At 40.4% G+C, this 144,179-nt stretch overlaps 4 protein-coding genes and 1 long non-coding RNA gene across 8 annotated transcripts; 2 read left to right on the top strand and 3 right to left on the bottom strand.

Annotated features, from left to right (window-relative positions):
* Positions 1-26,244: 26,244 nt before the first annotated feature.
* Positions 26,245-29,511, bottom strand: thap1 (THAP domain containing, apoptosis associated protein 1). Of its 2 annotated transcripts, none has more exons than XM_086097061.1 (3): positions 29,349-29,511; positions 28,360-28,561; positions 26,245-27,507 (listed from the first exon to the last, which is right to left on the bottom strand). In XM_086097061.1, the coding sequence occupies exons 1-3, from the start codon at positions 29,417-29,419 to the stop codon at positions 27,109-27,111; spliced, it is 672 nt and encodes a 223-aa protein (XP_085953187.1). In that variant the 5' UTR covers positions 29,420-29,511; the 3' UTR covers positions 26,245-27,108. The 2 variants fall into 2 exon arrangements, with proteins under 2 accessions (XP_085953187.1, XP_085953188.1); XM_086097062.1 differs by having other exon boundaries at positions 28,369-28,561.
* Positions 29,512-30,007: 496 nt separating this feature from the next.
* ccdc82 (coiled-coil domain containing 82) lies at positions 30,008-36,428 on the bottom strand. Its single transcript, XM_086095919.1, has 2 exons — positions 33,212-36,428; positions 30,008-32,408 (listed from the first exon to the last, which is right to left on the bottom strand). The coding sequence occupies exons 1-2, from the start codon at positions 33,758-33,760 to the stop codon at positions 32,247-32,249; spliced, it is 711 nt and encodes a 236-aa protein (XP_085952045.1). The 5' UTR covers positions 33,761-36,428; the 3' UTR covers positions 30,008-32,246.
* A 143-nt stretch (positions 36,429-36,571) lies between these two features.
* wdr91 (WD repeat domain 91) lies at positions 36,572-65,335 on the bottom strand. Of its 2 annotated transcripts, XM_086095915.1 has the most exons (18): positions 65,100-65,335; positions 63,898-64,034; positions 63,624-63,803; positions 63,347-63,553; positions 62,920-63,003; positions 59,589-59,698; positions 58,164-58,338; positions 57,828-58,022; positions 57,527-57,723; positions 54,892-54,946; positions 54,699-54,794; positions 54,449-54,543; positions 54,023-54,176; positions 50,657-50,765; positions 49,594-49,706; positions 49,376-49,483; positions 37,098-37,187; positions 36,572-36,943 (listed from the first exon to the last, which is right to left on the bottom strand). In XM_086095915.1, exons 2-18 carry the CDS (start codon positions 64,018-64,020, stop codon positions 36,779-36,781), a joined length of 2,256 nt encoding a protein of 751 aa, XP_085952041.1. In that variant the 5' UTR covers positions 64,021-64,034; positions 65,100-65,335; the 3' UTR covers positions 36,572-36,778. The 2 variants fall into 2 exon arrangements, with proteins under 2 accessions (XP_085952041.1, XP_085952042.1); XM_086095916.1 differs by lacking the exons at positions 36,572-36,943; positions 37,098-37,187 and adding an exon at positions 45,221-47,166.
* Positions 40,014-58,772, top strand: LOC147162293 (uncharacterized). Its single transcript, XR_015097194.1, has 3 exons — positions 40,014-40,138; positions 49,403-49,497; positions 54,710-58,772. It is a non-coding gene; the product is annotated as an uncharacterized LOC147162293 (long non-coding RNA).
* spag16 (sperm associated antigen 16) lies at positions 63,627-87,374 on the top strand. Of its 2 annotated transcripts, none has more exons than XM_086095918.1 (4): positions 63,627-64,056; positions 66,029-67,047; positions 73,978-74,082; positions 75,415-79,440. In XM_086095918.1, the coding sequence occupies exons 2-4, from the start codon at positions 66,130-66,132 to the stop codon at positions 76,060-76,062; spliced, it is 1,671 nt and encodes a 556-aa protein (XP_085952044.1). In that variant the 5' UTR covers positions 63,627-64,056; positions 66,029-66,129; the 3' UTR covers positions 76,063-79,440. The 2 variants fall into 2 exon arrangements, 1 of the variants encoding a protein (XP_085952044.1); XR_015097193.1 differs by lacking the exon at positions 63,627-64,056 and adding an exon at positions 82,329-87,374 and having other exon boundaries at positions 65,899-67,047; positions 75,415-76,131.
* Positions 87,375-144,179: the final 56,805 nt, after the last annotated feature.

The raw sequence follows: 144,179 nt of genomic DNA, 5'->3' as shown, positions 1-144,179 counted from the left end.
AAAGCTGGGACAGGGTCATGTTTACCACTGTGCTACATCAACTTTTCTTTTAACAACATTCAATAAACATTTGGGAAGTGAGGACACTAATTGTTGAAGCTTTGTAGGTGGAATTCTTTCCCATTCTTGCTTGATGTACATTGTCAGCTATTTAATGGTCCGGGGTCTCCGCTGACATATTTTACGCTTCATAATGTGTCACACATTTTCAATGGGAGACAGGTCTGGACTGCAGGCAGGCCAATCTAGTACATGTACTCTTTTACTACGAAGCTGCAAAAATTGAAATCTTAAGTAAGATATAATTTCTTAAATTTAACCTAAATTTGCTTATTTTGCTCTGACAAGTTATTTTTACTTAAAATAAGATTGTCAGACAAGATCATTGTGCTTATTTAAAGATTTTTATTTAGTGTTAACAGCCAGTATTAATTATTGTGAGGCTTAAAACAAACGTTTTCCACATTTGATATGAGCCTAGTATTATTTTCTTATTTTTCAAAATCTTGCAGGTACATTTAAGTAAAATTGTCTTTTTCTGTTGGCAGATAATTTTGCTTATTTGGAGTAATAATTTTCTTAATTTACTATATTTTTTTCTTAAATTTTCAACTGTTGTAACACGTGCTGAATGCGGTTTGGCATTGTCTTTCTGAAACAAGCAGAGGCGTACATGAAAAACATGTTGCTTGAGTGGCAGCATATATTTCTCCAAAACCTTGTGTGTACCTTTCAGCATTAATGGTGGCTTCACAGATGTGTAAATTACCCATGCCCCATACCATCACAGATGCTGCCTTTTGAACTTTCTGGGTGGTTCTTTTCCCCTTTGGCCTGGTAGACGAGATGTCCACAATTTCCTTTTTTTTCTTTCTTTTTTGGGGGGGAGAGCTCAGTATTGTTCATTCGGTAATCTTACCGATTCGACATGTCATCATCATTGCTCTCTCTTATTTTATTTTTTATTTTTTTTTGCATGTGCGTATGCGTGCATATGTGCGTACGTGTGAGTGTGTGCTCATTATTTCACCTAAAACCTATTAAAAATCCCATACCGTTTACCTAAACCGAATACTTCAGAATCCCGCTAGAGTCGTGAAGTTGTCAGGAGACTTGAGGAAGGATCAAAGAAAAGAAAGAAAAGTGAAATCCAGTACCGACCAGACATCACCTACTACCAGAATCTTTCACCAACCCCAGAAACATCTAAATTCCAACAAATTAGGGAGACCTCAAGAGACCAAAGGAGAGACTGAGGAAAGGAAGGAAGGATAGATGAAGCAGAGTGAGATCCACAGACATCAGCCTCCACCGATTCAACGACCAGAGGAAGAAGCAGATTGTGTTTGAATTTCGGTAGATGCTGGTGTGGTGGATCTGGCATGCATGAAAACCTCCACCAAAGAGGGGAGTCGTCGACCCCGGGCCAGGACAGAGCAAGCACAACCCCCCAGCGCCCCCCCAGGCCGCGGCAGCGCCAAGGCACAACCCCCGGGCCCCGCAGAGGCCACCGGCCGGAGAGAAAAACACAGGAATCCGGAGTGCACCCCCCCCCCCCCCCCACCCCAACACGGACCGCGCCCCAAGCCCAACGCAGCAGAACGGGGCACGACAGGCCCACGAGGCACCCCACCGGCCCACAGCCCCCGCTCCCCCCATGACCCCTCCGCCCCCCAACCACACCCGCCACAATTTCCAAAAACAATTTGAAATGTGGACTCATCAGACCACAGAACATTTTTGCATCAGTCCATCTTAGATGAGCTCTGGCCCAGAGAAACTGGTGGCATTTCTTGGTGTTGTTGATAAATGGCTTTTGCGTTGCATAGTAGAGTTTTAATTTGCAGTTAGGGATGTAGTGCAGAATTGTACTTACTGACTGGTTTTCTGAATTGTTCCTGAGCCCATGTGGTTATATCCATTACACATTGATAATCAGTTTTTAATGCAGTGCCACCTGAAGGATCGAAGGTCACGGCAATCAATGTTGGTTTTCGGTGATTTCTCCAGCTTCTCTGAACCTTTTGACTGTACTATGGACTGTAGATAATGAAATCCATAAATTACTTGCAATTGTCTGTTGAGGAAAACTGTCCTTAAACTGTTCGACCATGTTCTTTCGCACTTGTTCACAAAGAGGTGAACCTCACCCCATCTTTGCTTGTGAATGACTGACCAATCATGGCACTCACCTGTTCCCAATTAGCCTGTTCACCTGTGGGATGTTCCAAACAGGTGTTTGATCAGCATTTCTCAACTTTCACCGTTTCTTTTGCCACCTGTCCCACATGTTGCAGCCATACAATTCTAAGTTAATGATTATTTGCTAAAAACAAAGTTTATCAGTTTGAATCTGAAATATCCTGTCTTTGTAGTGTATTCAATTAAATATAGGTGGAAAATGATTTGCAAATCCTGGTATTCTGTTTACCCAAATTAATTGGAATTGGGTTTATACTACTACTACTACTACTACTGATGATGATATTATAATAATAATAATAATAATAATAATAATAATGATAGCTCTGACCCGAATTTCAAACTTTTCACTGAGGTAGAAGAGTTTTTTATTTGAATAACAGTGGAGAACACAATTTTTTTGTTGAGTTAAGTTTTACAGCTGCTTTTAACTAATCTTTGGGTGCGGGATCCAAAACTGATCTGTTTTTCTCTGCCACATTAAGTAGGTTTTTTTTTTTTTTAGCTATAGGACCCTCGTTTCCTAAGATAATATGAAATAAATGTGTATGTATGCAGGGCTGGACTGGCACAAAAAAATTGGCCCAGGCATTTGACTTAAGCCTGCCAGCCCGGCCCAGCCCTTGGCCCTGACTCCTGACCACCCCTGCCAAGCTCATAGTTCTGACACTGATATGAACAGATATTGGTTCAATTTTCTGTCTATATTCGAAATGGATTAATGGACTAGCCCATCTAAATTGTGCATGGGCCAGTCTCTTGGGGTAAAAATGGAGGAAAATAATCATTAAAAAGCACTGTATTTGCCCCAAAAGATGCTGGCCCACCAAGTATCTGCCCGGAATGCCAGATGGCCAGTCCAGCCCTGTATGTATGTAAATAAATCACTAAGATTGGAATAGCACTAATCCTCTTAATTCCAACTAATGTACTATTCTGTTTGCAGATATTGATAGTACGAATTATTGGGAGCTGCACTCCTCTCACCATCTCAATTGTGACGGCAGAAACAAATTGCCATGTAGCAGTAGATGAGTCCAATCGTAATCAGCTCTTTTTATTAGTCCTACTACAGATAATCAGTGGAATTTAGTTTTTCTGGAGGGTAAGTTGTGGGGAAAAAAAACTTGCAATTTTTGAATCAGCATGCCAATTTTAATTTTAAATCAACATAAAAATCTACCGGTAACTCAAATTGATCAAATTGATCACCAATGTAATTAGCTTGACCAATTATTCTCAATTTAATTATGTACTTCAGCATTTCACTTCACACATATACACAAAAATACTTTAGGTATGACTCAATATAATTGTAGAACTGTTGTAATTTTTGTGAAGTATTAAATTGAATAAAATAAAAAAATATATGTGTGAGTATGATGATATAATGATTTATAAATATGTTTGCCGTTCGTGTGTGTGTTTGCACATGTCAAATTGCAGTTGTATATATGAGTAGGTTTATATGTTTTTTTTTCTTTGAGATATATGAATAACATTCTTGTATTAATATGAAACAACTTCAAACATACAAAGAACAAGGGGTAGGACTAGATACGTTTTTTACTTCCTCCTACTCATTTTGAATATGTGAACTGAGCCAAATGATGATAATTAACAGTATACGGCTTTTCTTCTTTTAAATTTTTCTTACTTCCTTTTACGGTACAATGTTCTGTGACTTGTTTATATGTTCAGTAAACAATCAAACAACAGATTACCTGGTGCTATCAGTATGAGGACAACCAAAAACTTTACAACGGAAGGTCATTTTTTGTAAATACAATATTAAATGGATACTCACGTAATCCACAAACTGTATTTTTGGGCATTCAACTGGTCGAGCTGTACTTTGGTCAAGTTACTGAAGACACTTTTTGCCAGGCCTTCTGTGGTGTCAGGTAGGACTTGAAGAGATATGAAAGCTACGGTTCACCTCGATGCCGTGGCCTCTTGCTTCCCCTCTACCCGACCCACCTGTCTCCCATTGTTTTAACCACACCACATTAATACTTTTGGAGGGCAGACTGGTTCTACTATTTTATGCTGTGAATTTCTGCAAGTGTTAAAAACATATATGACTTTTGGCTTGTTGTGGACCCTTTTCTTAACCAGCTTGCAATCACTACAATCACAACAGACAACTGTACCAGTAGTTTTCAGTCTATTGCGCTTGCATTTTAGTCTCTCATTTCAATGTGACAAATCCAAAACGACAGACTGACTGACATCCATGAGTGTGTGTGATGGTGACATACTCTCAATGTTGATTTGTTCCACTGTCTGTACCTTCAGATTATTATTAGCCAGAAGGCTTACACACACACGCGCGCGCACGCGCGCGCACGCGCGCACGCGCGCTAACACACATACACGCCCCCCCCCCCCCCCACACACACACACACATACATGAATAATTCATGAATTTGGTAGGTACAAATTTACATTAATCCTGATATTAGGAGACAAAAAGAGGGGGGAAATACATATGTTAAACTTCACTTTTGGGGGTTCTTGGTGTTTTAACCATTTTAACAATTTCTTGTTTAATAATTGCAAAATGAATGTACGTTGGGTTCCCCTTGATTTCAATTAATTTTTGCTGTTTTGAAATTAGGGTACGGATTAAAATTAAAAAGATTTCAATTTAGCCTTTATGCAAATGACCACTTACGTTAATTGGAGCATGACCAAACTAACAGTCTGATGGTCCACAGAGAAAACAGTTTCAGTCAGTTATTGCTTCTTCTTTTTTTTTTTAAGCAGCTGCAGATACAAAAAAAATGAATTTTGTTTTTATTGTGGTTTTAGAAATGTCTTAATAAAAGTGTACTCCATTATGTTACCAATTTATTCAATGGTGGTTTAAAAAAAAAAGTGTGTGTGATGCTTGAAAAGACTAAACAATTTATCCCATAAGACACATTAAAAATAATTACATCCAGAGTAAAATTGTCTAAACTGTGTAGGCAAAAGAAAACTTCAAGCATAAACTGAAATATGTATAACAAAACCGGTCTCATCTTATGTTCAATAGAATACAGGGGCGTGCAGAGGGTAGGGCCAATGGGTGGTGGCATGTTTGATCCCAGATTAATGCTTATTTACAATAGGCATCTTGCTGGGAGAGATAAACTTTCATGTGCACCTCCATAGAAGAGAGCGAAGATCAGTGATTGTCATCCACCAGCACCTTATTTTCATACTCATGGATCCGCATGCAGATTTATGAAGACTGTTTTGCCAGTTGTTGATCAGAAATGTTGCGCTTGCCTTAGCATTTTAATCTGGTGACACGAGCAGACAAGTTCATTGAAAGCAGAGATGGCAAATCCAGATACAGAAAGTAAAAACCCTGCCACAGTTTGGCTTTAGCCCCTCGTGCTAACTAGCTAGCTCCCTAGCTGGTAAACAAGCATCAGGGGAGCTAGCTAGCTAGCACTTGAAAGTTGCAAGTCCTCTGTATATTGTCCGATTGAAAGACGAGATGCCAAAAACACGTTATTAGACGTCAATACTGATGAGTTATTAACATTGTTTTTCAGTTTCAATTTATATTTTAGCCGTTTTGGATGTAGTTATAGCAGTATGGCTCAATGAATAGAATTGTATTCTTATCTGTGTTACTTTCATGAGAAAGGGCAACGGGTTTGTACATTTGCTATCTCAAATGGGAGGGCCGGTCTCTGCCTGTCGGAAAGGGAGGCACAGGCTGGTTATTGTTTTTCTCTAATCTGATTTATAGCTATGGGAACTTGCAGAAGGGAGGAGAGAGGAATTCTCTTGTTTTTACTGAGTTGTAAACAAATGTACTGTGGGCTGACTTTTCTATGGACCCACTTTTCAATAAATAAGGATGTGCCGGAGAGCCTGACACAATCTGACCAGAACACGGCTTCAGTGTCGTCAGCCTTTTGTCATCAGAAGCTTCTGATAATTATTTACCTTTGCAAAGGGACTTCTTCACCAGAATCTCACCATTCAGTTAATTGAACACGTAAAGAGTACAATACTTAATATTGTCTACTCTAACAATACCAAGAAGTAAAGTCAAGTCATTGACTAATCGATTCAGGCCCTAGCTGATACCCAATTCATGAGTTTGAATGTGTGGTTAATTCAGAACACAGTCACATTCCAAATATAAGAAAGTGTCCACACATTATTTTAGTTGTTTATCTTTACTTCCTTCTCGGAAAAAAATAAATAAATGCAATAGAGGTGTACAGGTTATATAGGTCACATTAATTGATGAAAACTGTTTTGTTTTTTTACATCACAAAAACCAGTAGTTGTACACGGGTGTGTAGACTTTTACAGACATAAAACACAATGTTTTTTGAAAAACTTTTGGGGCAGAATTTCCTGAAAATGATGCTTGTTTAACAAATTATATGACTGGATGGCTGGATATTCTTCCTTCAGATTAATCACACAGAGACAACAGAGTAGTACACAAAAGGGTATGCTTAGAGCTGATAGGATAATTGACAAACAGGAAGTAAGTACAAACAAGGGAAACTATTCAAATATTGAATAACAAAACATAAGCCCAAACAGCACTGCCACATCGTGTTTAATTAACAGTACCCAGGTAAACAAACTTGCCTCTAAATGAAGTGAATATTTTAATCAACGTATGTCCAAAAGGAAGCTAATATTTTAACTAATCTACAAATTGACATTTGAGATGCACGCTGTTTGTTTGGTGGCTTGTTCAACAAATAAAGTTGTTTAACAGGAAGCATTTTATTGTTTATGTTAGACGTGATAGACACTTAGGCTGCTACGATTGGTCTTTTCACATAATGCAGTTTGAAAAATTTAATTATCCAAGTTAGGGGTCAAAACTATGACGGCGTATTAGGGTCACGTATAAAAACCTTTTTTTAGAGCGTGGGGGCAATATTCCAAGAAAAAAACTCGTAAATTTGCGACTTTATAAAGTGGCAAATTTGCGAGAAAAACCCCCTCAAAAACTTATGAGAAATACACGTAGCGTACTACTCGGATGTTTGTGCCAATACTTTCCGGTCAGGTTTTCAAATAAAGAGATAGTAATTACTTTAGCAGCTATTAACCATATAATGTTAAGTATTCGCTCTTTGAAGCGTTGACTACTGCCAGCACACCACCACCACACTCTGAGGATCAAGCATTTAGGTTAACTTATTCACTCCCAGCAATTTTCACTGAAGCAATCCCCTTCACTACTGTTTTACTGGATTTTGACTGATTTTGCAAGGCCCACAGAATATTGTGTTCTATTGCTATAAAAAAATGGAACCTACCAAAAGAAAGATCTGAGTATTTTCAATCAGAGGGGAAAAAAAGTATATTTCTTTTTTCGTTTTGCAGCAATTAGCATTAGAATATAGCTAAATTTCATTATTATTCACAAATCTATTTAGGACTGTGAGTAAGCTTTTTTTTAACAAGGCCCTGGTTGATCTTTTTTGCTCTGCTGCCAGCTGCTAGCCTTTTGTGTGATAACTACAATTTCTTCAACCGTTCTTTGCAGTTGAGAGACTGCATCAAAGCCTTCTGTATGCTCTAGTGTATTAAAAAAACATTTAAAAAAAACTTATGAATACGTCTTTGGGACACTTAAAACATTTAAAATATATAATATTGTTGTGAATATATGCATAAGTTTTCTGAGCAAATGAGTTCATTTGTTAAAATGTACAGGTGCTCGTCAAAAAATCCTCAAAAAGTTGAATAATTTCCGTAATTCCATTCAACAAGTCAAACTTTCATAGCTTATAGATTCAAGGCCCACCACTTTCAAGCATGTAATTGTTTAATTTTACATTATTTGGGCTTCCAGCTCACAAAACCCACTAAAACAGTATGTCAAGAAATTAGAATAAATCACCATGTATGCTTCCCAGTGTTCCCAAAAAAAAAGATGGATGGATGGTATTTTCAAAACGATGTCAATCTTCATTAGTTGGTTAGATTCCCTTTGGTTTAACAACTTCCTTGATGCGCCATGGCATTTGCCTAGACGTCCTGGAAGCTCAAGCTTTTTTTATGCTTGCCGTCAGCCCTTTGTTTTTGGGTCTGGTGGCCCTCATTTTCCTCTTGATAGTACCGTATTACAAGAGGAAAACGAGGGCCACACTACAGTACTATCAAGAGGAAAATGAGGACCATCAGCTGGAAGCCCAAATAATGCAAAAATAAACTAATAAATACTTGAAATTACTAAGGTTTAGTTTAATTTATGAAAGCTTTACTTTCGTGAATAGAATTACGGAAATTATTCACCTTTCGAGGATATTCAAAATTTTCAACGAGCACCTGTATATTTACTTGTACATTTATGTTTCCAGAATTATTATTTACACATTCATACAATTTGGTATTTTTTTTGTTCAAGTAGCTAAGATAATGTGTCGAATCTGCTGCTCTCTGTCATTCACTTGCATTTACCTAAAGTACGCTAGCTTCTGATTGTTTAGTGAGTCAGCTGATAGGGGATCAGTGTCGCTCTAGCTGGCGTGTATGACGAGTAAAGTTTAAATCAAGAATGAATCCGTTTCCATCCTGCTTTTTTATTTTATAACCACCAACGAATCCTCACAGACTATAATTATGCTACGTGTATTTCTCGTAAGTTCCTGAGTTTTTTTTCTCGCAAATCTGCCTCTTTATAGTCACAAATTTGCCACTTTATAAAGTGGCAAATTTATTAGCCCCCCACTCCGCAAACTTGCCACTTAAAGTGGCAAATTTGTGAGTTTTTCTCAGAATATTGCCCCCACCCTCTAAAAAATATATGTACTTATACGTTACCTTAATACACCGTCGTACAAAACATTTTCGAGACTTAAAAAAAAAAAGTCTCTTTCAAGATAACTTTAATCTCTTGTTCATGTAAAACCTGAAAGTGATCATCTCAAGATGGAGGGAATGTGAATTTGTTACTATGCACACAATGCAAACATGCAAGTCCATTCAAATACATACCAGTACATATCCACCATATCGTACCTATTTAGTAATGAACCCACGAATGCATCCTCAGTAAACATGATCCTCTGTGACCGTATGTCAGTCAGACTGCCTGCTTTCTTACAAGCTTTCGGGACAGGAAAGGAAGGAATTAAAGTGTCAGACATGACTCAAACCAACAACACACACCTCAGCTGTGTAAATGCAGAAAAACCACGTTGTTATGGTAACAGCGTGTCACAGTGACGCTCTTTAACCCCAAAGGAGTGATGTCACATGGCCTCCACCCTGTGTGTGTCAGGATGATGTCAGCACTCAGAGATTTGTTTACAGAGCTCATGAAATACTCCAAAGTCATTTGGTTTATTCACATTGAATGTTTATTGTTCAGTCCGAGTTAGTTTAAGAGATTTCTCAAGACAAAGGTTTGCACGAATTCCAAACATATGAATGCTGTGAGTGAGCTCAATCCCTGTTAACTGTTGCAGACTTCTCTTGAACATCAAGAACCATAGATGCTTTACCTGACACGACGTGGCAGATTTAGGATTCAGACGCAGAGATAGGAGTTTGGTGCCAAGGCAGATATTTATTGAACAAAAAAAACCTCCTCGTTTAGAGGGACAAAAACAAAGGCTATTAAATGTTAAACTACAGGCGCTCCAAAAGGGAGGATGTCTAAACTACAAACAAAACAATATCACTTCTTAACTAAAACTATACTGTGGCTATACAAAGTTACAAACCAAAGTTCACACAAGAGACAGGCCAACAAGGCTGAGGACTGTGACTGGCTCTGACGAAAACACTTAGGCACAAGATAGGGGAGACGCAGACCATTTAACACATGAGGGTAATGGGAAACAGGTGGACACAATCAGGACACTGACACCACATGAGGAAGGGCAAGTGGCCTGAAACGAAAGGAGTCAGAATTTTCAAAATAAAACAGGAAATGACAAGACAACCTCACCGCGGTGTGACAGTACCCCTCCCTCTTGGGCCGACTCCCGACGGCCCAGGCTGGTCAGGATGATCCCTACAGAAGTCCTCAATTAGAGAGTCATCCATAATGAAGCGGGAAGGAACCCACTGTCTCTCCTCGGGCCCATACCCCTCCCAGTCCACCAAGAACTGCCTGCCCCGGCCCTGATTGCGGACGGCCAGCAGTCGCTTCACTTTGTAGACGGGGCCCCCATCCACAATCACAGGAGGCGGTGGAGGCGAGGGAGCCGAAACCAGGGGACTCTCCTTGACTGGCTTGACTTGGCTAACGTGGAACGTTGGATGAACACGAAGGGACCGAGGCAGGCGAAGACGGACAGCGCCCCCCTTTTTTTACTGTGCGTGAAAAATTATTTAAGGAACCGTTCATTTTGCCGTGCATATTATATTGTTTAAAATAGCACTAAGGAACTTTTCAACCTTAATCAAATATTTTCATAACTCTTCTGATGAAACATATTTTTAAAACTAGTTGAATGGTACCTTTGCCATGGTCTGAAGGGGTATAATTTTTACTGGCACGAAGCAACTTTGAGGAGGATGATAGGAACACTGCCATACAAAAAACTACAAATGTGCTGACTGCTTTATGGCATACGTCAAAAGCTACCCCGGATGAAAGGACAGTCAAGGATCAACATTAGCCCGGATTTTACGCTTGCCCTCATAGGAAATGTGGTCTTCCTTCAGATATAACAATACCACTTTTGTCCTTATGGCGCCGCTGTAATCAACGTAAACTGAAAGTTCCTCAGTGTTGCTTTAATAACAACATATTAAATTTTAACTTAGAGAATCCCAGACACTTTAAAACATACAGTACTTTGCAGCAGCTATAGTTTGTTTTGTTGCTCACTCCCTGATGTCTCTGTTCTCCTCTTAGCTTCTCTCTGTTCCGCCATGTCATCAGTGTTAACAGTGAAATGTGGAGTAGAAGTTAGTCAGCAAGAAAAAATATTCTGAATTGGCTCATTTACCGGTTGCACATGTGCCAGTAGATGCAGCTGTGTTAAGTGGTGGGCGACTGATCTTTTTAGCCAGCCACCACTGTTAAACCCAACAACAGCACAAATAACAGAATGCAGCCTTTCTCATTTATTTCAGCAAATGAAGGTTGTCACCCACCTCATCTTTGAAAATGTTCATGAATCCTACAAGTCTAAACATAAAACTAACAAAACTATCATATCTTCACAATAGAAAGTGTCAATGCTTTGTTCTCTCCCACAACGGTGCAAATGCGGTCTTCTATGGGCGCTAGTCTAGCAAAAGACAGAAAACTCCACTGATGCACACAGTTAAAGCTTTGCACTAGACTTACGCTGGAAATGAAAATAGGTCCTTAGTGTAACAGCAACACTCCATTATTTATCAGGGTTACGGTCAAACCTTGATAGACGTTTTAACACATTACATGCATGTTTTTCAAATTGAACTGTTTTATGAATAGATTTTGAAAATCAATCATGTATGACATATTCTAGCTCCGGTTTTGTGCAAATTTAGGAGGATATTTTACCTCTATTCTCAAATTTGCATGTATACAATCTTCAGGGCATTTCTGAGGTTCCACCAAAAACATTCAAGCTTAATCTTGTGTAAGATGCTGTATTTGTGTGCTGTAAATCTATCCAAAAGATACTGTGAGCGGTAATAGATAGAGCTAAGAGATCATTACAGTTGTTCATCCTTATGGCAGAATTTCTAGGAAGCTTGGCAAAATGGTTTTGATAATTTAGTCAGTGACAAAACAGCCAGTACATTGGGTTGACTATACTGACATAACATTTTTGCGAGCAGTTAATACACTGTGTTGATAAAATGAGCAGTTTCCACATGAATTGCTATTTAGTGCACATGAATGATGCATCTGAACAACTTAATTCACAAATCAGTACACATTTACTATCATGCAAAACAATAAAATTTCCCCATACCAGGAATTTAGTTGTTTGCAAGGATCAGCAGTATTATGCACATAGATTAAATACGTATATTGATTTAAGGATGTAGGTTTCAAACATTAGAAATGATTAAAGGAACAGATGAAAGCTTCTAAATGAGGTCCTTTCAGGTGCATTGCTCAGTAGCACCTCGGCAGTAACTGTTAGTACTTCATTCACCCTCTGAACTCTATTTTTCTGCCTGATGTTTGAACCGACATCTCAAGTGTGTTTCCTCCCCCCTTCTTTTCTTCCCCACTCTCTTTACCCCCCCCCCCCCCCCTTCTCGCCCCAGGCATGTTGCTGCTGTTTCTGTGGAAGTAGCCGATTATTGGCAGAGAGATCAGACAGTGTTATAGATCTGATAAACGCTGCCAGGCAAATTTTAGATAATGGCTGCGTTTTTATTTATATACATCGTCATTTGTTTGCTAACCTCCACTTACTAGCAATCCTCGCCTCTGTGCTTCAGGCTGAATACTGGGAGTCCAAAGTGAAGAGAATGAAAAGTGAAGCTGTGTGGTTCCTATCTGGGTCAGAGGATGAACAGATTCATCAGCATCCGATTTACATCAGCAGCGTATGAATAGAAGAAAAGATGTGATAGAAGTGATATTATGCATAATGTGTGAGCATTGCTGTCCCCTTTAAATGTACTATTTAGTGGTGTTAAGTGGCTTGTCAAAAAAAATGCTATGAGATTATTTACACAGCATAAATAGTCATTATGACTTTTATGTGAATAAGCAAAACCATTTATTCATTTATTGTAAGGAGTTTATGATCGCACACTAGTTGTAGCAGAATATTTAACATGAATCTATTTATCTAAATATTGTTATATGAGGTATGATATGACACAATCTTTGAATACACTCACCAGCCAAAGTATGCACACCTACACAATCTAATAATACTCATATTATAATAATGAAATAATAATAATCACAATAATAATTATTATAATAATATTAACAATAATAACAACAACAACAAAATAATAATAATAATTATTATTATAAATTATTAGTATTATTATTAATATTATTTTATATACATAGCACATTTAAAACATGGTGCTATGTAAATAAAATACTAATAATAATAATTATTATTATTATTATTATTATTATCATTATTATTATTATTTTATTTATTTGTAAATAAAATAATATTAATAATGATGAAGATAATAATTATAAAAAATATTATTATTATTACATTGTACCTCTCTTATTATTATTATTATTATTATTATTATTATTATCGGAGCAGTGTCTTGCTCAAGAACACTTTGACATGATCACCAGGAGTGAGGATCGAACCCACAACCTCACAGATGGGACACGATCACTCAACCACTGAGCCATGCCACCCCCAATGCTACTAGCGAATGCTAACCCAGCCAATGGTATTGCGAAGTTAGTCCACCAGCGTCCGCGTTTGTAAACTCCCTTGCGTCTGTTAAGTGCATTATGTGGCCAACTGGGTCAATTTGGCTCGGTTATTGCACATGTGGTGGCTTAAAACCGTAGTAATATTGCTTATGGCAAATGCTGGATGCCTACTCTGCACGCTACTTGGAGGAGTGAAATAATAATTGGAGGAGTCACCGTATTGGGATGAGTCTTGCTCTATGCTAGTACCTAGGTTCTCAATCCCGGTCCTCAAGTACCCCTATCCAGCCTATTTTCCATGCCTCTCTCAGCCAACACACCTGTACTTGAGGACCGCGGTTGAGAACCACTGCTATAGTAGATACCGCCTTCCTGTTGCTGACGCACGTAGGGCCGCCATCTTTCGTGGGTTTGGCTAAAAATACATTCATTAGAACTCCTTTATTTATGTCGCGATTTATTTATTTATTTTGCCTTTTAATTGATTGGACAGCTGAAGATTTGACAGGAAATGGGGGAGAGAGAGGGAATGACCTGCAGGAAAGGGCCGGGGTCGCCTGAACGCGATTTTGACGTGGATTGGTTTTGTTACAAACATCAGATATAATGTAGCGATGCTAATTTTCTCCCTTTCCAGTCTAAAGAGACCACAAACAAACCCTAAGAAGCATTTTAGTTAGTAGTGGTGAATACCGGTCGGAGTCCATCAGCAATAAGTGCCTGCGGAAACACGAATTATTGGTTCCGACAGCTTCCAGGTGCTGCAAATATATATATTTTTTATTCTTAAAATAGCTTCAAAGCATGCATTTTTGCGTTGACCAATTTTTGTGGTCAACCCAACTGACTTGGTCGGCTTTTTTTTTTACAACCCTAATATTAGGCTAATAAAGATAATCATTGGTTCAATTAATTAATTTCTACAATGACTGAGAGGCATTGTCCCACGCTGATGTCATATTTATGAATGGAATCTGATGACATCCACCACACATGTCCGTGGAGCACCAAATCTGTCTGCCAGTGCCTTGAACAAATCCATCAAAATCATGTTACACCACCAGCGGCACTTGTTAGACATGGTTTTACCAAGTCCAACATCTCATCTACATTTTGTCACTAAATTGGAGTAATTCTCTCAGTTAAAAAAATTTAACTTAAGGTATGAGGGCCAGATTATATTATATGGACCACAAAGGCAAACCATGTGTTTCGACTTGATGTTTCTTGCTACAGTATCAAAATTGCATTATTATTGCAAGCATTTTTTTTTTTACAATCTCCCTTTTAAATTTATTTGAAAAACAGCAGAACAAGACTGGACTTTACTGGATTCTGTTGTGCATATGTGATAATATAACAAGGGTCATACAGTATTTATTTATTTATTTATTATTTATTCATATATATGCATTCAAAGTCATAATCGCACTGAGGGAAACCATAACTACAATGTGGAATGAATTTAGTTTTGTTTTTTTGAAAGGGATATGCCTAAATGAAATTCCAAAAACCTAAATCTATTTTCATGTTTATAGAAAAAAAATATTTGTAATGATTTGAGATGTATTTTAGTCTATCGTGCCATAATTAATTCAGTCTAGTGAGAGCGTAGACGCTGGGAGCATCACGTCTACCAGGTGTTCTCTCATCTGTACAGTCAGCCTGCAGCCTGCAGTTACGACACCATAACCTTGATGCTACACCGTCGGGGTGGTGGAGTTCGGGGAGGGCAGGCGAATCAGCGTATTGTGTTTTGACTAGACCAGTTCACCTGGATCAGATTCATCCCATGAAAGGTCAGTTCACCTGAGGGGAGGTCACAGAGGAGGTGAAGTCTGCCATCTAAACTGCAGCTCTAGTGAAAAAAACACCAGAGAGGAACTTTTCACTTGAGGCTATGGATCATGCCAATACACCAAATTACAAAAGCATCAGAAAATGATGTCTAATGTACAGTAGCTTCTCCTGTTAAATAGGAATATGTTATTGTGTTTCCGGTATAAACCGGGTGAAATATAGTGATTGGAAAATGAAGGTTCATGAAGCATTTGTGATATTTTTTTCAGATGGTGCTCTTGGTTTGTTTGTTTATTTACACACAATTGTAAAGAAAAATTATGAGCTTATCAAGGACCTCACCTAAGAAAAATAAGCTAACATTTTAATAACAAAAATATACTACCAATCCTATATATATATAGCCTCAACAAACATATCATCAAACATAACTGAATTATTACTGTAGAAAAAATAATTCCATAGCAGCAGACATTAAATACTGTATATACAATCAGTCAAGCCTCTGCAACACCAGACCTTTTTGACATTAAAGCTTCCTTAAGTTTCATTTTATATTCAGATCGAGACATAGAATCAGTTAATAATTGTGAATTTGTATTCTATAATTGAGCCCCACGGTATCGCAATGAAAACTGACCTTGAGATGTGTGATACACAGGAAGTACAAATTGTTGACTTGTCTGGTTGAATAAGAATTTAATTGAAAATTACAAATAAAACATGTTTGAAAACTTTGAGGCAAGTCTGAACCCATGTAATTCAATTTGAAAATAAATATACATATTTGAAGAATATTTACATCAAAAACTGTCAATACAATACTTTTTTTTTTTTTTTTAAGTAGAGTGGTTGGGGCATATGACTTAGAAGAAGTAGCCAATCTGACAAAACCCTTTTGTAGCAGGAACATTTTATGAAGACATGTAGGACATGTAGGAAAAGTACTTTAAAGTTTAAGGATAAAGGTAAGTGATAAAGATAAAGTGCAATGGAAATTGATTACATTTCCATTGCATATTTAAACCAAATGCAGAATGCAGTCTGCAAGGAGGGAAAACACATGGGGAAAAATATTCTATCATATTAATGAAGATGCTAGTGTTGCTGCTTAAAGCTGGACCGAGACAGTACACTGTAGCAATGTCACCCTCTCCTGAAAGAATCTTCTCCAAAACTAGAACAGAAGAAGATAACTAGAACAGTCCTGTTGTGATTGATTCAATGCCCTGAGAATGGACACTACCTTCCACCCCACATCATTTCTTATTTGTTTCAAGCACATATTCTGTTTTAGATTGTATACCCCAATTTATATAAAATTCCTATTTAGTGACTGAGAGTTTGGTATGTTAAAATTCTAGGTAGCGAGACAACATTTGCTCACCTAGTCTGCACCGCCACCTGCTGTCCACGTATGTCATTGCAATTGAAGGGGCTGTTTCTTTTTTTCTTTTCTTTTTTTTTTACAGTTTTTTTTTCTAACTGTCTACCCACATTTTTGACAATTTGCGACAATTATTCAAACACAGCACTAAATTTGTAGAACTCCTATACTGGTTGAAAAAATGACACACTTCAGTCACAACATACACACTTATATTAACTCTTTGACTGCCAAGCATTTTCAGAAAAGAGGATATGTGGGTGCCAGCTGATTTAAGCATTTTGACTGATCTTTCAAGGTCCACAGAAAGTTTTGTGTTTGGACTATGGAAACACAGATACTACCAAATGAAAGATTGAACTCTCATCTTTCATCAGAAAAAAAAGTTTGTTTCTACCTTATTCCGTTTTTCAGTAATCAACAATAGAAAATAGGTTAGTTTCAACCAAATGCTCTGTTTTGGACCAAAATACGGAGAAATCAAGCTTTTTGTGAAACGATATTATTTCATGCACTCTAGTGAATTTGACACCTTTTTTTCCATGAATGATGCCACAAACACCTAAACAGTGCTTTACTTCTGTAAAACACTACCACCAACAATGAAAAAGTGTTTTTTGATAGCAAAATACGTTTATTTACATTCAACAGTGTAACAATTTGACAAAACAATTTGGCAAACTATTTACAAATGTGTGCAACTGTGGTACTATTTACAATTGTGTGGATGTTTCAACTACACAGTTTTTCTTTTTGTGAGGTATATTGTGTAAAACTCCCCAGCGTGCAAGGGGACACAGCAGGATTTGCACACTCGAGCTCCGCCTCACGTCTTCTACTGACGCCTACCCGATCTTGTCCAAAGAGAGTCATCGCTGCCATCTAGTGCCCAAAAATAGTAATTATACTAACTCGACCTGCTTGATACTTTCAGCACAGCTTGCCAAGGCTTTCTCCACCCGTTTCCAAAAACCCCCCAAAAAAAAACATAGTGAACGTCTTTTAACGTCTTTGGCGGCACTCGTTTGGATTTTACTAAACGTTATTAAACGTTTTTGGCGGTCTAAGAGTTAAAAGCATACATATATTAACAAAAATGCTGTTTTGTTGTCATCTCATGAATACAGTCTGAAGTGATGAGACACTGTTGCAGTCAGTTAAACACCACTGTGACCAATATAAACACATTTGTAAAAAACCCAGGGACGAGCATGTGCTAGACTTTTTTGACTGGTATTATTTTTTATGTAAGGGGTAATTTAGACGACAAAAGATATTGACAAACTCACAAACTGTTTTTTTTCTTCAGAAATCAATTTTGTCTTTCTTGTAAGGTTGAATTAAATTAAGCACATGCGTGATGTGATTATCCAATGTGTTTATTGGTGTGGTCATTGACAAGTCAGTAATTTGTAATGACCAGGAAGTAACCTCAAAATCCTTATTTGTGTCTAAGGTATGAAAATGTGTGTAGAGGTGTGTAGTGTGCATGTGCAAATCACTGTGTGTAATGTTTTGCAAAAAGTGTTAAGCTGAGTGTGCCTATTGTTATGCAACTTTGTGTGTAAACATCGGCATTTGTGTGAAAATTTTCATTTTAGTGTGTAAACGACTGTAAAAAAAACTAATAAAGTACCTTAACAAATATACATTTGACAGAAATAGTTTCCTTTTTTTCCAGCTAAGGGAGAGGAACAAGATGTAATGGATGAAACAAAAGAAAATAATATCTCTTCATCTCTTCTAAAGTGCTGGTTCCAGGCGAGTTGGAGCCTATCCCAGGTGAGAGAGACAACATGCTAGGTAGCTAAATCCTGGACTGGTTGCCACCCAACCACAGATGAAATAAAATAAACAATTGTTTAAATTGGTATTATTTGATATTTTAAAATACATATTTTCCCCTTTTCTTTAGATGTGCATGGAGATTTTGCTTGGCTATGAATGAAACAGTGACACGACGTGGCAGTTTTAGGACTCAGATGCAGAGATAGGGGTTTGAGGCCAAGGCAAATATTTATTAAACAAAAAAAACTCCTCATTTAGAGGAAAAAAACAAAGGCTATTAAAAGTTAACTAAAGGCGCTCCAAAAAGGGAGGATGTCTAAACTACAAACAAAACAATATAATTCCTAAACAAAACCATACTGCGGCTATACAAAAATACAAACCAAAGTTATGACTCGATACAGGACATCAAGGCTGAGGGCTATGACTGGCTCTGACGAAAACACTTAGGCACAAGATAGGGGAGACGCAGACCATTTAACACATGAGGGTAATGGGAAACAGGTGGACACAATCAGGAATCAGGGTTGACACTGACACCACACGAGGAAGGGCAAGTGACCTGAAACGAAAGGAGTCAGAATTTTCAAAATAAAACAGGAAATGACAAGACAACCTCACCGCGGTGTGACAGTACCCCTCCCTCTAGGGCCGACTCCCGACGGCCCAGGCTGGTCAGAATAATCCCTATAGAAGTCCTCAATTAGAGAGTCATCCATAATGAAGCGGGAAGGAACCCACTGTCTCTCCTCGGGCCCATACCCCTCCCAGTCCACCAAGAACTGCCTGCCCCGGCCCCGATTGCGGACGGCCAGCAGTCGCTTCACTTTGTAGACGGGGCCCCCATCCACAATCACAGGAGGCGGCGGGGGCGAAGGAGCCGGAACCAGTGACTCTCCCTGACCGGCTTGACTTGGCTGACGTGGAACGTTGGATGAACACGAAGGGACCGAGGCAGGCGAAGACGGACAGCGGCCGGGTTGATCACCTTGGAGATGGGGTACGGACCCACAAACCATGGTGCCAACTTTTGGCATGGCACCTTCAAGTGAAGGTTCTTGGAGGACAGCCACACTTTATCCCCCGGCTGGTATGCTGGAGCAGGTCTCCTCTTTTGATCAGCTGCTCGCTTGACTCTGTCCCTCTGGCGCTCCAGTACCTGCCGAGCGGCTGCCCAGATGCGATGGCAGCAGCGGACCAAGGCATGGGCAGAAGGAACAGAGGCCTCAGACTCCAGGTTGGCAAAGAAGGGGGGATCATAGCCAAAAACACATTTGAATGGGGTGAGTCCTGTGGCAGAAGTAGGCAGCGAGTTATGGGCAAGCTCAACCCAGACCAGGTGTTTGCTCCACGTTGCAGGATTCTGGGAGACTCGGCATCGGAGACCGGTTTCTAACTGTTGGTTGAGGCGCTCTGACTGGCCGTTAGCCTCAGGGTGGTAACCTGAGGTTAGGCTGGCTTTGGCGCCGATTAAGCGGCAAAACTCCCTCCAGAAGCGAGACACAAACTGGGGCCCCGGGTCAGACACAATGTCTCTAGGGAACCCATGAACTCGAAAGACGTGGTTAATCATGACCTCAGCCGTTTCCTTGGCTGAGGGAAGCTTAGGCAAGGCTATGAATCTGACCATTTTAGAAAATCTGTCGACTACAGTGAGAACTGTGGTTTTACCTCGGGAGATGGGGAATCCTGTGACAAAGTCCAGGGATATTTCTGCACATGGTCTGGAAGGAATGGGAAGGGGCTGCAGCAGGCCCATGCGCGATCTGGTGGATGACTTATTTCGGGCACATACCAAGCAGGCCTCGATGTACTCTCGGACCTCCGGCTCCATGGAAGGCCACCAGAATCGCCGGGAGATGGCGTACATTGTCCGTCGGACTCCCGGATGACAGGAAAGAAGTGAGGTGTGGGCCCAATGGATCACCGGTGGGCGCAGCTGCACTGGGACAAATAGTCTATTAAGCGGGCATCCATTTGGTGGACTTGCTTCACCGTTGGCTTGTTTAACATCCCTCTCGATTTGCCATGACACGGCTCCAACCACACGGTTCGGCGAAAGGATGGTCTCTGGTTCCTTAGCTACAGGCTCAGGGTCATAGAGACGAGACAGGGCGTCGGGCTTGATGTTAAGAGACCCCGGCCTGTAAGTGAGAGAGAAGGAAAAACGGTTAAAGAACAGCGCCCACCTGGCCTGGCGTGGGTTAAGTCTCTTGGCTTTGCGTATGTATTCCAGGTTCTTGTGATCAGTCCAGACCACAAACGGCTGCTTCGCCCCCTCAAGCCAGTGCCTCCATTCTTCCAAAGCAATTTTGACAGCCAGGAGCTCTCTGTCCCCAACATCATAGTTACACTCTGCCTTGGATAGTCATCGTGACAAGAAGGCACAGGGATGCATCTTTCCATCCTTCTCTGCACGCTGAGACAGGACAGCTCCGATCCCCTCATTGGACGCGTCCACTTCCACAACAAATTGCCGCTGTGGATCTGGCATTGTGAGGATTGGTGCTGTGACAAAGCGTTGTTTGAGTGCTTGAAATGCAGCGGTGACCAGCTGAACCTCACCAGAGGGGAGGTGAGGGCATGCAGAGGGGCAGCTATTGCGCTGAACCCTCTGATGAAGAGTCTGTAAAAGTTAGCAAACCCAAGGAATTGCTGAACCTTCTTGCGGCTAACAGGTGTGGGCCACTCCCTCACGGCGCTACTTTTAGCCTGATCCATCTGTACCTTCCCAGGGGCTATGACAAAGCCGAGGAAGGAGATGGTTTTGGCATGAAAAACACTCTTCACTGCCTTGACATAAAGTTTGTTCTCAAGCAGTCTTTGAAGAACCTTGGAAACATGGATTTGATGTGTGGCTAGATCTGACGAGTATACAAGTATGTTGTCTAAATAAACATACACAAACTGGTCCAGAAAGTCTCTCAAAACGTCATTAATCATGGTCTGGAAAACAGCAGGAGCATTAGTGAGACCAAAGGGCATGACTAGGTATTCGTAATGGTCACTAGGTGTATTAAACCCGGTTTTCCATTCATCCTCCTCCCGGATCCTAATGAGATGGTATGCATTGCGCAAGTCCAATTTGGTAAAGATTGTAGCTTGTTGAAGATTTTCAAACACGGATGACATGAGAGGAAGGGGGTAACGTTTTTTTATTGTAATGTCATTAAGGAGGCTATAGTCTATACAAAGCCGTAAGGAACCATCCTTTTTCCCCACAAAAAAGAAACACGCTCCCGCTGGTGATGACGAAGGACGAATCAGTCCAGCCTTCAGGGAAGTTTCGATGTATTCCTTCAGGGCCGCCTTCTCTGGTCCTGAAACAGAATATAGGCGTCCCTTGCGAATGGTGGAACCTGGAATCAGCTCTATGGCACAGTCATAGGAACGATGCGGTGGGAGCGACATGGCTTTGGTCTTGTTGAATACCTCCTTGAGGTGATGGTAGCAAGGAGGCACGATGCTCAGATTTGGGTACTCAGAGTCTGTGAGGGAATTAACAGAAATATGATTAACAGTCGTAATGTCCGCTTCCCGAATTGGTGAACCAACCCCATGGCTCACAAAATTATTTCCCCATCCCAGAACTTCACCAGTCAACCAGTTTACATGGGGGTTGTGTTCACACAACCATGGGTGTCCCAGGACCAGAGTCTGTGAAGGAGACTGAAACACATGAAAAACTCAGTGCTCCTTATGTTTGCCAACTTGGAGCTGGATGGGTTCTGTGATGTGTGTAATGGTGAATAACTCACTACCATTTAGTGCCCTAGCCTTAATGGGCTTAATTAGCGGCTCAGTCTTGGCACCAAAAAGTCTCACAAGCCCCCAGTCTATCAGGCTCTCATCTGCCCCAGAGTCTATCAGGGCATGGAGGTCTGTGGAAGTGGTGCGGTGAATGATTTTTACTGGAGTGAGTTTTCGTGGGACCGACACTGGAGTCGTAACTTGACTCACCGCTTTGGTCCTTTTGGCTGGGCAGGCGGCCACGAGGTGATCTTGGTTTCCGTAGTAAAAGCACAGCCCTTCCAGCTGTCGGCGCCTTCTCTCCACCTGCGAAAGCCGCGCTCTGCCCAGTTGCATGGGCTCCTCCTCTGGTCCCAAGGGAACGTGTTGGCGCTGTACTGACAAGGAACCGAGAGGAGCTGACACCCCCGATGCTTGGAAGAGCGGGGATCCCTCCATCGTCCTTGCCCTGTGACCGCGGCTCTGGTTAACCTCCTGCAGCCGATGATCCGTCCGGATAGCAAGGGCGAGGAGGGAGTCCAAGTCCGGTGGCAGGTCAACTGAGATGAGCAGTTCTTGGATGGACGTCATAGAGCGCTGTGGAATTCCAGCCACTCTCTGCCGCGAGAGTGCGGAAGCGGATGGCGTAGTCGCTCACGGAGTCTTTTCCTTGTTTCAGGCTGCTTAGCTGCCGGGCCTTTTCCCGGTCTTAACAGACTGGATCAAAAACCCTCTGAAGGGCGGCTCGGAAGTCCGTGACGGAGCCGCAGAGGGGGGAACTGCGTGCCCACTCTGCCGTGGCCCAGGCTCTGGCTCTCCCAGTCAGGTGGGAAATCATGAAAGCCACCCGGGATCGATCTGTGGGGAAGGCCTGGGGGGAGTGCTCCAAATGAATGTCACAGTCAGTCAAAAATGCCTTGCATTGTCCTGGGTCCCCAGAGAATCGCTCAGGGGAGGCTAGCTTGATCCCCGACCCGGCATACGGCTTGCTGGGAGAGACGGGCTTCCTGAGCTTGCAGCGCTGCGGCCATTCGCTCCCTCTATGCTGGGTCCATACTGGCCTAAGTGTACTGACACGACGTGGCAGTTTTAGGACTCAGACGCAGAGATAAGGGTTTGAGGCCAAGGCAAATATTTATTAAAAAAACTCCTCGTTTAGAGGAAAAAAACAAAGGCTATTAAAAGTTAAATAAAGGCGCTCCAAAAAGGGAGGATGTCTAAACTACAAACAAAACAATATAATTCCTAAACAAAACCATACTGTGGCTATACAAAAATACAAACCCACGTTATGACTAGATACAGGACAACAAGGCTGAGGACTATGACTGGCTTGAGTGGCTCTGACGAAAACTATGGAGGTAAATTTGGTGCAAAACTAACTTGTGCAAAAAATTTGTACCTGTAGAAAATAGTCTAAATTTGTATCTGTAAAAGTCGTGATTTGTATCTGTAAAAAAAATGTGTGCCTGTAAAAAAAAAATTTGTGTCTGTAAAAGAAATTTGTACCTGTAAAAAAAAAATGTGTATGTGTAAAACAAATTTGTATCTGTAAAAACAAATTTGTACCTGTAAAAGTCATGATTTGTATCTGTACAAAAAAAAATTTGTACCTGTACAAAAACTATAAATTTGTATCTGTAAAAGTTGTGATTTGTACCTGTAGAAATGACAACTTGTAGTCAAAGAAGTCGCCACTAGGAGTCACAAGTGGGTTTTCTGCTGCTGTTCAGTGACGTGAGTTTTGCCCCATTTGTCGCGCTACAAATGGAGCAAAACTAATTTGTACTTGTAGAGCGCCGTGATTTGTACTCGTAGAAGAAGAGGGCGGGCTCTGGAGGATTTGGGCGGGCTAAAGCTCAACCTCATTGGTTGAGCGAACGACCGTGGGTTGAACTCAAATGACGCCCATAAATCCGCAATTCCAAACAGAGTAGCCACACTAGTTTACGCGTCATTTTAGAAGAAGAGGACGTCCCAGGCGTGAAAATTACAACATGGTTCAATATACGAACACCGTGTGGAACAGCTTAAACGTTGGTTGACATGCAGAGCACTCCAAGTGGGCAGAAAGAAAGAAGTTTTAGTATGAAGGTAAGATTTATTGTACGAACATAGCTCGTAATCCGGTGCTAGCTAGCTAGCTCATCTCATGTTGTTGTCACGAAAACTGAACACATTGAAGTCACGATTTGTATTTCAAGATTTGAAGCCTACCAGTGTAAACATACGATCAATAGCTTGTACCTGTAAAAAAAAAAAAGTGGACAGTACTCAGCTACTTGTATTTGACTAACATTATATTCAAGCATCTGTACTCTTACTATCATAATAAAATGAAAACAAAACGTTTTTACTGCGAGTGGATCTTTAAGCCGCTCCAGGTATTTCAACCGCAACCCTTTATCCTCTGTATTTAATCATTTTATTTCAAATATTATAATTTATTGATAAATGTCAGTATTTTGCTCTTACACTCTTAGTTTACTCATCCCTCACAGTACTCAAATATTTGTGCAAGTATTTTTTCTGCGCTTTTAATTTCTACTTGAGTTACATTTTCCAATGTAACATTACTCTTATTTAAATATTGGCTATTCTGCTTTTGAAATGCCAGTCTATCTGTATTACTAAGATGTGAGCAGTGTCACTGTCACGCAGCTACTTTAACAAAAGTAACTAGGTCAAATGTTAGTTTATTTATTTTTAATTAAATGAGAATCTCATATATTTCAAAATCTTGCTCAAAAGGTGGAGACAACTGCTGGAGACAACTGCTGAAGCATCAGTGAAAAGGATGACCCACTCCATCAGAAAGCAGCCAAGAGACAGGAGATGACACCTGGGGGTATTCCATCAAACTGGATTATGGAAAATTATTTTGCAGATCTACCTGTGGCAGTGGTCAGTCTTTTTTTCTGGTGGCTACAATAATGGGCAACACCTATTTTGTCTTATTTTTTATATATATATTTTGTTATAGGCTACTTGCTGCCATGATCGCTTTTGGCTACTGTTGAGATGTAACAGTGAAGAATGAATATGTAGGTCAATTTGAGGTGCTTTACATTAAATCAATAATTAATAAATACGATTAATGTGAAATACACATCTAACATAAAACAATTATAACTTATATATTTTTACAGGCACACATTTTTTTTACAGATACAAATCACGACTTTTACAGATACAAATTTAGACTTTTTTCTACAGGTACAAATTTTTTGCACAAGTTAGTTTTGCACCAAATTTACCTCCATAGAAAACACTTAGGCACAAGACAGGGGAGACGCAGACTATTTAACACATGAGGGTAATGGGAAACAGGTGGACACAATCAGCAATCAGGGTTGACACTGACACCACACGAGGAAGGGCAAGTGACCTGAAACAAAAGGAGTCAGAATTTTCAAAATAAAACAGGAAATGACAAGACAACCTCACCGTGGTGTGACAAACAGGGCTGCATGAAAAATTCAAAGATATGTGGATTTCAATAGCCAATTACCAGGCCATAAAGACAGTGGACATACGAAAGCGCAAACAATTTTGGGTTGATTTGCAAGAGAAATATGAAAAAGATGAGTTAAAGGAACATCTTGTTTTCAGTGATGAAGCCATTTTTCAGTCAATAAGCATAATGTTCATATTTGGGGTAAAGAAAATCTGGAGAATGAATTGACGTGTACCCTGAAGAGCACATATTGAACATTTGTGAAATCGGCTAAGAAATCCACCCATGTTTGAATGTTTCATTCAAATTTGGAGGAATAAATTCAACATTAAGCCTATAGAATTTATGTCATATTTACATCTAAAATGATATCAAATTTTATCGAACACCTTAACTCATTCACTCCCAGCCATTTTCACTGAAGCAACCCACATCGCTCCCGGCTGTTTTACTGGATTTTGACAGATTTTGCAAGGTCCACAGAATATTGTGTTCTATTGCTATAAAAACATGGAACCTACCAAAAGAAAGATTAGTCTCTTTCATCAGGAAAAAAAAAGAAGTACATTTCCATCGGTTTCCATTTTTTAATAATTAGCATGAGAATATAGCAAGTTTCATCATTATTCACAAATCTGTTTAAAACAGTGGGGAAAATAGCTTTTTCCAACATGGCCCTGGTTGATCTCTAATACTCTGCTGCCATCTGCTGGCCGTTTTTGTAATAAATGCCATTGCTTCAAGTATTATTTTCAGTTCAGAGGCTACATCAAAGCATTAAAAAAAAAGCGCTCTAGCATAAAAACGTCTTTGGGAGCATGGTAATATTTAAAATAGAACATATTTATACATTTTTGGGAGCAAATGACTAAATAAAAAAACAACAACTGGGAAATACTGAATTCTTGTTCATTTTATTCGGTTACATTTTGTAAAATGAGGTTAACCTATTTTCTGTTATAGAAATACAAAAACAATCAAACACAAAATAAGTAAAGGTAGCACCAAAATCCACACTCTATATTAGCACACTGCAGGCACTGAATTGCGCAATTTGAGGCTTCTCAAACGTATGTTGAGTACAAAACATGGCATGATGACTGAAAGGCAAGCCTGACTCTGTCCAGTGTTCCAACAGACCTTCCATACCAGTAACAAACACACTAAATGGCATGTTGTCAACCTTAACAAAATACATAAGTTGACCGCAGCTGACTTTAACAGACAAACTTTTCTGTATGTGCAAAACTGCATATTGTCACTCATTGCCACTTTGACATTAACAGTCACTCTGAAACATGTTTGGAAAAACTTGATCATGTTGTCCATTTTTGTTCCATGTTCCTTCTGCTGACAGCATGGAGCATCACTGCTTTGTTCAACTCAACAGCTCCACCAAGTGTTCAAGATCAGCAGTACATTTTAGTCAACTTCCTGTTACTCTATGCCTTTGAGAGTGTGGTAGATGTGTTTGGGTAAAATTATATAACCGTCGCTGAAAGCCGTCGGTGCGTCGCGTGCCATCCTGACTGTCTTGCACGAGACCCTCAGGCTCTTGAGCTGCCTCTCCTGACGGCGACACTTTTGCTGTGTTGTTTTCAGCTTCTTCCTCAGTAGCTCCAACTGCTCCTCCAACTGCTGGATGCGCTTCTTCTGCCGCGCAGAGTCTTCCGCAGTGTAGTTATGGTCGCACGAAACAACCACAGTGTCACTGGGGATGTCAGGTGGATTCCTTACAGGCTCAGACTCCACCTCCTCTATGACAGTGTCAGAGGTCAGAGGAAAGGAGAGGGGGAAGTGGATCTCGGAGGTGAAGGGATCCTCCAGACACTCTGGCTGTCAGATAGAAAAAAGAAAATCTGGATTTTTGTTTTGGTGAAGCATGATGTAACAGACGCTTGCTCTCAATACTGAAGACATCTTAATGTGATGACTGTTTATTTAATATTATTGAGTCCAAATCTAAAATGTGTTAAAAAAAATATAAATAAGTTTAAGTGTTGAGAAGCTGCACTCACACCCAGCACTTCTCACAGGCAAAATAGATTTATTTTCTTTTTTTAATTTTGTAATCTGAAAGAGTAAATAAATCAAATGTCAGACTTGCAAGTGTTCATAGCAAATGCATTAAAACCAATATTGGAGCAAACATCAAAAAATGGCTAAAATCAAAAGACAGAACCACCATGTTATTAGTTAAGAAGAGATAAAAGAAAAGTTAGCGATGAGACAGATGAGCGATCAGACTCATAATTGTATTTTTTCTTGACAATTGTCTCCAGACATGTTATTATTGTTTATGTAAATTGTTATTGGTGTAAACACGTTTTAATAATAGGAGACAATTTAGAGAAAAAGACAGAGAGAGGTAGATGGAGCTAATGAACCAGAATGAAGACCACTTAAGACTCAAAACGTTTCCAGTTAATTAGTTGATTAGAGCGCCATACAATTAGTTTATAATATTTGAACTTCTAAAAAAAAAATTAAGATATACCGAATTTGAGTTTCTTTTAGTAGCTGTAATCCATCATAATTACAATTAAAAGTAATAAATGCACTACTAAAAAAAATAATTAAAAGAAAAACACTTTTTCATGTCACCCCAATGTACTGACACATCTACACCTGTATACATATAAACAAAAAAAGCAAGATAGAGACAAAGACACTTGGAATTTTCCTGACCTGCTTTACCTTGATGTCGAGGTTAAAGTCAAAAAGCGAAGGCACGGCATTCTCCTTTAGCACGCGGTTGTTGCACTCTCTCTTAAAGCAGTCTTTAGTGAAGTGCTGCGAACAAATATTACTGTACTTGGTTGGCTTGAAATTGTTCCTCCTCATTGCTGCCACCCATTTACCACAGATGTCCGGACGCGCTAGGGGAAACCTGAGTGAACAATGACAATTGCATAATGGATGAGATACAACTCTACTCTGCCACCGCCTTCTTTTTTTTTGTACAATTGTATTATATTGTTTAGAGGGAAGTCTGGGCTTCCCTCCTAAAGCAGCTGCGACCCGAGCCCAGCTAAGCTGTAGTAAATGGATGGATGGGTTATATTGTTTAGTTTGACACACTCATGAGATGGATATACAGTATTCATAATTTCAAATATTGCAGAACCTCACAGCATGTTAAGAGGATTTTCTAATATATTGTCTGCCTTATATATGAGTAAAAATGCAAACAGCTAATTTACATATTCAGTTTTACATTGCGTGACCCACTAAGCACTAGTGAAGTAAATCTGTCATTGAACGACTTGGCATCAAAGACGTTTCTACTATAACGAAAGATTTGTAACTTTAGTGGACACCATACTGACTTGGTGTTAATAACTTATCAACTATATCCATGTTCTATACTGCACAGCAATTTACCTTTAAGACAATGACGGCATATTAATTTTAGAGGGTAAATTTACACGATTGCTATTAATTTATATAACCTAATTAAGTGAAGTCAGACAACAAAGTACAGAAGAGTTACGAAAACGACATATACTTGCATTTATCTGAAGCCACGTGAGAAACAAATGGCCATGACGTTAAAATAAAATAACGTGAATTGTGAGCTAACGATGACGCTCGTCAATATGTCCACTTCACAAGGTTTATCCATCATGTCTGAAAAGCTAATGCTAATGATCAACACACAGTTCAAGTGAACTCACTTGTGGAAGGAGATCTCTTTATCTTTGTGATAACGGTTTTTACAGCCGTAAGCTGAGCAAGTCTGAACCATAGCTGCTGTCCCGGCAACTCTCACTCGGACTGCGTGTCCACGATTCACAAAACCATGCTACAGTGCCAGCTTCCCACCCCCACGAGCTTCAGTGCCACTAATAATGATGGCGGCCACAGCGTGATTACGTTTTAGTCACGTGAAATGTTCCAGGAGTCGATTGGCTACTACCTTGAATATCTGTCACCCAATGAATTACCTTGAAACTCAGTACTGTACAGTAAACAGTGACGTCACAACAGGGTGTGCTTTTATTGTTTCTGCGTCAACTCGACGCTAACGTAATTAAAATTAGTTTATTGAGGAAAAGGGATAGGGATCATGAATGAATGTACAAATTGTAAAATACTATGACTCTGTATAATATACATAACGGTATTTATGTGAAGCCCTGGCAATAGTCCTGTGAGTCTTCCCTGTTAAAAGTGGTGTATGAATAAAATGTATATAGCCTATACGTACTTTTTGGGGTCAAGTTTATTAATTGGACTTGGTGTAAAAACATACACTCAGATCTTTATTATTGTTGTTATTACTGATACTTATCATACTTTATTATAATGTGTGAGAATATGAAACACTACAAACTTGTTTGGTCATGAACCAGAATTTTTTATTAATCATGAAGCTGTTTTTAGAAAGCAAGCTGGTTTACAAAGATTTATACAGAAGAAAAGCCACCAGAAATACTCAGAAAATATATACACACCACTGATAGTAGATGTGACATAATGAATAAAATACTCAAGGCCTCAAAATTGTATGACTGAAAAACATTAACGCTGCTGATGGAACAAAAACATTTAGTCCAGTTGATCTCAAACTAATATATTTTGACAATGTTCAGAAAAATCAATCACGCATTTGCACAGTGGGTTAAATAAAGCAAAGCAATGTCAAACTAGAATCTCATGAATGTAAAAAAGAAAAGAAAAGAAAAGAAAAACACCAAACATTTGTTTTATTTGAGAAAGTATTTGTTCTTTGCAGGACAGGAGGGAAGAATAGGGGCAGCAGTAGAAAACTAAATTTTGCAGTAACAGTTTTGTTACATGAATATTTAAAACAATAATGCTAAAGATTATTATTTTTACATGAAAAAAAGCAAATACATTGTTTGTTTTTTTAAATTATGGATGTGTGTCTAACAGTTGAGTCATGGGTTGTCTTTTTATTTTTGACAAGGTAATTTTTTTATGAATTAATAATTCTCATCAAGAACAACAATTTTAAGTATCTGTGACATTATCTGTTGAAGCATTTGTTGTCAAATAACTACTTTAGTCAGAAAAATTCAGATTGTTTCAAACAGATGAAAAGCATGTTAAAAAAGGATGCCCCTTTAGGATTCTGCAAAAAACCAACAGAGCCAAAAGTAAAATTATAATTTATATGCCTATGGAAAAATACACATGTACATTGCAGGCGTAGTTTTTGTTTTTTTTGTTTTACACACAATACTTAATACTGCAGGTTCATCGCTCGCTCACGCACGCACAAATGTAATTTACAGAGCTCAGGTGACTGACTTCTTCAGTATCATGATCATGGACACGTAGTCGATCATCTTAGTTTTCACCAAGTAAAACAACTCTTGTCTTTTTGTTTACACAGATGGACGTTTAACTTTTAGGCAAGCTTCAGCCCTTAAGTCACAGAGATATAAAACTCAGCAAACTTCATGGTGGCATTTGTGACGCAACACACAATACAAGTGCAGGGATTCATTTATGAATGAAGATGTGTCTTAAAAGAGGTTAATATGATAGCAGCAATTTAAAGAATAGCCCATTATTGACAAGCAGTTAAGTGTAAAGTTGCTCAAATCAATTGAATGTCGAATCGCTACTGCCATGTAGCCAAAAAATGAAACTGCACACTCCCTTCTTCACATACACAATTCAAGCATGAGGAAATTCAAACCCGAATCCAGTCTGAAAACTGTTGGCTAGAGGCTTGCAGGAGTACCCAATGTGAACAGCTAAGGAGTTAATCTGCTAATTAGAAGATGTTTGCGAGTCATAAATGGTCAAACAAAAAGCCTATTGTAAAGATATTTTTGAGAAAATTTCAACATTGAGCAGCTTTAAGCATTTCAAAACCTGTATCTCATTCTCTACAAAAAGTTGAGCTTATTTTGATTATAAATAAAAATGAAAATAACAGAATCGCTAAATATGATTAATGCCAAATTAAATTTTTCACAAAGCTCTGAAATGCAATTGCGGTGCAGTTCTGGAAGTCTCGGGTGGTAAAATTAGACAATACAAAATAATAGTATGCACTTGAACATTTGCATTAATACATCCACTTTAACTTGACTTCAGATATCTTTAAGCAATAACTTCTATATTTTATCACCCTTTTTAGTCTTTTAAATTGGGCAAAAGGAGCACTAAAAAATGAGATTGCTTTTATTTACAGAACAATGCAAATTTGGCTTTTTGATATTAACTTGTAAAAGATTGAAGAAAAAACACACGGAAACCCCTCTCGTGTCTTCACTTTGTGGGTGCGATAGGTCTGATCTATGAGGAAGCAACACATCCATGCTCTTGCAGTCCCATTTCAGGATCCACTGCTATTGCAGGATGAGCCGTGTTAGGACTGTAAGGTTCTCCCGTACCTCTGTGCGCCTTACTGATGCCTTATTACTAATGCCAGTCTTAATATCAACAAATCATTCATCATGAAAACCTCCTGTTCACATGTGACTTGTTTTACAAGTGCTGCAGGAGAAGACAAAACACTGTACAGAGTTCCATTTCAAATGGAAAACAAGACTGGAGTATTTCCACATTCTGTACCCGTCGTTGCATGATTTAAACTATTCCTTCACCACCTCTTCCTCTTCCTCTTTCCCCTCCTCTTCTCCTTCCTTCTCTTCTCCTTCCTTCTCTTCTCCATCTCCATCTGAAGCCTCAGCCTTGCCATTATTATCTTCATCCCCATGAGCTGCGTCATTCCCTCCTTTTGATTCTTCCTCATCCTGGAAAATAAATAAATAAACATGATCATCTTGGTTTGTCCGTTGTCTGAACATGAAAAGCCATTTGGCCATTTATTCAATGTACCTATCCAACAAGAAGCTGAGGCAAGCTGGCTGTTCATATACGGTCGTGATGTCACGTCCCCAGTTTACAAAAGGGGATCCAAACAAGGGATAGATCGAATATCGGCCGGGCCGATTAGGTAACTTTCCATTTATGTATTTATTTAAAATACTACTTTACTTTATAAAAGATTATGCTTACACTAGGAACTCCCTACACTTTTTCTTTAAAAAAATATAAAAAATAAAATAAATAAAAAATTAAGAAATTGTGTTGAAATTTTGGAAAACATTTTTTACAGTAGAAAACGTTAGGGGGCTATTTACTTGCTCAGTTTTTAATTTAGTTTAACGCATGCTGATGACCCTGGAAGCTCCTTGCAATTTTTGTTATAATGTTTAAACAAAGCTATTCCTTATATGTTTAAAATTAAAAGAAAAACCTTCAAAGTGTTGAAAATTTGATTTAACAAACATGCTTAATGGCATTTCAACAAAGATTTTCTCTTTTACTGCAAATGAATATCGGCTAGAAATATCGGTTATCACCTCCTTTACTACTAATAATCGGTATAAGTATTAAAGTTACTATTACAAACAACTTTCTCATCCTCCTAAAAAATTATTATAGATAATTCTGTGGGCTGTGGCACTTTTGGGGGGCAATAGCAACAATGTTTTGTATTAAAGCAACCTAAAAAAATGTCTCAGTATGTAAGGACGTTCCACAGGTGTAATACCTGCATGACGCGGCTCCTCCTCCTACTCGGAACGCGGGCCTTCATCCTTCGCGACAGCGCCAGCAGCTTGTTGTGTCTCTGTCTCCTCTTCACCTTCTCCTCCTCCTCTCTCCGCTTCTTATCTGCACGGTCCGAGTCCGAATCATCCTGTCGCTGAACCCTGCACCTCTTCCTGGGCTGCACAATCTTCTTCGGCTTATCATTATCATCCTCATCATCGTCATCATCATCCCGCTCCTTCGCAGTGCTCGAAGACGAGGATGTCTCGTCGCCTCCTAGAAAAGAGCGCTTTCTGCGGGTGACGGAGCGGCTGTCGTCGCTGGATGTGGCTCCGGAATCACTCCTTTGCCACTCCTCCTGGTCACTGTCCTCCTCCGAGGAGCTATGGAAGTCGGACTGGGAACCGGACGACGACGACGACGAGGAGAAGGATCCCTCGTCACTGTCGTCCAGGATAGAGGCAGGCAGACCAATTTGCCTCTTCTTGGACAGGTCCGTCTTGGTTTTGCGCATCGAAGCGAACATTTTGCGCTTGTACAAGCTCTCCATGTTTGCACACGGGGCCGAAAACCAGTGACATTAAACAAAAAGACGAGTACGCCAGAGTTGTAACAGGCTAACCTATCACCCGTGCATCTATATATAAGTATTGCCGCGTTGAGAAGCAACACTTCATCTGAATTCTTAAAACTGCACAATAATTCGTATTGCGTTACTTGCGAAAAGCAGCTGTCATTCGGTATGACTTGCAGCTGGATTAAGTCTCAAAGCGTCACATTCCCTTGCTGCTAGCACTGTTTTTGTTGTGGGTCCCACTTCTTCGCTGAATAATATAGAAGAGCGTTAGAGCGGCCCCACGCGGAAGATCAACAAATAACCGTTAATTTGATTAGAAATGATCGCTTTTATTAATGTAAATTGAAAAAAACAAATTCTGTATCCATCTGACCAATGATTTAAGAGATGAGGAGTAAAGCCTCTTAGTTTTATATATGTGACCAGCACGTTTCCATCTAATGTAGGGCATATATGGCTTTTAATATTATGTATAGTTTGCTTCCATTAGTAGTGTAACATACGCATACCACTACTGTACTTTGAAATACACCAAAAAAAAAACTACAATGTCTTGGTCTCCTGATGTCACATTGTAAACAGCATGATGAAGAGGACTGTTAAAATACCAATTCTAATTGAACAAGGAAACATATTGGTCGATTGATTGACCAAACACTAGCTGTTCTGCAACTCGTTAGAGAACAGTGTGCTAAAAGTAGTGAAACATAACAGTTAGAGATGAGCCTTCAAAGGTTTAGAGAAGGTTAGGCTAACCTATAAAAATAATAGTGCATTTAAAGCAGGGTTCACCAATTATGGTCCTCGAGGTCCGGAGTCCTGCATGTTTTAGATTTTTCCGCCCACCAGCACACCTAATTCATATAATCAGCTCATCAGCATGCCTGAGAACGATCATGATCTTTAGCATCAGGTGTTGTTAGGCGTTCACATCTAAAACCTGCAGGACTCCAGATCTCAAGGACCGGAATTGGTGAACCCTGATTTAAAGGTTCATTCTGAAATTTCACTACCAAGTCAAATGTCCCTAACTTTTTGTGAGTACACTGAGTATTAATGTGAGTAATTGAGTATAATATGGACAAAACACTTAAAGGGACAGTGTGTATTATTTAGTGTCTATCAAATGGTGAACCAATAGAATGCAACTACAAGGGAAGCGCACATCTCGGCCACACAGTGCATTGTGGGTAGTGCAGCCAATGTATAGCCGGCTACCAAACTTTTATTTAACACTAGTGGGAACCAACGGAGGAAGCTATGGAACATTCCACCCGCTGGAAAAGTATATATATATTTTTTTTAAATTTAGGCCTAATCTATTTTAACTATGCATAGCATAATATTTTTCTGAATGTGTGCACTTTACCGGGAGTCGGGACTGAGGAGCGACACCGGGACGTGAGGAAGAGAGACAGGTAGGATCTTTATCACTGAGGGTGTCAAGGGGCTAGAAGCAGGTTCGGTTCTAAAGGACCGGCTGCGGTTTATCCTGTGTGACGCAAGGCACCTAGCGTGTTGGTTTGTCCCAGCTGGGTATTGGGGATATTTAGTGCTGATAGCGCGTAACGTAATGAGATGTGACGTCTTTAAGCGCACTGTAGTAAATAATATGTTGCATTACTTAATTGCTGAGAAATTTTATGTTTCTGTAAATCGCTAGTTTTGTTAGTCCAAACTCACTTAAAACTTATCCTTTAAAAAAAAAACTGCTAACCTTAAGGTGTACAGTTATACATACACTTTCAACACTATATTCTCTCCCATTCAAATGACGGCTACTTTGGTATAGCCCGGCAAGCAATAGCAGCAGGAAAAGAACTAGCTGGAGCGGCTAACAAGAGCGGTTAGTGGGAGAAGCTTGCAAAAGCTAGTGAGAGCAAAGCAGAGGAGGACCTAATCACGGGACTCAGCAACGACCACCTGTGGAAGGTAGACTGTAAAAATAAAAAATAAAAAAAAGAACAAAAAAAGTAATTTTTACTTGACCGTCTTTTCACTGAGAAACTAAGTAAATTTTACAAGAAAAGTTTATGAAAAAAAAAGGTCTCTTGGAGGTACGAGGATTCCACCTGACTCCAGCAATATACTAACACACAGCAGGAATGGCATGGCTCAGGTGGTAGAGTGGCTGTCTCCCAAGCTGAAGGTCATATGTTAGTTCCTCAACGCTTGAGTGACTTATTTTTTTCTTTTTCGTTTTAAATAAACTGGTAAAATGTCCTCAAAACTCTCCTTGTAAAATTTACTAAAAATTTCGGAGTGAAAAAACGTCACTAGGTTTTTCAAGTAAATATTACCAATTTTTTTTTTACAGTGTAAGCGGTGGTCGACCCATTGGTTCCGACACTAGCTACACGCACAATCAGAGGCTAACTACGTTGACAAAGTTCTTTTGGGCATTCGTAGCAGAAAGATGGCGACATCAGGCCCCTGTAAGGCGTGGCATGACATATCTCATATAGTTAGCGATTACTAGACCAACGAATGTATTTAAAAAAAAAAATGTACGTTGATGTAATAGAACATATTTAGACCATTTTTATTGAAATGAATAGTGTTTTTTAGAACTTTCTTTTTGCATATTATTGAAATAATAGATGGTGCTAAATAATACACATTGTTCCTTTAAATGTAATCACTAATCACGACCAACGTTTGGGCAGATTGTTCTACGATAGTGCTTCGCCAAACCCAGCCAAGGCAGGGCACACCCTGCATTTAGTTGTTGCAGTAGACACATGCAGACATTCACACCTATAGACAATTTCAAAACGAGTGTCCTCATCTTGAAACTCCATTTGGACTTTAATATTCTACTTATATGAACGTTGAACAGGTTTGCTATTGCATCATGAAACTGCAAATACTGTATTGACATCTGACTCTGCAATAATGTCTATTAGCAAATGAGCAATCTATTCAGTCTATTCCTCCTAATGTATGCTGTATAACCCGTACCCCTAAAATATGTAGTACTCAAGTTTTGAGTCAGGACTTCTGTGCAAGGAGTGTGCTTAATTTGATCTTTCCGTCCATAGAGGCAGTCAGGCAGGTACCACAGTCCAACGCAGAGCACCAGTCAACTGTCACCACTGGTGCTTTGTGTCCACCCAGGGACAGCAAGTTTTCCAGAGCAGGTTCGCCATTAGTCAGCTGGACATGGAGGAGGTTGATGTTTAGCATCAGTTTTCCAAACTCAGTTCAACAATCAAATACATGCAAAGAAAAACACCAACTAATTAATACAAAACAAAAACAAGGAACACAGTGCAAAATATTGTTTGCACATAAAAGTAGATGTCTTTACTTTGTAAATGATCCCTCCAGAGCTTGAACAGGTCAGGACATGTTGTCCTTCTGAGTCAAAAGTGAAGAGGCGACCTCGGGGAACCTGGACCTGAAAAAAAGTTATTTGATATTTATTGTGTTCCCCCTGTGCAGGGTTATTTTAGTTAACGAACAAAAAACAAAAAACAAAAAAAACCCTGAAATTCAAAAAAATATTTCGTTAAACTAAAATAAAAACAAAAATGCTTTTTAAAAAACAAAACAAAATTTTGTTTACAAAATTGACTAAAACTAAAATTATAGCGAAAATGTCCTTCCTTTTACTCTTTGGTAATTAATTTAATACATGAGCCTTTGGGGATGGTTTTAAAGACATTTGAAAGTGTGTCACACAGAAGTGATGACAACTAGTAGCAGCCAAAAGAAAAGCACCTTCAGATGATGTCGCAAATTTGCCAGCCTGCTTGACTTTTGGCCCCAATGGCTTGGTTCGCCTGCTTTTTCATTTGACTCAGCCGAAATGCAAGTAACACACATTAAAAAAAGATACTTAAACTAAAACTATGCATTTTATAAATAACTTAAACTAATAAAAACTAACAACTACCCTGAAAACAAATTAAAACTAACTAAAAACAACAACAACAACTGCAAACGAAATAAAAACTAACTAAAATGAAAATTCCAAAACTATAATAACCCTGCCCGGTTGGTGTATGTTTTTCTTTACAACAGAATGACTTGGCCTCACAGTTCCAAAACACCTGAGGGGAATGACGCACTTGAGTTGAGAGATAGAAATTGAAATTTAATATTAACTGTTATTCCACACTCTTAAATGTACAAATCCCAATTTCAATTAAGTTGGAATGTTGTGTAAAATGTAAAGAATTTATTGTTATTTATTTTTATTTTTTTGCAAATAGTCTCACATTTGAAATTTGATGTCTACAATATGCTCCCAAAAAGCTGGGACATGGGCAAAAAAAAAAGCTGGTAAACTTGAAGAATGCTCAAAACACACTTGTTTGTAACTTAGGTGAACAGGTTAATCGAAAACAGGTGAATGTCATGATTGGGTATAAAATAGGGCTGAGTTTAAAAAATAAATAAATTGAATAATCGATATTGAATCAATTTTTTATTTTCGAGCGTGATATCAATTCATAAAACCATGAATCGATTATTTTAACATCTATTTTTTCTTAAAAAGGAACACGAAAATAGAATTTTAAAGGCCATTTTTTGTATATTACTGTTTTCTTGAAATTTACTGTTCACATGAATTCAAATATGTTTTCTTACATTTATGAAAGACCAGACTTATTGTTGTATAGAGGTTTTTTTTTATCATGTCCTTGATATTTAAGCATTTATGTTCCATAATTAATCAATATCGGATTGAACTGAAATGAATCCAATCGGAAAAAATCTAAATCAAATCAAACTGAACTCTTGTGAATCAAAATCGAATCAGTTGAAGAAATTTGAATCGATACCCTGCCCTAGTATAAAAGGAGTAACCCCGAGAGGCAGTTGTTCACAAGCAAGGATGCGACGAGGCTCACCACTTTGTGAACAACTGTGTGAGCAAATAGTCAATTGAAAAACGGTTCTCAATGTACTATTTCAATGAATTTAGGGATTTCATGATCTAGAATAAAAGTCATCAAAAGATTAAGTGAATCTAGAAACATCTCTGCACAGAGACCAAAAAACAATATTTAAGTGCCTATGACCTTTTGGGATGGCGTTAAAAAATAGCATCATTGCGTAAAGGGGATTATCCAATAAAAAATTAAATAAAATAAAATCCGACCAAAAAATATCAAAACATATTTTTTTTCTTCCTTTTAAGAGGACTTCAGAAAAACATTGTCACTTAACACAGTTTGTGGCAACATATAGCATCAACACCGAGAAATGTTGCAAGCTTCTCTCGGCCCAAACTCATATGAAATACACTGACACAAAGTGGAAAAGTATGCTGCGGTCTGACGAGTCCACATTTTAAATTGTTTCTGGAAATCATGGACGCTCTGACCAAAGAGGAAAAGAACCATTCGGATTGTGAAGTGCAAAGTCCAAAAGCTATCATCTATGATGGTATCGGGGTGTGCCTCTGGCACGGGCAACTTGCACATCTGTGAAAGCACCTTCAATGCTGAAAGGTACATACAGGTTTTGGAGAAATATATGCTACCATCCAAGCAAGCAATGTCTTTTTTAGGGATGTCCGTGCTTAATTCAGTGAGACAATGCCAAGCCACATTCTGCATGTACAACATTACAACAGTGTGGCTTTGTTGTAAAAGAGTGTGAGTACGCGACTGGCCTGCCAGCAGTCCAGACCTGTCTCCAATTGAAAATGTATGACACAATGTGAAGCGTAAAATATCCTGGACTCTTGAGCAACTAGAGTTGTACATCTAGCAAGAATGGAAAATAATCCACCTACAATTTGTTTCCTCAGTTCCTAAACTTTTATTGAGCATTGCTATAAGGGAAGGTGAAGTAACACAAGACCATGTCCCAGCTTTTTTTTTAAATGCATTTTAATGCATTGCAGGCATCAAATTCAACGTTTGTGAATATTTGCAAATAAATAAATAAACCAGTTTATCAGTTTGAACATCATGTATTTGTAGTGTATTTGCTTGACTATAGGTTGAAAACCATATGGAAATCATTGTATTCTGTTTTATTTACATTTTACACAAGGTCCCAACTTCATTGCAATTTGTTGTATGGGTTAATAAGTATGCAATTGTTTTACTCTATTTATAGTGTTTTTATGCTATTAAGTAAGTAGGATACTGGTATTTCTTTATTTTCTTTCATTGGTGTGTTTAGAGTTCTCATATTATGTATGTAGTTGCGTACTGTGTCCAGCAGGGGATTTTTTTTTTTTTTAATCTTGGTTACTGCAGGGAAAAGGCTCAGTTGAGTTGTGTTGAGCTGCAGAGAAACAAGCGAACCATTCTCCTGGCCGACTCCTTGGAACTGAAAATGTATTTTGGAACCCAGAATTTGGAGTGTAACAAAAGGATTTGGACCAACGTGAGTACAAAGAAATGTGTGAACTGAAAACAGGACTAGCCTATCATGTTAATTAGCAGCGAAAACCCCACTAACTAATCTTTCATCATAAAGACAGCTATAATTGAAAAACGGCAAGTGAAACCTAGAGCTGAAACTATGGAAGACTAATTTAAGGATAACTGATTCAAAGCTCAAATCGGTTCAATGCTAAAAAAAAAACTGGTACAAAAATTTTATGGGCCCAGATTTCAATGTGGAAGATGTCAAAATGAAGTTTGACGAGCTCTTAGGACAGCTTTATGAGTTGAACACCTGTGTTAAAGGGCTGTTGCAAGAAATATGGTCAGAAGAGGACACAAACGATCAACAGTTTTGGTTTTAACCAAGGGCAAAACATTTTCTGAGATTTTACTGAACAAGTTAATTCTGGCAATAGTAAATGGAGTGCATTGAAATGGTAACAGACTTTGGAGGAACAGGAAGCTAAAGTTAAAGCAGAAAAGGAAGTGCTTGCTATTCAGACTTCCCTAGCTACTGTTGACACAAAGCTTATCATGTTAAATTTTTCTGAGGGATCCAATGCTTCACAAATTGATGACAAAAGTGTTGTGTTACGTTTGAGTCAGTCAAATGTGGTGAATGAGCCTAACAATCCCTGAGAAGTTGTCCCAATTGTAATCCAAAATAAGGATGCCAAGACCTAGGACAATGCAAGTAATCAACAGCCAAACTGCCCGGTTACTCATTAAACAGAAAATCTGGTACATCACAGACTTTTTAAAGTTACAGTATGCAACGTCAAAATGATATTATAGTCCTTGGTGAAACGTTTGCCATCATAAAACATTCCTGTCTTCAAAGAAAACACTTTGGAATGAAGGCTCTTTATGATGGCATTTGAGCATGGTGTGTTGAGTAAAACTGATGCAGCAAGGACCGTCTGTACTTCATGCAGCAATACACATTCGGACAGCCCAGAGAGTCAATAAGGAGATGTCTACACATGGTAATTGACCAAAGAAACTGGGTACAAAAAGGCTGTTGGAGGAACATTTCAAAAATGCTTCCACTTTTATTGTACCATACATTACTAGCTGGTAGCTGAACTGGTCTTCATCAAGGCAGGTAGGCGATGGATGCTGAAGTGCAATTGGCCACTTATAGCAATGCAATGGCAGGTGCAGAGGAGGGCATTACATATTGCGTCAGGTAATGTTGTTTGCTTGCAATGTTCGGTCTAAGCTGAGTTCAAACTAGGGGTGTGCCCAAAAAATCGATTCTCATAAAAATCGCAATTCTCATTTAGTACCAGTCAGAATCTATTTTAAATGTCCCAAAATCGATTTTATTTAAATAATTTTATACTGTCTTGCCCTTGTTTGTGTGTGCCTTTATTGAGAGTGCTGTTCATGTTGTACACGATTTGGCCACTTAGGGGCAGTGTGGTTCCGCACGTTCTGATACACTGTTGTAGCCCAATTAGAGAGTAGAAGGAAAAAAGTCATGATCAAGTTATTCCAATAAAAGTTGTTTTTTGCCGCATAGGAAGAGCATATGCCGGGGAGTAATGTTAAGATGCTTCTCTGTATATTTTCCTGAAGCATTTTGTATAAATAGCTGTTTTTTTGAGTGATAAAAGTGCCGCGAGTAGCACGCTAATTAGCATAAGCGAGTCAGACTGGAGTAGATCATGACGATTCTTTGCACATCTATAAAGTGAAGCAGAAATCATTATGCCTTATGTTCTTAAACAATAACTGCACAAGTAAGGAAGATAAATAAACACAATTATTTATCCTCATTCTTTGTATTACTGTTTAATGCATCGTTCCTAATGCAGTTCATTGCAATAAACGTTGCTTTTCACTTGGTATTCTGTAATAATTATATTTGTATTCATTATTCATTACTACTGGTAAATTATTATACCTTTATCTTCACTCCATCCTCTTAGGCTCATTTGTTTTGAATTCATAATGTTCTTATTTGTCAATGTTTATCTTTTGAGATTTTATTATTAAATAAATTAACATTACCATAAACACACACACAAAAGTACTGAAAATTGATCAAGTTGAGGTATAGATTCCCAGGTACCGGAAAGCAAGAGGAAAGATACATATCCCTAATTACAGACTTCACTTTACTTTGGCAACCAAGGCTGATATTTTCAAATTTGATATATTTTTCAAATTACATTATGGACTCATATATTATGTCAAAGCTTGAATAGCTTCATTATTTTCCATTTGGAAAAAAATACATTCTGTCCCAACAGTGTCAAACTCATTATTTCAGGGGCCACATGGAGGAAAATATATTACCAAGTGGGCCGGACCGGTAAAAATGATGGTATATACAGTGGTACCTCAAAGTTTGAACATAATGTGTTCCTGCAAAGTGTTCAAAGTCCGAATTGTTCAACCTCCGAAACATTTTTCCTATAGGAAATAATGTAAATGCAATTAATCCGTTCCCAAGCTCCACAAACATAAAATTCCTATTTTAATTTATATTTATGTTTTTTATATTTACAGTACAGTACAGTATTTAAACAATAAAAAAATACCTTACCTTTTTTGTTGTGGTGTGATGGCATTAGTGGATGATAAATGCTATGTTAATGCTAGCTTTAGTTCAGTGCTGAGCTTGTGTATTTTACATCGGGCATATTGATTGTTAAACTACTAAGCGGTCCTTGCGTGCGTTGGTTAACGTCAGGCACGTTGAACAGCTAAGGGGGGTCCTCGTGCCAGTATTTACAGAAGCAGTCACGGTAGTTACAACGGTGCGATAATCTCCTTCCTAATTTCACTGTGGTTCGTAGCACTGTATGTTTTTCTGTGCTGCCACTGGCACTGTTTTCTTTCTTTGGGCCCATGGCGAAGAAAATTGTCGTGGAAAAATCTAAATGCACTCGCGAGTATGGAGCACCTCCAGGAGTATTCACGATCTGACTGGAAATGAGCAGTGCATCGTCTCAACTACCGCAACGTGAGCATTCAGCATTGCTCGGCTTCACTCGGCTTCACTCGACTACCCATTTTCAAGGTACATTCAGCTTAGCTTGCTTTGCTTGGGTGTTCAAACTCCGGAAATGAGTTCAAACTCCGAGGCAATTTTTACTCAGATTTTTTGGTTGAATTCCGATTTGTACGAGTTCCGAGACGTTCAAACTCCAATGTTCCACTGTAACTTAAAAACAAGTATCATCTGTTATACACAGTTGTTCACTATTTGCAAGCCAGTGGGGCTCAACTGTAAATATATTGTTCCAAAAAATAATACGAATGCAAATGGAGGGGGCAATACTTTGCACGTATGAGTTCCGGCGTGTTATATCTACCTGTTTTGCATATTGTTCCCACAATTGTGTGGCGCAGTTAATGAAGTCATATGACGTTAATCCATGTCATATGTGTTTGTGTTACAACTTACCAGTTAAGTAGCTGAATGTGTGTCGTGTTCCGCATGTTTGTTTTATTTATGTCGGTCTATGTTTTTATTTATTTCTATTTTATTTTTTTCAACAAACTGTAACTTAACTCTTTGACCGCCATAAACGTTATAAAACGTTTAGTAAAAACCTACGGAGGGGCGCCGAGGACGTTAAAAGACGTTCACTATGTTTTTTTGGTTTTTTTTGGAAACGGGTGGAGAAAAGCCTTGGGCAGCTGTGCTGAAAGTATCAAGCAGATCTAGTTAGTACAATGACTCGTTTTGGCCCCTAGATGGCAGCGATGATTCTCTTTGGACAAGATTGGGTGGGCCGCCCACCGTGGGCGTCAGTAGAAGACGTGAGGCGGAGCTAGAGTGTTGAGGGGACAATGGCTGATGATGGAACAATGGCTGATGAAGCAACAATGGCGACCGGTTGCAAGCAGCTCACGCTTGAGCATTTTTTTCAAAGACGGAAAGCATCGATCAATACTAAAAAGCGCATTGATGTCGACGATGATGATGACTCCGAGCTTGACGCCAAAGTTGGAAGCCTTGATGCGACCATTATGATCACGTAGTAAGCCTCACCGGCTAGCGCTGCTAACGCCGGAAAACGCGCAGCACAACCGACCGGGTACTTCTGCACAAGCGGAGATTCGATCGGGCGATGGAGAGTTGTCGAAAATTATCGACCAATGCACATTGATGATGATGATGATGGTGAATCCCGAGGTTGACGCCACAGTTGGACGCGGCCTTTATTCTCACGTCATAAAGCCTCACTGGCTTGCGCTGCTAACGCCGGAGCTGCACAAGCGGACATTCGATCGGACAATGAAGAGTACCCCGAGTCCAATGCATATTCATCGGAGGAGCGGGTACAGTCTGATCACGGAGAAGACACTGGTTCTGGACTACGATGCCACCATGAATGGAGTGGATAAGATGGATCAGAACATCTCTTACCACCCGGTATAGCAACTGAAGGACATGAGGAAGCCAGACGTAACACCACCGTAACGTAACCGTAGCATGATCCTGATAGTAAACTTGATAGCAACACACACTGCAGTATATACTTGCTATTCCCCGGAAAAACCGGCCGGCAAGAAAGTGCACGCGAAGGGGCAATCACAGTGAAACTAATCTGTTGTGCAAATCATGTTGCGTCTCCTTGCACGCAGGGGAGTTACACAAAAAGAAAAACTGTCGTTGAAACATCCACATAATTGTAAATAGTACCACAGTTGCACACATTTGTAAATAGTTTGCCAAATTGTTGTCAAATTGTTACACTGTTGAACGTAAATAAACGTATTTTGCTATCAAAAAACACTTTTTCATTCTTGGTGGTAGTGTTTTATAGAAGTAAAGCACTATTTAGGTGTTTGTGGCATCATTCATGGACAAAAAGAAGTGTAAAATTCACTAGAGTGCATGAAATAATATCGTTTCACTAAAAGCTTGATTTCTCCGTATTTTGATCCAAAACAAACGCATTTGGGTGAAACAAACCATTTTCTATTGTTGATTACTAAAGAACGGAATAAGGTAGAAACAAACTTTTTTTTTCTAATGAAAGATGAAAGTTCAATCTTTCATTTGGTAGTATGTGTTTCCATAGTCCAAACAGAACATTTTCTGTGGACCTTGAAAGATCAGTCAAAATGCTTAAATCGGCTGGCACTGACAGCATCCCTTTTCTGAAAACGTCTGGCAGTCAAAGAGTTAAGGTTGTGTGTAAAATAATGACACCCAGGTCAATTCCGTGTACAAATTGCATTGTTCATCAGAGGATTGCTTGTGAAATTTATACATTTTATGTTTTGATTTTGGCTGTGATTATTTGGTCCGGCATTACTAATTTTTTTACTTTACAAGAACATCTCGCAGGCCGGATTAAACCCCTTTGTGTGCCTGATCCGGCCCGCGGGCCATTTGTTTGAAGGCCCTGGTCTATCCCTTAAAAAAAAAAAAAAATTCTTGTCAATTTATGCTAATTAGGGCCTTTTAAATTAGCATTAGCATTTTCCATTCATCCATTTAGCATTGTCAAGTATATTAATGTGTGAAATTTTGTCAAGATATGTTGAGAAATAATAAAGTTTGCTTTCCCCCCATTAGCATTTTCCATTCATCCATTTAGCATGGTCAAGTATATTAATGTGTGAAATTAAGGAGGTGGCTTCAAATTTTAATGAGATTTTTAAGACAATCCCTGCTGACATTTTACCTGCTTCATGTGATTTTATTGTTGACAATCTTAATAGGAATTTAAAAACAACTCTGGATGAAGTAGCTCCACTTTTAACCAATCATATTTCTCCATCTTTGATCTTTTAACCAATCCTAATTTTAAACCAACACAGACTCCAACAAAAGCTCTCTGTGAGGACTTTGCAGACCACTTCAGAAGTAAAATTAATGGCATTAGTTACAGTATTTTAGTTCATCAAAATACAAGTTTTAATAAACCTGGACAGTCACTTTTACTTGAGGAATCACTGGAAAGTTTTGCCCTGGTTGATGCAAGGACACTTGGTCGAGTTTTCTCCCAGGTCAACCCAACAACCTGCCTTTTAGATCCAATTCCCACATCACTTTTAAGACATTTTAAGGATTTTTTGAGGAAAACATTTTAAATATAGTCAATTGCTCTCTTCAGACAGGTGTCTTTCCTGCCGCCTTTAAAACAGCAGTGGTGAAGCCCCTTCTAAAGAAGAGCAATTTGGACCCCAGCAGTTTCAATAATTACCGACCTGTATCCAACTTACCGTTTTTAAGAAAGATTTTAGATTTCTTTTTTTCCAATTAAATTATTTTTTAAATACAAATTATATTTTAGAGAAATATCAGAACCATAGTACATAGACTGCCCTTCTAAAGATTATAAATTATATCAGGTGTGATGGAGACCTGAAAAAACTTAGTCTTGGTGCTAGTGGATTTAAGTGCTGCTTTTGATACGGTAGATCACCACATTTTATTAAACTGACTTAGAAGCCTGGTGGGCATCTCTGGTACTGCTTTTAACTGGTCTTATTCCTATCTCACAGATCGATATTTCTTTGTAAGCATGGATACATGTTCCTCTTGAACCCATTGAATTAAATGTGGGGTTCCCCAAAGTTCCATTTTAGGCCCATTACTTTTTAATCTTTACATGCATCAGGAGACACGGCATCAACTTTCACAGTTACGCTGACAATACACAGCTGTACATCGTCGTGTCTCCTGATGACTTGAGGCCTATTGATACCCTTTTAAATTGTATTTTAGATATTTAAGGTCCCATAGAATGAAAATGCACTTTAGTGGGATTTTCTATCAATAATATGCATCCTCCGCCTGTCTACAATCCAACCAACCAGGTATGAAAAAACTCAGTCCGTGACTTCTTTTAGCTTTCTCCTCCATTCTAAAATGTGCGCTTCAAACGGGCAGATTAAACTTCTGTGACTTGGTGACGTAAAAAAGACACCGAAGTGCACTCGACATAGCCCCTCGGGTTAGTGGCACCACCTCTGGTAAAGGTTTATCACACCCACTGAAATTCGAGAAGCTGGCTGTGTTCCTTTCTTTTTCTCCCCCTGCTCGCAAATGCTCTGTGGAGAGGGGAAACAATGATCAGGAAAAAGTGGTTGCTTCCTTCGTCCCAAGTCTTTGAGAAGAAAGTGGATTAATTTTATTTTTGAAGGACGTGTACCGACATCATTTCTCAAAGGACTGTTTTGTTAGTGAAAGCCTGTTCAGAGCTGGATTTGCAACACGTTTAAACATAATGGATCGGTCCCAACAGTGTGACACGACTGCAAACGGGAAAGATGTAAGTTTAACATTTTTGATTTAGCCTTCCTTCCTATCTAATAAGAGATGTGCACCTTCTACCATATTACTGGTGTATTTTTAGTGCCTAAAGTGGGAACTACATTTGTCGTGTGGAGGTTGTTTGGTTACAAGAGGTCACATATGATAAAGCAGACAGTGGTTGGATAATATGAAGCGGTTGCGTATTGTTTTGTCAAGATACAATCCACGGTGGTTAATTTGCCGTGACTGGCAACTCGCCACCGAGTTGACATGAGTTTGTGATGCTAACTGGCCGCTATGTGGTCTCGATGAGAAGGCTTGCACATTGCGACCGCGCAGTGGCCTAAATGTGCACATTTGTGTTATTCATAACCGCTTGTAAATGTCTACAAGCATTCACGGCAAATGAGAGACATTCACGGCAAAATAACGTTTGCGGGGGATTTGCCGGTTACGGCAAAATAACCATTGCCTAAACAATCACAAACTAACGCTACAACATAGTCTCTGTAGTAACGTTATGCTACTTTTTCTTATGGTAAAACGTTATGCCACTTTTCCACATATTAAAATAGTTCTCCATTGTGTAAAATACATATATATTTTTCTTCACTGCCCCTTCAAGAGAGGTGGTTATGGCCTAGGCGTGGCCTGGTGCAACTATTTACATAAAAGTGACACACCCCTAAAACAGGCTGTTTTGAACAGCGTTTTTTGGCTGACAGCAACAATATTAGATCCAAAGTCAATTTTGACGAATGCATGTCAGAGACACATTTACATTTACACATTTACACATTTGAGAACTATTTTAGTATGTTGAAAAGTTTAATAATATGAGACCTTTAAGTCATGGATGGCAGAACATTTCCTGCAGCTCAAGCAGGACAAAACAGAGGTTTTAGTCATCGGTCCTGAAGGTCAGAGAGAGAAACTTTTACCAAAACTCCACCCTCAAAATATGTGAAGAACTTAGTTTTATTCCTCATATTAAAAATGTAGCCAAGATCGGTTTTTACCATCTTAAGAATATTGCCAGAGTCAGCCCGTTTCTCTCGCAGGCCAACACGGAGGTGCTAATGCATGCTTTTATCTCCTGTCGCTTAGATTACTGTAATGCCCCGCTCTCTGGTCTACCCCAAAATAATATTTCAAGTCTACAGCTACTTCAGAATTCAGCTGCACGTGTGCTGACGGGGACCAAAGGGCGGGAGCACATTGCACCAGTTTTAAAATCACTGCATTGGCTCCCCGTGTGCTTCAGGATTGATATTAAGGTGCTTTTATTAGTTTTTAAATGTCTTAACAGTCTTGGGCCATCTTATTTATCTGACCTGCTTTTACCATATCACCCCTCGTGGCTCCTGAGATCTTTGGCAGTGGCCTTTTAACTGTTCCTAGGGTGAGGACCAAAACACGGTTAGGCTGCATTCAGCCACTGTGGTCCTCATCTATGGAAAAGCCCGCCGGAGGGCATCAGGTCCACAGAGACTATTGATATTTTTACACCTTTTTAGTTTTAAATGATTTTTTTACCCCATTCATTTATTTTTAATTATATTGTCGTTTAGCTTTGTTTTTGCTTTTTATTCTGTTTTCTTCTAGTGTTTAACTGTTTCTTTTTAGCGTTTAACTGTTTTTATTTATTTGTTACTAAGTTTTTAGCTCCAGCGTTTCCTCATGGGGGAGCCTCCGCACTGGGAGGGATGGCTAACTGTGGAAGGGCTTAAAATATCATGATAATATTTTTAATATATATCAGCAGGTTTTTTTCAAATTATTTTTGAGGTTTAAATTATGACTTTTTCCAATGCATTTTCATTATGGCTGGGTTGACCGCAGACTAATTATACAAGTTGTTAAAAATGTGTTGATATATTGTGCCATCTTCTGATCAAATCGGTGATTGTACACAGTTGTTTTCCTTCAGACCTTCTAAGCACTGATTGCTGCTTGACCCCAAAAACCCTGATCGCGTAAAGTGTAGTACATATTACTGTTTACCTGTTTATATCCGCTGTATCCGGACAGGACAAACGGCCCAGTGGCGTCCTGAGATAAAACCTGCTCTGACTGCTTTACTCCACATCGATGGATGTTCCACTGGATGAACTGAAGATACAAAAGTAAACCCATATCATTACACTTAATTCTAAAGCAGAACTATTGTTTTTAGACAAAATGCACATTAAGGGGCATAAAGAAGATTTGAAGATATGAACCTTGCCATCTTCTCCAACGCTAAAGACGGTGTTTTCATCATAGCTGAACTCAACACTGTAAACCTCTCCATCATGTGCCCTCCAGCTCATAGCACTCTCATACTGCTGCATGTCTACAGAGAAAGGAAGAGAATTCAGACAGTTAGTGTTAATTTCGTAAACGAAAACTAAACAAAAGTAATTTTGTCAACACACATTTCACCGGACTAAAACTAGACTAGACTAAAACCCACATTAATAAACAATAACTGGGACTAAATCAGTACGCATTTTCGTTAACTAATGAAGACGAAAGGAAAATGTACTTCTCTTAATAAAAACTGGAATAAAATCTATGGACATTTTAGTTCATGAACAAAAACGAGAGAAAAATTATGATTTTGTAAAATCTTGTCTCTGCTAATCTGTCACTGTGACACTGTCATGTGACATACAGTGCCTCACCCCCTTTCAAATCTGCAACTAGCAAGTGCAACATGCACCATGGGACAAACAGATTCACGGTGAAAGTTTTTAAGAAAACGTAACATTAACCCAACGGCTTTAACGTTCCAACAATAATGTTAATCCGACCGCTAACTAATGCTGGCTAACTAGCTCATAGCATGGAGCCATAGTAGCCATTTATTGACATACTGTAATTGTGTGTCAAGTTGTTTTTTATCAAAAAGAAGAGAGGACATTTTATTGTTGTTTATGTGAAATAGTTTTAAATGTGAAATGTTCAACACTATCTGCGGACAAAAAAATATATACATGGGTAAGATGATTGTCCTGACTAAAACTAGACTCAAATGTTATCATATTATGGATGTTTTATATACTCAGCACTTTGAGTTGCATTTTAATGTATAAAAGTGCTGTATAAATAAAGTTTGAAGTTTGATTGTACAAACTACTCAGCTATTCACCACGCCAGTCACATGTAAAAAAAATAAAATAAAAATAGAGCAGAGTGAGTCAGAAAGAATGACCAGAGAATTTCATTTGATCGTTTTCACGGATGACAGATTTAGCATTTTACAGTGCTAATCACCAAAATGTGCAAATTCAAAATACTAACCAAAGAGTCTGATGACTCCATCTGCTGCTCCGGTTACCAACAAATTCCCATTGTGGTTAAAGGCTGTGCAGTTAATGGCTACGGGTTCAGGTTCTAAAGAGAACTGGAGCTAAGTGAAAGAAAACAATGATTAAAAAAAAGCTAAAGATAAAGAAAAGTTCTCTAGTACTTTGCTCAAGGGTTAGACACGGTGCATCTTCAAGTGCAGTCTCTATGCATTTATTAAAAGTACCATTGAATGGCCAGAATATTACCACTAATGTACAGTATGTATGTATGTATGTACAGTGCTGCTGAAAAGTTTGTGAACCTCTTGAGCAATTGTTTCAACCTGATTTTGTTGTTCAATCTGAACCATTACATTTTATATGAAATAACAGGTGTAGGTTTAACATTTCAATGCATTGTTCTTTTTTTTTTTTCTTATCAATTGTGTAGTCAAAACTAAAATTTGGTTAATTAATGTAGGTGCAAAAGTAAGTGAACCCTGAGCTGCATTGCTTAAAACAAGCTGTCAAGTAGGACCAAGTAGGACAAATTGGTAGCTAAACTAACCACTGAAATCGGCCAATGATGAGAGGTTTAGCAAAGAAATTGTGCATCGCTGACTGAAACTGAGACAAAACCCCGTCATTTTAGTCTTACCCAGGTGAACCCATACAGGTCAGTCATGCTGAAAGGAAGAGAAATCTCAGGGGACCTCAGGAAGTGGGTAGTGACAGCACAACTGTCTGGGGAAAGCTATAAAGTCATCTAAAAAAATTGAGCTTCATCATTCCACTGTAAAGCAGATCATCTGCAACTAGAGAACACTGAAAATTACTACAAGCCTAGAAGTGGACGACCTTCTAAAATGTCAGCAAGACCCACAAGACAAATGATAATTCAGGTGAAAGCCAACCTGTGCGTCACATCGAGGGATTTGCAGACCTCTTTTGCTGCATCTGGGACACATGTGCATGCTTCAACAATCAGAAGAAAAGTCAATCGACAAGGCTTTCATGGAAGGCTTGCTAGGTAGAAGCCTCTGCTCACAAAAAAGATCAAAGCTGCCCATCTCAACTTTGCCAGCAAGTACCTGGACAACACTGAAGCGTTTTGGATGTCCCTTCTGTGGACAGATGAGTCCAAAATTAAACTGTTTGGTCACAACTAAAACAGTCATATTTAGTGAAACGTCAACACTGCATACCAGCTAAAGAACTTTCTCCCTACGGTGAAGCAGGGTGGTGAGAATGTTAAGTTCTGGGCTGGCTTTTCATCCTCAGGAGCTGGACAACTCCACATAGTCCAGGGAATCATGAATTCAGAGGAATATTGTGAAATCCTGGATCATAACCTGAAGCCGTTCTTTGTAAAGTTACAGCCTGGTAGAAGATGGATCGTGCAACATGACAATAATCCAACGCATTCAAGCAATACAACCAAGGAATGTCTGAAGAACAACAAGATTCATGTTCTGGATGTGCCCAGTCAAAATCCTGACTTAAATTATTTTAAAATACTGTGGCGGGACCTGAAGCGGGCAGTTTATGCTCGACGCCCATCCAACCTCCCTCAACTGGCTGCATTTTGCAAGGAAGAGTGGCAAAAATCCCCCAAAGTAGATGTGAAAGACTGATAAGTCACTGAAGGAAGTGTTTGGATGAAGTTATCATTGCAAAAGGAGATGCAATGTCTGATTAAGTGAAAGGTTCACATATTTTCGCACCTATGAAATCTTTAGGTTTCATAGGTGAGTTTTTCTTAAATCAACAACTTTTGCTCAATAATTAATGACAATATTATTATTTTTGTTCAAGTTCATTAGTTTTAATGTCAGCATTGTAGATTTGGGTATGACTAAACATTTAATAAGGTAATTTTAATATTTTATACAAAAAATCTGACCATGCCTGCAGGGTTCACAAACTTTTGAGCAACACAGTATGTATGTGTGTGTGTGTGTGTGTGTGTGTGTGTGTGTGTGTGTGTGTGTGTGTGTGTGTGTGTGTGTGTGTGCGTGTGCGAGTGTGTGCGTGCGAGTGTGTGTGTGCGCGCGCATGCATGCATGAATATATGCATGAATGGCTGCATTGGCACAAAAAATTGGCCCTAGCATATGACATAGGCCCACCGGCCTAGGCCGAGTCCTGAGCACCTCTGCCACAGCTTTTGATGTTTGCTGTCTATATTGTAAATTGAATAATGGGCCGCTCCTTCTAAATTGTAGGCGTGTCTTTTGGGGTAAAATGGAGGAAAATAATGATATAGCATACCATACCAGCTCAGTGACCTTGTGGAAGAGTGTCCGCACTGAGACTGCGGGTTCAATCCCCGGCCAGGTCATACCAAAGACTATAAAAATGGGACCCATTTGCCTCCCTGCTTGACACTCAGCATTGTGGGTTGGAATTGGGGGGGTTAAATCACCAAATGATTCCCGAGCGCGGCCTCTGCTGCTGCTCCCCGCTCCCTCAGGGGATGGGTCAAATGCGGAGAAAGAATTTCGCCCCACTTAGGTGGGTGTGACAAGCAGTGGTACTTTAACTTTAATATAGCACTGCATCTGCCCCAAAAGGTACCGGGCATCTGCCTGTACACCAAATGGCCAATATGTATGTATAAATGATGTCAGCAGTAAAATTCTGCCCCCTGAAAAACTCAAACATGATCTAAGGGCTTTAAGAATCATCTAACATTTTTGCACTGACTTCATAAAATATTTCTTTAAAATAATAATAATACGGTATCAGTGTCAAACAGTCAAAAGTTGGCGAAAGTTAAGACTCATGAAATATATAAATTTTGTTTCCATAATTTCTAGGCAAAACAAAGGTCAAACAACAACCTCTTGGTACAGATTGTGTTCAAATTCCTGCATTGTAAATTAGTGTTTATTTGTGTGCAAGTCTGCACATGAATAAAATGTTCCCAGATGTAAACATTGATGTAAGAAATTATGACTTATTGTCTGATACTAGGATTCCATGGTTTATATAATGTATCAGTCTGCCTTTATTGCCATTACAGTTTATTTTTGATCCGACAAAGATAAGCTGGAAGTGTGATAAGTGAGATAGTTATGACATACTGTATTGCAAAGCCAATAACAGTATGAGCATCCAAACAACATTCTGTGGGCCTTGCAAGATCAGTCGAAATCCAGTAAAAGCCAGGGGCGACGGGTGTTGGGTCAGTGAAAATGGCTGGGAGTGAATGAGTTAAGTATTGGTGGTTGGTAATGACAGCCTCCACAAATACCCGCTAACTTAAAATAAGGCCAGTATTAACCTGATCTCGCCCATCCCTAGTACTGCATTATAACTGAGATGTTTAATGTAAATGAGCTTTTTCTTCAATTATTAGCTTTCTCTTAACTCATACCTGTTGTTTCACTGTCTTGGTGTCCCAAAGCAGCAGCTGTCCAGACACCTGCATGGGGAGACGATGAGCAGGTTCAGCATGTCCAATTCGGTTGACAGCTGCGGCTGAACAAACAAATGACGAACCACTGGGACTGCAGGCCAAGGATAAGATACTGACAGGAATTAAAAAAACACAAAAAGTTACAATGTGTATCTAGTATCACAGAGACAACACTGCTATTCAACTAGGTATTCACAAAAAACTGTTTTTTAAGCTCCCCCAAAAAATAAAAATAATGAGCCTCTTGAATTAATTAAAACCAAAAATCTATTTCAATCACATCTTGATATTTCAAATCATTATGGTAATGTATAAAGACAAAATCCTAAAAGTTCACCTTTTATTGACCTAATGGTACTACAGTGACAAAAGACAAAAGTTTACCGTGGATGAGTTTCATCAATGTTCATCTCATACAGATTCTTCTTAGCTTCAGTATCATATAGCCGGACTGTGCCAGCACCACTGCCTAGTAACAACTAAACACACATACAAATGCCAATTAGTTTATTTCATTTATTACATGAATTTCATTTAGGCAACAGGATACTTCTAAACGATAGTCACATATTTGAAATATTTGTAAAAAAAAATAAAAATAATAATAATTTTATGTTTCTATGTCTTTTCATACCAATCTGTCAGGTTTGGTGGCCCACTCTAAAGACAGCAAAGGAGACTTGGACATGATGGTGGCTTTGGTCTGCATGATGGGATTGAATGACCACACCTGAAATGTGCACAGAGTGCATGAAAGCTTGATCATAAGTTCAACGATTTTGTGTCCATTATTTGATATGCTCTGAAGACGAATGACCCGGATTTACCTTAATAACACCATCTACATCCAAACTGGCGACTCTGCGACCAGAGCAATCAACCCTAAATGAAGGGATTGGTAAGACAGATGAAACAAATGTTGGGGACATCCATACATCCATTTTCAATTATACCATCTGACTTCAAGCAAAAGACAGACTACACGCTGAACTGTTTGACAGTCCATCGCAGGGTACATAGAAACAACTATTCAAACTAGAGACGGCCTAAGGCACAAGTGGAAAAAGCACCTGCTTGGCGCCCGATTAGCGGTCAACAGCTTAAGTAGACAGTGTAAAATTAACTAATTTGTTCCCAAAAATGTTCTATTTTAAATATTACCATAGTCCCAGAAAGTATTTATACGTTTTGTGTTTTTTCACGCTAGAGCATACAGAAGGCTTTGATGCAGCCTTTGAACTCAAGAGAATGCGAGAAGCAATGGTAGCCAGCAGATGGCAACAGAGCAAACCAGGGCCATGTTGCAAAAAGCTCTTTCCCCCACCGTTTTAAACAGATTTGTGAATAATGATGAAACTTAGCTATATTCTAATGCTAATTGCTGCAAAACTGAAACAGATAGAAATAAATTTTTCTTGATGAAAGAAGAAACTCTTTTGGTAGGTTCCATGTTTTTATAGCAATATTCTGTGGGCCTTGCAAAATCTGTCAAAATCCTGTAAAACTGCCGGGAGCGAAGGGGGTTGCTTCAGTGAAAATGGCTGGGAGTGAATGAGTTAAAATGTACATTTTTTTCCACATATTTACATACAGTTAACCGATTAAGGCCTAAAGCGCCTGGAAAAACATGCCTCTAAAACCTATGGGTGACTTTTGAGTCACCCCCGAAAACCTGAAGTTTTCCTAGAAATTCTATAATATTAAAAATAATTGATATCTAAGCTCCTGAAACAGATAGAAACATAATTCTAAAAACATTTTAGAGCTTAGACCTGTGGTGTTCATGCAAACCTGAGTTTATTGTTATAAACCTTCAATATGTATTTATAAAAAAATCTAACAAATGTCGCATCTGCGGGTGTATAAAATATATTTACCTTCAACACTGGAGAGCAGTTGTAATAACCTCGGGGGATCGGGGTAATTATTCGTCGTCTATTCCGTTACAAAGCCGTCAAAATTTTCAATATCCTCATTGTCTACAAACATATTTCTTAACAGTATGTCACTGTCGAATCGAATTCCTCCCGCGTCGTCGTCAATCGAGTCATTTAATAACTCCCGCGAATCTGCGTCAACCATAAACGCTCTAATAAAATTCCAGGACATGCTATGAGGCCCATGTTACCCCATCGTGCATATTCTGATGCATTTCATCGGCTAAGAAACCAAGAAGTGCTCGAAACACAACAAAATGACATATCCGCTCTCCCGGCTTTAATGGTAAAAATGAAAGTCAATCAAACGGCTTTATGAAGAATCTTGTGTTTGTAGACTATAGCAAAATCAAAGCAGTTTTTTTTTTTTTTTGCCATTTTAGGGGGTGGCCATGTTGTCACTTGCTGTCGACTGAAAATTACATGGCAGTTGCTCAGAGCTCACGACCAAATCACGGCTCACCTGTTTGAGTTTGGTCATGTGACATTCGCTACCTGAGCCGCGATTGATCGATACCTCATCTGAGACCTGAGCAACTGACGTCATTTTCTGTCGACAGCAAGTGGTAAAATGGCCGCCCCTTGAGATAGAGAAAAACGGGTTGATTTTGCGGCTTAATTCATATTCCACAAAGGCAACATGAATCAGAATACTGTGTTTAGACTAGTGGGGCTGCATATGACACATAACTAAAGAACATTTTTGGGTTGACTTACACTTTAGGTACCTCTGGTCAGTTACACGATTACGTATTTTCTTGACATGTCATTGTTTTTATCTAATATTGTTTTTTCTTTTTTTTACATTCAAGTGATCACTTGGATAAATAAATTCAAGTGATTTTATTTGTAATTGCACTCCACGTAATTGTTGATCTTTGAAACCATAAATAAGACACTTTTACAGTAGTCAACACAGTATAGTGGAACCTCAGGTTACGAATGACCTGGTTTATGAACAAATTGGATTACACTAAATTTTTGTAGAAAAACCCTAGATATACAGTACATCCAATTAATGATTTGCTAACCATCCTGGCATGAATATGCAGAAGGACAGTTGTGCTTTGGCTCTGTGCATCCCTTATTACTGGTAACCTAATGAATATTACGCTTAACTAACCCTCAAAATATCTCCTCACAGACAAACAGATGGACAGAATCCGTCAAGGGGAAATTCAACAAGCACTGATCAATAAGCAAAGTGAATTCTACTGGCAGAAATAAAAGGCCCTAAAATCATATTTTGCTTAGGGTCCAATAGAGCCATAAGCTGGTTCTAATTTACATTCACTTAAGTTGTTTTGAAGCATTAGGGTCCTCATTGATTTCACTTTTGTCAGCAAATCAGACTGTTAGCATTTGTAGCACTTCAATGGCTATAATTACATTTGAAAGACAGAAAGTCACATTAAGTGTGGGATAAATAAGGCAATACTGTAAATGCTATTTCATGCTATGTTATTGGAGTGAGGTCATCACTGTCTGAAATCCATTTGAAGCCTGTGTTTTGCTGAATCCCAACCTGCAATGCATGATGGAGGAATGATGTTCTCCATATTCCTCTTGGCTGAGTTTGATAAATGGCAGGTCTGCCGATAGGCCGACGTTTTCTGCTGCTGCTGCTCCATTCCTGCTGTTTGAGGAGGAAGAGTAAGGAACTTCGCCAGAGGTCTCATTTGGAGGCTCCACCTCCCCTACTTCCCCCTTTTTTTCTTGTAACTAGAGAGGAACATTAAGACAATGTAAATTGGTTGCCCTGTAATTACTATGCATATAGCATATGTTTCTTTGTGACTCGAGCAAGAATTTTAACTGTTAGGCACCTGTGGCGATGGTTTTGAGAAAAGCTCCTTCCGCTCTTTTTCATGAGCTTGGATTTTCTTATGCCGTGAATGTGTTGGCTGGTTTGTCTGCTGGTTAGAATGTTGGGATTGAGAAATTGACAGTTCGCTGGTTGATGCTTGACTGAAGGTTGATTTGGCTTCTTTCACTTGGGCTGCATCCTTCGACTTTAAAGACTAGAAAAGAAGGTGGTACAGATGATAAAGATACAATTTCAGAGTAATTCACTGGCACGGTGATATCTAGAATTCAAATTCTGCATATAGTAGCACCTATAAAATTGCGGCACCAGTGTTGAACCTATTTGGCACTTTTACCTGACTAGTCGGTTGGTCCTTCCTGCCGACTGCTGTCTGGCTTGGTGAAGACACAGAAGTTACCTGCTGCGCTTTCCCTCCAGGGGTGCGCCGACCTTGTGGTAGGAATGTTGAAAAGAAGTTCCTGGATGGTGTGGTGGCAACACTGACAGCCCGCTGGCTTGACACTAAGTCACTGAGAGTAGAAGAATACGTCACCATTTGTTTGTAGGGAAATGGGATTGTTTCACCTGGCAGAGGTCTGTGCTCTCAAGTCTGACTTAAATTTGTATGTACCGTGTTTACATTTGTATGTACTGTGTTTGCCTAACTCTATTTTATTTTCAACTGACTTGATTCGAGATATAACATAGGGTTTTGTAAAAATGTGCAAACATGCTGAGGTATCAACCCATTGTCCTTAATTTGTTTTGACCATTCTAAAAAGCGTTGAATGACTGAATTTGTTTGTGTTGCTTTGTAGTAGACATTCAGTGGTGTTTCCGGAGAAAGTTGTTCTTTCTAAAAAACAATTCACTTTGTTGTATCAATTTATACCTCTCGGGATTAGGTGGTGGCTATTCTTTCATGCTGCTTTGTGATTTGAAAATTAAAATTTCTTGCCGGTAATTTAGTGTCAGAACATGGCAATGGTAGTTGCAAGCACATTGTCACCAGTTTTTATTTGACAAATAATTTACATGACATGTCTTTAAAAAAAAGTCACTTTAGTGATTCATCAATGATTTTAAGATTTACTGACAAAAAAAATAAACCCAATGATCCATCAGGTGAAATGTTTATTTTTGCAACATCAACTCCATCACAGCACAGTGTAAACACAGCACGTGACTTGTATTGGTAATTTAACTTCGTAAATAACTTAGTTGATTAAAACATTTGTATAAGTATTTCTGATGTAAACAGAAAATAAAGCAGTTTGCATCTGCTGTAAAGTGCCTGAAAAATATTGTAAAACTGATTTAGAAGTACAGTTATTTCTGAAAGAAATTCTCTGACAAAAAGTCAAATTTAACTCAACATGTTTTTTTAGGAGTGAATAGTGTTAATACAGATTTTGTACCGCTGATGATTTGCGAAATCCGCTCTGTTGTGCTAACAAATCAATCACTTAAAATAAGTTACAACATCATACTACTTATATGTTGTTAAACTACGCATAAAAAATATAAACATAGTAAGCATTTGTTAAAAATACTCGCAGTTAAATTTCATGTTTGGTTGTAAAAAGCAAAAAGTTGACAATTAGCATGTATGTAAAAGATGGCTGCCATTTTCCATTTGAGTACTTCGTTATCTACCACTTATTCAGCTCAATAAGAAATTTTATGGCAACGTATCAAAAAAAATAATATGAAAATGTCAAAAAATGGCAGCCAGTTTCAAAGTCATACATTAGAAAAGACAGTGATGTTAGTGCCTCACAGCTCAGTATCTCCCAGACGGTCCATGTTCTGAACATATAGCGGCAGCTTGTGATGGACCACCTCATCGCCATCGCTCTGGTCTCGACTTTCTGTTTGCAAAGCGAACACCTGGACAAAGTGAGGTGAGACAATAAGATTTTTTTAAACATTGATATATTATATACATAATAAGTCTATATTTCAAAGGAAACGTGCATTTTCCACAATCAATTATTTACCATGCGTCGTCATAAAGGGTTTCTCACTTTATCCCTTTCACGGATAGTGGCTACTACAGTGCACAACTATTAAAAGGTTTTCTCCTACATAAATGAATCTTTTTGCCACAGTTGGCCATTAGCCACACCAGTGGACACTAGTGTAGTCTTGACATACACTGCCATCCAGTGGTCAACGTTTGTAAGTGCAAAAAAAAAGACTGACAACACGATGGCTGACAGAAGTTCAGATGTGACGTGCAAGGAAGGAATAAGTGTCTATTCCTTCTATTCCAGGAGGCCCTTACAAGTAAAAATATACTGGGACATCAAGCAACAACTAAACAGTAATATAATTGTTAAAATATCCAAGTATTGCTTTTGTAATTTGAGGAAATGGCGACTGATCATAAGTCCACTAAATTGGACTTTGGACATTATTAGCTGTATTGTGACTACAACTTAGTGTTGCTGCAACTAACTTTTGAAAATACTTCATCTGCAGGGCGTGTGTGTGTGTGTGTGTGGGGGGGGGGGTGTGTGTGTGTGTGTGTGTGTGTGTGTGTGTGTGTGTGTGTATATATAAATCATTTCATTTTTACTATAGCAATATTTTATGGATTTTAGTCCTCATGAGAGTAAGGATCCTTGTCCTTATGTTTTATAATGGTCAGGTGCAGAACATGCTAGCAAAACCTACATACAGTGCTGCTCAAAAGTTTGTGAACCCTGCAAGCATGGTCAGACTTTTTTGTATAAAATATTAAAATAACATTAAATGTTTAGTCATACCCCAATCTACAATGCTGACATTGAAAATAATGGACGTGAACAAAAAGAATGATAATATTGCCATTCATTCTTGAACAAAAGTTGTTGATTTAAGAAAAATTCAGATTTCATGGGTGCAAAGGTATGTGAACCTCTCACTTAATCCGACACTACACCTCCTTTCGCAATGAGAACTTCATCCAAACACTTTCTTTAGTAATTTATCAGTCTTTCACATCTACTTTTGGGGATTTTTGCCACTCTTCCTTGCAAAATGCAGCCAATTGAGAGGTTGGATGGACGTCTAGCATAAACTGCCCGCTTCAGGTCCTGCCTCAGTATTTTGAAAGAAGTTAAGTCAGGATTTTAACTGAGCCCATTCAGAACATGAATCTTGTTGTTCTTCAGACATTCCTTGGTTGTATTGCTGGAATGTTTTGGATTATTGTCATGTTGCATGATCCATCTTCTACCAGGCTGTAACATTCTCACCCCCGTGCTTCACTTTAGGGTGAAGGTTCTTTTGCTGGTATGCAGTGTTGACTTTTCACCAAACATGACTGTTTTAGTTGTGACCAAACAGTTCATTTTTGGACTCATCTGTCCACAGAAAGGACTTCCAAAAAGCTCCAGTGTTGTCCAGGTACTCGCTGGCAAAGTTGAGCTGGGCAGCTTTGATCTTTTTTGTGAGCAGAGGCTTCTACCTAGCAAGCCTTCCATGAAAGCCTTGTCGATTGACTTTTCTTCTGATTGTTGAAGCATGCACATGTGTCCCAGATGCAGCAAAAGAGGTCCGCAAATCCCTTGATGTGATGTTCGAGTTGGCTTTTTACCTGAATTATTTTTTCTTGTGGTTCTTGCTGAAATTTTAGAAGGTCATCCACTTCTAGGCTGGATTGTAATTTTCAGTGTTCTCTAGTTGCAGATGATCTGCTTTACAGTGGAATGATGAAGCTCTTTTTTTTTGTTGATGATTTTATAGCTTTCCCCAGACAGATGTGCTGTCACTACCCTCTTCCTGATGTCCCTGAGCTGTTTTTTTTGTGCATCACTGACTGAAACAGAAACAATCGGAAAGTCCAAATTGCTCAAGAGGTTCACAAACTTTTGAGCACCACTGTATATACCATCCTTATACCATATACCATCTGACTGCGATGACAGCAGCGGTGAAAAATAATTTTTTTTTTACTATGTAGTAGTTTTGAAAGATGTTAAAATATGTGAACACAATATTAAAAATCAAACATTTTCTATAGTATTTACATTAGGGGTGTGAATTGCCTAGTACCTGGCGATTCGATTCGTATCACAATTCATAGGTCACAATTCGATACCGATTAATCATGATACAAATCTATTAATTGATTATTGTGATTTTTTTTTAACTCAAATTTAGAAAATACTAATCAGAAAACGTGTACACTGTAAGATTTGTATGAACATTTATTTATCTGAAAATTCAGGCTTATAACTGAGCCACTGCATTTAACAAACAGGTTGCAGTCTGTTTCATGTTTGAACAGCACTGAAATAAAATATTAAGGCTTAATGTTCCATTAATATAACATTCTTCCATTCTTAATGTGTGAATCTTAACCCTAAATAAGACGTTTTGTTGAATATTTCCATTAAAAAATTATGTTTAAAAATCGATTCGGCCGCATATTGAATCGATTCGAGAATTGCGCGCTGTAATATCTATCGCGATATATTGCCGAATCGACCTAATTCCAGGTCATTCAATAGCATTTGACATCATTCAATATCATTCCATAGGTTTTCATTCAGCCTCACCCCTAATTTACATTATATATTTCATCAGTTGTTCAAATGCACGTTAACCACCCTAGTAGACATGTCACCAACTCCTTGAAAAATTTATGTTTAAAAAAAAAAACATGAAGGTGATTACTTTTTTTCATGCCTAAAGAGTAATAAAAACAGTTGAGAAAAAAAGTCCTGATGTAGGTTGTCATAATTTGTGCATGGCAGGGTTAATATTACACAATAAAATAAAAACACAAAGAAAAAAATACAGGACATTATTAAACTTTTCTCGAGCAGCTCTAAAACTGGCCTGTTTTAAGGGAGCAGTACTGTCACATGAAAATGCCTCCCTTCCACTGCGTGGTTTGCCAATGATGATGATGAGACAAGAAATCAACCTTTCAGCTATTATGTCCACATATTTACATCTGGAGCTGATGCACAACTTACAAGAAAATATCATATGTAATGGAATCCCTCCTTACCTACAAAACCTCTTTATCCTGCAAAAAAGATTATGCAGGAATTCTACTTACATAACTTTTTTCTTTGGTGACTACTGAAAAGAGGGAAGCATGCCCACATTCTTACCAGCTGACGAAGCTGCTCATTCTCCTCAGTGAGGCTTGTTGTCTTCTGGACTTCCGCATCAAAACTCAGCAGCACTGGTTGGGGTGAACCCCAGTTAAGGAAGAAACCCCCCCCAATATAAACAGCTTAAACCGGTCAATCACAAAGACTGCCTGGTTACCCATCGTGAGTCAGACACATGCTGGTCAACAATAGTGTTGTAATAATACTACAGTATGTTTCCTAATTATATACAATTATTCAGAGTACAGGGGCAGTTGATCTACATTTCTGTGCTAACTACAGACTAGCTAACATTCTCTTTTTTAAACATATAATTAACAGACTGCTGCTCTCGATGGTTGAATACACATCAGTTACAGAAGTACTATTAGCAGCAATTTGTTTAATGCAAAAGTGAAATGACTGGATTTGACTGAAGGATATGCATACACTGGAAGAGCACAGAAAGGAAGTTGTGCAGTGAAACCAGGAAGGTGTCAGACCACTGGCGGGAAAAAAATGGAGCGAAAGCCGGGTTCTGTTCGGGTGCAGGAATAAACGGTAAAATGAACCAATCCCGCCACTCGAGCTGACCCTGCAGCTCCACAGCCTGCTTCTGGAAAAACTCCTGAGTCTTCTCCAAGTTTCCTCTCTGGCAGGTTAAAAGAGCAGAGAAACTTAAATACAGTCGAAACCTACTGTATTTTTTTAAATTGTCTTACCTGGATGGTATTTACAACGTAGTATCTGTACAGGCTTGCTCTTAGCTTGTTGACAGTGGTTCGGTAAACATCCTCCAGTCTGCAAAAAAGGCGTCGGTCCAAGTAGAGCCAGTAGTCTTTCAAGGCAGACAATTCATAACTGTGGATAAACTGCAGCAGCTGATCAATGATCTTATCCACCTGAAGGCAAGGATTTTGTACAATAAAAACAATACTACTACAACAATAATGATGATCAATGATACATATGCATAGTTGTATTAATCAGTCCTACCCTGAAGCCTTTCTCCTTGTCAGCTTTTATATCACTGTCCAGGTGTTTCAGAGTGTTAGTGAAGCCACGATATATCAGATATTCCCTCACATGTTCATCTGTTCTCTCCACTGCAGAACCCATGGTGATCTCTGACCCTGGTTGGAATACAATAAACAAGTAAATATATCTTTCTTTACTGATTGTTTTCATTTGCGTCACAAGTAAATGGAGTCATAAGAGGCGGTTGGCTTGAACTGGTCACCAGTCAATCATAGGGCACTCACAATCAGACCAATTTACAGTCTTTAATTAACTTAGGTTTTTTGCAATGTCTGTGCACAAAACTAAGTCAGAGTTGTAGGAGGATACTTGTGGCTGCTTCACCATGACAATGCACTGAGCAAAGTCACCTGATCTGTCAGTGTGATTAAAAAAAAAAAAAAGGCCATGTTTTTCAAGCTAAAGGCAGTAATCAAAGGGACCCGTTTTGAAAAAGTGGATGAGATCGGAGCTGCAGAGTATCCCAGCCAAATCCTTCTATGGGTGCATGAAGCTGGAGCATAGAAGGCTGGAAAGTTCATTAAACTGTAGGAGGAGTACTTCGAAAGGAAAAACTTTGAGGTTGGATTTGAAATATATTTTTGTTACACCACCCTGGCACTTTTCCTACAAGACTCGTATATATGGGATATACTGTAGGCTACATATTCCCAGATTATATAGTTATTGTCCACTGAATGGGCAATAGCGCTATTGTTCATACTGCATTTGAAATCATGATTGTCACTCCTCTGTGAAGCTATCCAGACGAAATTTTCAATTAGGGGTTGCTTGGAGCTTCAATGTTTATTTTTTCTTTTATCATGCTGAGATCTAGACTTGAACATTGATTGGGATGGGAATGTCGCTACAATTTACGGAGTAAAAAAAGCATTGAATAAGTGACTTTCGGCTTTCCCTGTCGGGGTCGCCACAGTGCGCCCCTCGCTTGATTTCTTTGGCACATTATTTTTATTATTACATACGATTCAAACATCAACGCACATTTTGACACTGTCATATTGTGAATCTAAAATCAGCAAACACATCGTTCAAGTGTTGTCCTTGTTCTGCCGATAAAGATGCTCAAAGTCACATTTAGTTTGTACGCCAAGCTGAGTGTACATTTGGAATACAGTAATTCTGAAAGATATAAAGCAGTTGCAAAATAATCAACGTACCTTTAGCACAAACAAGACTTTCTCAAATTCAACAATTTCTCCAGTAGTTCTTCTTGGACACGAGCAAAACGTAGATCACCGTGGGTACAAATGTTAAAACACGTGAAGGTATAAGAGTTACGTGCAATTAACGTCTACTACAAACAATCTTGTATTCACATCTTGTAAATTTAAACGCCACACACTTATCGCACCAACAGAGCAAACGCTTCCTGTTTTTGTCTCTCGACAGTCATGTGACTGGTATCGTGACTCTGTAGTGTTTAAGACAAAGTCGCCCCCTCGTGGTACACGTGGAAAGCTATTTAGTCCACTCAAATAAAAATAAGAGTACAATTACTTTTTAAAATATGACAGTTACTATTAGCTACGTAAATAAGGGAAAATAACACAGTCGGTGGTTATATTTCTTTCTGTCTTATTTTGACCCCCCCCACCCCGCAAAAAATTAACATTAGCCAAAACGAATCTGTGTGTATTACTTTAATTTCACCTTCTTTCAAGCATTGGTACGGCAGTCCAACTTGATACTGATAATACTGTTCGCCGAATGGCGATACATTAATCAGATACCTACTTTTTGTTTGTTAATAAATATGTGTGCACTTTGATATTTTTGTAGTAGGCCTATAGTTTTTTTTGTTCGTGTCCCCGTGGCTGTTGTTTTTGTATATTTTGTATTATTACACAAAGTTATAATAATAATAATAATAATAATATTAAACTTGCGCGAATGGGGCTTGTACCCACAATGCATCGTGAGGTGACGTCAGTAACAAGCGCTCTTTTACGTCGCCAAGTAGCGACGTCGGGAATAAAAACAAATGTGCGTTTATTATACCTTATATGTATACATCAATACAAATTTCTTATTCAATGGAATATTTAATCATTTAAATTATGCTATAAGGTGCACTATGTATTTGCAGGATGTACTAGCGCTCCGTCCAATCAGTTGCTGAGGGTACAGTTACTATAGCAACCACAAAACAACAAGGCGCCAGAAGGACGCAAAGGCCTAAAGAAAGAAATGGAGAGGACCAGTGAGCTTTCTCCTTTCAAAAGCAATAAGAGCAATGCTGAAGTGAACTTTTTGGAGGCGTCTGCTGCCTCCACTACTGCTACTCTTTTTGGAACGTCCAAAGAAGAACACATCAACAACATCCCAGAGGCGGTAGACGACTTTGTCAGGAACTTTCTCCAGAAAGTTGGCTTGAGCCGGACCCTGCACTGTTTTGAGGTAGAGTGGTACAGCTCAGCTCAGAAACTCCTGACAGACCCCTTGTTGACGGCTCCTCCAGCACCAGGCGCCCTTGTCCTCCCTGATGCCCTCACACACAAGCAGCTCCTTCAGTCTGAATTGCAGAAGGTCTACAGAGAGACGGACCAATTCAAACAGGAGGTGTTGTCTGCAGGGGACAGCCTTGTAAAACTGCAGAGGGACAGAGATCTGCACCGGCTGCATTGCCAGCGACTTTTTGCTGACAAAAGCCGTCTGATGGAGGACATTAAAAGGCTGAAAAAACACCTGGCGGCCTATGAGCCAGCGTTGAGGCAACTAGATGACAAATATGAGGTAGCCATGAGGCAGAAGATGCTTCTTACTTTGGAAGGTGAACGGATACAGAACAATTTGAATGTAAGTTTAATTCCGGAGAAAGCCCAAACCAAGACCGAGAAACGCACAAAGAAGAGCACAGCCCAATTGCGAAGCACCGCCAGACATCCAAAGGACACAGACTTTCCTGTCTACAACAGGCTTGTGAGCCTTCACCACACTCAGGGAAATCCTGGAGAACAGAAAAGTTCATTCAGTCTGTTCTATTCCATCAAAGCCCACACGCTTCCCATAAGTTGCATCAGCCTCCATCCAGGGAAAAAAATCCTCGCTAGTGCCAGTGACGACTGCAGTTGGAAGCTGTGGGCACTTCCAGCCAGCAGGGAGAAGGTAATAACATTTCTTCATGGACACAGCATGGATCTTGTGCAGGGGCTCGTCAACTTTTATACTTGACTCAAGTCTTACTGTAATGACCAACATTAAATTACACTGTAGTAGTAGGCCAGAGACGTGGGCCCCAACTGTTTAGAAGAAACAAGGCAGGAGATGTATTCCAAAATTTCAAATTACTGTAATTTTATTCACAGTTTGAACATTAACACTAGAACATAAGACAACTGTACATTGCTTGAATTCGGACTCATTTATTACACACAAAGGTAAATAAAAATTGGTCATTCAGTGATTCTCTCGTGTACCAGTAGAGGAAGCCCATGTACCACTAGTAGTACACATTGAGATGCATCAAGTGTATGCAAATGAGATGTATGGGAAAGTGCAGATAGCTTTCTCAGTTAAATTACAGCAGCGTGTGCTATTACCCTTTTAAGTCAGTTGGTGTAATTTTTTTGTTAAAAAAAAAAGAACGTTTATTGACATTGGTGTCGACCAAGCCCAAATTGTGCAAGTTGAGAGATTGTTTGTCATTTCTTGATAAATGAGTCAAAGAGAATGAAGATAGTTTGCAATTTTGCAAACACAACAGTCATACTTTTTGTAGAGGGGAGTTACATAGTTGAGAAAGAACCCATTAAATATTGGTACAAAACCAAATAGATTTGGATCACGTTTTTTTTTTTTGTACAATTTCAGACAATATTGTGAGAATGGAACCTATGGAGCCGTCTACAACCAGAAACAAAATCCTAATTTGTAGCACCCAATGAACCAGGAGAGCCTACTAAATATTAATGCCACAAATTTGCCCTCGTTCTCCTCCCCTTAGTTAAACGTGACTGTTCATCTTATGCAGCGGGCAAAACATAAATGGCTTATTCAGGGCTTTTTTCTTGTACCACATGTGCAACCATCCATTTTTGAAACCATATGCCCTTATTAGTAGTGTTGTGTCGTTCACGTACGTTTCGTTCAAAATGAACGAATCTTTTCAATGAACGTGAGTGAACGGATCACTTCCTGAAGTGATTTGTTCTTTTCTCTGTTCATTTGAGCTCACCTACGCTCATGTCGTCAATCTTCGCGAACGACCATTCAGCAGCCAGCGTCAGACACGGGCGAACGTACTAACATGCTATTGGCGTTAGTCAACGCGGATCAGCGAGTGAACAAGTCAGTGAGTGAAGTGTTGCCATTTCCGGTTCACGAACGTATTAGCGGGTGAACGAGTCAGTGAGTGAACGTGTTGCCATTTCTGGTTCACGAACATATCAGCGAGTGAACGAGTCAGTGAGTGAACGTGTTGCCATTTCTGGTTCAGGAATGATTCAGTGAGTTAACATACTTTTGTTTTTGATAGAAACACACTCATGGCAACAATATAGCAACATAACATTAACTGCGTCGGAGGGAGGTTGCGTAGACGAACTATTCGATGAACGAATCTTTTGAACGGGTCTTTTTAATGAACTGATTAATGAACAGATTTGAAAGATTCTGTTCATTTTAAATAACTGTCATGCCCATCATTACTTATTAGAGTCTGTTAGAGTAGACAATATTAAGTATTGTACTCTTTGCGTGTTCAATTAACTGAATGGTGAGATCCTGGTGAAGAAGTCCCTTTGCAAAGGTATCAAAAGCTTTTGATGACAACAATTGAACTCTCTCAAGCAGTTTGTTCAGATTGTGTCTCAGGCTCTCCGGCACATCATTATTTATTGAAAAGTCGGTGAATCCGAAAAGTCTCCACCCATCAGCCCACAGTACATTTGGTTACAACTCAGTGAATACAAGAGAATCTGTTCCCATGGGTATAAATCAGATTAGAGAAAAACAATAATAATAAGCCTGTGCCTCCCTTCCTCCGACCGGCAGAGACCGGCCCCAGACCAAAACTCCCCTCAAGATAGCAAATGGAACAAACCCGTTGCCCTTCTTCTGAGAGTGAGACAGATAATACAATTCTATTCATTGAGCCATACTGCTATAACTAAATCCAAAACGGCTAAAATGTAAATTGAAACTGAAAAACAATGTTAATAACTTAACAAGTCGTAGGTGAGCTAGAGCTCTTGTGCGAAAAGTGGGGTACACCCCTTGTATTTCACAAAGCAGGTGTAACGAATATTGCCCGTCATCCTCAATTTTTGGGGGGAATCTCTTTGAATTTCCCTCCAGCAGGGACTGGATTTCGTTTTTACAACCCACAGGAAACACATACTTCAGCGCCTACCGAGATCTAATAGCCTGTTTAGCAAGCAGACTAGCGATAATACTGCTTATCAGTCCCCAGGCCACTTTTATAGTCTGGGCTATCCACAGGAATCAGCCATGTGTTTTTGGAAACAACGCCCCATGGAAGTTATATAGTACAACAGTGCCCTCCTGCGGTCACTATCGGTATTATACTCAAGAATCCTGCCGCTCGTAATTAATCTGAAGTCTACATAATTCGGGACATAAACGGACTCTATGTACTTGGCTGACATCAAGTGACTTCTGTTGTTTATCTTTGTACACAACCTGTATGTTTATCTCAATTGAATGATGTGTGTAACTTCTGCAGCCTTCTAAGTTTAGCTAATTAGTAAGCTTAACGGATTCAATAACTTTATGATCGCAGTAATGTTTGAAATGTGTTCAGAATGATAAATGAAGCATCTGGCTTGTCGATTCTGATAAAAAAAAAAATCAAATGCTATCCCAAATACTTGGTCTCAGTCGACCAAGTCTGCTTCAAGCGCACGTAAGAGGCGGGACCGCTTGACCCCCCGGGACACAAGCTTAAAAGCCAGCGTGCGAAGGAACTTCCCCCTCTTCTTTGCTCTTCTCCCTCTTCGCTCTTCTTGCCCCATTAACTTCTCCTGACCATCACGAGAGACGTGGTCGCCGAACACGCTGAGAGCGACCACGTGGCTTCCTTCTTTGAGCCCCGGATTTGAGCCACGCCGCGCGCCCCAAGGCACGCATCACGCATCACGCATCACGCATCACGCATCACGCATCACGCATCACGCATCACGCATCACGCAAGGACTCGCAACCACACTGCGCGTCCCAAAACGCGCATGTCTGTTCCTGCCGAGAGCCGACCCACCTACCTTCCGCTCTCTGAATCACGCAGCGCCCTGCCGACCTGGTTCCACGACGGCTGTTAGGCACCAAGCCGCTGCGCGCCAGCGACCCTTTTCTGCTCCAGCCGTGCGCCCGAGACGCCCCGCAGCACCCAAACCAACTGACTGCGGCCTCTCAACTGCGCAAGCACACCACCACCAACCGGGACTTGTGCCAGCCAAGGACCTGCCGCGGCCTCCACGCCGCGCGCGCACATCACCACCAACTGGAAACCTGCAGCGGCCTCTCAGTTGTGCGCCGATCACCATCAGCCAGAGATTCTAGGGCAGCATTCCAGCTGCGCGTGCGCCGACCGCCCAGATCTTTCTTCAACTGAGGATTGACGCTCGCCGAGTCCCTCTCTCTCCCGTGCACCTGAACCAGTCCGTAAGTGTGCCTTCTTTGCAATCTGACCATATACCACTGGCGCAACGCTTTAATTCAAATATAAAAGGATTGACAGGTGAAAACGCTTCCATCTCTATTCCCCATCTTCCTTTTTCATTCCCTTTTTATCTTAGTTCGTTAGGTTGCATTGCATGTTTTCTTTTTATCTTTGATTCGCATTTTTTATTCCGTTTCATTAATAGGTTAGGCTGTGACTGATATATGTGTGTGTTTACTAAATACATTTGTTGTCTAGAAATTCAATTTCTACCGAATAATTTGTTTGGATTAGTAATTCTCTTATTAAAGCAAAGAACTCCATGATTAACTAAAGTAAAAACTTCCGATTATGAATACTTGATAATAAGCTTTTTATCGTTTATTGTGCTCCTATAAATAAGAAAAGTCAACGTAGTGCCCCCAGAAATTACTGAGGAAATTACAACTTCCCTCAGTACCGTCTAAATTTCTCGTTCGCCATTATGGCTACCCAAATAATCGGTACACAGGTTTACCCTGAGTCAATAAACCCTGAAGTGTGGGAAACTATGCGTCTTCCGTTTCAGAAAGGGAAGTAACTGAAACCAGAGGAAAAGAGGTAAATCTAGCCTGTTTCATAAAAAAGAGGTAATTTAAACTCTCGGTCAGTTTCCGTAGTAACATAGTCCATACACCTAACCTGGTCGGTCGCTGGTTTTTCACAATGAACCTCGAGGTTTTCTCTGTCCCCGCCTCCTTTCAGCCACACACGACATTTCATTTCCTCATTCATAAAGTCCGCTGCGGCGACTTTTTGCGTAAATACGCCTATAGTCTATAGCGTAAAGTACACTTTTGTCACAAACATGGCATGTCCTTTTGGCAATGACCCTATTTATGAAGGTACCGCAATATTGCGCAGGGAATTAAATATTCGTCGTGAGATTTGTTATCAGACTGCGCATAAATATCCTGGCGTTTCCAGACAGTTATCTTTTTGAGCGGTACCTTTTCATATCACAGTCCATCATCTACATACACAACATAATCAGTCCTTACATTTGCAACATTACCAGCCGTAGTCATGTGCTTACATTGCAGCATACATTGTGTGTTGCGCTGTTGTGTTTCTTATAACCGTTTGAACAATGTTTTTATATTTCATCTTAAGTCAAGTGCGCTTCTCCCCCACAGGATTGCACCTAAATGAAATGAATTAATGAGTTACCATCAACAGGTTTCCCCAGTAATATTATTGTGATTGCAAAGGACTGCATTTAAATGTACGCAATGACCCGACACCCAAGCATCAACATTCTTCCACGCCGCCTTCTTCTTATGGGGAGCCGTTGCGGTGTTGCACTTTTTTTCTAAAGACATGCTCAAATTTGCCATATGATCGCATTTAGATTTCCAGTTGAGAGAGGTAAAAAAATGCGGAAGCAGAGGGCGGTGCAGCACTCTGCTTCCCCGTTGCCAAGGTTACTCGACGAATCGGGGCTCCATTGATGTGGTCTTTTTAGTGTAGCGGTAACACCAGGTGAAACTACTCTGCGTTGATATAACTACCTCAAATCAGCTGTCCTGCAACCGAAAACGCAGTTTCCTATCTCAGAGTCTGTCAACTTGCTGTTCAGGGTTAGTCTCGGTGTTTGTTGAACATGCTTTGTGAAATGGACCCCTGGTCACCAGACAATCCATCTTTCCATTATCCGATGTATAGGCAATTTACGGTCTTCGATTGTCAAACATGCATGGTTTTGGAATGTGAGATGAAGCCAGGGAACCCAGGACCTCTCAGCTTGCAAACATCACATGACCAAACTCAGAAAACCGGTGAACCGTGATTGGTAACCAATTCTGCCTGAGGGATCGAAAGTCACGGGCATTGAATGTTTATTTTTTCCGGCCTTGCCGCTTACATGCAGTGATTTCTCCATATTCTCTGAACTTTTAGATATTATGGACCGTAAATGATGAATTCCCTAAATTCCTTGCAATTGTACGTTGAGAAACATTGTCCTTAAACTGTTCGACTATTTTCCTCACACACTTGTTAACAAAGAGGTGAACCTCGTCACATCTTTGCTTGTGAATGACTGAGCAATTCAGGGGAGCTCTTTTTATATCCAATCATGGCAACCACCCAATTAGCCTGAACAGTGTTCACCTGTGGGATGTTTCAAACATGTGTTTGTCAGTTTGATGAGCATCGCTCAACATTCTCCGTCTTTTTCGCCACCTGTCTCATCTTTTTTGGAACGTGTTGCAGCCATCAAATTCTAAGTTAATTATTATTTGCTGAAAACAATAAATTTGATCAATTTGAACATTAAATATCTAGACTTTGCAGTGTATTCAATTAAATATAGGTTGAACATGATTTGCAAATCATTGTATTCTTTTTTTATGTTTCACACAACGTCCCAACTTAATTGTATGGTGGAAGCATACCCACTTATGTTATTGCGATTTTTATTTTCATCACTTTTTTTGCCGAGAAACAACTCCCACATAACGCCTTCCGGGGTATTTATAATCTGATTCCACATTACTTACAGTATTCGCACAATTTAACATTAAATATAAACTTTTCCCCATTTATTTTCAATGGGACTGACACAGAGCTTTTTTAAGTCCCACTTTCCACGCCCACTTCCATACACACAATTGATCATTACCAGCTCTCTCATATTGCTGAGTGGTGCACTTGGTGAAATGCATTGTTCAGTAACCAGTAGGTCACGGGTTCAAATTCCACCTCCGATTGCACATTGCAAATGTATTCATGGCAATTATGCTAAGTGATTGCATGCTAACCAACTCACTCACCTTCATAGTTTCACTTTTCAATCTAAATGAATGGAGGGTTCTGCATGCCTAGGTGGCGCTATTGAGTGGTTTTGTTGTTGTTGCATATTTCCATTGGATATCATTAGTTCCACTTTTCCATCAAAATAAATGGACGGTACTGCATGCCTAGGTGGTGCTATTGAGTGACCTTTTGTTGTTGTTGCATTTTTTCATTGGATATCATTAGTTCCACTTGGAGGGTACTTTCAGATAACACTTTTCCATATAAATTTCAACTATCTTAAAAAATTCACGCCACCTGGGTTCAAGTGTTCTTTTTGTTAATTTATCTTTCAACTACAATTAACACTGTAATTTTCACATAATTTATCTTTCAATTTAATTAATAAGCATTCAGCTACTAGCATTCATTTTAGCATTCAGCTAATAAAATTCAGCTTAGCATTTAGCTATTAGCATTCAGCTTTCATCATTCCCACAATTTTTTTTACAGAAATTATCTAGTCTAGTTGGAATGTATTGAATGAATTAAGCATGTTATGATAAAATCATAATCTACTCATAATCTAATCTAATTTGTTTAGTCTACTCTCATTGGCTGTTTCACTATTTTTCTGTCACCAGGTGGGTCAGATGGTCCTGACAGGCGAAGGACACTCTGATTGGCTGTCCAGCTGCAGTTTTCACCCAGAAGGAACTAAACTGGCAACAACCAGCGGAGACACTACCGTCAGTTCACATTCACTTGTCTTATCATGACCCTCATTAGAATGTTCTTTACATTGGGCTGAATTTTCATTGACATTTTGGATTTACGTAAAATGTAAGTAAAAAAATAATATTTGCCTTTTCTTTTTTTTTCTTTTTTTTTTTGCTCAGGCCAAAGCCATGTCTAATGCCGAGCTCAAACTACACAACTTTTTTGTCTTTCACGACAGTGGCGCTGTCAGATTACCCGATAAATTCGCTCTGTGTCGTGGACTGGACGTGTTGTCACACCCATGCTTGGAAGAACGGCCATCTTGGATCGCTAACTACGGCATCAACACTAGAACATAATACCTTCATATGCCTGCGCGATATTGCGCGTTCGTAAAATGATACATAAAAAAAATCTCAGGTTCTTGATGAATTTTAAAGTAATTCACTAGGTAACTTTTGATCCTATACATTTTACTTTTGACCCCATTATATTTCCAGTGAGTCTGCATTGTTATACTTTACAGTAAGTCTGCGGTGTGAGTGTTTTAAATGACCCCCACCCCTCACCCAGTCTCAACCCCTATGCTATTGTAACCCTAAAATGTTGTTGTCGTTTCTGGAGGCTGGGTAAAAGGCGGGCTACAAATAGTTTCGAGTTGATGTTTTCTGGTGTCTTCCTGCTAAATTAACCAGACACGGCAGGACAGGATTCAAGCACGTCTGTCTTATTTAACTCTCTTCTCGAACAAGGCTGGCTCGGTTACACCTCTCTCTGCGCTCATGGCATGCGCAGTACACAAAACACTTCAGCATATAAAACTAAAATAAATACAAAACCAAAAGTAATAATTTACAAAACATATATGTCAATTGCAAGTAAATTAAAAAAAAAAATACACATTTGCAAACGTGTTACACTATGATAATGGCCACACAAGACAATAAAAATAAACTGTACCCACTCTTACAGCAAACTATAATTACAGTATGTGTCAAAATCTATTCTATTCGTACAAGATATGCTTGGGTACAGAACTGCTTTGCTTAAATTAAAAAAAACAAAAAAAAACAAACGTGCACCTGTCCTGTACCTTTCGCAATGTCTGTTTCATTTTGCGTGTGTGAACGTGTTTGGACCTATGTAGATGCCGTAGTTAGCGATCCAAGATAGCCGATCTTCTGCGCGTCACAGATCGTGCAGGGGTCACAGATTGTGCCTTGACAGTGCTCGCCGGCACTACGTCCGCGACACGTCTGTCGGGCCAAAATCGGGCTATTTTCTTGTAGTCTGACCCAGGCATAACCTTTCCGTGCTTATTCCACCTTTCCCGTTTAACCTTTACATTGTTCTTCTTGCAGGTAAAATTCTGGGATTTATTTTGTGGACGCTGTGTGTTGACATTCACCGGTCACAGCCAACCCACCTGGGGCTGCTCCTTCCACTCATGTGGTCACTTCCTGGTGTCCTGTTCCTCTGATAAAACCGCCAAGCTGTGGGACCTGAACAGCCAGCGGTGCCGGCTGACAATGCGTCGCCACACCGCCCCTGTCAACAGCGTCTGCTTCCAGTCCTTCTCCAACACTCTCCTAACGTCTTCGGCAGATAAAACTCTTGCCCTGTGGGACGTCAGGCTTGGAGTGTGCACCGCATCTTTTATCGGACACCAGCATCCCTGCAACCATGCTACCATAAGCCTTGCTGACGAAGTCATTGCTTCCTGTGACACCCACGGCTTGATCAACCTGTGGGACATCAGGAGGCCTGCTTCGGCTCTGCGCACGATAGATGCAGGGCCCCTGAGCGCCAATCACGTGGCGTTCTGTCCATTCGGGAAGATGCTGGCAATTGCAAGCAGCGACAGTTTGGTCAGACTGGTGGATGTGGATTCCTGCAAAATCAGCAGCCTGTCAGGACAAAGAGATAGTGTACAGAGTGTCACGTTTGACCACACGGGCAATACTGTAATTTCTGCAGGGAGTAATGGGCTCATTAATGTATGGACGTAGACATTACATTACTGAATTTTTTACTTCTCCTCAGTAGTGGTGCAACGAATCATCATTGATCCGTGATTGGTAAGGATGAGGCCCCACGGTTCGGATAGCGCACGATCCGCGGATTGGTTGGTGGAATAAGAAAACAAAAACTGCATTCACAAGAAAGCCACATAATCAGTCCACATTCACTAGCAGTAGAGGAAGTTGAATGGGAGCATTTTGGCAACTTGGGGTGAAATTAGTCCTCAAACTAATGATACAGGATTTTTTTTTTTGTGCCTCTTGTCCGTTTGTCCTGACACAGTCATTTAGACATGTCAAGGAAGCTGGAAACATACCATAACACACTGCCCACACTAAGACTAACTTCAAAATAAAGTGCTCCAAATAATAAATTGGCGCCAATGCAAATAGCTTTAGTGAGCTTTTACTTTGAAGTCGGCCTACATGGCTACATCGATATGTCGACTTACATTACTGACGTTTTTTATTTATTTATTTAGAAACGTTTTCAATGAACAACAAACAGTGACTATCAATTTCTGTCAATTGTTGGCTTTCTACTAAGTGCCACCTTGACACACAGGAGACAAGATATACACACACATAAAAAAAAACCTACAACAACAAAACACACCTAAAGAAAAATAAAAAAATCACAACATGAAGAAATGTATATCAAATACTGCATGTGTACATTTCCGCAAAAATGTGCTTTATACATATTGCAATAAATACACACAAAAACACCTTGAAGTACTTATCCCATTTTTTTTTTTTTACCAAAGTCCAGGTATTTATCAAATGATGACAGAAGGAAAGGAGTAGGGGTCTACTATAATTTCAAGTGTTCTAAATTTGGCTGCCATACAATACAAAACTTTTGAGGGTTGCCTGATACCTCGTATTTTAGTTTTTCTATATGTAACACTCCTATAAATTCCCTAATCCAGATTTCAAAGTGGGGTGGGACATCAGACTTCCATCATTTTAAGATGCACCTTTTGGCTATTATCATGCCATAAGCAACCACAAAAGTCTTATCATGACCCAATTTTTACAATGCATCAGAGAAAACAAACAGAGCAATTGGGGTCAGGATCAATTGGTATTTTGAATACTGTTCTTGAGAGTATCATTTAAATATTGAAGACCAAAAATCTCGAATCCTTGGGCAGAGCCAAAATTGATGTGCTAATGTGCTATCCGATATCTTACACCTTTCACATAAAGCTGATGTTTGTGGGAATATTTTGTTTAACCTCACCTTTGAATAATGTAACCTGAGAACTACCTTATACAGAATTATCTGTAGCCTAGAGTTAACAGAACATTTTTGAATGTCACTCTGTCATATATCCTTCTTGATTGTAATATTGAGATCCTCTTCCCATTTTTCTTTAATCAAAGATGTGGAACGAGTATATTTGCTCACATTTTTTTTTTACTAAAGAAGAGATTACATTTTTAGATTCTGGGGGCCCCATTAAGATTTTAAACAAATAATTTTCCATAGAGTTTAATATTGGGATGTTTTGTCTGACATAACTCCTCAATTGTAAGAAAAAAAAAAAGAAAGAAGACCTTTAGGCAAACTATATTTTATCTGTAATTGTTCAAATGAACAGAATTTGCTATCAATATACAAATTTTTAATCCACTCTATGCCCATCTGACTCCATTCTCTAAAAAAACGGATCCGTAAATGAGGGAGCAAAACCTTGATTATGCCACACTGGAGTATGTACAGCCGTGCTAGGGTGATTGCAAAATTTTCAAATCTGCAAGCAGATTTTCTGGGTGTGCAGTATGATAAAATGTTCTCCTCTGAGAGGACGATGGCCTAAGCGAGGAAAAAAGAATTGCCCTGAGAAAGGTTTTTGGGACTAAACTATGTTCTATTGTCAACCAAGAAGGAACACTCGCTAACGACACTAAGTCTTGATTAATTTGCCAATACACCACGACTCTTACATTGGCTGCCCAATAATAGTGCAAGAAACACGATAGGCCAAGACCGCCACCTTCCTTGGCTTGTTGGAGGTATTGTTTTACAATTATATGCGCCTTATACCTCCAAATGAAAGGCAAAATAACAGAGTTAATCAACTTAAAATACTTTTTGGGGATATATACAGGAATATTCTGAAATAAATAGAGAAATCTTGGTAGGGAGACCATCTTAATTGTATTTATTCTACCAATCATTGATTAAGGTAGCGTTCTCCACTTTTCTATGTTCTCTTTTAGGGCATTGAATCTTTCTGTAAAATTTTGTTTAAATAGAGAATTTAGATTTTTTTTTGTTACTGAATCGAAGCTGCAAATACATGATCTAAATCTGTTGTAAGGGTCATCAGGTCACTCTTCTGCCAGTTGATGGTATACCCAGATACTGCACCTAAACTATTAATCAAATCTAACAAATTGGGAATAGAGTGCTCAGGATCTGAAGTTAAAATGGCAATGTTATCAGCATAATATTTTATGATCAACTCCCCCGATCACTATGGGTTTGATGAGTTTATTTTCTCTTATGCTGATGGCCAGGGGTTCAATCGCCAAAGCGAATTTCAGTGGTGAGAGCGGGCACCCCTGGCGAGTCACCCTCTCTAGTAAAAACAGACACGATCTATCTTGGTTCGTAACAATTGAAGCGGAGGGGCGTAAATAAGCTAACTGAACCCAGGATACAAAAGATTCACCTAGACCAAATATTTCCAGAACCTTAAACAGATATACCCACTCAACCTGATCAAATGCTTTTTCAGCATTAAATATAAAATAGCTTGTTTTGAACCCAATGGAAATTTGTAGTATGTTATATTTAACACCCTTCTAGAAGGAGTATCTGTAAGGGATGAACCCAGTCTGATCTTTGTGCACAATGGACTCAATGCATACATTTAATCTACTAGCAAGTATTTTTGTAAAAATTTTACAAACAAGATTTAACATGGACGGGACGATAAAATGCAGGATTAGAATAATCTCTGTCAGTTTTTAGAAGCAGGGTTATATTTGCATCATATAAAGTGGCAGGAAGTGCTTTTGCTTTCATAGAGTGTAAGAACATTCTAAGTAGGAGTGGGGATATCTACTGCAAGCGTTTGATAGAATTCTGATCTAATGATTAATCTAATATAATGATTTAATGGCTTCCGAAACCTCTCTTATGGTCAGAGGTTGATTTAAGGCCTGACGTGAGGCATCGTCTAAGCTTGGAATGGGGACATCCGTAAACCAGGAGTCTGCCTTGTGCCTTTGACCAATACAACTCCTTATAAAAAACAGCAAAATGTTCATTGATTGACTTGGGAGTGTGAGTATGTCTCCAGTATCGGATTTAATTCTATGTATGGCCCTAATATTTTGTTGATCTCTAAATTGTCGAGCCAAGAGGGTATGCAGCTTGTCTCCAAGCTCATGCAAACGAGAAATTTGGGCGCTTACTTGTTTTGTTAAAATTGTATTGTATTCATATTTAAGAGTAATGATTTCTTGTAGTGTAAGATTGCAATTGTTTTTCGTCTATAAAGTGTTTTTAATTCTAGTACCTTGTCGTCAATCTCCCGCTGCCGAAAATTTCTCAATTTCCTTTGTGAGGCCTGATATGAAATTATATGTCCCTTCAAAACCACTTTAAAGGTTTCCCATAAAATAGAGTCTGATGTGTCCATGGTGTCATTAGTGAGGGTAAAATCCTCAATTTTCTGCGACAGGTATTTACAGAAGTCTGAGTCATGATTGAATATGATTGCAATCTCCAAGTTGAACCTCGTTTTGGGACATTAAAATCAAAAACTATACTAGTAGGTGCATGTTCCAAAATCAAGATGTTGTGGTATCATGTGGTATTTACTATTAATAACATTCGGTAGGAGTTTAGAATCTAATATTTAAAAAAAAAAGAATAAATTCGAGAGTTAAGAATCATACAATTTAGAAAAAAAAAGAATCATCTCTATCTGTGGGATGTTGTGGGCGCCAGACATCCACTAAATTGGTGGAAGAAATAAGACGATTCAAGGCTACCGAAGCGTTTGAAGGTGCAGATTGTTTTCTAGAGGATCTATCCAAGTGCCAATCTAAAACCACATTATAATCCCCAGCGATTATTAGAGTGGTGTCTGCAAAATCTGGTATTTTTTCAAAAACTTTGCAAAAAAAAAAAAAAACCTGCATCATCTACATTTGGACCATAAATGTTCACTAGTGTAAAATGCACAGAATACAATTTTCCAATTACAATCAAGAACCTTCCATTAACATCACTAATGTTTTTTTAGCGCTCAAAAGGAATGTTCTTCTTTTTTATAATAGCTACCCCTCGTACTTTACTTGAAAAAGTTGAGTGAAATAATGGCCCCGCCCAGTTACATTTCAAACGTCTCTGATCATGTGGTCGAATATGGGTTTCTTGTAAAAAAGAAACATCTTTTAAGTGTGCAAAAACTTTAGCCCTCTTAATATGGTTACCCAAACCCCTCACATTCCAGCTAACCATATTGACCCCCCCCCCCTCCCCCCTATTTTTCTTATTAGCCATTGTCATAAAAAACTATTATGGTTCCTATCCTATACTTTGGGAAGTAGTCCAAATCAGTACTCCAAGTGAACACAAAAAAACAAACATACAAAGCATACCTAGAGTCCCTCCCACCACCCTACCCTACTTTCCAAAACAAAGCAGGGCAAAAAAACAAACAAAATAACATCTGTCTAAGGGGTACTTCTAACAGTACTCAGTAATTAAACCACTAAGCTGTTAAAACACAAATAAGTACTTGTACTACTCCGAATGGGGTAAAAAACAACTATCAATAAAATAAAACACCTAACATTTATTTACCTTAAAAATATAAGGCACCCAATGTGGCTTTAAAATCAGCAAGGAGGATACATCCAACTATACTCAAAAATAGGACGTATTTTGTTTAACAATTTTTTTTTAATCCTTACAAAATGTTACTTGAAATTATCATTCAATATGACCAGAGAAATGCAGTGTCCAAGGACCAAATGTGGATTGCATGAGATCATCAGTGTCCAGCACCAAAATTCTCTTCAACCTTCCTAGAGATCTTCGCCTCCTCGGGTGTATTAAACATAGTTGTCACGTTGCCAATGGTAACCCGAAGACGAGCAGAGTAGATGAAACCCGTGCAATGATTTGCAGCCTCCAATTTCTTCCTTGTGTCCTCGAAAAGTTGACGTCTCACGATCTCAACAGGGAAATCCGGGAACATGTGAATTTGGTGCCCCCATTGCCATCCGCATAATGAGCTTGACACGGTAGCTGTGGATCCTCGCAATCAAAATACGGGGCTTGTTAGCAGACTTAGCTCGCTGGCTACCTAGCCTGTGAGCCCGATCCACTTTAACAGGCTTCGGAAAGTGCTCATGACCTAAAATCAAGGGCATCAATTTTGACACAAAGTCCACTGGATTCCCAGGTTCGGCATTTTCTGGCAGATTCACAAATTGTAATGTTTTGTCCTCTGGAACGAGTCTGTGACTTTTTCCTGCAAGGCCTTGTTACCTTCTTCCAGCCGCGCAGCCTATTGCTCCAGTTTAGCCAACCTGCAGTCATGATCACTGGTTGCTTCATCCACCGCAGACAAACGCCCTTCGTGCTCTTTCAAAATAGCCAAAGCATTAAATCTCTCGTCCATTTTCTGGCTCATTTCCCCGATAGCAGCAAGAACGGCCGCGGTATTAGGGCCCAACAGCTAGCGCGGTTAGCATAGCGTGTGTGTGTGCGCTAATTAATCATCATCCCCTTAACAGACTGTCACTTAAGAAAACCTCCTTTGTTGTGTGATTAATTTTTTCTTACGCGGGACATCAACTGGCTTTGACACCAGTTGTCTGTTTGAGATGTGTACACAGAGAAAAAAAGGAACCTTTCCGAATAACCCTGGTTTTTAAAAACTACAGGAGAAACACTTTCCAACCCAAGACTATTTGCAGTCGTGTTGAATTGAGATTGTTCACCCCACTCAGAGGACATTAGCCCTTTACTTATCATATCCGTCAGGGAGACAGATGATAGGGCAGCTGGCTTTACATATGGATTACAATTCTTCGTCCGTTCAAGGTGATTGCATTCTTTATCTAGATTCCCTGAGGACCATTCAATTTGCATGAATTGTCTACAACTCAGGACCTCACAGTCTATTCTTGGAATCTGAGTTGTTTTAACTACATGCACAGGGAAAATTGGGCTTTCCGGATGGTAACACTTACTGCAGCTCTGCCTCCTCTGCCTCCAGTGCCACCTCCCAGTTCCCGTTTGTTGAACAACGCCCTGTGGCATGCGCCACTGCCGACATCTACTGGGCAAGAGTGGATATTGACTCCAGTGGTTGGCTCGAAGCTGAGCTCTCTGGTCACCTTGGGTTCGTAACCTCAGATCTTATGATATGGTAACTGATTGTATGTATTGCACTCTGTACTATGACAGATCAGGGGATGAGATCTATAGCAAGGCATTTCAGGAAATTGAAAACAACATATGGGAATTGAACATGGGTGATTTGTTTGCAGGCAAACCAGGTGTCGCCTTTTCGGTGTCCCTGACTCCTGAACAACTCCCACATGTCTCCTTGATGATCTCGCCTCAGCACACAGCGAAGGATCTCGGTCCGTTTGTCCTGGCATGCACACAGGCCACTGATTGGCAAAATTAATTTCACTCTCAATTGCTCTATTCCCCCCTATTGGATTTAGTCTAATACATTTTTACCCACTTCCGTTTTGGAGCACCAGCTTCTGGATGGGCACCATGGACGTGAAACAACCAACAGCGATTTTGCTGGTTACCTTCTTGATTTCTTTCCCACATCGCTGTGGTCCATGGATCTCACTGATGTTGGTCTCTGTAACGTCTCACCTGTTGTGTTTCAGATGAAACCAGGACAAATATATGTTCCCCAATACTCTGTAAAAGAGGCTGGGATGATTGGCATTTCGGAAACAATTGACGGTTTGCTCAAAGCAGGAGTGTTGTGTGAAATTCCCGGCTCTGATTATAACACGCCTATTTTACCCGTTGAGAAGAAAGATACTGGAAAGTTTCACATGGTCCATGACCTGCGAGCGATTAATGCGGCCGTCTTAACTCCTACTTTGTCTGTCCCGAACCCTCACTCGGCATTGTCCCAAATTACATCAACCCACACTCATTTCACTTACATTGACCTGGCTAATGCTTTCTTTTGCATTCCACTCCATCCTTCACTGAAGCAATTTTTTGCTTTCACTTGGAATGGTGTTTGCTACTCCTACAATCGCCTGCCTCAAGGCTTTGTCCTTTCACCTGGACTCTTCAACGACTGTCTTCGCCAGTTGCTGTCTACACTTGAACTGCCCCCTGGTGTTCTCCTGGTGCAGTATGTGGATGACCTCTTGCTGGCAGCTCCATCTGAAACTTCTTGTCTTGAAGCCACCAGGTCTTTGCTTTCTCATTTGGCCTCTATGGACTGAAGTGTTCCAAGTCTAAACTCCAGATTGCCCGATCACAGGTTTCCTTTCTAGGATGTCTGATTTCACGCCACGGAACAGGACTGTCTCCCTCTCACAAAGACGATATCCTCCATCACCCAAAACCAACAAATGTCAAAACCATGCTGGCTTTTCTGGGTCTTTGCAACTATTCCAGACATCATTCCGGATTTTGCGGAACTGACTCATTCTCTCAGACAATTAGTTAATGAAAAAGGAATGAGAAACCTACCACATACTCTTTCTTGGACTCCAGCCGCTGAAAACTCTTTTGTTCTGCTTAAAAAGTTATTGTCATCAGCTGCGGCTATTGTCATCCCTGACTACAACAAGATGTTCTTTCTGGATGTTTCTGAAAAGACCAGCAGTGTTTCTGCTGTTCTTTATCAGAAGGGGGAGATAGGTGAAAGACATGTTTGCCTTTATGCATCAACGCCTTTTGAAAAATATGAACAATGTCATCCTCTTTGTGCAGCCTTTGCTTCAGCATTGCCTCGCCTGATTCAGAAAACATCTCACATTGTTCTCCATCACCCGCTGACTGTGCGAACATCACACAGTACAGTCCAGTACGTCACAAGTCAAGCTTTCACCATGACCGGAGGAAGACAGAGAAAAATTGAAGCAATTTCAACACAACCACATATTCTCTTTACTCATGAAGGAGTAAACATGGCTGAAGGTCTGCTCGAAGGAGAACCGCATTGTTGGATACAAAGAACTACGGAAGAAAACTCACTCCGCACTGAACTCTATGAGACACCTATTAACATCCCGGACTTGATCCTTTTCACAGGTGGATGTTGCTTCAAAGGCAACCATGGCCTACAATCTGGATTGGCAGTAACCCAACCCACAGAAACAGGTTTTGAAGAAGTCTAAGCAGAAAGAATTTTAGGCTCTCAGTCAGCACAAAGAGCTGAAATTTTGGCATTGACAGCAGCTCTCAGATTGGTAGAAAACTAGTCAGTAAATATTTACACAGATTCGGCGTATGCACACATGACAGTTCATGTTGCATTAAAAGAATGGTAGCGAAACGATTTCTAAACTTTAACCGGTACACCCATTAAACATCAGGATGATATTCTTAAATTGCGAGATGCTTTAATGCTCCCAACAGCGGTGGCAGTAATAAAATGTAAAGGTTACTCTCGAACTAATGATTTTGTATCAGCAGGAAACGAATCAGCAGATCGAGCAGCAAAAAAGGTTGCAGGGTACCGACCTACACTCCAACTAACTGTAAGTGAGTCTGAATGTGACAATCCACAGGAGGTGATAGTAAAAACAGCTAAGTTGTGGCAGGAAAAAGCAAGTCCAGAAGTGTAGAAGCAAGACAGTGTGTGGATGTCCAAAGGGGGACAAAAAGATGAAGCAGGTATATGGAGGAAAGAAAGTAAATGTATTCCATCTCAGAAACAATTGAAAAATCTAATTTCTGAAGCCCATGGAACATGCCATGTACGTGTGGAAGAAACACTGAGACGACTACACACCTGGTGGCATCCTTTCAGGAGATCAATTGTTAAAAGTGAACTGCAGGACTGCAGTGTTTGCAGCAGGTATAACAGTATGCCTACATCTAAACCTCCCCAGGGCACTCACGATCCGGACGTGACTGCTCCTGGTCAGGTGGTTTCGATGGATTTCACTGACATGATAAAACCAGTGTCAGGATACAGATATTTGCTGGTAATAGTGGATTCCTTTTCAGGATGGCCATAGGCATATCCCTGCAAATCTGAAACAGCAAATATCGTGGTAAAACATCTGATTAATCATTACATACCATCACATGGGTTTCCTAGAACAATTAGATCAGACAATGGAACCCATTTCAAAAACAAACATCAACAAGCGGTAGAAAAGGCATTGGGATTAAAACACACATTTGGTTCAGTGTATCATTCCCAATTCCAAGGACAGGTTGAGCGAATGAATATAAATATTAAAGAAAAATTGGCTAAAGCACTGGCCTCATCAAATTTGAATTGGCTGCAAGCTCTTCCTGTTGCATTAATGAATGTGAATGTCACTAAACTCAGCCAAAGGCTGGACTCTGTTTGAATGATACACCAACAGACCATTTCCGGCTCCAACAGCTCCATTGGAAGAGACGCACGTTCCAGGACCTCCAGAACTTAAACAACTAACATTTACTTTCTCCCAGCTAACAAAAAAACAACCAGATGCTCCTTCAGAAATAAATGATTGTGAATATGTATGGTTGAAAGTGATTAAACGAAAATGGTCTGAGCCCAGGTGGACAGGACCCCACAAGGTGACGGAGAGGACATCTTCTGCAGTTCGCCTGCACGGAAAAGGTGATACGTGGCAAGGACACCGGCTGGCGCCATTGTCCCTGCACCAGGCAATCACCCAACAACAACCGAGAAGCAAACCGGCTCCCACTGACATCGTTCTGTTAAAGGTTGAGTTCACGGTATACGGGCAGAATAATCCCGGTGACTCATCCTGGGACCAGGCAGTCTACCCTAAGGTCGTGAAGAAGCTGACAGCGCCCTCCAGCAGCAACCCAAGAACATCATCTCGAGATGGTTTCGAAGTGGGAGCGCATCTCCATCTGCTGCTACATCACGACACTCTTTCTCATATTGACTTTTATGCCAATCTGGTATCTCTGGAAGCCCCTCAGTACAACCTTGAACGTAACCACAACACATCGTACTAAGCGAAGTATTGATTCTCCACAAACTCCCTGGCACCCCATGGACAGAGGACATCCCTTAACTATCAACATGTGGTACACATATGCTTACTCCAATACAAAATCTTTCAATGAATCAAATTGTTCTTTAATACCACATACTGCTAAACAACCTTCTCTCACTGCTAAAGGGATGTTTCATTGTTGCGTGCTTTTGCTTCTTATTCTACTGATAAGATGATAATGTCCAATCTTTCCACACAACCCTTGCTTAATGTTGCGCCAACCGTCTGCGACGATGACGCCGCTAGTATATTTTTTTAAATTTAATTTTAGTTTTTATTTTGTTTATCTGCTTGTGTCGGACTCAAGTCCGAAAGAGGGAATGAAGAGAGTCTTCTGCCCAGATTTAGTCATAACTGTTTTAATTTCCTTATTTCCTCAGTAGAGCTTTGTTCTGCGGATGTATCTTTGTGAGTGTTATCGCAATTTCTGCCAGGTGCAGTCATGACTGAAAAACCTCCTCTATTCCTCAAATGGGCTTTTGTTTTGTGTCTGAATAGTCCATCCATCCATCCATTTTCTGTACCGCTTGTCCTCACAAGGGTCGCGGGAATTGCTGGAGCCTATCCCAGCTGGCTTCGGGCAGTAGGCGGGGTACACCCTGTACTGGTTGCCAGCCAATCGCAGGGCACACAGAGACGAACAACCATACTCACAATCACACCTATGGACAATTTGGAGTGTCCAATTCACCTGCCATGCATGTTTTTGGAATGTGGGAGGAAACCGGAGTACCCGGAGAAAACCCACGCAAGCACGGGGAGAACATGCAAACTCCACCCAGGAAGGCCGAAGCCCGGACTTGATCTCACAACCTTTGCACTGGGAGGCGGACGTGCTAACCAGTCAGCCACCGTGCCGGCTAATACACTGTTAAGTTGTAGCCACATTAGAGAGTAGAAGGAAAAAGTCACCAATGTTGAACTGTTTACTGGAAACTGTGTGGTACCGCCCTTCAAGATAGTATAAGAACATTGTAAGTCCTCTGTAATCTTCGCACTTGTGAGATGCGGCAGCCATTGTCTGTAACTCACTTGTGCCCGGAATATTCTGTAGAAATAAAAGCTTCGAAGGAACTGTTCATCGATCTCCAGCCTGTATTCAGATAACCAACATTCTCACTATCCCAAAGAAAACGAACACGCGGAGGAAAATATCTCCTCCACAACACTATCTATCTATCTATCTATCTATCATCTATCTATGCCTATCCATCCTTCAATCTATCTCGCAATTACAAATTGGGGTATATGCCACAGAGGAGGCGGGATTTCCGACTTCCGGGTTTCACACATCAGCTTTGTTTCCGGTTCCGGTTTGCAACGTGTGGGCCGCGTCCCTTTATTTGCGCTTCTGCCCTTGAACGTACCTTGAAAACGGGTAGCCGAGCGGAGAGCCGAGTAATACCGAATGCTCATGTTGCGGTAGTTGAGACGATGCACTGCTCATTTCCAGACAGATCGTGAATACTTCAGGAGGTGCACTACACTCGTGAGTGCATTTTGATTTTTCCGCGACAATTTTCTTCGCCATGGGCCCAAAGAAAGACAACAGTACCAGAGGCAGCAAAGAAAAACATACAGTGCCAAGAACCACAGTGGAATTAGGAAGGAGATTATTGCGCCGTTGTAACTACCGTGACTACTTCTGTAAATACTGGCATGAGGACCCCCCTTCGCTGTTCAACAACGTGCCTGACGTTAAACAACGCACGCAAGGACCGCTTAGTAGTCTAACAATATGCCTAATGTAAAATACACAAACTCAGCACTAAAGCCAACATAGCATTTATCTTCCACTGATGCCATCACACCACAACCAAAAAGGTAAGTTTTTTTTTTTTTTTTAATACTCTACTGTACTGTAAATGTAAAAAATATAAAATATAATAGAAATTAAAATAGGAATTTTCTGTTTTTGGAGCTTGGGAACGGATTAATTGCATTTACATTATTTCCCATTGGAAAAAATGTTTCGGAGGTTGAACAATTGGGACTTTGAACACTTCGCAGGAACCAATTATTTTCAAACTCCGAGGTACCACTGTATTTGGATGTGCCGGTATATGAAACCCCTGGCAATATTGTGTTTTTTTGCGGTGCTGATTTGTTTTCTTTATGTTGTAACACTAGTATACTAATATATGTTTCATTTTGTTTATTTTGGGTATACTGTTCTGTACTTATTCTATGGTTCAATAAAGCTGATTTAATGCCGCTGCCGCTAATTGCGCTAGCCCTTACTGGGTTTCTATGCCTCCTTATCAGGCTTCTCCAGAGCTTGCTGATTACCTGATCATTTGAATCACTTGTGTTAGCTGAGGGAGACATGGAAAATGGGCTCGATAGGGGTCCCCAAGGGCCGGGGTTGTGAGCCACTGAGTACAAATCAGTCATGGAATAAATACAGGTAAAACAAAATAAGTTAATACATGTCATAAGTGGGTAAGTGAATAAGTAAGTAAAGAAAATGATTAAGAAAACGCAAGTAAATAAGTAAATAAAATAAATATCAATAAACTAATGGACTATATGCACAAATCACTTCCGTATTCGACATATGAGTGCACCCAACCTTCCGGTGCGGGGAGACTTCAGCGTAGCGCACTGTTGATGTGATGCAAAAATCTAAGTCTAAATCTTAAACCCACTGAAAAAGAACAGGAGTCGCTCTTTGCTTTAACACTATCTTCTTTTCCTTTCAGCTTTTCCCTGCAAGGGTCGCCATGGCGAATCAGTTGCCTCCATCTAACCCTATCCTCTGCATCCTCTGCTCTCACACCAACTACCTTCATGTCCTCTTTAACTACATCCATAAACCTCCTCTTTGGTCTTCCTCTAGACCTCGTGCCTGGCATTTGGAAACTCAGCATCCTTCTGCCAATATACTCACTATCTTTTCCAAACCATCTCAGTCTGGCCTCTCTGACTTTATCTCCAAAGCCTCTAACATGTACTATCCCTCTGATGTACTCATTCCTGATTCTATCCATCCTGGTCAATCCCAAAGAGAACCTCAGCATCTTCACCTCTGCCACCTCCAGCTCTGTCTCCTGTCTTTTCCTCAGTGGCACTGTTTCCAGACCAAACAACATGGCTGCACCACTTAAACATACTTCTCTGGTACTCCAGACTTCCTCATACAAAACCACAGTTTCTCTTTGGGCACCCTGTCGTAAGATTTCTTCAGATCTACAAAGACACAGTTCAACTCCTTCTGACCTTCTTTGTATTTCTCTATCGACATCCTCAAAGCAAATACTGCATCTGTGGTACTCTTTTTTTTGGCATGAAACCATACTGCTGCTCACAAATGTTCACCTCTGCCCTCAGTCTAGCTTCAACTACTATTTCCCACAGCTTCATTGTGTGGCTCATTAGCTTTATTCTTCTGTAGTTGCCACAAATCTGCATGTCTCCCTTGTTCTTAAAAATGGGCACCAGCACACTTCTCATCCATTCCTCTTCTCATTATCTAAGATTCTGTTGAACAACCCAGTCAGAAATTCTACTGTTACCTCTCCTAGACACTTCCATACCTCCACAGGTATATCATCAGGACCAAGTGCCTTTCCACACTTCATCCTCTACAACGCCCTTCTCACTTCATCCTTACTAATCTTTGCTACTTCCTGGTCCACAACAGTCACCTCTTCTACTTTTCGTTCTCTCTCATTTTCCTCATTCATCAACTCTTCAAAGTACTCTTTCCATCTTCACATCACACTACTGGCATCTTCACAGCACAACACACTTCCATCCCTATCCTTTATTACCCTAACCTGTTGCACATCCTTCCCATCTCTGTCTCTTTGCCTTGCCAACCTGTATAGATCAGTCTCTCCCACCTTACTATCCAACCTAGCATACAAGTCATCGTAAGCCCCTTGTTTGGCCTTTGCCACTTCTACTTTCACCCTACGCGGCATTTCCATGTAGTCCTGTCTATTTTCTTCAGTCCTCTCAGTGTCCCACTTCTTCGCGCTAACCTCTTTCTCTGGATCCACTTCTGCACCTCCTCATTCCACCACCAAGTCTCCTTATCCCCTTTCCTTCCAGATGACACACCAAGGACTGTCCTACCTGCCTCCCTGATCACATTTGCTGTAGTTGTCCAGTCATCTGGAAGCACCCCCTGGCCATCCAGAGCCTGTCTCAAATCATTCCTTAAAATCATACAACAGTCTTCCTTTTTCAACTTCCACCATTTAATTCTCTGCTCTGCCTTTGCCGTCTTTGTCTTCCTCATCTCACTACCATCCTATGCTGTCTGGCTACATTTTCACCTACCACTACTTTGCAGTCGCTGATCTCCTTCAGATTACACCGTCTACACAAGATGTAGTCTACCTGTGTACTCCTACCTCCACTTATGTAGGTCACCCTATGTTCCTGCCTCTTCTGGAAGAAAGTATTTACAACAGCCATTTCCATTCTTTTTGCAAAGTCAACCACCATTTGTCCTTCTGGGTTCCTCTCCTGGATACCAAACTTGCCCATCACCCCCTCATCACCTCTGTTTCCTGCACCAACATGTTCATTGAAGTCTGCACCAATGACAACTCTCTCACTTCTAGGGATGTTCTGCATCATTTAATCAAAGTCCAACCAAAAGTTCTCCTTCTCCTTCAGCTCATATCCTACCTGTGGCGCATACCCACTAACAACATTGATCATCACACCTTCGATTCCAAGCTTCAGGCTCATCACTCTATCTGACACTCTTTTTACCTTCAGGACGTTCTTAACAAACTCCTCCTTCACGATAACTCCGACTCAATTTCTCTTTCTATCTACACCATGATAGAACAACTTGAACCCTGCTCCTAAACTTCTAGCTTTACCCCCTTTCCACTGTTGATAACTTGTTCATTTTCCTTTTTTATTTTGTTGTTTTTATTTTAATGATACGTTATTGGATAAGAATATATCTAAGTTATTGTGCTTCCTACTCATTTTTAACATGTAAATTATGACATTGATTAATTATTTTCTTTCTTCAAAATTTTATTTCAACTTCAACTTATATTTGTTATGTTTTGGTTTTCTGCTGTTTACTGTTTCTGATTTCTTCCTTGCAGTTGCTGGGGAAACAGCTGGAGGGCGGATCCTGCCGACACACCTGCTGCCCATTAGGTCATTAGGCCAAAATAAAAGCCTGGCAGCAACAGAGAGGAGTGTCGGGTTATTGCCCCGTGATGCTACTCAATATACCTGACGTTTCAATACTGCTACCTTTCTAGCGTCAATCTTTCTTGGTGTTGTGGACACCACTAGTAATTAGACTAGTAGCGTTTTTCGTTAATCAACTTTGTGTGCTACACTCCTCTCTGTTTTATCCGCCCGCCGGCGTAATTTTGTGTTTTCTTGTTTTTACCCGCGACGTACACCTTTTGGTCGTCGTCGCCTTTTGTTAAGCAACCTTTTGTTAACCAACCTTTTGTCCATGTGTTGTGCGCTTTTTGTTGTTTCATTAAAATGTTGTGTCCAGCCGCCGAGGGGTCTCCACCCGAAATGATCGTTCCGGAGAACAGAGTGTTGGGGGCCCGCCAGTGGGAGGTAGAGAGGAAGGTGGTGGAAGCAACTGGCAACACACAGACCCCTGTAGCTTGCCCTGGAAATAAGTTATTTGTACCCGCACACCTTCGTCAAGAGGTGCTGCAGTGGGGGCATACATCAAAGGTGGCATGTCATCCTGGGGTCGGTCAAATTCTGTCCCTAATAGCGCAGAGGTTTTGGTGGCCAGGGCTACGCAAGGACATAAAATAATATGTCTCCTCCTGTACAGTGTGCACTCGAAACAAGCCCTCTCACCGTATGCCAGCCGGTCAGCTCTGTCCTCTGCCCATTCCGCCCCGTCCTTGGTCGCACTTGGCACTGGACTGTGTTACCGGGCTACCTCCTTCCCACGGTAAGTCTGTGAATCTTACTGTGGTGGACCGGTTCTCCAAAATGGCGCACTTCATTGCTCTGCCCAGATTGCCCACCTCTTTGCAGACAGCGGATATAAGGGACATATTTAGGAACCACGGGATCCCATCCGACCTCGTCTCCGACAGGGGGCCTCAGTTCGTGTCCCGAGTGTGGAAGGCATTCTGCAAATCATTGGGAGCTACTGCTAGCCTGTCTTCGGGCTATCATCCCCAATCTAACGGGCAAACGGAGAGTCAACCAGGACTTTGTGCCTGCGCTCCGATGTGTGTGTCATCAGCATCCTTCCTCGTGGTCGTCCCACCTTCCATGGATTGAATACGCCCACAACAACCTCGTGTGCAGGAGAGCCCTGTGCCGTACAGTGGCCCGCAACAGGCGGATTGCGGACAGGCACCGGATCCCTGCCCCGGTTACCAGCCGGGACAGAAAGTGTGGCTCTCCACACGAGACCTACAGTTAGCTGGGAGTTCCAAGAACCTGGGGCCTCGGTTCATCGGCCCATTTAAAATTGACTCTGTGATCAACCCTGTAGCAGTTCGGCTCAGCTTGCCTCCCACGCTTAAGGTGCACCCGGTCTTTTACACGTCCTTACTCAAGCCTGTCTCTGCCAGCCCATTGTGTCCACCGGCCGCGCCCCCACCGCCTCCCCGGGTCATCAACGGTCAGCCAGCTTACACGGTTAGGGCCATCCTGGACTCTCGAAGGCGTGGCAAGGGGATGCAGTATTTGGTCGACTGGGAGGAGTACGGTCCCGAGGACCGCCAGTGGATCCCCCGCTCCTGGGTTCTGAACCAGTCGCTGATCCGAGATTCCCATTCGTCGCACCCTTCTCAGCCAGGTGGTCCGTTAGTTGGGGGGTACTGTTATGTTTTGGTTTTCTGCTGTTTCCTGTTTCTAATTTCTCCCTTGCAGTTGCTGGGGAAACAGCTGGAGGGCGGATCCTGCCGACACACCTGCTGCCCATTAGGTTATCAGGCTGAAATAAAAGCCTGGCAGCAACAGAGAGGAATGTCGGGTTATTGCTCCGTGACACTACTCACTATACCTGACGTTTCGATACTGCTACCTTTCTAGCGGCAATCTTTCTTGGTGTTGTGGACACTACTAGTAATTAGACTAGTAGCGTTTTTCTTTAATCAACTTTGTGTGCTACACTCCTCTGTTTTATCCGCCCTCCGGCGTGATTTTGTGTTTTCTTGTTTTTACCCACGACGTACACCTTTTTGTCATTGTCGCCTTTTGTTAAGCAACTTTTTGTCCACGTGTTGTGCGCTTTTTGTTGTTTCATTAAAATTGAGTGACTTTCGCCCTGGCTGGGTCTGCCCTTTTCTTTTGGGGTCCAACAAACACAACCCAAACGTGACAATATTTTGTAACGTGCGAATATTAATATGTTCAATAAATTAACCAGCCAACAACTCCTCCTCTCTGGTTTGTAGCCTCCTCTTCATCCAAGTCTTCTCATCTTCGTCGAAAGGATCAGAAGATCTCTGCAATATTTTGAAGCAGATGTAATGCCTCTACTGTTTATTTATTTTTATTTATTTATTTTATGTCAGCCCATGGTGACATTTATTTTCAAAGTGGTTGCTTTGGAAATCCAACAGTGTTGTCAGCAGTGAAAGAATGACTTGTAAATATTTTTTTGTTTTTTAATACAATGAAATGGCAACATATGAATAATAAACACACAAGCACATGAAAAGTCAAAACGCCAGAAAGGCAGAAACATTAGATAATTTCGTAAATAGAGTAACACATCAAAGTTTAAGCTTCAAAATACAGCTCTGTTGTTAACAAACGGCGCCCCTGTGTGGTCGACAACTACAGTTATCCCTGCGAATGTTAACAAGTTACAATGAACTGTCTCCGGTGGTCAGTATAAAAGACAAAAACAAGGCAGAGTTATAACCTGTCTATGTGCGCACACAGCAGTGATCACTCGGCGTACTGTCATCTCTCTTCTTCTTCGATGCCTTGACAAATGCATGCAACCACACTCATAAAAAAATATGAATAAATATTCCAAAACGCTGACAACTGGTCGAGGTTCTCTGAAGGAAAACAAACGGCGATGGCATGAGATTTTCCCGGAAATACGTCACGGCTATTTGTGCATAGAATCCATAACCAAATATATAGCAGGCACCATAAAACAGTGAAACTATGGTGAGTCTAATGCTGAGTCAAAGAACAAATGTGTTTTAAGAGAGGTATTAAAAGTGGATAGAGAGGGAGGTTGCTTAATATTTAATGGAAGGTCATTTCAAAATGTATGGGGAGAGATTTGTGTAAAATCTCACTGTTTCTAGAGAAGAAAATAATGTGCTACTAAGCACTGTTTAAATGTAAGAAGAAAAAAGAGGAAAAATAAGTTGATTATCTAGAAATGAAAATTGGTCGATCATTATTAAGTGGAAATATGTTTTTAATGTCTTCTGTATCCATAATTGTTCTTGCACCAAGCAATTAAAAAAAAAAATCAGAATACCCGATTATTCTATAGAATTTTCTGTTTGATATTAGAATACCAAAATATTAGATAGCTCCAGCAATAGAGGGGACTGCAACTCACAGCGCTATACTTGTTCATACATAGATAACGAAAGAGATGACCTGACACCTGTCACTTGGGGAGGACTGGCCATCGGGAATTTCATGAGTTTCCCAAATGCACAGTCCAGTCCATTTTCCGGCCAGTGGCCATTCGATAAATATTAATTGGCACATGTCAACAGCTGCTGTGCACACTCCCTTCCCACGGCGATGAGTCGCAAATAATAATGGCTGGATGTCAGTCGAACATCACCCTCTCTCCCCACCCCCCAACCAAAGCAAGTGGGCCGATCGACACACCGATGGGAAAAAATCCCTATTTTTCACAACCAAAGTTTGCAAGTATGTCCATTCAATCTAGTTACATTTAATATGACTCACTCTGCAAACACATTTAAAAAAAATGCCATCCATTAAAACAAAAACAAGTTTCTATTTTTGGTAAACCCTTCAATACATTTTAAGTATATGTCCACTGAAAAATACTTATTTTCCAAACTCTTATTTTGTAGCACATCACCGGATGTAGAGAGATGAACGTGATACGCTGACCTGATGAACAATGTTGTCAAAAGATGTCGACTCGATTGTACAACAACAATGTACAGGAACTAAACATGGTTCTTATTCCTCCAAATGCATTTTGAAGATTTGTGTTTTGTTCTTATTTTTAATATGAATCTAGCATTAAACGTGTTGATTTTGAGGTTTTTTTAATAGTTGTTTGTGACACGAGTTTTGTCCAAATGGAGTTGCCGTAGATTTGATGCGACAGAAGAAAAACATACCAGGCTGCTTCACGTAGCCACACGTGCTTCACTAAACAATTCATCCTGAACTTGTACTGAACGAACTTAAACATCGACACTGTGCGTCCGTCACTACTTTATTGAAGTCAAACATAATTGCTACATTTCGTGTCCGGTTACATTCGTCTCAGACAGTTCGTCGAAATCTCTCGGCCCTGTTTAGCTTAGTTTTCCTTAGCTTGGCTTAGCTTGCTAGCCGTCAAAAAGAAGACACATTTGTTATCGACAAGTTGAACGAAAGTCAAGTATGAAGAGGAGCTTTGTGGAGCACAAGAGGAGACCGAGCGACACCGTCAACTGCTGGACGCCGTTTGCAAGCAGCCTCGAGTTGTAGTGAACAGAGCAGGTTTGTCACTTATTTAATCAATACTTTTCAACATTATTCTTGTATTTACTAAATGGACTCTTTATCCGGCCACTTTCTGACGTTTACAGTTTTCTCAGTTTCTTAGGTAAATTTCTCAGATCAGAATGAGGGTTATGCGCTAACCGCGGAAGCGTTCAACTAAACGGATTAGAATGACTCTGGAAAATTGCACTATTTTTTTTTTTAACCACGATTGCCACTGGACTTGCCAAAAAAAATGTCCGTGTCGGATTTCCATCACCCAGAGCAGCGCTGAAATAGGAGTTCCGTTAGTGCCAAAAATATGTCGTCATGCCTACTGTAGCTTCGACGTCTACTGGGCGTGTTAAGGCCTGGATGCAGCAATCCGACGTCGGCCAAATGTAACCGACGCCTAACCCCTGTGGCGTCGGCCCAGACGTCGGCACTCGCATAGAAAAATGACGTAAATACACACCGCACTGACTATTACGTACCTTCAGCGCATGCACGAGAAATAATCCCCCTCCGTACCATCGGCGGCGGTAGTCATTATTCCTAAAGGCAACCGGCACCCTCTTTACGGCGGTGGGATATAAAAACGTAAACAACTCATTCATACCGGTGTTGACAGCAGCGGCGACAAGCTGGAACAAGCTTCGTCGTCCCCTTCTCGTTCCCGAATGCATGGATGTACTCCGTTGTGGCGTATCCTGGACCCTGTCGACTCCTGGCTGCTACGCTTGGCCGACTTGGGACGCTTGGCCGGAACTTGGGACGCTTGGCCGACGTGGCCGGAACTTGGGCCGACTTGGCCGGAACTTGGGACGCTTGGCCGACGTGGCCGGAACTTGGGCCGACGTGGCCGGAACTTGGGCCGACTTGGCCGGAACTTGGGACACTTGGCTGACTTGGGACGCTTGGCCAGCCGGAAGTTGGGATGCTTGGCGACTTGGGCCGGAAGTTGGGACGCTTGGCCGAAACTTGGGCCGGCTTGGCCGAAACTTGGGACGCTTGGCCAAAACTTGTGCCGGAACTTGGGATACTTGGCTGACTTGGGACACTTGGCCGGAACTTGGGATGCTTGGCGACTTGGGTCGGAAGTTGGGACGCTTGGCCAGAACTTGGGAAACTTGGGCCGGCTTGGCCGAAACTTGTGCCGGAACTTGGGGCGCTTGGCCGACTTGGCCGGAACTTGGGACACTTTGCTGACTTGGGACGCTTGGCCGGAACTTGGGACGCTTGGCCGACTTGGGACGACTTAGCCGGATCTTGGGATGCTTGGCGACTTGGGCCGGAACTTGGGACGCTTGGCCGGAACTTGGGACGCTTGGCCGACTTGGGCCAACTTAGCCGGAACTTGGGATGCTTGGCGACTTGGGTCGGAACTTGGGTCGCTTGGCCAACTTGGCCCGGAACTTGGGACGCTTGGCCGGAACTTGGGACGCTTGGCCGCCGGAACTTGGGATGCTTGGCCGACTTGGCCGGAACTTGGGACGCTTGGCCAACTTGGCAGGAACTTGGGACGCTTGGCCGAAAAAAAAAAAATACCCTAACCCATACAAAACCGAAACGTGACACAATATCAGTTGCAAAATGTATTCCGAGTTGACACTTGTCTCACACCATGACTGCACATTTTTGAATTACTTAATCGTATACGATTTTACATGCAAATGCATTGGTTGAACAAGTTGGTATAATACGTCAAGCATATTACTAAATACATTCCCATTAGATTTTTTCCCCCCTTGTCAAATCTTGGGTTTTACTAGTGAATTGACTTGTGTGAAGAATAAAGTCAACCAATGGTCAACTTGTTTTCTGAAATTGGTATTTTCATCCCTAATATTATTATTGTTTATTTTTTTAATCATAAGTTTCATCAATAAAATGCTTACTGGCCAGCGTCATCTAAAAAGAGAATTGTTGACCAACTTAATTGAATCGCTTTAAGTGGTAACACACGATTTAATTAAGTTAATCCAAGTCAATATGTTAAGTTTAATGAACTCAAGTGAACTCTACTCACAAAAAATTTGGGATATTTGGCTTTCAAGTGAAATTTATGGAAATGTTATAAGTTCACACTAGGGTGATATATCATGAAAGTAGGACATTTAAGTAGAAGGATGCACTGGTTATTTCCTCATCTCAAACAATTCATTGAAACAAAAGTTAACAACAATGGTGGGTACACAACAACAAAAAATGTCGATGTCTCAATAACTCGTCATGTGCTCTTGAGCATCAATTACAGATTAACGACGTCTCATACTGTTCTCAAGTCGACTCATTGTCTACTGAGGCATGGCATTCCACTCTTTTTGAAGGGTAGCCCTCAGGTCATTGAGCTTCTGGGGTGCAGAGTTTCCAGCCTCTACACGGCGACTCAGCTGATCCCACAGCTTTTCAATAGGAGTCAGGTCAGAAAGTGCAGGCTATTCCATTTGAGGTACACCAGTCTCCAATAGCCGTTCCCTGATGATGCCACCTCCATGAGCTGGAGCATTGTGAATTTTGATCCTTGTTAGGGAACAGCAACTTGTGCAAAAAGTACTGAAACAGTTAATAATTGGATATGTGCATTCAAAAGCTTAGAAAAGGACACATTAGGTACACCTGTAAAGGTTTGAATGCATTTTAGGCTCGTCCTGAAATTTCACCCAAAAGCCAAATATCCACAACTTTTTACTTTATACATACACATATTAAAATTAAAAAAATCAGTGGGGGTTACAGAATTTTGTTAAGTGATTTCTACAAAATACAACAATATAGGCCATTCGTAATATTGGCTAGCTTTGTTCTTTCACTCGTGTGCCCCATTTTATGATATAAAATACACAACATCAAAGTCACAACAAACTGACTTTACCAAATTGTGTATCTTGTGTTCCGTAGACATCAGTGAAAGATATCTTTGTCCTGAGCGGCTGGAGACAGAGTTCCCTGGCATAAAAGAGGAGGAGGATGACTTGGAGCCGCTTCAAGTTAAAGAAGAGGAGCAGCCGCACCCTCCCAAAATAAAAAAAAGAGGAGCAGCTGCCACCATGCATCAAAGAGGAGGAGGATTCTACAGAGTTGCTGTTGCCTGGTGTCCATTTGAAGTCTGAAGGTGAAGGTCATCATGAAGAAAACAAATGGGCGGAGCCTCCAAGCAGCAGCTCAAGACAACAAATAACAGAAGGTGATGAAGACCACCCTGGAGGATCACAAGCAGACAGCCGGTTAGCTCCAACGTCAGATGGTGAAGACACGTCACTCTCTCCTCACAGTGATGACGTTGAACAGTCTGACAGTGAATTGACATGTCACACTGACAGCAAATGTTGGAAATGTTCTCAATGTGGAAAATGTTTTTGCTACAAGTCTAACTTGAGAAAACATGTGATTGGCCACACTGGTGAGAAGCCTTTTGCCTGCTCAGTTAATGGCCAGAGTTTTGCTCAGGAGGGACACTTAACAACACACAAGAACCCACACTGGTGAGAAGCATTTTAGCTGCTCAATTTGTGGCCAGAGTTTTGTTCAGAAGGGACACTTAAAACAACACACAATAACCCACACTGGTGAGAAACCTTTTGCCTGCTCAATTTGTGGCCAGAGTTTTGCTCACAAGGGAAGCTTAGAAAATCACACAAGCACCCACACTGGTGTTAAACCTTTTGCCTGCTCAATCAGTGGCCAGAGTTTTGCTCAAGAGGGAAGTTTAAAAAAACACACAATAATCCACACTGGTGAGAAGCCTTTTGCCTGCTCAGTTTGTGGTAAAAAATGTTCTCGGAATGTAAACTTAAAAAGACACACAAGAACCCACGCTGGTGAAAAGCCATTTGCCTGCTCAGTTTGTGGCATAAAATTCTCTCAGAAGGGAAACTTAAAAAACACACAAGAACCCACACTGGTGAGAAACCTTTTGCCTGCTCAATTTGTGGCCAGAGTTTTGCTCACAAGGGAAGCTTAGAAAATCACACAAGCACCCACACTGGGGTGTTAAACCTTTTGCCTGCTCAATTAGTGGCCAGAGTTTTGTTCAGAAGGGACACTTAAAACAACACACAAGAATCCACACCGGTGAGAAACCTTTTGCCTGCTCAGTTTGTGGTCAAAAATTTTCTCGGAATGTAAACTTAAAAAGACACACAAGAACCCATGCTGGTGAAAAGCCATTTGCCTGCTCAGTTTGTGGCATAAAAGTCTCTCAGAAGGGAAACTTAAAAAAACCCCACAAGAACCCACACTGGTGAGAAACCTTTTGCCTGCTCAATTTGTGGCCAGAGTTTTGCTCACAAGGGAAGCTTAAAACAACACACAAGCACCCACACTGGTGAGAAACCTTTTTAGCTGCTCAGTTTGTGGTCATAGATTCCCAAGTAAAGCTAAAGCTCAGAGGCACGACTGTGCTGGTGAGAGTAGCAGTGATTACGGCCATGTATACACGTAGCCAGTTTTTTTTTTTTTTTTTGCAAACGGGAGATATTTTTCTGCGGCTTTTCATTTAAAAACTCCGGCCAAAGTGAAAATTTGCGTGAAGAGTTGCGTATTTCTCCGGCTCCGCGGTCGCGTGTGTCCGTCAGTAAATTAAGTTTTACGTCATCCTCTACACACCTCACTCAATCACATACCTCAAGTTGTTAAAAAGAAGACGGCGTGGATTTGCTTCCCCACAGGAGAGAGAGAGAGTGAGTGAGTGAGTGGGGGGAAAAAGTTGTTAAAAAAAACCAAGTGACGCTTTTTAAGATTTTGTATTTTATCCTCTTTGTTTTCCTCTATGCTCCATTTATGATGTACTCATTGACTGTTTACAAGTATTATTAAAAAAAACAGCACTTATCCGCGCAGCTGACAGTCCGTGCTTGTGTGACGTATGGTGAACTGACGTCAAGAGACGAACAGTATTTGGCTAACTACTGCCGCCTGGAGGCTTGGCATACATCTCATTGTAGGCCCAATTTGTGGAAGTGGCGTCGCCATAGGGAGGCGTACTCTGATTGGATAGGATTTGGGGAACTGGTCCGGCATTGTTATGAACGTACTTAAAAAACGCATTCATGCAGTTAGCTGTGGATGTTTTCTTTTCTACAAACGTGGTGTAGATACTATTTTTTCTACACCCAGAGGAGGGAAATATCAATTAAAAAAAAAAAAGCCCTACTACGTGTGTACATGGCCTAATTAAACTTGATATGATCTAATTTTTGAATTTACATTAAAAAAAAAAGGTGCGACAATCTACTGCTGAATGAACAAATTACCTGTTTATTTGCATTGTGTAATGTCTGTTTTTTGACTGACCCTATTTTGAAATGGAATTCGTATTTAAAATGTTACATCAACCTGACAAGGTGCTGCAGATTAAAATGATGTGATGGCTATAATCTGGCATGTTGACATTTAAATGCCCGTTCATATGCACTGTCCCTTCTTTTTATTATTATTATTATTACATTTTCCATGTTGTCTTTTTTTGTTTGTGAACTTCAGTAAGTGAATGAATGATTGATTGAAATTGACTTTGGAGAAACTGATTCTTTGTGGCGAGATGAAAAAGTGTACCTGATTATGATTATGAATAAAGTACTGCTCTTCAAATGCTTTTCTCTCCATGATGTGAAAACAAGACTGAAAAGGTGGCGCTTTTAAGATGCCATGCCATTTGAGTGGGGATTTGGCAGGGGTAATTGTGTGTTGCTACCTGTGCTGTTACACTAGCTCAGGGCCCTTTGTAGTTACAATTTACTTCAGAAGGCTGTTATGACGGTGAAACCAAAAAAATGTTTATTCGTCTCATCGAATTATTACATATACACAACAAGCTGATGGTCAGATTACTAGTTTTGAAATCAGAAGTCAAGGATAATAGTTTGTTCAGTTATTCATGAAAGTTGACAAATGATTTGCTTCCGTGGGCCACATGTGGGCGCCGGGCCTCGGTTTTAAACCTGTGTACAGTCACCAGTGCACAACGTTACTAGGCCCACCTTGCTTAAACAAGGGTTAGGGTTTCAAAGTCGGGTTTTAAACTAAGGATACGATTTTAAATGAGAGTTTTAAACTGGGTTCAGGTTTTCAAAGACAGGGTTTTAAACTAGGGTTAGGGTTTCAAAACAGGATTTCCATGCGTTTTGGTAGACCTGGAAAATTATGAGCCAATTTTCCAGTCATGGAAAACACATGGACAATAAGCAAAATGTCTTAAAAAAGCTAGAGTTCTGGAAAATTATATTTCATATTATATTTCATCCCTCTGCCTTGTGGGTGAACTCAAACAGGTTAAACAGACGTGTCTTTTTTCAGCTGCCGTTTTTCTGCTTCATCTCCGCTTTTAGCCAGCACACCGCCAAATGTGACGCTACCAACCAATCAAATTACATATTGCCATCAATACTGTGGCCCAACACTGGGCCAGACAACTGGTTTCTATCACATTTAAATAATAATACATAAATAAAGACTCCACAACAATTTCAGCATTATTAAAATATGTTTATTTTCTCAATAGGACATATTTTCTTGAAAAAGAACAGTTGGTTTCTAGTTTCAGCTGGTTACAAGAAATACTACCTTAGCTGGAAAATATTTAATCAAAAACCGCTTAGAATAAGACTTTTGTTCAAAAAGTACATTCAAAACAAACACTTGAATCAGGTCTCTTGAAGCACGCTTGAACACACACAAAAAATATTCCAAAAGCATGCATAAACTTCATGCATTTTATTGCTACTTATAGAGATACTTGACTCATTGAACCATTTTCAGCAGTAAAAATTTTATATTTTGAGTATAATTGATGTGATAACTTCATTTTTCATGTACAAATAATACCTTTAAAAACAAAATTTTCCACTTGCTATCGACTGAAGATGATATCACCTGTGCTGAGCAAGTAGGTAACGACCAATCATGGCTCACCTGTTTTCTGGCTTTGGTTAGTAAGTTAGTAAGTAGTTATCAAATTAATGCTGGACAAAATATTAACTTTTCGCTGCCAAAATTTTAAAGATAAGGTCAACTTTTACATCAACCTCATACTTTTCTACAAAGTATGTAATAAAAAATGCATTTCCAATATATTCTCCCAGAAAAATAAATAAAGCAATACATGTCTTATTTACAACATTATTGGCAATTTGGCATAACGTTAAAATTGTATTAAAGGGGAAGTCAAGTCAACCTAAACATTTTCTTTGCAATAATATGTGCTGTGTGCCCCAACTAGTCTAAACACAGTATTGTGATTAATAATGCGTTTGTGAAATATGAGTTAAGAAGCGAAATCCCCCCATAGTTATCCATCTTAAAAGGAACCCCGACTGTAATAACAAGTTTGCTTTGTATTATTTATTTGGTTGTTACAAACATAACTAAGAGATAAATTTTTCAAAAATCATTTTTGGTTTAATACATTTTGTATAAACTTTATTTGGACGTCACAACACATTCAGTGTGTAGTGACGTCGATTGGCGGCTGGCTCTCTGCCGAGCAATGTGAAACGTCTATAGAAAAATAAAAATAAAAAAGCAAGTTAAGCCTCGTAGCGTTCTTAAAGAAACAACATGCTATCGGGAGAGTCACCCTCCCCCATGCCGTGCTCTCGTCATTCACCAGACGCATTCAAGAGTTTTGATCATCTTTTAGGAACGCTGCGAGGCTTACCTTGCTTTTTTTTGTAGGCGTTTCTACGTCACTACGCACTGAATGCGTTGCGACATAAATAACAATGGCCACATAATCCAAATAAAGTTTCTATAAAATGTATTATATTATTAAATATGTGTATAAACATGTATATATATATATATATATATATATATATATATATATATATATATATATATATATATATATATATATATATATATATATATATATATATATATATGTGTGTGTGTGTATATATTTTTTTGTGTTCAACACATCTCGGCAACACAGTCGCCGACGAACTTTTCCGTGACCCCGTGTGTCACCCAGCCACCACAGTTAACCCGCATGCGCAATTCCTGTGCGTCAACCAGCACCTGCTCCGTTGTGTGTCCTCGCAGCGAGAGCTGGTTCAACAGCAGGTCCGCAACGGATCAGACACAGCGGATCTCGGCCTCAGGAGCGGGTTTTGGCCAGCTGATACGCGGATCTTCTCGCGCGCGGAGAGGACTACTCCGGCTGAAGTCCCGACCGCGCCTGAGTCGAGCTGTGTCGCCCCTCGTCCGACTGTGGAACAATTTTTATAATTTTTGTCTTGTTTTTTTGGAGCATTTTTTTCTTTCTTCAACCGATCTTCCCTCTGTCCGCTCGATCCAACTCACTCCAGTAAATTGCACGTTTCATAGCTAATTTGACATATTGCTGGTGCAACTTACATTTGAAACATCTCACAGATTTGGCAAGTCAAACCTTTCCTTTCTACCTCGTTAAATTGTTCCTTATTTCTATTAGTTTTACTTTTAGCCCAAAATCATTTACCTGTCTTGCTCTCCTCCTCATTATGGATTTTGTGGACAGAACATTTTGGAAGAACATTCACAGCCCGAAACCTGAGCACAATTGATATTCTATTAATTAATATGTTGACCTCTGCATCTTCTCCTTCCCCGCTAAACCTGTGCCGAGTTATATTCTCTGTAACTAGTTGTTTCAAGATTTGGATGTGGTGGAAGGTAGTTCATTCACCTCAGCTCTCTTTGGATTCTTAGAAATTAATACTTTGTGGGTATTTGTTCACCTGACTGTTTCCTTACCAAGGAATGTACACCAAGCTCTGGACAAGGTACACCATGCCTTCTAAGTTTGAATAAGTAGTAAATTAGCCACCTGGTTTCAAAGACGCTGGCACCACCCGTACATCATTTGGCTCGTCAAAACAGCACAAGCAACCTGTACATGAACAGACAACATATATTAAAAGCAACAAAGTACAACATTTACATATTTGTTATATTACAGTGTGAAACTAATGCAAAGATATTAATTAGCTCAACAATTACTAAAAATGCTATTTTATTTACCTTACCAAATGAATATCCTGCAGCATGACACCTCTGCTTGGTTTTCTGATGAAAGGAGTTACAATGAGAAGAACAAGTTACAGATACATTTTATTAATAAATTTCTATACGATTGCACTTAATTTACTTTAAAAACTAAACCTAAAAAATATGCTATTCAATGATCTATCTTCAACTGTTTAAACAGCCTGTTAAAAACGACTGAATTAAGATCCATTCTTCACGTAAACACTTCTGTCCCGTTTCAGTGCAGTTCGTTAGCTTACTGGCCTATTAGCAACATAGCGCACAGGCTTGCATTACCTCTCATTGCTAATAGGCCGTTAGGATTAGCAATTTAGCTTCAACGTTTAGGATGATTCGTAACAATTTCTTTACTCAAACCACCTCTAAAGACAACATATACTTTAGCGACACAATTGACAATAGACATGGTGATACACATTGACATTCTGTTGGTTTTATTTTAGTGCAACTTTTACCGACCTGAAACACAGAATGCCGGATTCTCGCTCATTACACGGCTTTCGGCAATTTGAAATTCTTCTTCTTCGTGTGTGTCAGTCGGGCTAGTAAATAGGCCCACCACCTGGTGGCGTAGCTGTGAAACAGCGATCGAATAACATTTTTAAATAGGAATTCTGTACCTTACAAAGTAGACATCATGAAAATTATAAATCAACTAGATGAAATTCAAATTGTATGAGATATATAATAGATATTTACAACATAACCTGAGAAATCTGTATATTTGTTTACATAATATACTGAGTATACCCCCCTCCGTGAGTCATCACCTTATCGTGGTGGAGGGGTTTGCGTGTCCCAATGAACCTGGGAGCTATGTTGTCCGGGGCTTCATGCCCCTGGTAGGGCCACCCATGGCAAACAGGTCCTAGGTGAGGGACCAGACAAAGCATGGCTCAAACGACCCCAATGATGAACACAAACTTTGGATTTTCGTTTCCCTTGCCCGGACGCGGGTCACCGGGGCCCCCCTCTGGAGCTAGGCCTGGAGGTGGGGCTCGAAGGTGAGCGTCTGGTGGCCGGGCCTACACCCATGGGGCCCGGCCGGGCACAGCCCGAAAAGGCAACGTGGGTCCCCCTTCCCATGGGCTCACCACCGGTGGAAGGGGCCAAAGGGGTCGGGTGCGCAGTGAGTTGGGTGGCAGCCAAAGGCGGGGGCCTTGGCGGTCCGACCCTCGGCTACTGAAGCTAGTTCTGGGGACATGGAATGTCACCTCTCTGACAGGGAAGGAGCCCGAGCTGATGTGCGAGGCTGAGAAGTTCCGACTAGATATAGTCGGACTCACCTCCACACACGGCTTGGGTTCTGGTACCAATCTTCTCGAGAGGGGCTGGACCCTCTTCCACTCTGGAGTTGCCCACGGTGAGAGGCGCAGAGCAGGTGTGGGCATACTCATTGCCCCCCGGCTAGGCGCCTGTGCGTTGGGGTTTACCCCGGTGAACGAGAGGGTAGCCTCCCTCCGCCTACGGGTGGGGGGACGGGTCCTGACTGTTGTTTGTGCTTATGCACCGAACAACAGCTCAGAGTACCCACCCTTTCTGGAGTCCTTGGAGGGTGTGCTGGAGAGCGCTCCCCCCGGGGACTCCCTCGTTCTGCTGGGGGACTTCAACGCTCACGTGGGTAATGACAGTGAGACCTGGAGGGGCGTGATTGGGAGGAACGGCCCCCCCCGATCAAAACCCGAGTGGTGTTTTGTTGTTGGACTTCTGTGCTCGTCACGGACTGACCATAACGAACACCATGTTCAAGCACAAGGGTGTCCATATGTGCACTTGGCACCAGGACACCCTAGGCCGCAGTTCGATGATCGACTTTGTAGTCGTGTCATCGGATTTGCGGCCGTATGTGTTGGACACTCGGGTTAAGAGAGAGGCGGAGCTGTCAACTGATCACCACCTGGTGGTGTGTTGGCTCCGATGGCAGGCCCAAACATATTGTGAGGGTCTGCTGGGAACGTCTGGCAGAATCCCCTGTCAGAAAGAGTTTCAACGCCCACCTCCGGCAGAGCTTCTCCGTTGTCCCGGGGGAGGCGGGGGACGTTGAGTCCGAATGGACCATGTTCCGTGCTTCCATTGTTGAAGCGGCCGATCGGAGCTGTGGCCGTAAGGTGGTTGGTGCCTGTCGGGGCGGCAATCCTCGAACCCGCTGGTGGACACCAGCAGTAAGGGATGCCGTCAAGCTGAAGAAGGAGTCCTATTGGGCCTTTTTGGCCTGTGGGACTCCGGAGGCTGCTGACAGGTACCGGCTGGCCAAGCGGAATGCGGCTTCGGTGGTTTCTGAGGCAAAAACTCGGACATGGGAGGAGTTCGGTGAGGCCATGGAGAACGACTTCCGGACGGCTTCGAGGAAATTCTGGTCCACCATCCGGCGTCTCAGGAGAGGAAAGCAGTACGCCATTAACACTGTGTATAGTGGAGATGGGGTGCTGTTGACCTCGACTTGGGACGTCGTGAATCGGTGGGGAAAGTACTTCGAAGACCTCCTCAATTCCACCAACACGCCTTCCTTTGATGAAGCAGGGTCTGGGGACTCTGAGGTGGGCCCCCCTATCTCTGGGGTCGAAGTCACTGAAGTGGTTGGAAAGCTTCTCGGTGGCAGGGCCTCGGGGGTGGATGAGGTTCGCCCGGAGTTCCTAAAGGCTCTGGATGTAGTGGGGCTGTCGTGGTTGACACGTCTCTACAACATCGCGTGGACATCAGGGACAGTGCCTCTGGATTGGCAGACCGGGGTGGTGGTTCCTCTTTTTAAGAAGGGGGACCGGAGGGTGTGTTCCAACTTTAGAGGGATCACACTCCTCAGCCTCCCAGGTAAGGTCTATTCGGGGGTGCTGCAGAGGAGGATCCGTCGGGAAGTTGAATATCGGATTCAGGAGGAGCAGTGTGGTTTTCGTCCAGGCCGTGGAACAGTGGACCAGCTCTACACCCTCAGCAGGATCCTTGAGGGTGCGTGGGAGTTCGCCCAACCAGTCCACATGTGCTTTGTGGACTTGGAGAAGGCGTTTGACCGTGTCCCTCGGGGAGTCCTGTGGGGGGTGCTTCGGGAGTATGGGGTACCGGGCCCCCTGTTACGGGCTATTCGGTCCCTGTACGACCGATGTCAGAGTTTGGTCCGCATTGCCGGCAGTAAGTCGAATTCGTTTCCTGTGAGGGTCGGACTCCGCCATGGTTGCCCTTTGTCACTGATTCTGTTCGTAACTTTTATGGACAGAATTTCTAGGCGCAGCCGGAGTGTCGAGGGGGTCCGGTTTGGTGGCCTCAACATTGCATCTCTGCTTTTTGCAGATGATGTGGTGCTGTTGGCTTCTTCAAGTTGTGATCTCCAGCTCTCGCTGGAGCGGTTTGCAGCCGAGTGTGAAGCGGTTGGGATGAGGATCAGCACCTCCAAATCCGAGACCATGGTCTTCAGTCGGAAAAGGGTGGAGTGCCCTCTGCGGGTCGGGGATGAGGTCCTGCCCCAAGTGGAGGAGTTCAAGTACCTTGGGGTCTTGTTCACGAGTGAGGGTAGGTTAGAGCGGGAGATCGACAGACGGATCGGTGCAGCGTCTGCAGTGATGCGGACGCTGTATCGGTCCGTTGTGGTGAAGAAGGAGCTGAGCCGAAAGGCAAAGCTCTCGATTTACCGGTCGATCTACGTTCCTGTCCTCACCTATGGTCACAAGCTGAACCGAAAGAACAAGATCCCGGATACAAGCGGCCGAAATGAGTTTCCTCCGCAGGGTAGCCGGGCTCTCCCTTAGAGATAGGGTGAGAAGCTCGGTCATTCGGGAGGGACTCAGCGTCGAGCCGCTACTCCTCCACGTTGAGAGGAACCAGTTGAGGTGGCTGGGGCATCTGGTTTGGATGCCTCCTGGGCGCCTCCCTGGGGAGGTGTTCCGGGCATGTCCTACCGGCAGGAGGCCCCGGGGACGACCCAGGACACGCTGGAGAGACTACGTCTCACGGCTGGCTTGGGAACGCCTTGGGATCCCATCGGAGGAGCTGGCTGAAGTGGCTGAGGAGAGGGAAGTCTGGGCTTCCCTGCTAAAGCTGCTGCCCCCGCGACCCGACCCCGGATAAGCGGAATTGAAGACGGAACGGAACGGAACTGAGTATACATGCCACACAACACTACAAAAAGTACATAATTTAAATTAAGCTCTGCACGATTTACAGTCCAAGTTGAATATTATCCCAGAACAATATAATATTTGGTGCTAGTGATAATTTGGTACTATTTATATAAGCATACTCTGTTCAATAAAATAGCTTCAACACAGTAATGCCCGCTAAAACATTTACCGGATACCTCTCTGGGATATTCATGAAAGTTTATTCGCTGAATTCACACATAAACTTTGATTGTTTGACCAGGTACATATTGATGTGTGTGTGTGATGTTGTAATAAAATTCTTCTTTCATCTGTGATGCAAAATAAGACAGAAAATAATAATAATCTGAAACTGCATTTAAGTGTGGGACAAGACTGGTTATACATATATGGCCCAGATTTGTAAATTGATTTCTGGATCAGATGCGTCACTCAACAACTGGCCCACATCAAGTTTGTCAGAGTCAAGCCAGTGCCTCCTTTGCCGCTCCTGGGCCATGTTCGGTCCACATGCCTTATGCCAGTGCAGACTGAATGCCACCTGTGCAGGACTTATGCCAAATGTGGGCCACATGTCTTTGCTGACTGGGGAGGGTCACAACAGTTTGCATTCTGAATACAACATCTCCCTTTTTTTTTTTTTCTTTTAACATAGCACATATCAGTGCATAATTGTTAACTCCAACATCACTACTGTACTAACTAAATGTCTACAATAAACAAATATTCAAGGCAATAATGATGTACAGTACCCAATGTATATATATATATATATATATATATATATATATATATATATATATATATATATATATATATATATATATATATATATATATATATATATATATATATATATATATATAGTACTTTAAACAAGGAGCAACGATTAAGGGCAGCGATCCGCCTACACCCTTTACACAGGTCGAGAATATTTCTAGGTTTAACAACATGACCTGATCGAGTAGTTGGCAACATGTCATCATTGGTGTGTGGCGCGCTAGTCCCTTCTGCATTTGGTTCCGGTAGAGGTTGCTGTGGAGTTGCGGGTTGGTCAAACGTAGGATCAGCAGTTGGTGGTTGGTTCTGGGTGCTTGTTAGGTGTCGCCGGTTGCGGCTGAGTGCCTGTCCTTCACCAGTGCGGATGTGGCATGAGCGTTCCGTTTCAGCTGGTTGCAGGATGACAGCTGGTTTCCATGTTCAAGTCGCTTGTTGGTACCTTATGTTATCTTCAGGCTGTAGTGTAGATAATGGCTCGTAGTATAGCTTTTAAGTAGCCTGTTTGTTCATCCTAGTTTCTTGTACTGCTCTCGAACCTAAAACACGGGGCTTGAGGTGTTGATTAGTGACTGGGAGTACAGAACGTAGGCGTCGGCTTATAAGAAGCTGCGCAGGAGACTTGAATCCATCGACAGGTGTATTACGGTGCTCTAAGATGGCCAAGTATGGGTCCGTTTTCTGAGCATGTGCTTTGTCCAATATTGGTTTTGGCAGTTCTGACTGTTCGCTCTGCAAGTTTATTACTCTGTGGGTAAAGGGGGTTGGTTGTAACATGCTCAAAGTGCCATGAAGCTGCACATTTTTTGAAGTCCTGTGAGCTGTACTGAGGGCCATTGTCAGAGATAATTTTTTCAGGAACACCGTGACGTGCAAACACAGCTTTCATTTTGTTTATGACTGAACCTGACGTGGTGAAATAAAGCCTATCCAGTTCAAAATAGCGGCTGTAATATTCTACAATGATCATGTACTCTTTTCCCTTTCGTGTGAAGGGGTCTGAGGCAATGATTTGCCACGGCCTTTCGGGAATTTGGTGAGATATGAGAGGTTATTTGGTGTTTGATAAACGTCTTTCCTGGCATATGGAGCAGTTTTCAACTGAGGCAGTTATTGCTTTGCCAATTCCTGGCCAGAAGAGGGCGTCCCTGGCTCTTTGTTTGCTCCTCTCAATACCCATGTGTCCTGTGTGGATTTTTTCCAGCATGTTTTTTTCTGAGTGCAACAGGTAAAATTATTTTGTCACCTTTGAACAGGATGCCTTTTTAGTGTGAGATCTCATCTCTGAAGTTCCAGAGGTTAAGGAGTGTTAGAAGGCATTTGTTTCAGTCCTCAGTCCAGCCTGACAGCACCATTTGTTTCGACATTTGGAGCTGGGAATCATTTTCTGTGGCTGTGCGTAATTCTATGAGTTTCTTGTCACTGAGTGGCAAGCTTTTTATCACCGAGTGAACTTGTTCATCCATACCTTCGCTGAGTGTGTTGTCATAATGCGGTAGTGGCTTCGGGATAACGTGTCGGCCACAGGCTTGTCCTTCCCGGGACGGTGCAGGATTTCAAAATTGTACATTTGTAGTTGAAGGCGAGTAGGTGCACAAGAGATGGGCTTCTTAAGTATCGACTCAAGGGGTTTATGGTCGGACTCAACAATCACGTTCCTGCCATAAATGTAGGTAGGTGTGAAAACTCTTGCATCCAAACAACACGACAAAGAGTTCCTTTTCGATCTGTGCATAATTAACCTCTGTCGGGGTGAGTGACCTAGAGGCATATGCTATCGGTCGACCTTCCTGCAGTAACACTGCTTCCAACCCATGTTTTGAAGCATACACTTGCAGGCGCACTTCCTTGGTGGCATCATAGTAACACAGTACTCGGCCTGGTTCTCTGGTAATGAGCTCTTTCATTTGTTGAAATGCCCCGTTGTGGTTTTGGTCCCAAACAAATTAAATTTCCTGTTTGAGCAGTTGGCGCAGTGGAGCATTGATTTCAGACAGGCCTGGAGCAAACTTGGATAAATAGTTTGCCATGCCTAGGACAGTTTCAAGTTTATTTGAGTTTTTAGGTGGCGGCATTTCTTTGATCGCTTGCACCTTCTCGTGTCACTCGATGTACAAAGTAGCTTACCTCGGTTGCACAAGTGACACTTTTCTCTGGGTTCAGAAGCACACCACACTCCCTTGTGCGTTCCAGCATGGACTTGAAGGTTGGTGTCGTGTTCTTCTTTGGTCCTGCCAAACACCAAAATATCATCTGTAGGTCTCATCTATTCTCTTTTGGAAATTGTCCTGAGCAGATATGATTCCAAAGGTCAGACGGAGAAAACGATATCTGCCAAAAATGGTGTTGAATGCCGTGAGCAGGGATGACTCGTGTCAGTTTGATGTTCCAGTAACCTGAACGTGCATCCATCACACAAAAGTATTGCGCTCCAGCCAACTTCGGAGTGACATCATCTAAGGTTGGAAGAGGGTAGTGTGGCCTTTTTATTGCTTTGTTGAGGTCACGAGGATCAAAGCAGAGCTTCTTGCTTGGTTTCTCAGCTACAATGAGTCCATTTACCCATTCTGTTGGCTCGTTGACTTTGGTGATGATTCAGTTTTTTCCCATGTCATCCAACTCCTGCTTTAGACGATCTCGTAGCATGAAGAGTATTCTTCGTGGTGGATATACAACTGGCACTGCTGAAGGGTCTACATGTAGGCTGCATTCACCTGGCAACTTTCCTATTCCTTTGAATACATCCACAAATTCCTCCTGGTGGATATACAACTGGCACTGCTGATGAGTATACATGTAGGCTGCATTCACCTGGGAACTTTCCTATTCCTTTGAATACATCTGCAAATTCCTCCATGAGGGTCATGGGCATGACCAGCTTGACTAGGTTAAGGTCAAGGCATGCTCGTAGCCCTAAGATTGGAGGAGCTGCTGTATTCACAATGTCAAATATGAATGTGTGGTCACTGCCTTTTCTGCTGCATTTGAGCTCACATGTCCCTTTATTGTCTAGTCTTTCTCCACCATAGCCTGACAATGGACGTGTGGCTGGGCTCAATTGAACATGTTTGAAAAGTCTACTGTAGAGTCGAACAGGAATGACGTTAGCACTGACTCCAGTGTCAAGTTTGAATCTGATACGGTGTGACTGTGCTCCTACATTTACGTCTGCAAATGCCTGTTCGCTGGCTTCTCCCTCATTTACTTTAGTGATTGCGTCAATAAATAGCTCATCTGCGTCACTTGTATTGTCTGGTTCCACTGTATCCACATTGTTTGGTTTGTGTTGAGATGATCGGCAAACCTTGGCGAAGTGGTTCATTTTCTGACACTTTTGGTATTTTCTCCCCTTAGCAGGACACTCGTCTTTTTTACCGTGTTCCAGTGCACACCGCCCACATGTATGCGGGTTGTTGCAGCCTTTGACGCATCAGTTTTGAAGAAACGGCGTGTGCTTCCATTGGCGTTTGAGAGCTTGAGCGGGGGGCCACCACTGTCTTTAATTGCTTTTGTGCTATTTTGTATGAGCGTGAAATGTCAATGGCCTTATCCAGTGTGAGGTCCGAGCCTTGATTTAACAGTTTCTCTCTCACCTGGGGCGAGTTAGTGGCGAACACGATCCTGTCGCGCACCATCTCATCACTGTTAGGGTAGCCACATTGCTTCACCATCTCATCACTGTTAGGGTAGCCACATTGCTTCACAAGTAGCTTTAACTCAAACAAAATGCTCAAAAGATTTCCCCTCCTCTTGCAGTCTGTCATTAAACTTGTATCTCGCAAAAATAGTGTTCGTTTTGGGCAATACGTACTCTTCGAATCGTCTGTAATAAGTGTCCAGTTTCTTAGCTTTGTCGTTTGTCAATGTCCAAGTATTGAAAGCATCTACCCACAAAAGTAGCTATATTGGGTTGCTTCCTCCTTTCCTTCCAGTGGTCCGGAGAACATAAGCTTAGCACGCTGCATGAATTTCCGCCATGCTTTGGGAAGGTGCGCTGAATCCCAATCCATCTGCAGGATCGGCACTCCAGCTGGATCCATCTTTATTGCTCTTTTTAGAAGCGTTCAGTCCAGCGAGTCTCTGACACTATGTATTTTTCTTTGTTGTTAGAAAATAAGGACGCTTGACTGTGCCGTTGAGTTGCCGTTTATTCAGTTATCATGCTCGTCTTCTCCGCATACAGTATTTTCCATAACATCAACAATTCCCAATATCCTTAGCGTCTCCCACCTAGACTACAGTAAGTGACGAGGGTCACAACACAGTTTGCATTCTGAATACAACAGACACTTGCCGAGCTTCTGCTTCGAGCGTAACATCACTAGTATAGACTCCTCTGTCAAGAAATAAATTGGCTGGCTTTTAAATGTCATTGTAATAGTAGTTCTTTCACAAAAACGATACGCGTGCAACCTAGATAAATAGAGGAAGTTATGACTTATCATTATGAATACAAATTTTTGCAGTTACAGTCAGATTACCCCACACAATATGTCGTCTTGCTTGCTGTAAAACGAAGTTAACTGGGTTGCAATAAAGCCTAAACAGTTAGTTTTGTACGTACTGTAGACGACTTAACAGACAGAATAAATGTATGTCGTCTTGTTTGCTGTAAAACGAAGTTAACTGGGTTGCAATAATGCCTAAACAGTTAGTTTTGTACGTACTGTAGTCAACTTAACAGCCAGAATAAAAGCTTGTTTCTGCTATTTTTACATTACCAACATGAATATTGCACCAACATGAATATTGTCAAATAATTCCCGAAGTCATTTTTTGTGTACAAAAATTATATAATTTTTTTACCTAAATCATCTCCTCATGATGCAAAAGGTTCCATTTTCTTTGTTTCCTGAAAAATCTGAAACATTACATATAGGCGCTTATTTTAAGGTGTCGATATTGCAAAATCAAATTCATTTTGCTGAAACGTGAATTTAATATGTGCAACAAATGTCCATATTTTTTTTAATGTAAGTCCATCAGACTTTTCATCAGTGTAGAAAAAAATAAATAAAAATAATCCTTAACTAATTTGCTCCCAAAAACGTATAAAAACGTTCTATTTTAAATATTGCCATGGTCCCAAAAACGTATCTATATGTGTTTTGTTTTTTTATACTAGAGCAGAGGTGAGCATCGAGGGCCGAAGTCCTGCAGGTTTTGCATGTTGCTCTTCTCCAATACAGCTGATATGATCAGCTCATCAGCAAGCTCTGCATACGCCATACGATCCTGTTGATTGGAATCAGCTTGTGTTGGAAGTGAGAAACCTCCAAAACCTGCAGGACTCCGGCCCTCGAGGACCGAGATTGCCCACCTCTGTGCTAGAGCATACAGAAAGCTTTGATCTTTGTTGGCTCTGACCTGAAGAGGTCGCTTAAAGCAATGGTAGTTATTACAAAAAAATACAGTCAGCAAGTGGCAGCAGAGTATAAGAGATCAACCAGGGCCACTTTGCAACTTTTCAACAGGTTTGTAAATAATGATGAAACTTGGCTGTATTCTAATGCACATTGCTGCAAAACGGAAACAGATAGAAATAAACTTTAATCTATCTTTTGGTTGGTTCCATGTTTTTATAGCAATAGAACAGAATATTCTGTGGGACTTGCAAAATCAGTCAAAATCTAGTAAAACAGCTGGGAACGAAGGGTTGCTTCAGTGAAAATGGCTGGGAGTGAATGAGTTAAATATATAATATTATAATATATATCAGTTTTGCGCCATCTTCTTTAAGCGAGATATTTTGTGCAAAAGTCACGTGACTGGACAAGTGGACAGCCACAGAAATAATCCTAGAGGCGACTTATTTGACTACAGGTTTGTTGTTTCCACAGGTACAAATCACTAACCTTGCTCTGCAAGATGAATTCTGGCAGTATTTGTGAGTTCACAAACACCAGAGAATATGTTGTACCGAGCCCATTGATTTCCACCGATCGTTTGGACCAATCACAGAGCGACATTGTGCTTGAGGGCGTGAAATGCAGCTCAGCTGTGACGAAACCAGGAAGCCAGCGCAGACGCCGGAGCAAATAAGCAAACCTAACATCGAGGAATGGACGTTGCAATTAATTCTGTTCTCGCAGAATTACTCACCATTTCCTTGTTGAATGTTGAACAGTGAGAGGAGCTTCGTGCATTTTTAGCTGGTAAAGAACTAAAGGCCTAGATACACCAATCCAGTTTACAGGTACAAATCACGACTTTTACAAATACAAATTTAGATTTTTTTCTACAGGTAGGCCTACTTTTTTGGGGGGGGGTTTTGTACTTTTTTTGATACACATATTTTACAAATAACATTTTTCGTTCTTTTTTTACAGGTACAAATCACGACTTTTTTCCGTACAGGTACAAGTTAGTTTTGTACCATATTTACCCCCAAAGGAAAAAGTATGACTCCCGTGAATGTGCAAAAATGGGCCAAAATTGGATTGGACATTCAAAAATTCATAGCTCACTTCCAGTACATTTTAGGATATGGCTTTCACTGACTTTTTTGTGTGCATCTCAGAGTGCTACATGTGACTGCCAATTTTCATAGCTGTCGGTCAAACCTGCTGGTTTATATTTTTTTCACACTAGTGGGCGCTATAGAGCCATGTTGTTATAGCAACTTCATAACATAAAATTTTTCGCCAGGCCTAAAGAGTGTGGAAAGTTTGGTGAGTTTTCTGACATGTTTAAAAAATAAAAATAATTTCTACAAAAACAATAGTGACCTTGCAGCTCAGGCCCTATGAGAAATTTGTGTCCGTGATTTGCGTTGCTGTATTTCTTCAGATAATTCAAGCAATAAACACACACAAAATACAAAACGTACATTTGAATAGGCCTAAACGCCATAATGCCTTTCCCTAACCTCAACCAACAAAAATAATTGCCTACTCCCATTCCTTAAAGGCCTAACCTCAACCATAACCCAATTCAAACCTAAACTCTAAAACCAAGTCTTGACCCTCAAAAAGAGATCTAAACAAAAGGGGACCTCCAAAATGTTCCCACTTGGCAGAGAGCTCCCCACTTTGTATGTGAAAACTCAGAGTGTGGTTCCCACTTAGCAACATAAGCATGTAAATGCGAAGATGTGGATTACTGTGACCTCAAACAAGGCTTTACTCCCTTGGATTTGTGAATACTTTTGTCTAAAGAGGCTGTTAGTAGCACTGGGTGTAATTTAATAATAATTTTAAAAAACTTCTGTGCTTCAATGCAATATAACTTGTGTCTAACAGAAAAAACATCATGCATGACAAAGTTGTAGCAGTTTGCATTAATAAAACCATGAAGACTGCTAGAACCATAGGATTATTATAAAAAATAAAAATAAAAGGCTTTTAGCATTTTAATACTCAGCTGTAAAAAAAAATGCAATTTTATGCATTTTAACATACTAAATTAATTTTTTTAAAGTGTCGGTAAAAAAAAACATTTTCTTCTTCCCCTTTACAGTACATTGAAATCACTTTAGCGTAATTAATAACTTTTGCCAAAAGCTACTAGCCTTAATACACATTTGATAACCAGTACTGTTTGTGTATGTGTTTTTAATGTACTGTAATGCACTTTCATCTGAAACACAAATTCAAATTCATTTCAACCTCTGCTCTTTTTGGCAACGACTGTTCCCTAGACTTGCTCAACATAACTCAAACTATGTGACAACACTGAGAACCCTCCACTAATGCTGTCACTGACTAGAAAAATCTCTTTCTGACAGGACTTCCATATGTAATGGGAATCCTGCTGAAGACATGAGTCTGTCGGCAGAAGAAGAAGAGTAGCACCCTTCATCTACATCTTTCTCCTTTTCCTCGTGTTTTTCTCTTGGGTATTCCAACAGCAGCTTCAGACGATTGAGGTGATGCAGAGCCCTGGGGGTGGAAACTGTGTTTTTAAATTGGTTTACAATGGTTAAAATAGCATTTTTTCATATATACAGTGTTCCCTCGTTTCTCGCGGGTGTTACATTCCAAAAACTACCCGCGATAATGGAAACCCGCGGTTTTTCTTTCCATTAATTATATATATATATTCATTTATTACATGTTTTTTTGTTTTGCTATGATTTTTTGTTTATTATGAATGCTTTTTCATTCATCAGATTTGTTCTTTTTTCATTTACAGTGATTTTTTTTAGAAGTATTTTTTTTATTTACTTATTGTACAACACAATATATATGTTTTTCATTTAGTCTAAATGGTTTTTCGTTCATATTATATTTTTTCATTTCTTATTTATGTTTTAAGGCTAACACTTCATCACATACTTTACATGCACTTTTCTTGATAGGCGTTTTCTCACATACTGTATCTCTTATTTAAACACAGTAGGCCTATACATTCTCAGTGTTCAAACCTTTGTAGATTTTAAAATAATAATAATAACAATGAAATAGAATAAAACTAATATCCAAAACATTTATTTGAGAAACAAAAATATAATGGTGATCGATAATTTTTTTCCGGCCGGTTTGTTTTCCTAAAAAAATAAAATAAAATAGCGGACGCACGAGCGTACGGCTAAAGACCTCCAGGACACCAAAGATTTTCAAAACGTTACCCCGCCGGCGGTGGTTCCCATCCCGGGTAAAAATCCCTCATTTGTTGGCCCGTTATTTCTCAATTTTAATGATGAAGATACCAGGCAGGACACGTAAACCCATTTTGACCGGGACCGCATCGCCGCGGTGCCCCCGAAACTCCACTCGAGCGCGTGTGGCTGGCGAACCCGCATGAACCGTGAAGCAGGTGGTGGACGCATGACGCGCTTAGCCGTCAACGGGCACGACTGCATGGTTCGAGGCGGACAATCTTAATTTTAATGAGGAAGATATGAGGCAGGACACATAAACCCATTTTGCCCCCGAAACTCCACTCGAGCGTTGTGGCCAGCGCGGGTCTGCGTGAACCATGGGGCAGGTGGCAGGCGGCGCGCTGAGCCATCTGATGGCGGCGATGGACGCCGTGTGCATACACTGTAAAAAATAACCAAACAAACCAAAAAACAGCGAGGCCGCGAAAGATGAATCCGCGAGAAACGAGGGAACACTATAATTGCATTTTTGATAATAGTTACATACAATGTGTATCAGCTCAATAATTTTATGGAAAGGGAACAATTAACATTTTGAGTTTTTCACTTTAATGTACAGTTAGCTGAACAGAATTTGTAGCATTGCATGTGTGTACTGAAATTAAAATGTGGCGCTAAAAGCTAAAGATCAGTGGTTGCTAAATGGCTCATGATATTTGCAAAGCCATGGCTACTGAGAGTGAAAGAAAGGAAAAAGGCTCTATAATTAGACTATAAGGCAAATCAACTGGACACAATAATTCAACTTCCAAGAGTAGTTCATATAAGAATGTGGAAATTTTCTTGCAGTGACCACTACTACTAAACACAGTATTAAGTTTTCAGTTGTCTTAGAACAGTCTGAAACAGCGAATCCATATTTAAAATCACACATTTTTTCTGATATGGCAATTATTTTGAATTTATTTAATTTATTCAGGTATTCTTAGATTTTTGTAAAATTTCTGTAGAGACTTCTACTATTGAAATGTATAATTGAAAGTGCATTTTCCATTTTTTTATTTTTGTTGAATTGATCGTCCATCTAATAGTCGCAAGTGAAACTGCAGTAATAATTTTTGTAGAAGTGATTGTCTGGGTCCAAATTATTCTCAGGGTCAAATGTCTTGTAGTCAGCGTATTCAAATGTTTTCAAGTCCATATTATTTGTGTTCATCGTGTTCATCTTTCCTTGTGTTACTGTGCTGCTGTTGATATGTACTTGTAGTGTCTTTTTGTCATCATTTACAGTGAGTTTATTGTATTGAATGCCTTGGAGATTGTATATTTCTCATACTTTTGTGGATTATTTGCCTTTACTGAGTTTTGGTGTGCTGGTACGGGCATACCTTTGTAGTGATGGTGCACCAGATAAACCCTGTTCTGCTTCACTTTTAGGCCTCTGGAATACAAATACACAGTGGAATACTGAGTGGTCAAGAAACAAGGTCTGCTTTTATCTTTTTAGGAAATCACATTAAAGCAACAAAATATACCAAACAATCACATTATCATCCCTACACTCTAATGAGATCCAATACAAGCTATATCTTAAAAATGTGATAATAATGCTTCGTTTTGAGTGGTACTATCAGAGAAATATTCGTTTAACAGTTTAATAAGATGCATCATACAAACAAATGTGTCTAATATTTTGAGATTTTACCTCATGTACCAACATGAGGTACTGGTAATCTTTTTTTTTTTTTACCGGCAGCTCTCAGTGGGAGGCAGTGCAACTCTACACAATGCAAACACAATAATACAATTGCTCAGTTAATACCTTTCTGTGTGAAACTAAATTTTCCATAATGGTACATCTTGTACGCTGTGAACTACCAGCCTCCCTTGAGTGCACAACACAAATTTTGTATTGGATCTTATTAGAAGCAAGAGAGCAAGAGGCGCTATTGTGTCAATGCATAGCAATTGTATCAAAATAATCATTTTAATGGTACACTGGCTTGCTATAATGTAAATAGTGTCTTTTAAATTGTCATGGCAAGCCCTTGTCTGCTACTTTAACTCTATAGAGCAGAGGTGGGCAATCTCGGTCCTCGAGTCCTGTAGGTTTTGGAGGTTTCTCACTTCCAACACAAGCTGATTCCAATTAACAGGATCGTTATCAGGCTTATGCAGAGCTTGCTGATGAGCTGATCATATATCAGCTGTGTTGGAGAAGGGCAACATGCAAAACCTGCAAGACTTCGGCCCTCGATGCCCACCTCTGCTATAGAGCCAAACGTATCATATTAAATACAAGACATTTTTAACCCTCTATTTCATGAGTATAATATTTTTTTCCCCATTAAAACTCTGACGTATATGATCTGACACACATGCATTGCATGGAAAATTCATTAGACGGCAGTATCACCCAGCTGATGGCTTTTCCAGCGACCTTGCAAGATCGCCCCAATTGAGAAAGGAGAGACACCTATATGTATTAATAGTGGCAAATGTTCTTTCAGAATTTTGGAAATATTAATATGTTTGATACGTTTGTTTATTATAATATTTTTGACAGTTATAAATATATGAATTTAAAGAATTGTGATGATCAAATATGACACACATCAAGAGTCATATGTGGAAGTTGATTTTCATTTTTATTTAGTTTTTGTTTTAAAAGGACTAATAAATACTCTATTTACAAAGAATCAGAATCATCTCATATATTTCATGGTTCAGGCTTTATCAGGTTAAAAGGCTATCATCTTCCAACCAGTAAAAATGTGTGTATTAGGCTAGCATGGATATCTGTGCAAAAAGTTGCTGTTCATGTTTGTGCAGTACAAGCTTTGAGTAATTTTGAGATTCAAAAGACAATTTATAATGCTGTATGCAATTTGAGCAATTTTGGTCCATATGGGGAGCGCAAATAAATGACATACCCTTTGGGTTTTTTGAGTGCAAGTTGGAGGAATTGGTAGATGCTGTTGACATTGAAGCTCCGCTTCCACAGCCTGCAGTCTAAACATCATTTGTTTCAGAGCCTCCAATGGACCAGGCTGCTTACAAATGCTGCTACTATCATGACTGTAATCCTGAGATGAGGACGAAGCAGTATATGGAGAGGAATATTACAAGACAATATCAAACACTAAATCTAACAATAACAACAAACGAGAGACTGCATTTCTTTCTAGAAATACTTAGATATTGTTCCAAAGGGTTTTTAATTCTTCCTTTACATTTTATTAACTACAGTATAGTGTGGTTCTCCAACAAAGCCTCTGCTATCTTAACTCTCACAAACCACTGAAAGTGACTAATGTGACGGTTTTCCGAAGTGGACAAGCATTGGGGTCATTTTCCTCTTGATAATACGGTATTATCAAGAGCAAAATGAGGGCTACCAGAGCCAAAAACAAAGAGCTGAGAGCAAGCATCAAGAAAGCCTCGGCTTCCAGAACCTCCAGGCAATGCCACAGCGTATCGAGGCCGTGTACTGTGAGACTGCTTCAATTAAACAATAAAAACAGAGCAACCAACTTACTGACAGCTCGTCATTGCCATCTTCGGAGTAAAGACAACTCCATAGTCCAATGACGTCACGCACGCACAGTCAAAAAAAGGTATTTCGGCAGTCAGCTGTCACGGATTGCAAAATTCACGAAAATATCTCATTTTTACGAGGCCTTTTCATCACATTTTCACCAAATTAAAAATTGAATCATATTATTTGTACGTGGGGACGTGACAAATGCAGATAATCAGTGTAAACCTTTCCAATACACGGCCTTTCATATGCAAGTCAGTGATACTATTTCGCTCGTTTTTCACATGATCACACTTTGTATTTGGCCATAAAGAAGAGAAGATGAATTCAGCACGATATGATATATCATGCAACTGGATAAAGGACTGCACTGTAAAGAGCCTGAGGGTGTGCTTCACGTGGGAATACATCATGAGGAATCTTTGTTTACGTTTTATATCTCGCCCCCTGAAGAGCTTTCCAGTTGCCTTTTTCTAACAATGAGGAAAATAGTGACTACTGCCGCTGATGGTATTGAGGGGAATTGGTTCTCACACATGTGCAGAAGGTACTCAATAATTAGCATTGGTGCCCGTTTGTTGCGGGTTGTACTTCCATAATTTTTCCAACGCGACGTGCCGACGGCCAGGCTGACGCCACAGGGCGTCGGTCACATTCACATCAGAATGGTGTATCGAGGCCTCTACACTAACTTGACACAGAGGCTGTGATTACGCTTTTGGCGAGAGATAACAGTCGCGAGTAAGTAAGCAACCCATCAATTAATTGTTGCACCTGTAGTTACTTTAGCATGATAGTGTACGTGTTGTTCTAACTGTTCTTACACCATGTAAATAATCTGCATGACCATGATGTCTACAGTGCATCTCTAAGTTATCAAGCGTGTTTAATTTGTTGCACATTCCTATACTGGAAAAATGCGATGATGACCCTTAGTCTTACTTTGACAGCACAGAACACTTCAAATACTGTATATTTGTTCTGAAAATATGTCATAACATAATTTTAAAACATGATATTTAAAAGCAATCCTGTAAAAAAAAAAGCAAAGAGTTTGCATATTCATTTGTATATTTGTATAGCAGTGATGTCTCTACATCAGGCTGCATTGTTGGAAGGTACAATTGACAAATATAAATATTCGAACCTCTGGAGTCACATGTGGTCAGCTATATGTATAAGTGTATAAAAAATAATTGAAATTCAGTTAAATATTAAAACTCTTTGACTGCCATAAACGTTAATTAACGTTTAGTAAAAACCTACGGAGGGGCGCCAAAGACGTTAAAAGACGTTCACTATGTTGTTGTTTTTTTTGGGAAACGGGTGGAGGAAAGCCTTGGGCAGCTGTGCTGAAAGTATCAAGCAGATCTAGTTAATATAATGACTCGTTTTGGCCCCTAGATGGCAGCGATGACTCTCTTTGGACAAGATCGGGTGGGCGTCAGTAGAAGACGTGAGGCGGAGCTAGAGTGTTGAGGGGACAATGGCTGATGAAGCAACAATGGCGACCGGTTGCAAGCAGCTCACGCTTGAGCATTTTTTTCAAAAACGGAAAGCATCGATCAATACTAAAAAGCGCATTGATGTCGACGATGATGATGATGGTGACTCCGAGCTTGACGCCGAAGTTGGAAGCGTTGACGCGACCGTTATGATCACGTAGTAAAGCCTCACCGGCTAGCGATGCTAACGCCGGAAAACGCGGAGCACAACCGACCGAGCACTTCTGCACAAGCGGACATTCGATCGGACGATGGAGAGTAGTCGAAAAGCATCGACCAATGCACATTGATGATGATGATGATGGTGACTCCCGAGATTGACGCCGAAGTGGGAAGCGTTGACGCGCAACGATGGTCACGTCATAAAGCCTCACCGGCTAGCGATGCTAACGCCGGAAAACGCGGAGCACAGCCGAGCACTTCTGCACAAGCGGACATTCGATCGGACGATGGAGAGTACTCCGAGTCCAATACATATTCATCGGAGGAGCGGGTACAGTCTGATCACGGAGAAGACACTGGTTCTGGACTACGATGCCACCATGAATGGAGTGGATAAGATGGATCAGAACATCTACCACCCGGTATAGGAACTGAAGGACATGAGGAAGCCAGACGTAACACCACCGTAACGTAACCGTAGCATGATCCTGATAGTAGACTTGATGGCAACACACACTGCAGTATATACTTGCTATTCCCCGGAAAAAAACGGCCGGCAAGAAAGTGTAGCGTCTGCACGCGAAGAGGCAATCGCAGTGAAACTAATCTGTTGTGCAAATCCTGTTGCGTCTCCTTGCACGCAGGGGAGTGTTACACAAAAAGAAAAACTGTAGTTGAAACATCCACATAATTGTAAATAGTACCACAGTTGCACACATTTGTAAATAGTTTGCCAAATTGTTGTCAAATTGTTACACTGTTGAATGTAAATAAACGTATTTTGCTATCAAAAAACACTTTTTCATTCTTGGTGGTAGTGTTTTATAGAAGTAAAGCACTATTTAGGTGTTTGTGGCATCATTCATGGACAAAAAGAAGTGTAAAATTCACGAGAGTGCATGAAATAATATCGTTTCACTAAAAGCTTGATTTCTCCGTATTTTGGTCCAAAACAAGCGCATTTGGGTGAAACTAACCATTTTCTATTGTTGATTACTAAAGAACGGAATAAGGTAGAAACAAACTTTTTTTTTCTGATGAAAGATGAGAGTTCAATCTTGGTAGTATGTGTGTTTCCATAGTCCAAACAGAACATTTTCTGTGGACCTTGAAAGATCAGTCAAAATGCTTAAATCGGCTGGCACTCACAGCATCCCTTTTCTGAAAACGTCTGGCAGTCAAAGAGTTCAAATATACTTGAGACAAAATACTACACGCAGCTTTGCAGGAACAAATTTCCTGTGACTTAGATGATCCTGCTGCATTTTCTAAATGCGCTCCTCAGGAACACCTCTGTCGCGTAAAAATGCCCACAGACCATCATATTGTGGGAGGCCAGGGGTTGAGGATCCAGCCATTGCAGCTAGCACTACAAAAATACAGGAAAATGCCAAATCTATATGAACAATAATTTCAAAGTCAACCTCACAGTAAATATTGTGCTCACTCAAATCACCAACCAAACTGGTTTGTGTTATGTGTCCTTTTGTGATGAAAGCCTTCAAAGTTTATTCATTAACAATAATATTATACTAATAGAACATTAGACTAAAGCCAACATGTCAGAGTAGGCTTTTAGTAGTATTCTTACCATTGTTATTATTAATGATCAATTAGAAAAGAGTTCATCAAGATCAGGGCTTTGCAATGTCCTTTCTCATCGTTACATGCTTAAAACACGTGTCCCGTGCTAAAAACTGTTACGATTCTCATATGAGCCATAATAATAATTAACGTTATTTAGGGTAGCCAAATGTGTTTTTTGGGGGAAATGGCAATATGGTTACCCTAACGACGTTATCTCGTTAAGCATAGTGTTAGCGTATATTTAGCATATAACGTTACGACGTAGCCTACACGCGGCTCATTCTACCTAAGGTACGGGAGCGTAGTAGTGCATACTGTACTTGCATACAAACGACGTTATGACGAATGGCTCGTTCTACTTTTGTCAAGTGAAGGATGATCAATTCCCAGCGGGAATCACGCCTGAATCACGCTGGGCATTGCATTAAGCAAACTGTTAGCTTACTAAAATCATGCCGATCGAATGATATGTACGTGTACTTGCATGCTCCATAACATAAAATGATATACCTACCTTACACTAAGACATTAATAATAGTGTGTGTGTTACTAATTAAGGTACATGCCTTACCTTAACTGAGCCAGAAAGTACATTGGAGGTATGCGGGAAAGTGTCCACTTCCGCTATTAGCGAGTCTGCAATAAGTCACTTATAATAATTAGTAATTTTTTTCAGTTTTTTAAAATTTGTTTTGTTTTTGTAAATACCACCCCCCCCCCCCCCCCCGTTTTTCTGAATAATGGCAGTCATTTTTCCACGTTTTTATGAATAATGTCTGTACTATATATGTCTATCAGTATTATACGGAAGCGTATTGCATTTGCTTTGTTTTTTTGAGTATTTTTTTCTGTTTTATTGAGTATGTCATGTGTTGTTTCGTTCTGCCCTCTGCTGGTCATTTGTTTCCTGTCTTTTTTTGTTTTTGTTTTCCTGGAGTGTCGGTGGGCGGAGTTCCTGTGTCTCAGCTGCAGGCAATCCTAATCAGCAGGCTATTTAGACACAGGACTCACGAGAGGAAGATTGCCAAGTTATTGTTCTTGCTGCTTGCCATTGCCTCAGCATTTTGTTACTCTCGTGCTTTTGCCGCTTATATCCTAGTTCCTGCCAGCAGTACCTTTTGTCTTCTGTTGTTCCTTGTAAGTACTGCTGTGGTTGTTGTGGTTGTTGCTTTGTACGTACCTTGTGTAGGTCTTTTTGTTTTCATTCTTAATCTTAGTAGCCTATCTTCCTCCCGTGGTGCTCCGCCCACCTTCCTTGGTTAGTTATTTTGTTTTTCTGTAGGTACACGTTGACATTTTGTCACGTTGCTTTTGGTTAGTGTTCAGTTATGCGTCAAGCTCCTTTTGTTCAATAAAAACTGTAAACCTTGCCCACCATTTGAGTTGCATTTGAATCTTTCACCTGCGCCTTTGCGCTGCCGAACAGAGTGATTTTTCCCTGTTTTATAAAATAATTATTTTTCTGTTATTCAGAATATATATATATATATATATATATATATATATATATATAATTCCCTCAGAGATTTGAGAAAAAAAACACATATAGTATACACATTCATTCCTTTATTGAGAGCCAGTAAGTAAACATGACCATCTTATTGCATATGGAGGTATACGGGAAAGCTTCCGCTATTGGCGAGTCTGCAACAAGTCACTTGGAGTTTAAAGGGGAAAAAAAGCAGAACACCAGCTCTGTTTTTCAGAATAATTTTTTTCTGAATTTATTTTCAGCCTGTTTTTTGGAATAAGTTTTTGACAGGAAAAAAATATTCAGTAAAACTGAAAATTTAAAAATTAAATACTCAAAAAAACAAAGCTTCCTCCAAAAATGTGTCAGAAAAACGGGAGGTTTTTTTTTCAAGTAAAATGCAATACTCTTCCGTAGTATTACTAGTATTTCCGATGTTAAAAATTTGTGACCTAATAATTTTCTTTGGGTTAACAAGACAAAGCTAAAAGTTAACCTATGGAGGATCATGACTGTGTTTTGATAATGGCCCAGCTGATATAAAAGGGGAAACATACTGGACCTTTATCAGACCGTTTCAGAAATCATTATTTATTGCATAAATATGCTGATGCATTAGTTTTGTTTGTCACACCTTGGTTCACCCGGAGGACACTAGCGGCATGTCTCTTTGGTGTATATTCTCGTCTGTGCATGCGCGAAGGCACTTTGCATGCTGTTCAGCACCACCTCTGGCAGTCGATGAGGGACGAAATAGAACTACCTATTGATCCATCTATAGATGGTGGTAAATGGTATGACATCAAAGCGGGGGTCAAGTCCAGCAACTGAAGATCATTGCAGTGTTTGCTGTTTGGAGAGATTTTCACTGTACCGTAGCCCAGAATATGAAGAAATTATGCTTCCTAGACATCTTCCAATTTTGAGTTTGAAATATTGGTACAAGTTAAACCATATCAAGAGTTATTGGGGAAAAAAAATAAATCCTGTATTCAAAGCAAAGAACGTGCCATCTAGTAAAAAAGATGATTTTGAAACGTTTTATTTGATGAAAGGTCCAGAAGAGCTGTTGCTGTGGTTGTGTTAACATTGTTTAGAAGATCAGCTGTCTCATCCCTCATCCCTTGGCTGCATGATCATTATGGTCACCCTTTTGAGGGCAATATTCTTTACCTAGTAGCAAGATATTCAAACTTGTGAGATTATGTTCACTTAATACAACAAACCATTATAACATTTGTCCTAGTTACTTATGTTTAACAAAATGGCTTGCTGACACAGTGACACTGCTCACATCTCTGACACTGACAGACTAGCATGTCAAAGGCAGAGGTGCACAGTAGCCAATATATATACTCTAAGAGTAATGATACATTGGAAAATTATATTAGAAATTAAAATAAGTGTATGTAGTAAGAGTAAAAAAAAAAAAGTACTTGCAAAACTTCAGTACTATGAGTAACTAACGTAGGTGCCTGATTTACTGTTTGCAAAGCATACATGATTGTAAAGTTCCAGAAATTTTGCAAGGAAGTACAATAATCTAGAGTATGCAGGTTCAGGTTAAAATAACTAGCCGCTTAATGATTTACTCACAGAAAAAACATATTTATATCTAATAGGAGTACAGATACTGCAATATGTTACTGAAGAACAAGAAAAAATTATAAGGTATTATAAAGCTGATGATGTAAGATGTACAATTATTCAAAAAGTTACCCAAGTTAGAAGTATTTATTTACTTGAGTACTGTCCACTTCTGGTCATAGGTTATGTTCTAAAACAGGAGTGGCCAAGTTCGGTCCTCGAGAGCCCACTATCTAACCTGTTTTCCATGTTTCTTTCTACTAACACACATGATTCATGATCAGGATAGTTATCGGACTTCTGCAAAGCTTGCTGATAAGCTGATTATTAGATTCAGCTGCGCTGAAGGAGGGAGACCTGGAAAACAGGCTGGATAGTGGCTCTCGAAGACTGAACTTGGCCACCCCTGTTCTAAAACATCCAATACTAAATTCTATAGCTCTGATACTTCAATTTATATTAATTTTCACAACTAAGCTGCAGTTACCTCCATAAGTAAACTCGAGGTCTGTTTGCATTTTTAATTCACCATGATGGCTCGATAAACATACCTGCACAGACATTGCAATCGCTGGTTATTGGGTCTGGATTTTCAGCTTTTGGTACTTTTCCATCAACGAAATGTAGAGAGCACATACATATAGGTGCCTTAGGTCACATTTTTCACTCTAAATCTCTCCCGGGCCATGGGAAAGTTATGAAGAACTGCCTTCATTCGATTACGGTCACCATATTGCCAGTCTACGCTAGCAGACACCAAAGCAGCAGAGGTTTGTTGTAAACATACATCTATCTAGGATATTTATGATGAAATAACAAGTTGATGTATAACTTTTGGCTCGTAAAAATACACGTCCCAGCCAGTGTACTGCCGAATTGTTTTGTCTTAAACCAAAATAGCCGCCGCACATGCGCAATACGATGTTCTGACAACAGACAGTAGACGCGCATAGATCGATGCATCTGCTACATCCGGGCCACTGAGCTGTCACTCAAAAACAACCAGCCAATGAAAATGCATTCCCTACTAAGCCCACCCACCCGTGAGGTTTGTGGCAAAAGTCTGAGCCTCAATGCATAATGAAGCGCAAACGAGGGAGCGTAAGTGAGAAATGATGTCATCGAGAGCAAACGTTTTTCTAAGTTGTAGTTTTTGTCTGCGCTTCCAAAATTTTTTTACACTTAAACAAGTGTTGCTTGATTCTTTTTAGTTTTGTTTACGTTTCAAGAATTTTTTCTTTTTTCTTTTTTTGTTTTGTTTATGCTTCAAGAAGTGTTGCTCGATTCTTTTTGGCACAAATCTGATTCCATACTCCTGGAGCTTAGCTCCTAAACGTTGAAGCTAAGTTGCTAATCATCAATTCGCTATGAAAGTGATAGAGTAGACAATATTATTGTACTCTTTGCGTGTTCAATAAAATAAAGTTGAGATTCTGGTGAAGAAGTCCCTTTGCAAAGGTAATTAATTAGTCAGAAGCTTCTGATCACACAAATTAAGTCACCCAAGCAGTGATCTGTTCAAAAGTGTGTCTCCTCCTCCAGCACACAGCACATTTATTGAAAATCAGTGAATACAAGAAAATCCCTCTACTCTCCCTTCAGCAAGTTCCCATAGGTACAAATCAGATTAGACTTGAACAGCAGTATATCAGCCTGTCCTTGGACTCTCTTTGACCGAACGGAGACTCGTACCAACTATACTCCCTTTAGATAATATAGAAAAGAAACCTGTTACCTTCCTCTTTCCCAGGCAAGAGAGACAGATAAGAATGCAATAGACAGTACTATTCATTGAGCTATACTGAGTTAAAATAATTATACCTACATCTACACAGTTATAACTAAATTCAAAACAGTTAAAATATAAAGTAAAACAGTAAAAATGTTAACAATGTTAACAAAAGCAAGGTGTGCTGTGTTGCTAATATGTGCTAGTAAGCTAACCAACTGCACTGAACGGGACATGAGTGCTTAAGTACATGAATGAGCTTATTTAAGTTATTTTTAACATGCTATCATAACAGTTGAAGACAGAGCATTGAATAACAATGGTAGAATATGTTACGTGTTATTAGCTTTAGTTTTTAAAGTAAATTAAGTGTAATAGTGTAGAAATGTATTAATAAAGTTTATCTGTAGAGGTGTCATCTGTCATGCTGCAGGTTTTTCAGTTGGTGAGGCAAGTAAGAACCTTTATATTAATTATTGAGCTAATGATGAACATTGCATTAGTTTCACACTGTAATATAACAAATATGTAGATGTTGTACTTCGTTGCTTTTAGTATATTTTCTGTTCATGTACAGGTTGTTGGTATTGTTTTGTACGAGCCACGTGGCGTACGGGTGGTCGCAGCATCTTCAAATCAAGATGGCTAATTATTAATTCACTACTTATCCAAACTTAGAAGGCATGATGTACCTTGTCCTGAGCTTGATGTCAACTCCATGAAAAGGAAACGGTCAGGTGAACACCCACAAAGTATTAGAAGAATCCAAAGAGAGCTGAGGTAAACTAACTTCCACCACATCCAAGTGTTTAAACTAGTGACAGGGATGTAACTTTGCATAGGCTTAATGGGGAGGAAGAAGATGCACAGGTCTTACCTATTAAGACAAATGTGGCAAAGAGGAACATTTTAAGGTAATGTTGGTATGTTTTCAAAGTTCATAACATGACATAACATATTAATAGAATGTCAATTGTGCTCAGTTTTCAGGCTGTGAATGTTTTTTTTCTTTTCCCAAAATGTTCTGGCCACAAAATCCAATATGAGGAGGAGGAGAGCAGAACAGGTAAATTATTCTGAACACTACCTAATTTTGATAATGCTGTATTGCTGTCTTTTACAGTATGTTTGAAACTTACATGCTGTGTTGTTGATATTGTTTAGGTCAGAGGTGGGCAATCTCGGTCTTCGAGGGCCGGAGTCCTGCATGTTTTGGAGGTTTCTCATTTCCAACACAAGCTGATTCCAATCAACAGGATCGTTATCAGGCTTATGCAGAGCTTGCTGATGAGCTGATCATATATCAGCTGTGTTGGAGAAGAGCAACATGCAAAACCTGCAGGACTTCGGCCCTCAATGCCCACCTCTGGTTTAGGTGCACAACTCCCTTTTCCAAAACCACAAACAGCTCAACAACAGTGCACCCATAATTAATTTAACTTGTGAGTAATAATAAGTACTAACTATGATAATCAAAGAACACAGTTATCAAAATGCACCTCCCCCAAAAATGTTTATTAGGGTCTTCTGCTTGTTTGAGGGCAATGGACAGTTAAACCTTTTAGTGGAGCTTGGGGTTGAAGAAAGGGAAATGTCTGTAGTTGGTAAATGTTCCTAATGTCACTGTTGTTTAAAGATCCAATCATCATAAATATTCCAACATTGTTTTGTTTTCTGATTAGCAGTGTTCAATTCGAAAGGTAAACGGAAAGGTTGCAAACATGCTGGGGAGCACCTGAAACACACACCACCGAGAAGAGGAAAATAACAGTAAGGCAGATTTTTTTTCTTTTTTTTTTCTCATGACATCACTGATGAATGTACACACTACACTATGATTCACTTGGGTCATATGTTCAATAAAAAATACAAACAATTATAATGTTGCACTTTTACATGCCTTTATTTATTAAAATACACATTTTGGAATTCTAGAACTAATATTTTTGCCATTTAAAATATACAATATGATTCAATTGCTAATAGAGTTAATACTTAACAAGGCTATATATATATATATATATATATAAGTATTTTAAATTGCATTCTTTCTAAATGCTCCATTCCTTTAGGAGCTCAAGTCCAATGAATAAATTAGTCTATTTAACCAATTAAAACCTTCATTACAAACTTTTCTTTTTAATTTAATTTATACGTACTGCCCTACCTATCCATGTTTACAGTGTACACATTTGGCCAACTGTCCTCAGCTGAAAGAACATTTTGCACTGCGAATGCTCCTTAAGAGAATGTGATGTCATAAATCGTTACATTCTGTCAGATATATGTTATGCATTGCTTTATTTTAATATTTTTCTAGGTTTACATATCGTTACCCTCTTAAAAATATTTCCTCAGTCATTGTTTTGCCTAATTTGATTCTTCTAAGAAGGCGTCTATTTCAAATGCATTATTAAGATACACTTTAAAGTAAAGTGTTTTCTGTAAATCATGAGGTTGATGTGAAAGATTACTGTTCAGTTACACGTTCAGCCATATTGCCTAATCTTAGATCAGACTGGATTGTTTATCACGGGGTGTAGTGGAAGAGTGGTACAGTGGTCGGCTTGCAACCCAGAGGTTGTGGGTTCAATCCCATGCCATTGTGACCACGTTGAAGTATCATTGAGCAAGATACTGAAGCCCCAGTTGCTCCTGATGCTGCATCATCAGTAGGTGAATGAGTAGTCGAATGTTAAGCGCTTTGAGGGCCTTGTAATAATATAGTATAATTGCCTAAGTCATCCATCCATCCATTTTCTTAACCGCTTGTCCTCACAAAGTTCGCGGGGGGCGCTGGAGCCTATCTCAGCTGGCTTTGGGCAGTAGGCGCGGTACACCCTGAACTTGTTGCCAGCCAATCGCAGGGCACACAGAGACGAACAACCATCAACACTCACAATCACACCTATGGACAATTTGGAGTGTACAATTAACCTGCCACGCATGTCTTTGGAAATGTTGGAGGAAACCGGAGTACCCGGAGAAAACCCACACAAGCACGGGGAGAACATGCAAACTCCACCCAGGAAGGCCGAAGCCCGGACTCGATCTCACGTCTTCTACACTATTATTATTGCTATTATTATTTATTTATGTTTTGCCTAAATCTCCTTATGATGCGAATGGTGACATTTTTTTGTTTCCTGAAAAAAAAGACTTAGGCAATTATTTTAAGAAGGCGTCGATTTACTATTTACAAGGACAAATAAAATTTGTAAAAGTCATTTTAGAACACTTTTTTGCCTAAATCTCTGAGACTCTCATCCTGCCTAAATTTAATCATTTACACTAATGTTTTGCTTGTTGAATTTTTCTCAAAATGTAACTGAATTGGTGTGAATCACAGAGATATCATATTACAATTAGAATTTTTTGATATCAGGAATTAAAGAGCTCTTAATATGGTCGTGGTAACTGCTGTTACATATTATGCAATTTGTAATTTGTGCTTTCTTTTATTTTTACAGCTTGCATAATGCGCTGTAGCATAATGGAAGAATGGACAACAGTTGAAGAAAGTAAGATTAAGACAGGCTTCATTAACAAATGCCGCATTTGCTTTTCATGGTAAGAAAAGCTTTGAAATAGACTTATTAATTTTAGGAGGCAGATACTGCTGAGCAGCTGTTTCAGTTTGTAGTTAAAAGCATACTTAACCAAAAATGAAACTTTTGTCCATTCACCCTCATGTAGTTGAAGTGTTCGGAGAGGTTTCTGGATCTTCCCAACACACAACTAACGTCAGCCCCCCTAGGGTGTTCAGACGATACAGAAACCTCTCCTAACACTTCAAATGCATGAGGGTGATTGAATAAAGGTTACATTTTCATTTTTGATGAACTGTTCATTGTTGTTGTTGTTTGTATATTGATCATTTTAGTTACAGTAATTCTATATAAAATGTGACTTTTTCAATTTATTTTTGTTCAGTGCTTTGTTGCATTTAATAAAGAATATTATGATTAAGTTGGATCCAGAAAACTTTATTCATCCCAAAAGGGAAATTCAGTTGTCTGTCAGCTCATCTGTCATTATCTATAGGATTATAAAGCCAAATGACTATATGTCTGCGTCCTTACCCACGTTGTTTAGTTAAGTAAAACTAAAATTGAAAAAAACGGATGTGACGTAATGTGCTTCGTGTGTATGTGAAGAACGGCATGTGCAGTTTCATTTTTCGTCAGTAGGTGGCATTAGCAACTCAAAATGAAATATTCTACATTCAGTAGGTTTAAACTTGGCTGGTATAAAGTCATGGTAAAGAAAATAGAAGAGAAGAGCATGGAAACACAACGTTAAAACAAACTGCTAAGTAAAAAGCACCTTTTATAAATGAAGGTCAATATTGTAACAAGTTAATGTGTAACTTTTGCAAATTGGCATTAAGGTGTTAGTTTTGCCGCTTGGCCTGATCATTTCACAAACTCTACAGAGGTCGCTTGTAAAAATAAAAAAATAAAAACCTGCAGATTTTGTATTTTTTGCGCCGCTGTCGCTATTTCTCTACAATTTGCATACTAGCGAGGAATGACGGTGTTTGGGGAAAAAGTCAGAAACTTACTACTTGGCAGCTCGTAACTCTGATCCAACGGCGTGAGTTTGGTGAATGCTTCTGTGACGGTCTGCTGTTTTGGTATGAGCTGTTGTCGCTCCTAGTTATTAGGATGGCTCTCATTGTACTGTTCAGGACGCTGCCGGTGTAACCCCGGGATTACCCCGCATGCGTGTGCGTTGAGTCTATGCTCCGCTCTGCAGGCGCAGCCGATTCGCTTCCATTCTATTAGCGTGTTCAAATTACACCGGCTGCAATGTGCGCTGCGGATCGACTGCGGACCAGCTGCGTCGTGCCGGAGCCCGCCGCAAGGATAGACCTATTTTCTATTTTTGCCGGACGACGCATCTGTCGGCATCCGTCAAATGGCAAACTAGCACAGAACACATCGAGCGGGACAGAAAAACCGACGCAGTTTCAAAAATAAAAAATTCCGGTTACTTTTCAGAATAAAATAACCGCCAAATCCTATTTCGCAATCATGTCAGCAAAACGTCATAATGCTTAACGCTTAATTCACCGTAGCGAACATGGATGAGGAGAGATTTATAATGGAGGTGAATTATATATGACATCCTTTTTATTTGGACAACCTAAAAATTGATGCTGCAAAGTAACGTCATAGTAGAAGCTGTGGGAGTGGAGGGTAAGGTCAATCTAAGTCTCCCTCTCGTTCTGCTTCTCTATTGAGCACTCTTCCTGTGTGTTTTTCAATGTTTTTAATGCCACATTATCACGCGAGGCACAGCGGGAAGTTGTCGCGACGGAACTGCCGGACCGCAGCTGTGCGCTAGTGATGTGAAGTAGTGAAGTAAACTGAATCTTTAGAATCAGTTCATTAAAAATAACCGTTCAAAAGATTTGTTCATCGAATCGTTCGTCTACGCAATCACCCCTGCCCCCCCCCCCCCTACTGACGTAAAAAAAACATTTTTTTAAATACAAAAAATAAAACACACAGTTAAAGTTATGTTGCTATATTTGTTGTCATGAGTGTGTTTCTATCAAAAACAAAAGTACGTTCACTCACTGAATCATTCCTGAACCGGAATTGGCAACACGTTCACTCATTGATACGTTCGTGAACGGAAATGGCAACACGTTCACTCACTGACTTGTTCACTCGCTGATCCGCGTTGGCTAACGCCAATAGCATGGGAGTACGACGTACGCCCGTGTCTGACGCTGGCTGCTGATTGGTCGTTCGTGAAGATTGACGACATGAGAGTGGCTGAGCTCAAATGAACTGAGAAAATAATGAATCACTTCAGGAAGTGATCCGTTCACTCACGTTCACTGAAAAGATTCGGGGTTTTTTTTAACGAAATGTACGTGAACGGCACAACATTACTGTGCGCAGCGTGTGAGTTTTGTCCATAAAATTGACGTGACCGAAGCACGCAGTCAAGACGTAGCGGAGGGGAGACACAATGCACCCGCATGCGGTGTAATCCCGGGGTAACACCGGTTCAATTGATGGAAGTTCGTAGCAATGCCGTAACTTGTCTTCATCCTCGCCTTTGACACTTTGCATATGATTTTCGCCTAATCTTTGTCGTTTGGCGTGAAGCCAAAACATTTATATTATGGATGATGAATTTCTCTTCAGAACAAACTATTTCCTCCGCGACCATCATGCCGCAGCCACGTTTGTTTGTTTGGGAAAAACGTGGGGCGTGGCGAGGGGTGGGGGGCGAAGTGTGTGCGGTACTTGACCACACTGATTGGCTGTCAAATAGGGGCAGGCTGCATGGCTGTCTTTTTTAGTCAGTGGCAGAAAATTAGCTGACGGTCAAAGTTTGCTGAAATGCTTTACGTCGCGATGAGACGATTCCACAGAAATGACAGATCGTGAGCTCTGCATTTCTTTTAACGATCTAATATCGTCATATCGCCCACCCTGCAATGGAATTAATGAATAACAGTGCCCTTTATGTGAGAACTTACGGGTAAAATTCCAAGGATCTCCTGCTCTGTGACCAATGAGCTGACAGCACATTCATTCACGTGTATGACGAAAATCCGCTCATCTTATTGGTCGACGTAATGTTGCTTGCGGAAGTACATAGCCGACAATCCAACCAGCAGCGCAGCAGCAGTCCTCTGAATTAAGGCAGAAACAATTGCAAAAATACCGAGAGGACTGGGAAGCAAAACACATGGGTCGAGAAAGTGCGAGAAAATATCTATCAAACGTTATCAAATTCATTCTGGACAAAATATTAACTTTTTACTGCTGAAAATGTATCCCTTTAAGTTAAGCAGGAAAGGTTTCTGTTTGAGAGCTATTTATTTTTGTACGTTAATTTTGTTAAATTATATTTCTGGATAATAACTTTTCTATGTGTTCATATCATTCAAAAATATGCATCCTATGCAACTCTAAAAAATGTTTAACCTACAAAAAAAGAAAAAGCTTTAAAAAAAAATCACGCCAGCAAGGTTGAAGACTTTTCATGTGCATGTATGTATATTATTCAAATGCTGCCATTTTATTATATTTAAAAACATGAAAATATTTATATGACTCATTATTCTTGCACCGCTTGGATTTCCATTGCAACCACTTTTCAGCAAGGCATTAAGAGAAATGTCACCAAGGGCTGACATAAAATAAATAAATAAATAAAAAACAGTAGAGGCATTACATCTGCTTCAAAATATTGTTGTGGCAGAGATCGTCAGATCCCGTCGACGAAGACGAGAAGACTTGGACGAAGAGGAGGCTACAGACCAGAGAGTTGTAGTTGTTGGCTGGTTGGTTTATTAAACATATTAGCACATAAAAAAAAATATAAATTTAAGTTAAGATAAAAAATTGAAGAAAGAAAATCATTAATCAGTGTCATAATTTACATGTTCAAAAGAAGTAGGAAGCACAATGACTTATATATATTCTTATCCAATAACGTATCATTAAACTAAACAAGAAAAACAAGTTATGAACAGTTAGCTGGCAGATTACATCTGAAAGATCCAACACCTCAACCTTACCGTCTGATTTGTAGGGGGTGGGTGTGGGGTGTGGGGGGGGGGTACTGTGTGGACTTCAGTAGTCCCGGGAGAGGAGCTACAATACATAGTTTACATTTACATTAAAACATGTAATAAACAAAATAGCTTTAGTAGCAACTCAAACGGCTTGTATTTAAGTGTAATAATAATTTTAAGCAATGACATCATTACCAGAGCTCAAGCCATTAAAATTACGGCTCTGGGTGATCTAATTAGTAGTTTTAAAATTCTGATAGACATAGTGTTAAAGCAAGGAGCGACTCCTGTTCTTTTTCAGTGAGTTAAAGACTTAGGCTTAGAGTTTTACATCACATTCCACAGTGCGCTCCGCTGAAGTCTCCCCGCACCGGAAGTTTGGGTGCACTCATACGTCGAATGCGGAAGTGATTTGTGCATATAGTTCATTGTACTATTGTAGCTTGTCGCTGTGTTGCGTTGCTCAGTGAGGAAAAATACACAAGAACGTGTACTGTCTTTGGGGAGTGACTGCTGACTCCCCGTTTATTCACACACTTCCCTCCCCAAAAAATCATTCTCCTCCCGCGACCTTCCTTTTAACGCTTACATGCGTCCCCCCTAACTGGAAGAAATGTCCTCATTTACACAAGCCAGATTAAACGAAGGAAGGAGAAAACTTGCAAACAAAACAACAACAAATACACCCGAAACATCCAAAAGGTGGAAGAACATAACTACAAAACAGTGACACACAAGATTAACCGTTTTACTTTTTTTTTTTTTGTATTGTTAAACCCAACACAAAATACAATACAATACAATTCAAGTCAACCGGGTATTTTTTCTATTAGATTTTTTTTTCTTCTTTTCTTTTCAATTGACACACATTAACAAAAAAATAATGGCATGTATAACCCATTCAAGGTGTAGAACACAGGCCTAGACAAAATTATCACCCCCATACATATTCCCCCAGCCAGGCAGGAGGTTGTGAGGGCCTACCGAAACGCGATAGCCTAGGAGCCTCAATTTCTGGCTCAAGTTCTGGAGGTCCTGGAACGTGCGTCTCTTCCAATGGAGCTATTGGAGCCGTAAATGGTCTGTTGGTGTGACATTCAAACGGAGTCCAGCCTTTGGCTGAGTTTAGTGACATTCGCACATTCATTAATGCAACAGGAAGAGCTTGTAGAAAATTCAAATTTGATGAGGCCAGTGCTTTAGCCAATTTTTCTTAAATATTTCTATTCATTCGCCCAACCTGTCCTTGGGATTGGGGATAATACACTGAACCAAATGTGTGTTTTAATCCCAATGCCTTTTCTACTGCTTGTAGATGTTTGTTTTTGAAATGGGTTCCATTGTCTGATCTAATTTATCTAGGAAACCCATGTGATGGTATGTAATGATTAATCAGATGTTTTACCACAATATTTGCTGTTTCAGATTTGTAGGGATATGCCTCTGGCCATCCTGAAAAGGAATCCACTATTACCAGCAAATATCTGTATCCTGACACTGGTTTTATCATGTCAGTGGAATCCATCGAAACCACCTGACCAGGAGCAGTCATGTGGCGATGAGGAGATCTCTGCCCAAAAGATTGACTGGACAGTTAGGTGCAAACACAAAAGAATGCAAAAGAGTCTGTGAAAAAACATTGAACAGTCACTGAGCATGTGGATTCAGGGCACCATCATTGTGGAAACTGTCCACCAGAGGGAGGCAGATACTGTTGGTTTGGCACCGGGGAATGTTGCTGCTGCGGTTGCTTTCTTTTATTGGCCTCTGCCTCTCCAACCAGACGCTTGAGGTCGCTGTCTGCAATCGCGGGCCCAATGACCAGGCCGTCCACAATTGAAGCACATGTTAGGCCACCCAGGGGGCGCACCTTGACCCATGAATGAACCTGCTTGATACATCATGCACTCGGAATCGACAGAGGGAGATGAGATCACAGCAAGAGTGGTTTCTTCCTTAGACTCTTTTTCTTTAGCATGTCTCCTTAAATGATGTTGAAGATGTGACAACCACCGGTCAACCTCAGCACCGGGAAGATCCGGATTGGCCTCAATGGCCTGTGCTACAGATTTGGGAACACCCTTCAAAATGGCTGCTCAGAACACTTGCGAATGCAAGGTGGAGGCCGTAGGGGCGTGTCCTGTTTTCAGAGTGTAATCAGTGAGGGCCCGATCAACAAAAGCCGCGGACTCCTCATCTGCTTTGGGAGCGAACACCAGATCTGAAATAACACACTCAGGAAGGGGGGAAAAAAGCGTCTAAGGCTATAGACAAGGTTAAATAATTTTCTCGCGTAAGAGCCTAATTATCAGGGAGAGAATTTTTTTTTTTTTAATAATAATAAATTACATTAAAATATTCAACTATAAAAGCGGACATAATTGTATAAAAAGAACACAGATATCACCTGCTATTACATTTGTCCCGTAACCGCTCTCTGCACTGCTTGAAGCCAATTGGCACCACCAAATTGCATAGGCAGAAGTTTCTGCATCAAAACACTCAAATCAGTAGGAGAAAAAGGTTTGTAAAACATAGCAGAGTTACCAGTGGACGGGTCAACTTTAGCTAACATGGGTGCCTGCAAGATTTGGGAACGAGTCACAGGCCGATGAGGAGGAAAAGCTGGACCTTTGGAAGATTCCTCTGGTTCGGTCCAGAACGGAGTCAGGGTGGGCACCTGAAAGATTCTGGACATGACACTTTAATTCTGCTACTTGATTCTGTAACTGAGCAATGTTTTTCACTTCCTCATTCGAAGGGCCTCTAGCTGCGTGTTCCGCAGCGCCATTTCCACAACTTTCTTATCATTCTCTCTCACCCTCCCTTTTGGAGACAACCTATAAATGTATTTATTGATTTTTTCCGATTTTAGAGCCGCCGCTCCTCCAACACAAGCTTTTTTCCGTTTCTCTCATTAATTTTGACCAAACACGCAGTTGAAGAAGGAAATCATCCATTCTCGCAACACTTCTCTTCCACTCACTTTTTTTTTTAAACTGTTCTCTCTCACAACCACCCCCCACCACCCCACCCCCCGTTCTCCCCGTTGTCTGTTGATCAACACCTCAGCCCGAAATCACGTCGGGGTCACCAATTGTTGTGGAGGAGATCTTTTCCTCCGCGTGTTAGTTTTCTTTCGGATAGTGAGAATTTTGGTTATCTGAATACAGGCTGGAGATCGATGAACAGTTCCTTTGAAGCTTTTTTTTCTACAGAATATTCCGGGCACAAGTGAGTTACAGACAATGGCTGCAGCATCTCACAAGTGCGAAGATTTCAGAGGACTTACAATATTCTTATACTATCTTGAAGGGCGGTACCACACAGTTTCCAGTAAACAGTTCAACCGGAGTTGACCGGACATGAGATAAATTCAAGGACACTATTCAGACACAAAACAAAAGCCCATTTGAGGAATAAAGGAGGTTTTTCAGTCATGACTGCACCTGGCAGAAATTGCAATAACACTCACAAAGATATATCCGCAGAACAAAGCTCTACTGAGGAAATAAGGAAATTAAAACAGTTATGACTAAATCTGGGCAGAAGACCCTCTTTAAGACTCACCCAAACACTGTGCAGAAGCACGATCTCCGTCCCTATCAATGAGACATCCACCAGCAAGGCCATCAGATGAAACAACATCATCTGGCGGTGCCATGAGCAGGACAGGAGAGGGAGATCCTCCACCTGAGCCCTCCATGGGAACAAACACAGGCTGATTGTAACGCCGCAACCTGTCATAGTGGACGGTCTGCAGAAGTGAGTCTCCCTCAAACGGGCTACCAATCTGGTAAGTAACTCCTACCTCATCATCCCTATCCATGCGCCGCCTCACTATGTAAGGCCCTTTCCAATGTGGGGCCAACTTACGGCGGCCCTTGGTGGGTGGTCATTCAGCCATACAAGGTCTCTGACCTCATAAGGGTCCTTCCTCAACTTAGCATCGTAGAGGGCCTCCCATGAATTATTACATATACACAACAAGCTGATGATCATATTACTAGTTTTGAAATCAGAAGTCAAGGATAATAGTTTGTTCAGTTATTCTTGAAATTTGACAAATGATTTGCTTTCCGTGGGCCACATAGAAAGATGTGACAGCTCACATGTAGCCGCTTGCCGGGCTTTGGTTTTACACCTGTGAACAGTCACCAGTGCCTTAAACAGTCACCTTGCTTAAACTAGAGTTAGGGTTTCAAATTAGGGTTTTCAACTGGGATCAGGTTTTCAAAGACAGGGTTTTAAACTAGGGTTGGGGTTTCAAAATAGGATTTCCATGCGTCCTGGTAAACCTGGAAAATGGTGAGCCAATTTTCCAGTCATGGAAAACACATGAAAAAAAATCAAAATGTCCTAAAAAAGCGCCAAATGTGACGCTACCAACCAATCAAATTGCATATTCCCGTCGAGCAGTTCTGCTACCCACTAGTGTTTCCATAGAACTGTGTTGCTAGATCAAGTTAGCGATTTTTAAGACCCATATTTATTTTCTCCACAGAAGTTACAAAACTAGTGACTTTCAGTTCAAGAGTGTTGCTGTAGTCCTGTATAACGAGTCTGAGGTTTTTCATCCCTCTCTCTGTCTCCTCTGTTGAGTGACAGAGAGCTGTAGTGTGCCTGCCATCTTTTTTGGCTATGCACTCTGAGATGAACTACATATCTGTGGTTTCAGTAGAACTGCAGCATCCATGACAGCGGCTTTGAGCTAGTGACATTTAACAGGTAGTCTTACCAAGTCAAGTTTGATTCAGTGTTTCATAGTTGCTCCATTGTCCGACAGCACAAACAGAAAATATGAGAATGAGAAAAACTTCATAGGAATTAGGTTATATGAGAATACTGTGTATGTGCACAGAGAGCAGAGCTCCAACTTTTCATGCAGTTTTTAGCTTAGTGTTACAACCTGGCTATGGCCGAGGTCCATCCCATAAGCAGCTCAGTCAATCGGCTGATTTCCAGTCAATCGGCTGGTTTCCATTGTTTTGATTAAATTAGCAATGAAATTTATTTGGATGTCAACATCCAAGTGAGACCTTATATTAGTGTTATGATGTTCGCGAACGAGTCATTCATTTGAACGTTTCTTTGGAGTGAACGATAGGGATCAATTTGCAGCTGTGAGAGCCATTGCTTTGCGCCAATTTGCTATGGCATTTGGTAACATTTAAATCTACTTAAATGTACAAAATATAAGGTACAATTGTAGAAAATAACATTTCAACAAATATTGGGGCTGAATTTATTTGTGAAAGTTGTGATAACTTTTAAATATAAATAAATAAATAAATCTTGGGGCCTCATTTATCAAGGCGATGAAGAGTTTTGATATTCTTACTTACGATTCGACTGAGATGTATGTTCCTTATTCCTGCGCCCCATGAACCTTTGCGTGAATTATGAAACCGCCTGTCGGTTTAGACTTGCATACACACAAACAGTACTCCCCAGCTCGTTTTAAGGACTTAAACCATGTGGAAACACCAGTTTTCGCAGCTTACAAAAGATGACATCACTATTGTGGAGACAAGAGGAAGGAGCTGATTCTTTAAGGGGCTAACTGGAAACATGACAGTGTGCCGGTCAGAGCACAGGCAGGAAGAGACAGGACTCCAGGGTGTGATTCAGTAGTCTTACCTGAATAGATGACGGGAATATACAATGTTTGACATGAGTTTGATTGAATTGTCTTGAGGCTGTCACGAGTGGGTAGTGTTTGTTGGACCCCAAAAGAAAAGAGCAAACCCAGCCAGGGTGAAAGTCACTCAATTTTAATGAATCAACAAAAAGCGCACAGCACGTGGACAATAGGTTGCTCAACAAAAGGCGACGACAACAAAAAGGTGTACGTCGTGGGCAAAAACAAGAAAAAACAAAATCACGCCGGAGGGCAGATAGAACAGAGAGGAGTGTAGCATACAAAGTTGATTAAAGAAAAACGCTACTAGTCTAATTACTAGTGGTGTCCACAACACCAAAAAAGATTGCCGCTATAAAGGTAGCAGTATCAAAACGTCAGGTATGGTGAGTAGCGTCACGGAGCAATAACCCGACACTCCTCTCTGTTGGTGCCAGGCTTGTATTTTGGCCTGATGACATATTGGGCAGCAGGTGTGTCGGCACTCGGCAGGATCCGCCCTACAGCTGTTTCCCCAGCAACTGCAAGGGAGAAATCAGAAACAGGAAACAGCAGAAAACCAAAACATAACAGAGGTTGGCTTTAAATTTACTTGAATAGACATTGACTTAATTTATATAGACTTGATTTATATTTTCACCTTGTTTTACTTTTTAACATTTGATGTATTTGACAATATAAGGAATACACTGCATGTATGATACAGGCTATTACTAGTATATGGTATATTTTTACTGTAAATGGATTTTCAACATTGTGAATGCTGGAAATATATCAATGTGTTCATACAAAACACATAATATGTTCAAATAAAAGATCTGATTACATGCATTTGCTTTATCTCCTGTCTTTGGTTCCTGATATAACAAGCAAGAAATTTGATAATAAAGCCAGTTTTTCATGGTGCCAATGAATGTATGTTAGGTTCAAGCAGCCTAGAACATTTAAAAATACACAGACGCAAGGATGAGAAGACAATTATTTTGGGTTTCTTACTCGCGAGGAGAGCAGAGAGGTTTTCCAGTCACAAACTCCTCAAACCACTCTGGCCACT

This window comes from Leptonotus elevatus, chromosome 15 (assembly GCF_054856555.1).
Source record: "Leptonotus elevatus isolate MCC_2025b chromosome 15, RoL_Lele_1.0, whole genome shotgun sequence".
In the NCBI taxonomy this organism is placed as follows: Eukaryota; Metazoa; Chordata; class Actinopteri; order Syngnathiformes; family Syngnathidae; genus Leptonotus; species Leptonotus elevatus.
The sequence above is the reverse complement of the archived record's forward strand: the minus strand, read 5'-3'. Positions and strand labels throughout refer to the sequence as shown.

Excerpts from the sequence above, each read along its gene's own strand:
- thap1 (XM_086097061.1), bottom strand. The coding sequence starts at position 29,419 with ATGGTTCAGACTTGCTCAGCTTACGGCTGTAAAAACCGTTATCACAAA. Across the intron at positions 28,562-29,348 it reads AAAGAGATCTCCTTCCACAA|GTTTCCCCTAGCGCGTCCGG; the intron begins GTGAGTTCACTT and ends TTGTTCACTCAG. Across the intron at positions 27,508-28,359 it reads TCGACATCAAGGTAAAGCAG|CCAGAGTGTCTGGAGGATCC; the intron begins GTCAGGAAAATT and ends TCTATCTGACAG.
- ccdc82 (XM_086095919.1), bottom strand. The coding sequence starts at position 33,760 with ATGGAGAGCTTGTACAAGCGCAAAATGTTCGCTTCGATGCGCAAAACC. Across the intron at positions 32,409-33,211 it reads GGAGGAGCCGCGTCATGCAG|GATGAGGAAGAATCAAAAGG; the intron begins GTATTACACCTG and ends TTTATTTTCCAG.
- wdr91 (XM_086095915.1), bottom strand. The coding sequence starts at position 64,020 with ATGGGTTCTGCAGTGGAGAGAACAGATGAACATGTGAGGGAATATCTG. Across the intron at positions 63,554-63,623 it reads ACGTTGTAAATACCATCCAG|AGAGGAAACTTGGAGAAGAC; the intron begins GTAAGACAATTT and ends TTAACCTGCCAG. Across the intron at positions 50,766-54,022 it reads CCAAGACAGTGAAACAACAG|CTCCAGTTCTCTTTAGAACC; the intron begins GTATGAGTTAAG and ends TCTTTCACTTAG.
- spag16 (XM_086095918.1), top strand. The coding sequence starts at position 66,130 with ATGGAGAGGACCAGTGAGCTTTCTCCTTTCAAAAGCAATAAGAGCAAT. Across the intron at positions 67,048-73,977 it reads TTCCAGCCAGCAGGGAGAAG|GTGGGTCAGATGGTCCTGAC; the intron begins GTAATAACATTT and ends TTCTGTCACCAG. Across the intron at positions 74,083-75,414 it reads CAACCAGCGGAGACACTACC|GTAAAATTCTGGGATTTATT; the intron begins GTCAGTTCACAT and ends TTCTTCTTGCAG.